Source organism: Manis pentadactyla, chromosome 5 (genome assembly GCF_030020395.1).
Source record: "Manis pentadactyla isolate mManPen7 chromosome 5, mManPen7.hap1, whole genome shotgun sequence".
NCBI classification, from domain to species: Eukaryota; Metazoa; Chordata; class Mammalia; order Pholidota; family Manidae; genus Manis; species Manis pentadactyla.
In genome coordinates this window covers 47,994,772-48,138,950 of record NC_080023.1, presented here as the reverse complement: position 1 = coordinate 48,138,950, position 144,179 = coordinate 47,994,772, and positions in this window count along the sequence as shown.

The following is a 144,179-nucleotide window of genomic DNA, read 5'->3' as shown; positions in this document are numbered from 1 at the left end:
CACTGAATTTTATCAGACATTTAGAGAAGACATAATTCCTGTTCTCCTCAAAGTTTTCCAAAAAAATAGAAGAGGAGGGAATGCTTCCAAACTCATTCTATGAAGACGGCATCAGTCTAATAATAAAACCAGGCAAAGACCCCACAAAAAAAGAAAATTACAGACAAATATCCCTGATGAACATAGATGCAAAAATACTCAACAAAATATCAGGAAACCCAATTCAAAAGTACATCAAGAGGATCATACACCATGATCAAGTGGGATTCATCTCAGGAATGCAAGGATGGTATAACATTCGAAAACCCACCAACATCATCCACCACATCAAAAAAAAAAAAAAAGGACAAAAACAACATGATTATCTCCACAGATGCTGAAAAAGCATTCGACAAAATTCAAAATCCATTCGTGATAAAAACTCTGAACAAAATGGGTATAGAGGGCAAATACCTCAACATAATAAAGGCCATATATGACAAACCCACAACCAACATCATACTTAACAGTGAGAAGCTGAAAGCTTTTCCTTTAAGATTGGGAACAAGACAGGGATGCCCACTCTCCCCACTTTTATTCAACATAATACTGGAGGTCCTAGCCATGGCAATCAGACAAAACAAAGAAATAAAAGGCATCCAGATTGATAAGGAAGAAGTTAAACTGTCACTATTTGCAGATGGGATGATATTGTATATAACAAACCCTAAAGAATCCACTCAAAAATTACTAGAACTAATATCTGAATTCAGCAAAGTTTCAGGAAACAAAATTAATACACAGAAATCAGTTGCTTTCCTATACACTAATGATTAACTAGCTGAAAGAGAAATCAAGAAAACAGTTCCATTCACAATTGCATGAAAAAGAATTAAATACCTAGGAATAAACCTAACCAAGGAAGTGAAAGACCTATACCCTGAAAACTCCAAGACACTCCTAAGAGAAATTAAAGAGGACACTAACAAATGGAAACTCATCCCATGCTCTTGCCTAGGAATAATTAATATTGTCAAAACGGCCATCCTCCCTAAAGCAATCTACAGATTCAATTCAATTCCCATGAAAATACTGACAGCATTCTTTAACTAACTGGAACAAATAGTTCTAAAATTCATATGGAACAACAGAAGACCCCGAACAGTCAAAGCAATCCTAAGAAGGAAGAATAAAGCACGGGGATATCGCTTCCCAACTTCAAGCTCTACTACAAAGCCAAGGTAATCAAGACAATTTGTTACTGGCACAGGAACAGACCCACAGACCAGTGAAACAGAATAGAGTTCAGATATTAACCCAAACATATATGGTCAATTAATATATGATAATGGAGCCATGGACAATGGGGAAATGACAGCCTCTTCAACAGATGGTGCTGGCAAAACTGGACAGCTACATGTAAGAGAATGAAACTGGATCATTGTCTAATCCCATACACAAAAGTAAATTTGAAATGGATCAAAGACCTGAATGTGAGTCATGAAACCATAAAACTCTTAAAGAAAAACATAGGCAAAAATCTCTAGGACATAAACATGAGCAACTGCTTCATGAACAAATCTCCCCAGGCAAGGGAAACAAAAGCAAAAATGAACAAGTGGAACTATATCAAACTAAAATGCTTCTCTACAGCAAAGGACATCCTCAGTAGAACAAAAAGGCATCCTACAGTATGGGAGAATATATTCATAAATGACATCCAATAAAGGGTTGACATCCAAAATATATAAAGAGCTCACGCACCTCAACAAACAAAAAGCAAATAATCCAATTTAAAAAATGGGCAAGGGAGCTGAACAGACACTTCTCCAAAGAAGAAATTCAGATGGCCAACAGGCACATAAAAATATGCTCTACATTGGTAATTATAAGAGAAATGAAAATTAAAACCACAATGAGATATCACCTCACACCATTTTGGATGGCCAACATCCAAATGACAAACAACAACAAATGTTGGCGAGAATGTGGAGAAAGGGTGGGAACATATCTCCCCAGGCAAGGGAAACAAAAGCAAAAATGAACAAGTGGGACTATATCAAACTAAAATGATATTCCCACCTACACTGCTGGTGGGAATGTGAACTAGTTCAACCATTGTGGAAAGAAAGCAGTATGGAGGTTTCTCAAAAAACTCAAAATACAAATACCATTTGACCCAGGATTTCCACTTCTAAGTATTTACCCTAAGAATGCAGGAGCCTAGTTTCAAAAAGACATATGCACCCCTATGTTAATCACTTCACTATTTACAATAGCCAAGAAATAGAAGCAACCTAAGTGTCCATCAGTAGATGAATGAATAAAGAAGATGTGGCACATATACACAATGGAATATTATTCACCCATAAGAAGAAAACAAATCCTACCATTTGCAACAACATGGATGGAGCTAGAGGGTACTATGCTCAATGAAATAAGCCAGGTGGAAAAAGACAAGTATCAAATGATTTCACTCATCTGTGGAGTATAAGAACAAATAAAAAACTGAAGGAACAAAACAGTAGCAGACTCACAGAACCCAAGAATTGACTAACAGTTACCAAAGGGAAAGGGACTGGGGCAGATGAGTGGGAAGGGAGGGACAAGGGGGGAAAAGGGGCATTACCATTAGCAGACATAATGTGTGTGTGGGAGCACGGGGAAGGCAGTACAACACAGAGAAGACAAGTAGTGATTCTATAGCATCTTACTACACTGATGGACAGTGACTGTAATGGGGTATGTGGTGGGGACTTGATAATGGGGGGTGTCTAGTAACCATAATGTTGCTCATGTAATTTTACATTAATGATACCAAAATTTTAAAAAAAAGAGAGAGAAAAGATACATGCACTCCTGTGTTTATTGCAGCATTGTTTACAATAGGCAATATACAGAAGCAAGCTAGATGTTCATCAATAGATAAATAGATAAAAAAGATGTGGTACATGTACAAAGGAATATTGCTTAGCTATAAAAAGATGTGAAATCTTGCCATTTGCAACAATGTGAATGGACCCAGAAGTCTAAGTGAAAGGAGTCAGGCTCAGAAAGACAAATACCATAGGATTTCACTAAGACATGGAATCTAAAAAACAAAACAAACGAAGAAATGAACAAAACAGAAATATAGTCTTAAACACAGAAAATAGACTGTTGTTTGCCATAGAGGAGGTGTGGGGAGATAGGTGAAGTATCTAAAATAAATGAATAAGCACACAAATAACAGATGTGGGAGTAATTGAGACAGCAAGAAAAACAAAATGTAAGAAAAGCAGTTCCTATTAAATCTTCTAAGATATAATATAGTAGCCCCTTTAGGCTGAAACAAAAGGACAGTAGATAGTATCTCAAATCCACTAGAGGAAATAAGGACACTGGTAAAGGTCGCTAAGTAAGTAAACATAAACAACAATATAATGAATTTTCTTGCTTGCAACTGCTTTTTCTCCTACTTATTTAAAAGACAAGTGCATAAAGCAGTAACCAGAAATATGTTTTTATGGAAATACAATGTATAAAGTTGCAATACACATTAACATAAAAGTACAAAAGAGAAAAGAGGGAAAGGGGATCTATACGTATAGGTTTCTGTATACTACTAAAATTTAGTTGCTTTTAATCTGAAGTAGATTGTAATAATTTAGGTAATATCTAAGAAGAAAGTACAAAATATACACTGAAAGAATGATTATAGTTTTAAATTGGCATGCTAGAGTATATCAATGTATTAAAAGGACAGCAACCAGAGAATAGCAAAGCAAACTCATTAGGCATATAAAATCGAATAATAAATTAGCATACATAAATTCTACCTTTGTCCTGTGCATGGATTAAACATTGCAACGAAAAGACAGACTGGCACGCAAACAGAATGCATACTCCTTTCAAGTGCACGTGGAACATTCACCAGGATAGCCATGTTCGGTCATAAAACAAATCTCAATAAATTTAAAAGGGTTTAAATCATACAAAATATGTTCTCTAACCACAATGGAGTGAAATTGGAAGGAAATTCCGAAAATTCAAAATAATACGCAGTTTTAGTAACACACTCCTTAACAGTCAATGGTCGAAGAATAAATCACAAGGAAGATTAGAAAATGTTATAGATCTATGAAAACAAAAACATACCAAAATGTATGGGATGTAGCTTTATTAGCATTATGAGAGAAAAATTAGTTATAAACATATATATTGACAAAAATGATTTCAAATTAATATCCTATCTTCCACATAAAGAAGCTAGAAAAATAAAAAGAGCAATTAAATCCAAGAAAGTAGGATGAATGAAATAATAAATATTGGAGCAGAAATGAGTGAATTAGAGAATAGAAATGTAAATCCATTCATAGCAACAATACCAAGGATGTCAGAAAAAAAAAAATCAAGAAATTGACAAAATTGACAAACCAAGCGAAAAAGTGAGACAACACAACTTCTTATACTCAGGAATGACATAAAGCATATTAAACAAATAAAATAAGAGTATTAGAGAATACTGTGAACAATTTTATGCTAACAAATTACCTAGATAAAATGGACAAATTCTTAAAAAAGATAGAAACTGCTGAAACTGACTCAAAAGAAATAGGAAATGTGAATAAACAGGAATTACAACATTGGATTTCCATATCAAAATAATTTCAACAAAGAAAATCTCATGACCAGATTGCTTCTCTAGTGAATTCTACCAAATATTCAAAAATAATTAATACTAATCCTTCACAAACTCTTTCAAAAACTAAAAGCTCATTCCATGATGCAAATATTACCTTGTTACTAAAAGCAGATAAAAACATTCCAAGAAAAGAAAACAACAGACCAATTATCTCTTACAAACACAAAAACCCTCCAAGTAGCAAACCAGATCCAGAAGCACATAAAAGGGATTTGAACATGAATTAGTGGCACTTATCCCGGAAATAGCAGCATGGTTCAGTGTACTATATATATTAATAAATGACAAAAGTCACATGATCATTTTAATTTGTAAAGAAAAAGCATTTGAGAAAATCCAGCATTCTTTGATGATTTATAAAAACATATACTTATCAAACTAGGTATAGAAGGGAACATCCTCAGCCTGATGGAGGTCAACTACACACAGAAAATAAAAAACACAATTAGCATCATACTAATGAAGACTGAAAGCTTTCCCTCCAAAATCAAGAACAAGTTGAAGATATCTGCTATCACTAATCATATTCAACATTGTTCTGAAGATTCTAGTCAGGGCAATCGCGAAAGTAAAGGGAAAAAAAGCATTCAGATTGGAAAGGAAGAAGTAATACTATTTTTTTTGCAGATTATGATACTGTATACTGAAATTACTAATAAATTCACACACAAACACGCAAATGTACATGTGCACATCCACACGTACAGACTGTTAGAGTTAGTGAAAGAGTTCTGCAAGGTTGAAGGTTACAAGATCAAAATATTACAGTTAATTGTATTTCTATACACATAATGAACAATCTGATGAAAATGAAATTAAGACAATTTATAATATCAAAAACAAATTACTTAGGAATAAATTTAACAAAACAAGATTTATATGCTGAAAACTACAAAAAGCATAAGCCAACCAAAATAGATAAATAATGACTTTGCCTTAAATGACACTATCAAGAAAGTGAAAAGACAATCCACCAAGGGAGAAAATTTGTGAATTATATATCTGATAAGAGCCTAGTATCCAGAACTTTAAAGAATTCTTATAACTCAACAATTAAAAGACAACCTAACTAAAAATACATAATGCATTTCTTCATTTCTCCTTGGAAGATATACAGATGATCAATGAGCAGATGAAAAGATGCTGAACATCACTACTCAATAGTGAAATTTAAGTCAAGACCATAAAGCTTATGCTCACTTTATGATCACTAGACTGGCTATAATTTTTTAAAAGGGCAATAACACATGATGTCTAGGATGTAAGGTGAACTGCACTCTCATACACGGCTTATTAAAATATAAAACGAAGCAGCCCTTGAAAACTCTCTGGCCTTTCCTCAAAAAATGTAGAGTTCATGTGATCCAACAATTCTGCTCTTAAGTATATCCAAGAGATTTAAAACATGGTCCATGAAAAAACTTCTGCCCAAATGTTCATAGCAGCATGATACATAACACCCAAAAGTGAAGATAACCCAAATGTCCATCAAATGATAATAGACAAATGAAATATGGTCTGTTCATACAGTGAGATAGTCATTATTCAGACATAAGAAGGAATTAAACACCAATACATGCTACAATAGATGAACTTTGAAAACACTCCTAGTTAAAGAAGATAGGCAAAAAAGGCCATATGCATGCATCATTCCTTAAAAACGTATAGATCTTTCACTGTGTGGGGGCCAAATCATGTTTTATATATGGACAGAAAGGGAATGATAGGCCCTGCTTAGGTTTTCCCTCAAATCCTCCAAAATATGTCTCCCCATTTAAATGGTCATACAGACAACTCTATAAGAGAGTTTTGCCATGCACTAACCCTAGTTAGATTTCTTATTCTTTGTATTAATAAGTGTTTATGTTGCAATTGCACCCTCTGTATAAAACGCACTGTGCTTTGCAGTACCTTCAAAGGAAAACAAAGGAATTTGGGGAAACCAGAGAAAAATATATATAATGATATGTATATGATATACACATATGATATATTATCTATATATGGATGTAACTATATATGAATAATGCATACTTAATGATGTTTAAGTAAAATGTGTCAAGTAACAATATTTTTAAAGGAATACTTATAAGGATAAGTTAGGAGTGGAGAGAAACTCTGTTAGATGAATATGCAGCAAGGTAGTGAGTATGGGAACAGAGGCGAACTTCAGTCAGGGGAGTAAGCAGAGAATATAGATGCAAAGGCAGGAAATACACATGACATGTTAGAAAAATGATGAGTCTGGATGAATCAAAGTTCTCACAAAATGCTCTAAAGAGAGAAAATTTTGGAAAGGTATATAGACCCTACTTGAAGAACTAAGAGAGTTTTAATTAATACAGAGGGTTAATACTACCCTTTATATACTTAGCAGTACTGTGATACATACATACATACATATATATATATAGTGTTTCTAAACTTAATATGTAAACTCAATAAGTGTTGACTACTTTCTTAATAATGTAACTTGAATATTCATAAATGTAACATTTAATACATATTTATGGTATAGTACATCCAATCGAATGTGTATGTTAAATACAAATAAAAAAGCATTCGAATTAATAGCTTTAACATGAGGAATTATATTTGGAAATCACTGCTATTCCCATGACTGATGATGAGTATTTCATAATGGTCTCTTTTAATCCTGAAGGCTTCTGTGGCTGTGTGACATGCCACACCTCAAACTTGTTTTCTACACCTGGACTATTACTACAGCTTTGTTCATACATTATTCTGTATAGGACATTAATTTTCCTTAATTAGTCATACAAACATGTATGATCATTGAGACCTTTTTCCAGTATTGGTTAGATGGTAATAATATAGATAATCCTATAAATGCTTAATTTTTTCTTCCAGTTTACTATGAAATTAAAACAGAATTTAAAAAATCAGAAATCTGACAGACTTCCAAAAATAAGACTGTGGACCTCAATTTGTAGACTAAGTAGCTTTATTTGTACATTATAGTTTTATTTATGCACTCTGAGATATATTTTGTTATTTGGACAAAAATTGCCAAGAGCATACTATAATATTTTCCTGACAGGAGAAGATTCTAATTCTTTCCTTATTTTTGGAAGTAAAATTGGAAGGCATTGAGAAATACTAATACTCTGAGTCTGAGGTATTATAAAATCTTAAAAAGGAGATGCCCTATGTACATAGGAAATGTAAGGCGCCAATTCTTGCAATAAAAAATATTTTTATTGTCCAGGCTTACTCTATTTCTGAAGCACATGTAAATATCTCCTTTTTAATCTAATGGGCAAGTGTTAGCCCAGCATAATTCCCTATGCTGTCCTCATAATGAACCCCAGATAATTATTTCCCTTATCTACCCATCCTATACCTGAATCTCCGCTTCCCTACAAACCTGAGATTTATATATGTAGGCTTATCAATTTTGTTTTTGCTTCCCAAAAGTTCCTTAAATAAAACATTACTGAACACTATGAAGAATTATGAAAAGGCGTAAGGCTAACAAAAAAAGGCAGTTACCATTCTAGAAACTACTGGATACCTTGATCACTTTAAAAAACTTGATATCCTGCTAGTGCTATGACATCAGTGGTAATGATAACTACTCGCCCTAATTTACTTGTATCATTAGTTTTATTCCTGGTGGTGAGACTTGGCACCACTTCCCGATCCTTCAACTTGCGGCCACACAGGCTCTCACCCTCAGCCCTACCTTGGTGAAGGCTGAGACAGGAGCCTGAGAAGATCTTTAGTATCAGCCAGTAAGAGACCATTCCTCTCAGGTGAGCTCATTTCTCAAAGAAATTCCACCCAATACCTGGGGCCACCTTCTAATTCTGTACTAGTCAACTCATTTCACAATACTGAACTATATTAAAACTCACTTAAAATGTAATTCTGTAATTTCAATAATTTCACTTTTAAATAAGAATATAAAAAAAGCACACCTAAGCCTTAATTTTTAAGTGATTACTTCCCTGTGATATCCATTTAATACAAATGACGAAAAGCAGTATTTTTTATATATTTTGCAAAGTCTCCTAAGTTATGGATAAATACATTTTAAATAATATCAATAATGAACATAGTTAACATTTAATAGGTTAAAAATTAGATATGACTGCATTTCCAACAGTCCCTTTGGTGAAAATGTGAGAGTATTTATAAGTCAACAGACTGAATACAATAAGCAGTATAATATTTCTATCCATATAATGCACATTCTCTACTGGGATTTTTAATTTTATTTTTCATGTGAACGGCATTAATAGGCGTTTTTAAAAATTTTTTACAACTACAATTGGTCCTTAAACTCTGGTCATCAAGGTGTCACCAATAGTCAAATTTGCATATAAATTCCTGTTCTCCATCACATACCATATGTATGAAAAAAGTAATTGTTTGCTATTCCAATTGGATAAAAAGCATTTCAGGTAGACTGGATTGTTATGTTGCTATCAAGATATAGAAGACAGCTTCAGGAGATGATCACCATAAAAGCATCTCTGGGAAGGATCTGGAGACGTGTTCTCGGGTGACTGTTCCTCAGAGCTGAGACACCACCAGCCATGGTAAGGCCCACACATTCCAGTAAATAGATTTTCTAAATTGACTGCTAACTGCATGCCTCTCCCATTAGCACAGCCACCTCCTTGTTGTTCATACCGATGTAATGATCAGTTCTGCAGCATTTACACCCTGGGCCTGGCTGGCTGGTTGCCTCTTACTCTGTGGCAAGATTATTGATTGCAGATGCTTATTAAGCAAGTATGAAGCATAAGCCACGAGAGCTGTTGATAATTCAAGAGGCAAAGCTACTAATTACATAGGGATCAGGAGAATTATTACATATGTGGCCTTGGTAAATATGATTGATTGCTATTGCAGTGCTGTGATGACTGCTTGAATTTAAATATATTATTATTGATTTTTTTGTTTTTATTGCATTTGAAATCGACATATTTTTAATGCAAATAGTCTATTCTGCCCAACTGCCAGATCCTGCTACTGTAACTTGATGATTAATGGACATGCACAGCAGTTAAGGTTTCTACTGCTCAGTCCAAGGCAAAGTCATTATCTTTTTCCTCCAAATGTACTTTCCTTTCATTGCTTTCTGAATGTAACACACATCGTGCGTCAGAAATTTGGGCCATTTACTTTTGATCTGTTGGCACTGTTATGCTGTTATATAGATGCCAGTAAAAATTAAATAACATTAAAATCTCTTCCAAATTGAACTCAGATACCATTAAGTCTTCCTGCCTTTTTCTTTTATAAATTAAATTTATCAAGCAGACAAAATTTTCAAAAGGCAAATATGACAAAAATCTCTAAGGAAAACTGGATAATGCCAAAAGTCTGAAATCTGAAATCAGTACAATGAACTTATGTAATAATTGGTTATTTTAAATAATTAATTTCATGATTCCTTAGGGCATTTCAATCTGAGAAGTTAGAGAAATGCCAATTTTCTAAAATACTGACTGATTAAAGATACCTAATGGGGGATGAAAAGTTTGTATTTTATTGTATATTCATACTTGCCACACTTTTAGTATATTTGAAATATGCAGTACAGAATGAATTCCTTTTCAAAAGGCTTGCTAGTTCTAAAAACAGAGATGAAAACACCCAACTGTGTCATGGAGCAGATGAATAAAGAGATCCCAGGAAATGTAAGAAACTTGGCCAAGGATATTCAACACGTCAAAGTTAAAACTGAAATTATAATTATTGCTACCATTCTTATGATGGTCAACATTTCTAAACTATATTCCATACACAAGTTTTATATCATTCTGCACTAAAATAACTTTACCAAGTTAAGTATTTTTATAATCTATTTATACCCAAAAAGGAACTAAGGCTAAATTAGTCTTTTTCTTGAGGATAAACTGATTATTCATAAAAGTCAGACCCAATACAATTAACATCTAACTATAAACATCTCACCTTTCACTTCATCACTGTTGTCCTATGACTCTAGTACTATGATTCTTCTTTTAAAAATGTGTGTTATTCATTCATTCATGGGATACTGAAGGATTACTGTATGATAACATTATTTAGGCTCTGGATAGAGTGGTGATGAATATAGGTAAGATCTCTTCTTCAATGTTTCTTACATTATGATCAAGGATACAGGCCAGAAACATATAATACACTAAATAGAGTGTAAAATAGTAATAGCACCATCAAATGTTAATAATGCAAAGAGATAAAGAATGGCAATGGCAATTTCATATAGAAAAGTGAGAGGAACCAAGATGGTAGGTGAGCCTAGAAAATCAGGAGCCCTGAATCCAGCGGATATTCAATTTGATATTTTATATCATATCTCACAGAAGATACAAATTAGACAGTTGGTTATATCTGTTTAGAGCTACACTGTCTAATATGGTCACCAATAGCCACATGTGGCTATTTAAGTTTAACTTCAATAAAATTAAAAATTCAGTTCCTCGTTTACAATACCTACATTTTAAGAGCTTTGTAGGCACGAGTAGCTGGCTACCATATTGGACAGAACAAATATAGAGTATGCCACCATCACAGAGAATTTCAACTGGACAGCACAGAGAAAAGGCTACATTTGGAAATGTTTTGGGAATCAAAAAAATGACTCAATATTTTCTTTTGCATGAGCAACTGTTTAAATAGTGATACTAATTTGTGAGATAAGTTAAAGAGATGAGTATATTGTGGATTGAAAGTTCTCTATCTAAGAAATATAAAATTGAATGAAGTATTAAAATATGTAAAATAAGATGAAATATAATGGAAAATAAAGGGAATTTTGTAATTAAGGATGTTAATATCAAATTTTAAATACTACTTACTCATTTTCAAGAAAAGAAATCCTAATACCCTGAAGTACAGATATATATTCTATGTATAATTTTTGAAAATCTATTGAATATTTTGAGAATTGTAAACTCCAATTCATATTGTTCTTTCCTATAGATTCATAGTAACTTGGTTACAAAAAAATTAACTATAGGATAATTGGATTAAAGATAGCAGCATGAGAGGTGAGACAGAGGCTTCATTCTAAAATCACATATAATACAAAAATACAATTAATACAACTAATTCTGAAAGAGCAACAGGAAAGAGGACTGTGCCAGACTTCATACACCTGGAGAAAAGAGCAGACCTCATGGAAGAGGGTAATGTACCAAAGCTGTGGCCCGGCAGGACTCAAGCTCCTCCCCCACAATGGAGGGTATTAAAAGCAGATTCAGTACAGTGGAGGAGATGATAAAGGAAATAGAAACTAGAGAAGAGGAATACAAAGAAGCTGAGTCACAGAGAGAAAAAAAGATCTCTAAGAATGAAAGAATGTTGAGAGAACTGTGCGACCAATCCAAACAGAACAATATTTGCATTATAGGGGTACCAGAAGAAGAAGAGAGAGAAAAAGGGATAGAAAATGTCTTTGAGGAGGTAATTGCTAAAAACTTCCCCAATCTGGGGAAGTAGACAGTCTCTCAGGCCATGGAGATGCACAGATCTCCCAACATAGGGACCCAAAAAAGACAACACCAACACATGTAGTATTTACAATGGCAAAGATCAGGGATAAGGACAGACTACTAAAAGCAGTCAGAGATAGAGATAAGATCACATACAAAGGAAAGTCCATCAGGCTATCATCAGACTTCTCAGCAGAAAACTTACAGGCCAGAAGGGAGTGGCATGAGGTACTTAATGCAATGAAGCAGAAGGGCCTGGAATCAAGATGACTTTATCTGGCAAGGTTATCATTTAAATTTGAAGGCGGGATTAAACAATTTCCAGATAAGCAAAGGCTGAGAGAATTTACCTCCCACAAACCATCTCTACACTGTATTTTGGAGAGACTGCTATAGATGGAAGTGTTCCTAAGGTTTAAATGTGTTGCCAGAGGTAATAAAACCACAGTAGAGAAAGTAGAACAGCTAATAACTAAGCAAATGCAAAATTAAATTAACTATCCCTAAAGTCAATCAAGGGATAGACAAACAGTACAGAATATGATATCTAATATATAAAGAATGGAGGAGGAAGAAAAAGGAGAAGAAAAAGAAAAGAACCTTTAGATTGTGTTTGTAATAGCATATTAAGTGAATTAAGTTAGACTCTTAAATAGTAAGGAAGTTAACCTTGAACTTTTGGTAACCACGAATCTAAAGTCTGCAATGGCAATAAGTACATACCTATCGATAATAACCCTAAATGTAAATGGACTGAATGCACCAATCAAAAGACATAGAAACACTGAATGGATAAAAAAACAAGACCCATCTATATGCTGCCTACAAGAGACTCACTTCAAACCCAAAGACATACACAGACTAAAAGTGAAGGGATGGAAAAACATATTTCATGCAAACACTAGGGAGAAAAAAGCAGGAGTGGCAGTACTTGTATCAGACAAAATAGACTTCAAAACAAAGAAAGTTACAAGAGACAAATAAGGACATTACATAATGATAAAAGGGTCAATACAACAAGAAGGTATAACCATTATAAAAATCTATGCACCCAACACAGGAGCACCTACATATGTGAAACAAATACTAACAGAATTAAAGGGGGAAATAGAATGCAATGCATTCATTTAAGGAGACTTCAACACTCCACTCACTCTGAAGGACAGATCAACCACACAGAAAATAAGTAAGGACACAGAGGCACTGAACAACACATTAGAATAGATGGACCTAACAGACATCTACAGAACTCCACACCCAAAAGCAGCAGAACACACATTCTTCTCAAGTGCACATGGAACATTTTCAAGAATAGATCATATACTTGACCACAAAAAGAGCCTTGGTAAATTCAAAAAGATTGAAATTGTACCAACCAGTTTCTCAGATCACAAAGGTATAAACCTAGAAATAAATTACACAAAGAAAATGAAAAATACCACAAACACATGGAGACTTGACAACATTCTGCTAAATAACCAATGGATCAAGGACCAAATAAAAACAGAGATCAAGCAATATATGGAGAAAAATGACAACAATAATTGAATCTCTCAAAATCTGTGGGACGCAGCAGAGGCTTTGCTAAGAGGAAAGTATATTGCAATACAGGCCTACCTCAGGAAAGAAGAACAATCCCATTTAAGCAGTCTAAACTCACAATTAACGAAACTAGAAAAAGAAGAACAAAAGGGGCCCAAAGTCAGTAGAAGGAGGGCCATAATAAAGATTAGAGTAGAAATAATTAAAATTGAGAAGAATAAAACAATAGAAACAATCAATGAAAACAAGAGCTAGTTCTTTGAGAAAATAAACAAAATAGATAAACCCTTAGCCAGACTTATGAAGACTGTTTTTTCTACTCACATAAACAAAATCAGAAATGAGAAAGGAAAAATCACTATGGACACCATAGAAATACAAAGAATTCTTAGAGAATATTGTGAAAAATTATATGCTAACAAACTGAATAACCGAGAAGAAATGGACTCCTTTCTAGAAAAATACTACCTTCCGAGGCTGGCCCAGAAAGAAACAGAAAATCTGAACAGACCAATTACCAGCAATGAAAATTGAACTGGTAATCAAAAACCTACATCAGAAAAACACTCCTGCACCAGATGGCTTCACAGCTGAATTTTATCAAACATTTAGTGAAGACCTAATACCCATCCTCCTTAAAGTTTTCTAAAGAGTAGAAGAAGAGGGAATACTTCTAAACTCATTCTACGAGGCCAGCACCACTCTAATACCAAAACCAGGCAAAGACATCACAAAAAAAGAAAATTACAGACCAATATCCCCGATGAACATAGATGTAAAATTACTCAACAAAATTTAGCAAATTAAATTAAAAAATACACCAAAAAGATCATCCATCATGATTAAGTAGGATTTATTCCAGTGATGCAAGGATGGTACAACATTTGAAAATCCATCAACATCATCCACCACATCAACAAAAACCACATGATCATCTCCATAGATGCTGAAAAAGCATTTGACAAAATTCAACCTCCATTCATGAAAAAAACTCTCAACAAAATGGGTATTGAGGGCAAGTACCTCAACATAATAAAGGCCATATATGACAAACCCACAGCCAACATTATACTTAACAGCAAGGAGCTGAAAGCTTTTCCTTTAAGATCAGGAACAAGACAAGGATGCCCACTCTCCCCAGTTCTATACAACATAGTAATGGAGGTCCTAGCCATGGCAATCAGACAACACAAATAAATAAAAGACATACAGATAGGCAAGGAAGAAGTTAAACTCTCCCTGTTTGCAGATGGCATGATATTGTATGTAAAAAACCCTAAACAATTGGCTCAAAAACTACTAGGTCTAATATCTGAATTCAGCAAAGTTGCAGGATACAAAATCAATACACAGAAATCTGTGGCATTCCTATACATTAACAAAGAACTAGCAGAGAGAGAAATCAGGAAAACAATTCCATTCACAGTTGCATCAAAAGGAATAAAATACCTAGGAATAAACGTAACCAAGAAGTGAAAGAACTGTACTCTGAAAACTACAAGACACTCATGAGAGAAATTAAAGAAGTTACCAATAAATGGAATCACATCCCATGCTCATGGATAGGAAGAATTAATATTGTCAAAATGGCCATCCTGCCTAAAACCATCTACAGATTCAATGCAATCCTATCAATATACCAACAGCAATTTTCAATGAGCTAGAGAAAATTGTTCTAAATGGAACCACAAAAGACCCCGAATAGCCAAAGAAATCCTGAGAAGGAAGAATAAAGCAGGGGGAATTATGCTCCCCAACTTCAAGCTCTGCTACAAAGCCACAGTAATAAGACAATTTGATACTGACACAAGAACAAACCCATAGACTAATGGAGCAGACTAGAGAGTCCTGATATAAACCCAACCATATATGGTCAATCAATATATGATAAAGTAGCCATGAACATACAATGGGGAAATGACAGCCTCTTCAATAGCTAGTGTTTGCAAAACAGGACAGCTACATGCAAGAGAGTGAAACTGGATTATTGTTTAACCCCATACACAAAAGTAAACTTGGAGTTGATCAAAGACCTGTAGGTAAGTCATGAAACCATTAACTCTTAGAATACAACATAGGCAGAACTGCTGAATATAAGCATGAACAACTTCTTCCTGAACAAATTTCCTTGAGTAAGGAAAATAAGAGCAAAAATAAACTTATGGGACTATATCAAACTAAAAAGTTTCCGTAAGGCAAAAGACACCATCAGCAGAACAAAAAGGCATCCTACAGTATGGGAGAATATATTTGTAAATGACATATCTGACAAGGGGTTAACATCCAAATATATAAAGAACTTACATGCCTCAACACCCAAAAAGCAAATAACCCAATTAACAAATGGGCAGAGGATATGAAGAGACAGTTCACCAAAGAAGAAATTCAGATGACCAACAGACACATGAAAAGATGCTCCACATCGCTTGTCATCAGAGAAATGCAAATTAAAACCACAATGAGATATCACCTCACACCAGTAAGGATGGTCAGCATTGGAAAGTCTAAGAACAACAAATGCTAGCAAGGCTACAGAGAAAGGGGGACCCTCCTACACTGCTGGTGGGAATGTAAGCTAGTTCAACCATTGTGAAAAGCAATATGGAGGTTCCTCAAAAATCTAAAAATAGAAGTACCATTTTACCCTGGAATCCCACCCCTTGGTGTTACCCAAAGAAGGCAACTTCTCAGATTGAAAAAGACATATGCACCCCTATGTTCATTACAGCACTTTTTACAATAGCCAAGATATGGAAGCAACCTAAGTGTCAATCAGGAGATGAATGGATAAAGAAGAGGTGGTACATGTACACAATGGAATACTATTCAGCCATAAGAAAGAAACAAATCCTACCATTTGCAACAACATGGATGGAGCTGGAGGACATTTTGCTAAGTGAAATAAGCTAGGCGGAGAAAGACACGTGCCAAATGATTTCCCTCATTTGTGGAGTAAAACAAAGCAGCAAAACTGAAGGAACAAAATAGCAGCCAACTCAGAGACTCCAAGAAGGAATTAGTTGTCACCAAAGGGGAGGGGTGTGGGAGGGTAGGTGGAGAGGGAGAGAGAAGGGGATTGAGGGGTATTATGTTTAGTACACATGGTGTGGGAGATCACAGGGAGAACAGTGTAGCACAGAGAAGGCAAATAGTGGATCAATGGCATCTTGCTGCACTGATGGACCGTGACTGCATTGGGGTATGGGTGGGAACTTGATAATATGGGTAAATGTAGTAACCACATTGTTTTTTCATGAGAAACCTTCATAAGAGTGTATATCAATAATACCTTAATTAAAAAAGAAACCCTTGGAGTAAACTGGGCACATATAGAAGGGATCTTTCTGTATTCTTTCTCACGACTGCATCCACCATAAAAAAAAAAAAAAAACTTAACTATAAGGACCTTCATTCCATTTCTAGTATACTGGTGGAATCACCCCTTCCAGTTTCACATACGGACAAGAACCAACATTTCTGCTGATAACTAAGATTAGAAAAGTTTAGTTCCATTTTCTAAATAACCCACGTAACTCCATTTAGGACACAATGGACTTCATAAGCAAAAGCCGTATGTGTCATATATGTAGATCCTTTCTTTGATCTTATGCATCTTTCAAGATTTATTTTCTTCTTCCATTCAAATCTTAAATGTCTACTGTTAGCAAATGCAAGATTGAGATTCCAAGACTTTAGTGTGCTTTACATATGCTTCTATACTTATTTTATCATGCATTATTAAAAATATAAAAAATAAATGAAAAGAATGCTGTACCCTATTCCAGCCATAAAAATAGTTTTAGATCTCTTCTCTTTCCAGTTCCTTATTTCTAATTTGGCTTACTTAACTTTCTTCAGAATAGTTCATCTACTGCTATTATTGTAATAGTGAAGATGTCTTAAAATAGGGATGGTTTGTTTTAAAGATGGTCCAAAAGTGAGAGCTTACTTATGCACGTATGTGTGTGTGTGAGTATAATCACGAAATCACTACAGACACTGCAAGCAGCCCATGGCAAGGAATCAAAGGTCGTCTGAAAAGACTACCAGTCAGAAAAGGGCTTGCCAGACTTACAGAGAACATGAAATAAGCATAAGCAAAATAGATTTATAATTAAAAATATTTGGTAAAATTATTTTAATATTCTTTTTCTAAGTGATTAAAGTGTTTTAATATTAGATTTTGCTTTCCCAGGAAAATACCCTTCATTCTTTGTAAATTTTGATATAATTTAATTCACTGTTGTGAATTATATAATAAGCTGTACAGCCTTTTCTTGCTAGATTGTCCAATAAGTACCAGTATACAGATGGATGAAAGGTATGAATAATTCCTCTATTATATATTCTTTGGGTTTATTAAATTGAAGGCAACTTGCACTCCAACAATGAATGCAGACATTTGTATTTAGGGAAATTCAGCAATGTTAATTATTAATGAATTTTGTAATTATTCTTCCTGAACATTAGAGAGAAAGGTAAGACATAACACAAAAAATTCCAACTTTAATTGTTCTGTTTTATTCATGAACAATTTCTATGACCAAAATAATTCAAGATGCTTTTCAAGGTCACCTGGTATAAACCATACTTTCTGTCTAAGTGGTAAAACAGTTATACATGTTGTTAAGACTTTGGTACCTTTGAAAGCAATGAGGTTACCAATGCATGCTTCACTTCACCTTTGGCTTAACATCTGAGAGAACACTAATATCCTTCCTTTGTGAGTTCTATGTATGTTGTAATATTTTTCCATTAAGCACAGAAGAATCCAGTCTTTCCTAAGTATTTTCAAGTCTGGTCATTTCAACTTTCCTATTATGAATACATCACCTTGATAACTAAAATTATATAGATCTTATGTGCCAGCAAAGAAGAAATGTAATTCTTTAGGATAACAGGAATAGAGGTTTCAATAAGATATCATATATGTAGAAGTGTGCCAAATACATATTTGGGCCAAATGCTAAGTGTTTGAGGGTTAAAGTCAATGATCTATCATTATCAGTATATCAACAGTATAGACTGAATTTTTGGAATACAAAAATAAATCTAAATTTAATTTGAGGTAATATTATAATTTTATACCTAAAGCTTAGCTAGATATATTTTTAATAATTTGAACTTGTTGAACAAGAGTTTTTCTGCAGAGGAATCTGCTAGATTCTTTCAGTGGTCTTTATACTGCACATTTGTGCTGTAAACATTTGTTTATGTTCATTTGCTGTTTTAAAAGAGTGAGGAATGGTCTGGTTCATTTTATCATATCAGAGATATTGCTGAAAGGATGCTGGTAAGAAGTCATTACATTTATCTTCTTCTCTAATAGCAGCTAAGATAAATACTATTTTCCAATTCCTGTCCTTGAAGATTGGGTGATGAGGATGATGATATCCAAGTTCAGTGAAGCACAAACTGAGGAATTATGCAAAGCTAAAGAACACAAATTTGACTATTTCTAAGACACACCATGATTTTTTGCCCTATCTCTTGCTTTTACATACACTCATTTCCTTAAATAATCACTTGAGGAAAAACATACTCTTAAACCATGGATCTAGGAGTGTGGCAATGGAGTAATACAGTTAATATCAGTAATGAAATAATCTCAAGTTTTATTTGTATCATTTTCCTGAAGGAGAATGAAAGGGGATTTTTAAAGAAAGTAAAAATTACTTTTACTTTCAAGGCTCAACACTTCAACTAGTTCTTCATCAGTTTCTGGCAAACAATTTGGGTTAATCTCAACATTTCTCTTCTTTAACCACTGAAAATGTTAGTCATTAACAATAATTTAGATAATTAGTTATTGGTAAAATCTGGCTCTAATTAGTACTGACCTCCTCACCTTATACTATAAAAACATTTATTATTCCAGCATCTTTTTCATTTTTATTAGTTGCTTCTCCATCATTTTTAAAATAAATTTTCAATGTACTTGGTAAGAAACTTCAAAATCAGTTGGAGAAAAATAACAAAGTAGCCCACTGTTTTTTGTATATAGTCAATAATTCTGTTATTTCACTTTTTCCTCTGATTCTATAATGAATATTCAATTGAAGTGTATCAGGGAGAAATACATCCTCATGGTTCTTTAACAAACTTTAACTACCATCCTGTTTGTTCCATTGCTATTGATACTTGCATAACCATTATATTCACTGATTTTTCCTTTCTCTAAATGGTTATTCAATCAGATTAACTATGATTTTATTTTGTTTAACAAGACATATTGGGGCAAGCAAATAAAATAAAAGCAATGATTTAATATGCTGTTGGACTTGAAATAGAATTCTGATGTCTTTCTAGGTATAGATGTCTGAGGATTAAAGCAAAAAGACATTTAATTATTTCAATAACCCTTTGGGACATAATAATAAGTAATTAAAGAAACTGTTCTAGCAATATGTTTTTTAAAAACGCTTTCCTAGAATCTATAACTTGGCCAAACAATGAAAATTCTTATTCAACTGCTGAACATGGTCAGCAGTGTCTAACAAATTATTTGCCAATTTTATGTGTACTTGAGAAGAATGTGTATCCTGTTGCTTTTGGATGTAGAGTTCTGTAGATGTCTATTAGGTCCATCTGTTCTAGTGTGTTGTTCAGTGCCTCTGTGTCCTTACTTATTTTCTGTTCAGTGGATCTGTCCTTAGGAGTTAGTGGTGTGTTGAAGTCTCCCAAAATGAATGCATTCCATTCTATTTCCTCCTTTAATTCTGTTAGTATTTGTTTCACATATGTTGGTGCTCCTGTATTGGGTGCATATATATTTATAATGGTTATATCCTCTTGTGGACTGAGCCCTTTATCATTATGTAATGTCCTTCTTTATCTTTTGTTACCTTCTTTATTTTGAAGTCTATTTTGTCTGATACTAGTATTGCAACACCTGCTTTTTTTCTCTCTGTTGTTTGCATGAAATATCTTTTTCCATCCCTTGACTTTAAGTCTGTGCATGTCTTTGGGTTTGAGGTGAGTCTCTTGTAAGCAGCATATGGATGGGTCTTGCATTTTTATCCATTCTATTACTCTGTGTCTTTTGATTGGTGCATTCAGTCCATTTACATTTAGGGTGATTATTGAAAGGTATGTTCTTATTGCCATTGCAGGCTTTAAGTTTGTGGTTACCAAAGGTTCAGGGTTAGCTTCTTTCCTATCTTACTGTCTATCTTAACTCACTTGTTGAGCTATTATAAACACAGTCTGATGATTCTTTATTTCTCTCTCTTCTTATTCCTCCTCCTCCCTTCTTTATATGTTGGGTGTTTTGTTCTGTGTTCTTTTTAGGAGTGCTCCCATCTAGAGCAGTCCCTGTAAGATGCCCTGTAGAAGTGGTTTGTGGTAGGCAAATTCCCTCAACTTTTGCTTTTCTGGGAATTGTTTAATCCCTCCTTCATATTTAAATGATAATCGTGCTGGATACAGTAGTCTTGGTTCGAGGCCCTTCTGTTTCATTGGATTAAGTATATCATGCCATTCTCTTCTGACCTGTAAGGTTTCTGTTGAGAAGCCTGATGATAGCCTGATGAGTTTTCCTTTGTAGGTAACCTTTTTTTTTCTCTCTGGCTGCCTTTAATACTTTGTCCTTGTCTTCGATCTTTGCCATTTTAATTATTAAGTGTCTTGGTGTTGCCCTCCTTGGATCCCTTGTCATGGGAGTTCTGTGTACCTCTGTGGTCTGAGAGGCCATGTCCTCCCCTAGTTTGGAGAAGTTTACAGCAATTATTTCTTCAAAGACACTTTCTATCCCTTTTCCTGTCTCTTGTCCTTCTGGTATCCATATGATGTGTACATTATTCCTTTTTGTTTGGTCACTCATTTCTCTTAGAATTTTTTCATGCCTGGAGATCCTTTTATCTCACTCTGCATCAGCTTCTCTGTGTTCCTGTTGTCTGTTTTCTAGTCCATTAATGGTCTCTTGCATCTTGTCCATTCTGTTTTGAATTCCTTCCAGAGATTGTTTTATTTCTGTATTCTCCTTCCTTAGTTCTTGCATATTTCTCTGCAAGTCCATCAGTATGGTTATGACTTTTGTTTTGAGTTCTTTTTCAGGAAGACTGGTTAAATCTATCTCCCCAGGTTCCTTCTCAGGGGAAGATGTAGAAGTTGTCAAAGCTGTCTGGGTTAGTCTTGTCTGGATCAAATTTTTTTGCCTTTTCATGTTGACAGGTGCTGTGGTATGCTATCCATACGTCTGTCAGCTGGGAGAGCCTAGACTTTTTCCAATTGCTCCTGGTCTTTCTTTACTGGGACAACTGTGACCCCTAGTGGCTTGTGTTGGGTAATTGCGTGTAGACTGGGTCTCTATATCTTGCTGGGCCGGTAATGGAGGAAGCTCCCTTGCTGTGGGCGTGCGCAGCCTCAGGCTGCTCCTCTGCTATGGCGGGGCCCGGAAGGGGTAATGGATGGGGGGCTTTTCGGCTGTTTACCTCTGTGAGGGGTCTCAGAGCTGTTGCCCAGGGGGTTAGTGTGCCCGGAGTTCCCTGGAATTTCAATTTGCTGGACTGTGACCCGGGATGCTTCTGTCCAGCTGTGGAGTCCCTGTCCCTTTAAGACTTTCAAAAAGCACTCGCTTTTCTTTGTCCCAGGGGCGCCGGATGCGGGACCTGCTCACAGGTCTTACTGTCCTGCTTCCCTAGTTTCCGGCACCCCATGCATGCACTGTGTGTCTGCTCTCTGGTGCAGATGGCTAGGGCTGGGTGTTCAGCAGTCCTGGGCTCCCTCTCCCTCCCCACTCCGACTCCTCTCCTCCCGCCAGGAGCTGGGGTGAGGGGCCTCGTGTCCCACTGGGCTGTGGCTTGTATCTTACCCCTTTCACCAGGCGCTGGGTTCTCGCGGGTGTGGATGTAGTCTGGCTGTTAACCTGTGTCTTCTGATCTCTCTTAGGGATAGTTGTATTTGTTGTATTTTCAAAAATATATATGTTTTTGGGAGGAGATTCCCACTGTCCTACTCAGGCTGCCTTCTTGGCTCTGCCCTCCTATTTGCCAATTTTAATTTAGTTTTTGAGCTTCCAAAATCTCAAAATCATAAAGAAATATCTTTTTAAACATTTTTAAAAGTTTTTTGTTAGTAGTGAGAATATAATGTGTTTTGGAAAACATTTTCTTTTAATGCATTTTTCTTTATACTGTTATTTTTTATATATGTGCAATTGATACAGATATGGGGGGGGTTTCAACTTATGAATATGTTGAAAGGCTAATATTCTTATAAGATATGAAGTTTCCAAACAGGACTTCTTGAAATATTTATAGCTAACAGGGAAATACATAATTTAAAGAATTGTTCAAGACTTATTTTGATATAAATGCTAATATCCCAAACAGTTATACAAAATTAGCATTATATTATATTGAAATCATTGTTATCTTGTGCCTGGTATTAACAGTTAAAAAGCAAAAGAGATTTGTGAATTCAAGGATAATTTTCTTATAGGTGGTTTATAATATGGTTTTAATAATAATTTTATCATTCTATTTTAAAAATAAATACCAAATTATTTTTAAAATACTTTACTGTCAAATATTTGATAGTTCTACTTAATAAATAAAATAATTTTCACAATTAACATTTATATCCAGTTACATACATATGTGTGTATTTAAACACATATACACAAACTGTTAAGAGGTTGAATATGTAAGGAACATAAAGGGATATTTTAAAATATAAGTTATATCTAGAATATGTTTTCAAATTAATATTAAGTTTACTATAATGCAAATAAAATATCTTCTTCATAGTACTGAGATTACACTGATTAACTAGGGTGTACCTTATGTGATCAATTTATAATTAACCATACACAATATTTACATAACAATGGAATTCACATTCTTCTCAAGTGCACAGGGAATATTTACCAGGACATATCATATATTAGGCTACAAAAGAAGTTATAATGAATTTATGATGGTTGCAATTATATCAAGCATCTTTTCTGACCACTATGGTAAAAAACAACTAGAAATCACTTACAAGAAGAAAACTGGAAAATTCACAATTATGTGGAGATTAAACAATATGTTATTGAACAACCAATGAGTCAAGAGAATGAAACACTCAAAAGAGAAATCAAAGAATACTTTAAGAGAAATGAAAAATGGAAATACAACATATCAAAATTTGTGGGATGCAGTGAAAGCAGATCTAAGACAGAAGTTCAAAGCAATAAATGCCTACTTCAAGAAACAAAAAAGTCTCAAACAACCTAACTGGATACCCAAAGGAAGTAGAAAAAGAACAAAGGAGAAAATTACTAGAAGTAGGGAATTAAAATGATTGGAGGAGAAATAAATGTAATATAATAAAGACTAATAAGAGTATTGAAAAGATCAATGAAAATAAGATCTAGTTTTTTCAAAAGACAAAATTGACAAGCCCTTAACCAGAATCACCAAGAATAAACAGAGTATTCAAATAAGTAAAATCTGAAATAAAAGAGGAGACATTACAATAGATACCACAGAAATACAAAGTATTTTGAGGGTAAACCATTATATGTCAATATCTGACAATCTAGCAGAAACTGATGAATTCCTAGAACCTACAATTTATAAACTGAATCATGAAGAAATAGAAAATCTGAACAGATTACTAATAAGGAGTATGAGTTAGTTATCAAAAACTTCACCACAAAATTCCAGGACCAGGCAGCTTCACTAGTAACCTCTACCTAACATTCAAAGAATAATTAACAATCCTCAAGCTCCAAAATATCCCTCTCAAATTCAAAAAAATGGAACAGGAGAGAACACTTCCAATCTCATTTTATAAGGCCTGCATTACCCTGATACCAAAAACAGTCAAGGATGACAAAAGAAAATAAAATTTCAGATCAGTCTCTCTGATGAACATGGATAGAAAAATCCTCAACAAAATATTAGCAAACTGTATTCAACAATACATTGAAAGGATCATACATTGTGATCAAGTACAATCTATCCCAGGGATGCAAGGATGGTTCAACAACCACAAATCTATCAACGTCATACACCACATTAACAAAATGAAGGATGAATATCATATCATCTCAACAGATGCAGAATAAACATTTGACAAAATTCAACATCCATTTAAGATAAAAACTCTTAATAAATGGGTATAGAGAGGAAATGTACTTCAACATAATAAAGGCCTCATATGACAATCCCATAGCTAACATCATACTCAATGATGAAAAGTTTAAAAAGCTCTCCCTCTAAGATCAGAAACAAAACAAAGTTACCAACTTTTTCCACTTTTATTCATTGCAATTCCTTGTCAGAGTAATTAGTCAATAAAAATAAATAAAAGGCATCCAAATTGGAAAAGAAGTAGTAAAACTCATTATTTGCAGATAAAATGGTATTACATATAGAAAACCCTAAAGAACTGCCAACAAACTTTTGAAAGTAAAAAGTAAACTCAGTAAAGTTGCAAGACATAAAATCAATACACAGAAATGTGTTTCTATATAATAATAATAATGAACAGAAGGTGAATTAAGAAAACAATTCCACTTACAATTACATCAGATAGAAATAGAATAAACAATTCTAAAATGTATATGGAACTACAACCACAAAAGATCCTGAATAGTCAAAGAATCATAAGAAAGAAAAGCAAAGGTGGAGGCATCATGCTACTGATTTCAAATTCTATTACAAAGCTGTCATATTCAAAACAGTATTGTATTGCATAAAAACTGGCACATAGCTCAATGCAATAGAATAGAGAGCTCAGAAATAATCCATGTATTCATGGTCAATTAACTTATGACAAAGGAGCCAAGAATATACAGTGTGGAAATGACAGTCTTTTCAATTAATGGTGTGGGGAAAACTTTACAATATAAGAAACTAGACCACAATCTTATATCATAAACAAAAATTAACTTAAAATGTATTAAAAACTTGAATATAAGACTTGAAAACATAAAACTTCTAGAAGAAAACATAGGCAATAAGCTCCTTGTTGCTGGTTTGGAGCTGATTTTTTGGATTTGACACCAAAAGCAAAAATAAAGAAGTAGAACTACATCACACTAAAAAGTTTCTGCACAGTAAATGAATCCATCAACAATATAAAATGGCCACCTACTGAATGGGAGAAGATATTTATAAAGTAATACCTGATAAGGGACTAATATCCAAAATATGTAGTGAACTCATACAACTCTGCAACAGAAAAAAACAAGCAATCTGATTTAAAAATGGGCAGAGAAACTGAATAGACATTTTTACAAAGAAGGTATATAGATGGCCAACAAGTACATGAAAAGGTGCTCCCCATCACTTATCCCATCAAGGAAATACAAATCAAAACCACAATGAGATAATATTTCACACTTAGAATGGCTCTTACCAAAAACGTAAAAAATAAGTGTTGGTGAGGATGTGGAGGAAAGGGAATCCTTGTTCATTGTTAGTGGGAGTATAAATTGTGGCAGCCACTATGCAAAAGAGAATGGGATCCTCAAAATATTCAAAATGTAACTACAATATGATCCCACAACTTCACTTTTGGGTATTTATCTGTAGAAAACTTCACCACCACTAACTTGAAAAGATTCATGCATCCTTATGTTCACTGCAGCATTATTTGCTATAGCCAAGAAACAAAAAAAGAAAATGTGGTATATGTGCATAGACACACATGCAATTGAATATTAATCAGACATAAAAGTGAAATCTTGCCATTTGCAACAACATGGATGAAACCTGAAGACATTATATAAGTGAAATAAATCAGAGAGAAACACATATATGATCTCAATTACATGTGAAATCTAAAAAAAAAAAAAGTACACAGCTTATAGATACAGAGAACACATTGGTGGTTGCCAGAAGTGGGGGTAGAGGGTACACAAAATGGGTAATTGAGTCAAAAGATGCAGACTTCCTGTTACAAAATAAATGTCATGGGGTGTAACGTATAGCATGGCAACTGGAGTTAATAATACTATATTGCATATTTTAAAGTTGCTAAGAGGGTAGATATTAAAAGTTCTCATCACAAGAAAATTAATTCTGTAACTATATGCTAATGGATGTTGACTTACTGTGGTGATCATTTCACAATATATACAAATACCAAACCATTATGTGGTACACCTGAAATGAATGTAATGTATGTCAGTTATACCTCAATTAAAAATAAAAAAAAGAGGACCTGGAAAAACTGAAAAGAAAAACTGATTTTAAATGAATAGGTATATAACATAAAAAATGAGCATTCTTTTTCATATAAAAACAAAAAATGTAAATGGATTCACTATCATGCTCATCTATCTCTAATATCTAATACCTGTACTACCTCTTCCAGGGAAACTGCTATTCATAAATTAGGACTTATAAGAGATTAGTGGACACAATATTGATTTTTGAGTTGAGGAGATAAGTGGAGCCTATAACAAGCAATTGTATGTTCACATATTCCTTTAGACTCACAGTGACTCACTATGTTTCAAAGGTATAGGGGTCTGATTTTTTAATTTACCTGTGAAATTTAAGATTGAAAATCTACTAAAACAATAGTAACAACTTAATGTACAACAAGGACATGGGTCAGCATATAAAATTGAATCCACTTGTTCTTACCATACCTCTGATAATTTTCAGTCCCCAAAAATGTAGATTTGGCCAGAGATGCTTTGATTCTCTCCCTCTTTATGTGTTGTGATGTCAAGTTCTCTCAAATTTAAAGAGAAATGTACTACTAGACCTAAAAATCTCCAGAAATTTATTATTTCAGTTGGAATTTATATTTCTGAAAGTTCTTGGTTAGTCTCTTCCCTACATTATTTATGAGAAGTCATTCCTCATCCTCTACTCTCAGGGGAAAATATATTTCATGAGCCCAAGCACTGTTTGCCTTTTGTCTCCATCTTTAGTCCTAATTCAACATCTGGCACATAAAACCAATACACTTCATTACAGCAATGGGTTCTTGCTCCTTCTTGGCCTAAATCTATTCACATACTTTTTTTTACTTATTACAAAAACTGATGACAACTGATTTCAACTTTGTCACCAGGAACAAAATATTTTCTAGATACTAAACTTCAGTCCTTTAGTAAGCTATCTGAAGTGTATATGATATACACTTTTAGGAAAATATAGATTAAAATGGCCTTTGTTTTTGATGTACCCTGGGCTTAAAAACAAAGTTTTGAAGTTCTGTCTTAGAAGAACAAGTCTCTCAATTCACTAAAAACCCTCTTTACAAAGGACTTAAACAATAAAATAAAACAATAAAAACCCCACTACAATCCCAACACACAATGGATCCAATCCCTTTACTCAAATTGACCTCAACATCCTACGTGGTTACTATTTCATAAACCACCCACTGATTCTTTCCACAAAGAGAATGAAACGACACCTCCATTTATACTTAAATATTTGGTACTTAAAAATCTATAACCAAGTAGGATGTTTCTACTTCCCTTTGTTTTCTTCTATTTCCTGTTGATGAGTGTCCCTGGTCAAACTTCAGGCCTACCTTAAAGACTCTTAGACTTTGACAGCCATAGTCCTACCATAAGATGATACATGTGTGACATACAACTAACATATACATAACAAGGATAGGGATGAGAAGTTTCCACTGAATCTTACAGCAACAGAATAGGAGGGTATTAGGCAAAACCAGGAGATACATAAACACTTAAGATAGAGATACAGTTCACAAAACTGATTCATTTTCCTTAAAGTGTAGCTTTTCCTCTACTATTACATGAAAGAATTGGCTTCACACCTTCTTCTTGATTTATGGCTCACCTCATTCCTGAGAGCAGCTTGTTTTTTCCCTTGGTTCACCTTTTTTGACCTTTGTGATTCCAATTCCTTCATGACCAATCTTTAGTTTGCCTTTCTTGGCCTCTCCCTCCATATGACTATTAATATTCATATTCGTAAGCATGCTTCTTTGATTCTTTGCTTGACAAAATAGATCATATGGCTCTTATGAATACTATTCCCAAATAGTGTCCGAAATACTTCCATATTCCAAGTATCAATTCATTTCTGTCAAAACCCTCCTGGTCAATGCTTTCTTCCTTTTGATAATGTCAGATTTTTGTTTTGTTTATACAAATTAAAAAATTACCAAAGAAAACCTACTTCATTTTTTAGCTGTTAAATATTTAATAATATATTAAATTTCCATATTTAATATAACATTTAATACAAAAGATTTATGCTTTTACATAAAAATTTACCTTCTCAATATGGCAGAATACCACTAAAATCACGTTTATTGTAATCAAGCAATTGTTGACAAAATGTCCAGACACAACCAGATAGTTCCTGAAATCTTCTAAGAGGACATGTTGAACTTCCATTTGAAAGTGATTCATGGGCATTAGTATTTAAAAGTTCAATATATGAACAATTTTAACCCCTTTATTTTGGCTAAAGAAATCACTTCAAAAATAATTAATGAAAAATAATTTAAAATGTTTTAATTTATATGCTTTTGAGAGCAAAGTATTGCATTTTCAGAAAGAGATTTCATATAATTTTAGGATATAATAATCTCAATGATCTAATTCAATTTTATTTTACTAATATTTACCATAATTGCTCAATATTTTAAAAAACACTTATCAGAATTTGGTTGCTAAAACTGTTAGTTTTTTTAATTTGTGGGAGTATTATTTTGTGACCATTTAAGGGATGGGCTTTAAGTTCTACATAATGTTATAATAATGCATTGTTTGGTATCCACTCTTATTTTTGTAAACATATATATACATTTCATTCAATTTAATTTATAGACTCTCTGGGATCTTTCCGAGTGCTAAATATACTAGTGGTTGCTGTTAAATAGCAAGAGATATGAATTGTCTGCTTTGCATCTTTAATTAAAATCTGAAAGTTAGGAGTTCAAGGTACTCCCAGATGACTTATAAATATGAACCTTTGTTTTGAAACCTTATGAAACACTGAATTGTGTATTATGTGTATATTTCATGCTCTCAAAATGCAAAAATGCTGGTGTTAACAGATGTTCCACTGACATAGCATCTGTGAGGGTTCAATTATAATTTAGCACATGAATATTTGTCAGATTCCAATGTTACTCTAGATTGTTTTAATTAAAAAGAGAATACACTTTTCCAGCTAAATATGTCAGGTTTAACTTTTATTCTTTTCTTAAATATTGCAGTTAGTAGAAAATAGTGAGTACCTTAAAGGAAACAAATCTTTTCTACAGATTGATGTTGTTACTGACATGGAGAAATACTTACAAATACAGGAAATTCATGACTTTATAGAACTACCTTGGCCTGCTGTCTGTCCAACAGAAAACAGGTAGCCCTATTTTACAAATACCCAAATGCAATTGCATAAATGAGTGGTGAAACTAAGTACATGGAAATACATGCCCAAATCTCCTTTAACAAGAGCAGTTTAGCTTTTTATCTAATAAAGACACAATTACAAAGGTATATTCAGCTGAAATGGATCTTTCTAGTTCTAGATTACTATGTTTCCAGCCTACCACAAATACTAAAACAACCAAGATATGTTCATATACCACATAGTATTCAGTTTTCATAAGGGAAATACCCATAACAGATAACATATCATCAAAAAGTTTTATTCCAGTTATTTCATGCTATTTCTATTTGATTGCTTTCCTATCATATTTAACTCATTATATCTAAATTCTATTTCATATCACATCCCCTCCATCCAAACATTTCACATTCTTCTATTTAATACATTGATATGTTTTAAGACTGAAGACATGAATCAAAAATCATTATTTGTATTCTTTTCTGGTTATCTCCTAAATAACCACTCTAAAGGAATGTTGTTTCATTTCTGGTGCCTTAAATTCATATTGAGATGATAAACATTGGTGATCAGGTGGTATTTCTTTTTTCCTAAAAAATTATGTGATAAAACCTTAAGACACTATTTCAATGAAGTGTCTGCTCAATACTTGACTGTTGAATAAATGAACAAACACTAGAATAAGAAAACATAACAAAACAGACTTGTCATTAGACCTCAGCATTACTGGAAATAAATCCTAAGACTTCTTAGCAATCACATTCAAAAGGAATAACAGTCCTGGATTAGGGACATTTAAAAATATTCTGAATTGTGTTATTCAAGTAGTATGATAAAAATGTTGGGTCACTATATAATTTAATTAGGCATTTATTCTATTTTTCTTGATTTTATTCCTTTGGGATAACTGAGAGCCACTACTTTATACTGAAAATTATTTTATAATTTTTTTCCTACATTCTTTATTTCAGTTATTTTTTTCAATCTATCTTGATGCCAGGTAAACATAAATTAAATCAAGCACAAGAAATTAATTCTACTTTAATTAATGATCAAATATAAACAAGGAACAATAAAGCCAGTTTTTATTAAGCAACTGAATTAAGTGTTGGGCAAGCTGATTTATTTATTCATTTGAATACTATAGTTGCTTGATATAAAATATAAATACTGCCAATGAACTTTCTATGATTTTATTCCTACTCAATGATTTAAAGTTTTATAAGTAGCACATATCTTTGATCATGTCATTTTAATGCTGAGACAAAATGGAAAATAGCTAAAACTCAGTAAGTTATGCATATTTTTATAAACATGAAACATATTCCTTATAACTCTATTCATTTCTAGATTTTATTATATAACTATGTTTTCTTCTCTTAGGTTACTTGCAGACATGTAGCCAGATGGTTTATTTGAAAAACAACCTCTAAACAGCTAATGTTTATGATGTAACTATCATAGTCCCAGTTTATATAAAGCTTTACTACTTTATCAATGAAGAGGTCATAGTTCAAATATTAAATAGGAATTTGCCTGTAAATTCTACAAACATAAATGAGACTATAATAGTAACTTCTTACAGTATATCTATCCAGAAGGCTTTTGTTTTTTATTTGATAATTTATAAACCAAAATGCTAGAGTGAAAATTACTGATTGGCAAAGAGATCCCAAATAAAAACAAGTCAAAGTAGAATGTTAGAAGTCAAGATATGTCCCATGCAACTCATTTATCAAGTTGACACACACCTATCAGTAATAATATGTTATTTTAAATCTATCCAGCCACTACATTAGTGTAATATGAAATGCAACTATCTGTCTTCATTCAAACTTAACAATTACTTTTGTTTGTTTTTACCTTCAGTTTGTGGGAATATGATTTTGATAGTAAAGCTTGAGGAAAGAACATTAAAGTTTAAAAGAAAAAAACCGGTATAGAATGAGACAGCCTTGGAAAAAAATTAACAAATGTTTTAAAACCTTGAAAACCCTTATGTATATATATATATATGAAAACAAAAATGGACTAAAATCCTAATTCACATTTATCTATACTAACATTTTAAATTAAAATGGAAAACATATGATTTAAAAATGTCATGTTGTTCCTATAAGTGTGATATCAAGACATAAAGCCTTGGCCTGCTCCATAAATGTGACCACCATAGTTTCTTGAGTACTGTGGGTACATTTATTCAAGTGATCTTATATTCATTATATGATTTTTGTCTTTTGCATATATTGGAAGTAGCACTTATATACCCACACCTACACACACCAGCAGGGACTTGCACATCAATTTATTTTAATCATTTGCTTTTAACGTTAGTATTTTAGGGACTTACAGAAATAAAATATCAAGGGTTTATTCAGTTAATAGTATCATTCTTGATATTTTGACTAATGAGAATCAATATAAACCCTAAGTATATATAATGCCCTCAAATGTAGGAGGACTTTCAGAAATTTTTCATGTCAAATGTTTAGCTGAATCAAAAATGTTTTAAGGTTGATAATTTATTTTTTTCTCCTAGAAATAAACTTCTTAGCATAGGTTTCAAAATTCCAGTACTTTAAAGTCTGTATAAGAAGTATTTGTCCCTGTTTCATTATTTAAGCACCTAAAACTTAATATTATGACTTGTTAATGTTTCACCTAATAATTAGCATATTATTAAGAGAAGGTTAAAAATCTACTAGGAAGTTTTTCATCTGTATTATTTGTCAGTGTATATGTGTACGTCCTTGTGTGTCTGATTTATCCAACTTATGTGGTTCTATAACACATAATATGATGCAATGTTTCAAAGTTTTTCTCATCAAATAGTTATTAAACTATTATTTGGGAAAATTGACTTTTGCTCCTTTTAAGCAAGATACAGACTTAAATTTGCCAGTTTGAGGCCTAATCAATACTGTGCTAACTGCTCCATTAATCCTCTCACTACTTTTCTCTCATCTTTCCAGAAAGCTGTTCACTGCCGTTACCTCACGGTAGATAATTGATTTTCTAAGGTAATAACTTTAGAAGCTTATCACTGATTTTTTTCTTTCTTTCAACTGCAGGACCAATCAAGTTGTGATGCATAGCACTCATTTCTTATTATCTAAAATGGATCATTCTGTAGTCTAACTTAATGAACAAAGAAACAAAAAAAGGAAAAAAACACTGAATTAAAATAGTGTCCTAAGGTGCTATTATATAATTTTTTAGAGGAAAAAGAAATGCCACCTGATCACCATCACAGTTTTCAAATAGGATTAACAAGATTTACAATATTTGGATTTATGAATTGAAACAATTTGTCAATTCCTGGACACAAACCATCTGCAGAAATTTAAATAATTTCCTCATGGGTTTAATAATACAGGACATGATAAAAATGCATTTGATACAAAAAATGTTCAAAATTGTACTTAGAGGGAAAATTTTTATAAGCTGAAGCTTGTAGATACTGACATGAAATGTCGGAATTTTAAAATTCTAGCCATTGTCTAAGAGAGTAACCTTTACCTTTAGATCTGACTTGAAATTCATATGTGCAAGATGACAGCTTATTTCTAATACTTTTCATATGCATAGGAAGGGCATACTATTGATTGGCTCATTTTACTTATGTCTAATTTCTAATGATGTACAAATTCTTTGAGATTTACCTGCTTGATTGCACTTACATATATTAATTTTTAAGCAAATGCCCCTCACATTATTCATTATTTAATTTTTAAAATGTCAATTCTGTACATTGGCAGGAGAATACAAATTATGTTTAAAAGAGTGTGAAAATCTGGATTCCATGCAAAACCTGCTCAAGTTTTATACTAATATTGCCCAGAGACTTGAAGGGTAAATCTGGGTTATGTAGAAGGGCATGAGGAATAAGGAAAAAAACAGGTCATAGCTGCATTATGGCCCCTGAACCATACTGTGTTAGGCTCTGTAAGGGACCCAGAGGCCTTCTTAGTAGCCAACTGGTTGTTGAACTGAAGAGGAAAAGGAAGCAAATGGGTGATGGTGTATTGGCAGGTCCTCATTCTGGGGAAAAAAGTCCCAAAATTTGTAGTGTTTGCTGGTTTCTGTGGGGTAAATCATCCTTCAATGACAATTTCAAGCTACCAATAGTTCAACAAATGGCTTGCAAATTCTTGAAAATTTAACAGATATTGTGATCCAGTTGAAGCCAGTTCCAACACACCACCAGACAGGAGATCACACATCAACATTCTTTAACATTCAAATACTAATTAAGTTTTACTTTATTTTAAACCATACTAGTTTATCATCTAATTCCCCATGGGCCTTTTGCGGTGTCTGTATGCACACGCACATATTCATACACTCGCACACCTCCACAACTTGCCTTAGTTGATTCTCTTCAGCTGCATTGCTAAACCAGTAAGATCTACAGTCTTCTGGAATATGCTTTTAGACTAAAGAAAGATCAAGCTATCAGCAAAGTAATAAAGGCATATTTCCCTGTTTGTCTTTCTTGCTTATATGTGCATATTAGGTGCTTAAAAATTGCACTGAAGTTTGTAATAATCCTTTTCATATAGATTAAATTACTAATGTAATAAACCATTACATATTTTAAAATATTTAGGATACTATGTTAATTTTATACTTGTTGTCAGCAATCACCAGTTAATGTGATAAGCAATTCAATCAATAACATAAACCCCTCTTGATAGATTTTAAAGATACATTTGTTATCCCTCAATTTCAATTCTAACATTTTATTTCATGGGAACAGGTAATTGTTCTATGGAGGACCCAGTTCTTAACCACCCTCATTAGTGCTCAAAATAAAGATTGCTAGGGAGAAAGCTTTGAAGTGATTCTTAATCATAGTTAGAAAGCCACAGGTGCAAGAAAATTCAATATACTTCCCAATACAAACATGGATGTTTCTGGCACCAAAAATAAAAAGAAAATCAGAAAAATAGCTGTCTAATCCAATGATGGGTTTTTAATAATGACAGAGCTCTTTCTGGTCTACACTACAATACTGTCACCTCTGCTACTCAACACTTGTGGGTACAGATGCATAAAGAAACTTTCCTTCCAACTTAAGTTATACTTTCAAGGAGAACTAACACAGTGATGTTAACAATTTAGAGTGTGTAGAAGCCAACAAAAAATGGGTCAAAATTTAACTTTTAACCTAGATTTGCATACATTTATATTTTACACATATATTATTGGAGTCAGTTAGCTCCTGAAAAGCTGAATAATAACAGTACTTAATCTACTCTAAACATTGAAATTGTGTAGACTTCTATTTTCTGATTTGAATTTGCTGATGAAATCAGCAAATCATTCTAAATTACTATAAAAGAACAATTTTATAGATTTTATAGTAAAAGGCTAGAATCTGAGTCGCTGAGGTTAGTCACACATGCCTATGTGACTGAGCCCCAATGAATGAACCTGGGCACTACAGCTTGGGTGAGCTCCCTGGTCAACAGTACTCTGTGTGTGTCATTGCACGCACTGCAGGAGAATTCAGCATGTCTGTGCAACAGCCTAGAAGCTGTGCCTGATTTCTCTTGGTTTCTTCCCACGTGCCATTTCCCTTTGCTGATTTTATTCTGTATTCTTTCACATAAACTGTAACCATGCATATTGAACTGTATTCTAGGATCTGTGAGTCCTAGTGATTCATCAAAGCTGAGGTGTTCTTAGGGATCTCAGCACACACTCTAATGAGAAAAGTAGGCAACATGCAAAATCAGATAGGTAATGTCAGCTTAGAGATGAAAACTACAATAAAGAACCAAAAAGAATGGCTAGAAGTTAAAAAACAAAGTAACAGAAATCAAGAATAAATTTGACAGGCTCATCAGTAGACCTGACACAAATGAGAAAAGTATCAGTGAACTAAGTAATGTCCAAATTTGAAACATAAAGAAAATTATAGAACAGTACATCCAAGAAATTTGGGACAGTATTGTAAGTTGTAAGATTTGCATAATCAGAATGCCAGAATAAGAGAGAAATATTTGAAGGAATAAATGAACAGAGTGCAATTTAGTTTTCAAAATTAGAATGACAGGAAATACAAGTTTCTTATAGTTTAGAAACAATGTAAAAAAAAGCAGTAAGAAAGCATCAATGGCTTTACTTCTAGAGCCATGGGAGGGCCATACAGATAACTAGGTATGGCTGCTCCATATGTATATTTAGCTATATGAAATTAACTTCAGTATATGCAGTGTTCTTTAAAAAATGAATATAGGTGTTTTCTCATATGTCCTCATACATATCCTCAATGCTAATTATCCTACAATTTTAAAAATTAGCTAATTGATTTCATATTTAAATTTGGATATTTCAAAACTATAAGACAAAAACAAAGACCAAGTTATCCAAAACCAGACACTGGTTTCTTGACTATATAATGTATAACCTATATATTTTTATATTTCAAGTGCTTGTGCAGAGTTCACAGAAGGATTTAGAAATTTAAATGTTTTAGGGAAGACAGTGAAATCTCTTTTTAAGTCAAAGAGTTCAAAGGAAATAAAAATGTTAGGTTTTAGGAGCATGTTTCCAGTTCATCTAATTTTCATGTCATCTATCTTATCCATAAATGTGCAGATAAATTTTAGGTGGAAATGTAATGCCATGTTGTGTCTGAATTATTTCATATGATGAGAATTTGGTGACAGCAAAAATTTGAAGCAGATTACCAACTTCTAAACAAAAATTCTCTTCTCAAATAATGTTTTGTGTATATTAGTTCAATAGAACTCAGAAGTCAAGAAGAGCAACATAACAATGGAGTTAGATAACCTTTCTATAGCATCAGTAGAGTAGTTTAGGTCCAAATGTCATCAATTTGTATGTCATTAACAGTAATATAATATAATGATTTTTATAGTTTGGTTTATATCACTTTGACTGATGGGATTTCTGGATCTGACTCTATAATACTAAACCATAATGAAATATATTTTAAGAATGAAATGTATAGCAGGGTGACTATAGTTAATTATACTGTATTGCATATTTGAAAATTGCTAAGAGAATAGATCTTAAAAGTTTTCCTCACAAGAAAAAAACTTATGTATGGTGATCGATGTTAACTAGACATTATGGTGAACATTATGTAGTATATGCAAAACTGTAGCATTATGTTGTACATCTGAAACTTATATGTTAATTAGGCCTTGATGAAAATTTTTTTGAAAGAATGAATATATTGGTAGAGTTTGAAAAAATAGTAGGCAGAAAAGATTGCTTGTCTGAGACAACTGAAAATAGTAGGTATTCATAAGAAAGAAGAGAAGGATGCATGGAGCAGAAAATAATTGGGTAAAGTGTTAATAAAGATTGTCTATGTAAACATGGAAAATAGGATGAAGATGCCTTTGTACTTCTTCAAAATACTATCAATACATGAATAAAACATGAAAAGTCTACAAAACTCTCTAAGTATTATATCTTAAACTATAGTGTGAAAATATTAACAAAGCAGGCTGAGAACAGTTTGGCTTTATCTATAGAGTTCAAAAGATAATTAAGATGTTTAGTAGATTAGGATCTTAATTCAGTGAATGTGGGTCTATGTGTGATATTTTACCTAGAGAGGATTCCTACCCTCACATATGTGTGTTTAAATATTTATTGGGTTTTTTAAAATAGCATATACACTTCTAAACCAAGATTAAATTCATATACAGTTTTTGTTTTGCTTTTTTACTTAATACTTTGATTTCATTAAAATGTTAAATCTTCACTTTTCAAAACTTCGTTATAGTCCATCATATAGATGTATACAAATATATTTAATGATTCCTTACTTTGAAGTATTTATTTCCCCAGATCTTTACTAATAACTGATCAACAAACATTGCATATACAGATAAAATATTATGTTCTTCCTTTTAGAAAAAACTCCTAGAAATGGCAATACTGGGTCATATGTACAACTACTATAAAGACCTACCACACTTAGTGAAACGTTGCTTTCTAAATGTACTGCTATTTATGAGATGGTACTTTGAAACCAACTTGATATGAGCTCCCAAAAAAATGCATAGTGCAATGTCTTCTAAAATAATAGATTCAGGAACTATATAAAGATAATGTTATGAGAGAAAGTCAGTAGTTCTTTTTAGTCCATCTCACACGTGCATAAGCATGGAAGAATCATAGAAAGAGCCTCCTATTTAGATAGCAAGAACAAGAGAACAATGTTTTCCATTTTATACAATTTTGAGGTCTTGAGCTTCTTTATAAAACTTTCCTTGACATTTGCACACATCATTACAAATATGCCATCATTTTATGGTTCCTTACAGTGATTATAGTATATGTGACCTCTCCCACCCCCATGTATTATTTTCAATTTCTCTGTGGTTTGTTGGTAAGTGCTGCTTTAATGTGAATTCTTTTCTGAATGATATAGGAGAATAATTTCACTTGTGGAAAGGAATTCAAAAGGAACCTACATTTTGGAAGCAGATTATCTGTGTACCACAATTATTATGGTAAACCTACAAATTCAAATTGTCCTTCATGTAAGTATTTGTATTATCCAGCCTTGAACAGAATTTACTAATTCAAAACTAATAAAAGCTTCTTGTATTTCATAAATATAAAAATGAACTTTACCAGACATATGCTTTGTTCAAGTTATGCTTTTTTATCAAGTGATGCAACATTTATTTGAAGGTATCCTTTCTTGGTAGGATAATTTCAACTGGATAGCCAAAAAAGAGATCACTGAATCCAAACACCTATACTCTTTGTCCTAATTTTATCATTCTTAAATATATTCTCTAATCTGTAGCCAGAGCAGTCTTTTAAAAAAAGATATTTGATTATATGATACTTCTGATCAGAATCTCTCTGTGGCTTTCCAAAGCAATTAGGCAAAGGATAAGGATGTAAACATGGTTTATAAGCCCTGGAAAATCAGGACTCTTGCTATTATCCAAGCTTCTTTTTACTTGTATTTTGTTTACTGCTTCCCCAAAAACCTACCCTACCACCATGACATATCACATATTACATGCTATTTTCCAACCAGATATAATTTTCCATTCTTGTGACATGCTGGTTTTCCAATTTTCTCAAGTTATTAGTTTGTAATACAGTTTTCTACAAGTTATTTAGGTCAGTAGTGTTCACCCCTTTATCTTCATTTGGCTAAATCCTACTCAACTTTTAGGATTTAGCTTAGATGTCAATCCTACTTGACATCTAATAGTTTGATCCTACATGTTAAGAATAAAATACTTTCCTATGAAAGCTTAACTCTGTCCAATCATAGTTTTGGTCACATTATATTGAAGTTGCACCTTACAATGTATAACCCCTTAGGCTATAAGGTATGTTGATGGCAGAGGCAGCATCTACAGCTATTAAAAAAACAAACTGGGGCAATTTACTCTAAGTAGACAAAACAGCTTGAGTCATCACAAAGAAAGTGGAAAAACTTAGCTTGTTTTGAGAAATAAAAAAGTGAGCAGTATTGCTAGAGCACATTGTAGGGATGATGTCCTACGTCCTAACACTGTATGGCATATATTAGCACTCTGCAAATATTTGTTTAATGAACAAATAAAATAATGACAGAGTGAATGGCTTGGGTTCTTTACTTTGGAAATGTATATGAGTAAATTGTTGAGACCGAAATATTTAAATTATGATATAAGAAAAAAATAGTCATTCTATATACAGCTGATATTAAGATGTACTGTGTAGAATCTAAATGATTTTATTTATTTATTTTTATTTCTTACAAGGGAAATGAAGAAAACCTTTAGTTTCTGCTAAGACAATTGATTTTATTCTTTTTGATTCTGATTTTGCCTTCCAAATCTTACTGCTTCTTTTGTATTTGCAACAACTTAATCTTGATATCTCTGTATATATACACATGGGTTTCTTGTGTCCAAGTACTACCAGATTGTGATGTGAGACAAAGATGGACATTAGGTTGGGCAGAAGCATCTCTCCCACATGTTCACTTACCACTCATCCCTACAATGTGCTCTAGCAATACTGCTTGCTTTTTTATTTCTCAAAACAAGCTAAGGTTTTCCACTTTCTTTGTGATGACCCATGCTGTTTTATTTACTTAGAATAAGTTGTCCCAGTTTTTTTTTAAAGTGTTGGCCACTTTTTATCCTTCACATTTCTTCTAAAATTGTATCTTTGAAGCCATTTTTGACCATCAAAACTAAAAATGTCCATCCCTACTGTCTATTTCATTATCCATACATTTTCTTCATAGCACTTACCTATAACTGCTAATTATTTTGCTTCCTTATATGTCTGTTTACTTTTAGTCTGTCTGTCCCTGAACTATGTAAGTTCTACAATGGGAGGATGCTTGTTTCTCTGTATCTCCTGGGACTAGAATAATGATGAATAAAATAATAATTTGGTAATAGAAGGACAGTTTAGACCCATAAACAATGTTCGTCTTCCCAGGAATTCTTGAATGAGTCTCTTCTGAACTAAGATTACTTATCCCCTCAATTTCATGGTTATAATGCAGATCAACAAACATACATTGGCCTCCAGAGCCACATGACTCCAAGGTCTTGACTTACTTATTCCAGTGACTCTGCTGCTCATGCATTTCCAAACATCATTTGTGCAGTCTTGCTTATTTAGTATCCTTCCTTCTTATATATCTTTGAACATCACAGGATCCCAAAGATACTCATACAACCAAAATTTCCAGGTTGCACTGTTATCTTTGTGGCCTCTTTCACTCAGTCTTTAAACTCATAGTATGTCAAAGGGCTCTTCTACTTCCACGAAATGATTTTGTACATTCTCCCTGAAAAACCAGCTGAGAAATAGATGTTGAAAATGAGAATTTCTACTGACCAACAAATTTTCCCTTAAGAAAACCCAAATTTGTAGAGAAATCTGTTTTGCTGGTGACAGGGCTAGCCTTTGAGTATTCCATTCATCTCTTCTATTTTTTTTATTAAGGTATCTATCCATCTCTTCTTTCACACAAAAAGCACTAGTGTGTTTTTCTTCCACAGTGACAAAATAGATGCTGCTGAAATCTATGGAAAATTCGGTCAGTAATTTTGAGTTCTTTTAGTCCCTTTAACTCCTCAGGCCAAAATGTGTGAATCATAGTTGATGAGAAATCTGACTTCTTTCCTCACTTTTGATACCATTATGTCTTCCTAGCTTTTTATCAAATCTATCATCTAATGAACTGTTCACTAAGTCCAAAGTTCTTTTGTTATTACTCATTGACTGAAAGAAAGTCTCTTAGTCAGGGTTTTCCAGAAAAACAGAGCCCATAAAATCTCTCTCTCCAGATAGATAGATAGTAGATGGATAAAATGATATCAGTGGATAAACTACACACACACACACACACACACACATATTCCACCTAATGCCATATTATATATGGAAAGACAGATTTATTATAAGAAACTGGCTCACATGATTACAGAATCTAAGAGGTTCCAATATCTGCAGGCAGCAAGCAGGAGACCCAGGAGAGCACGTGCTGTAGTTCTAGTTTGAGTCTCAAAGTCTGAGAAGAAGGAGGCTGATGGTTTAAGTTTCAGTCTGAGTCTGAGTCCAAAGGCAGAGGACCAAAGTCCCAGCTCAGACAGTCAGTGAGAGAGAGTACATTCCCCCTTCCTCCACCTTTTTACTCTATTTAGGTATTCAGGAGATTGGATGAGGCCCACCAGAAAAGAACAATCTGCTTTACTCAGTCTACTACTTCAAATGTTAATTTCATCTAGTAACAGCCTCACACACTAAGAGTAATGTTTAACCAAATATCTGGGTATGCTGTGGCCCAGTCAAGTTGACACTAAAATTAACCATCACAGAAAGGATTTGAAAAATGGGTTTGTACAGAGTGATCTTTGACATGTGATATGTCATAATCTATGTTAATAGACAGTTTAAGCGGACAAGCACCAGAGATGTGGCTCTCCAGAAAAGCCTATCTTGGTGCCAGCTAATTATTTGAATATATAAAGATATTGGGATTGGAATGGAAAAATATAGGAGAGAAATGATAAAGACTTTCAGAAAAGGATATTTTTCCAGTCAGCCATGGTCTTATTTCCCAGTGACCACAGAAAGGAAATTTTTTGCTTCCTGTCTGTGATTTGGCATGTTTTCTAGTTTTCCTGTTTAGACTCTAAAATCTTAATCGCAGTAAAGCATGCGTTGAGTTAAATGCTAAGTTGAAATTTCTGAAAACAGGCCAAAAATGAATGTATTTCCCTCATACAATCAATAACCTGAGTTAGTCACAAATTCAAACAGATTTTTTTTCTTCCTAAGGATTTGATTTTTTTTCCTTTCTCTCTACTAGCTGGATTAGAGTAGAAATAGTTTTTAAAAATTCCCATATTCAAAATAATTTTCTCTAGAGCCTAACACATATTTTCCTGAAATCTTACAGGACATATTCTTGTAAGACATCCAGGCCATATTTACAAGCAGAAGTTGACAGAGGATTTCATGGAAGATTTAAGCCAAACAATTCAGGCACATTATTGATTTTAACATAATGAATTATTTAGCAGATTGAAACATTATAAGTAAATGTTTAGGGAAACTTGAGATTAAAATATAAAATCTGGCTTGATATCCTACCTGTATCCTACTTATAGGTATCCTACTTATATTTTCTCTAGGTCAAAGATTTATAACATTTTTTCAACCATGGACCTTTGGCAGTGGCCAGGAATAACCTCTGGAGATCTCAGAATAATGTTTTTAAAATGTACAGAAAGCAACACAGAAGGACTATAAAGGAAACAGATATATTTAAGTACAGTTATCAAAATATGGGGAAAAATCAATGGTATTCCTTGTGGAGGCCATTGTAGGACACCATGGAGATCTCTTCACTCAGGAGAGAACCTGCGGCAAGGAGCACAGCTGGTTAGTCTCCAGGAGGCTTCAGGATCCACTGGGCTGTTCGCAGGCCTTGAGTTGAACACAACAGAGCTACAAATTCAGGACAATCCCACCCAGCACGGAAATCTTTCAACAATGATCCTTGCACTGTGGCTCCTCAGGGGTCTGGCTGAGACTTAGAGGTGCCCAGCAATCAGACTCTTCCTGCCATCCCTCCTTCCTTCCCTGTCTCCTTCTGCAGGTGTTGTATCAGCATCACCGTCAAACACTGCCTACTCTTGCTCCCTCTTCTGTCTACCCGTCTCAGGCATTTCTCGATTGTGCTTTTGTACTTTAAAGTCTCTTTTGATATCCACCTCCAAGGGAACCCAATCTGACACATCGATTAACTCATCATCAACTAATTAATAACTCATTATGCTATTAAGTCATTCAACAAAACAATATAGGAGAATATCAAATAACTACTAAAGTTTTTAAGTAATTATAAGCCTAAATTTATTTCAAAGTATCTCCAACAACTATAATATTCTCAGAAAGATACTTAAAAATCCTGTTGGCAAAATTCCAGATACTGCTATATTATATTCCATGTCTGTTGTATTATTGCACACATATATAATTGATGAAAATATTAAATTTTAGTACAAGGACAGTAAGAATATAGATGTATTATTCTCATCCTGAATATGATGAATATGAGAATATGAATATTCTCATCCTGAATATGCTGAACACTTTATAGGGCAGTTCAAGGTCTCTAGAAAAATACTCTACTAAGCAAGGGGTTTAGAATATTGGTAGGAAGTCATGGTAAGTTTTATGTCAAGTTTCTCTTGCCTAATTTGTTATACCACAACTATTGTCCACAGAAATGTTGTGAAAATCTTTGCATGACTTTCTCTATTCTTTATGTCAATTCCTTTTCTTTCTGATATTTTGGGTGTAAAATAGAAGGATATGCACCTCCAACCATCCATAACTTTTAGCATGAATATGATTGTTCTTGTTTTGGAATTTATAATTTTATTCAAAAAATAACTTAGAAGTTGTGTCTAAACATAGAATAAGTGACTAAATTGCCGTTTTTGTCGTTCTAATCTTTTATGTAAATTCAACCATTTTACTCTTCTAAAACATACATATATGCATATATGCAATTATAGGCCTTCATGTCACTTTTGAGGTAGGAACCTGAAGAGTAGATTATATTCAGTAGTTTTCCAGAGACTAATCACAACTATCATTTTTTTTTTCAAAACAGGATCAAGGGGGAGATTAAAAGCAGCTACAATTTGTTTTTCATAAAAGGATAAACAATTAAGATGTATGTTTCCTAATGTTTTCATATTTGATTACATACAACTTGAGCACTGAGATGTGACCTCAGCTGAACAAAACTGGGCATTCAAATGAGAAGTCAAGTTTACATTGCACAGAGCTCTTATTCCTCAATTCTGCGTCCTTTCTTCTATGAATTTAGCAGTTAGGGGTTCATTCTTATTATCCCTTCTCATTATTCACATTTAACACGTTGAATTAGAACCACAGCCATCCAAGTTAGTAGCATCTCTATTTTCTTTGAGGGTCATCATAACATCATCACCTCACAATTACATGACAATTTAAACTCAAATAAGCTTTACACTCCATTTAGCCTCTCACAAAATTGCACCATGTGTTCAGTCACCATTAGGAGTTGAAATTAGCATCTGAGCAGTCCTATCTGACCACAGAACCTTTTTTCTTTATGCATCTCTTTCCTATTGGGACATTATCATTGTCATTTTGAGCTTCAGTCCCTAGACTTGGTCCTAAATTTTTAGTCAAACTCTTTCTCCTAACTTCTTACTATTTCAGTCTCCATGATTTAATCATTTCCTTTCCAGAAACCTTGACTCTGTCACAGAGCTCATTAAACTCTTTGATGTTCCATCAGGCAGACCTGGATCAGTTCATATCCCTGGAAACACATGTGTTTCTGTGCAGATTGTCTAAAAATCATGTTACCTGATATTCACTAAGATTCCACTACCAGAGATATCTTGACTAATAAACTAAAACTGCTAAATGTCCTTAGCAAACAATGGGGACCCATAATACTTTTGAGCAGTATGAAACTGTGACAGAAAATTATCTTTGTCATATGTACATCAAAGTCCAAAACTGATAGGTATTACAGTATTCAAGGAAATCGATTTGGCATCTGCTGTAAAATTCCAAGAATCATTATCATTTCTATTATAGTTTAGGTATAGAAAGCAATATTTTTATGCTTTTTCTTAGGGAAGATATCATTAGCAGCCCTAGAAGTTCAAGATTCTGGTATGTTGAGGCCCTAAATCTTAGAGATTAAACATTCACTGAGTTATATTTTAGGTATAATAAATCTGTTGGGGAGAAGGCCAGAGAAGACTAAATATTCTATTCTATGCTTAACTGGAATAAAAGGAAGAAAAGTAGCAGAATACCAGCTAATACTCTAGTAAATGTACAGATGTTCTATTTTTCAATTCATCTCCACCCACAGCAGTAAACAGAAAAACCTGTTTGTAATCTTAAAGAAGAATGTTGAATAGTGTGAAACCAGAAGTCACCACTGACTACTGAGAAGTCCATTCCATATTAGATATTGAATCTTACACTATATCTTCATTAACACAACAATATAGATTTCATCCCAAAGAGGAGGAAGAAAAAAATGAAGCTTTGATGTCACAGACACTGAAAGAACTCTGTTAAAGAAAAGTGAACTTCCTAGAACCACAACCTGACACCAATTTTTGGTACCTCAGAAAAAAACATAGCTACAGATTTTAATATACAGACAGTCAAGTTGATATTTAAAGCCTGAACTTTGAGAAATTACCACACAAGATTTTCTGTAATTACCATAAAACTGGTTCACAAAATGGTCCTTCTAACTCAGGTGGACAAGGAATAGAGGGCAATGTGGTTCCCTTGCAAGAGTTAGCAAGTAATAGAGAAATAACATGTTAGAGATTCCAGTAGTTCCATTAGTAGAACTCTGGAGTCCATTTTAACTACTGAATCCTGAATGAATCAGTTTCCTGGTGAGAAATATTAGGATTCTATTACATACCAACCTACCTTTTCATTTTGACGTGCACCCAAAAACATTAGTGATTTTTTATGGCAAATAGTAATTCATATCATATAGAATATTAATTATATTTCACTAATACTTTTCATTAAAGCAGGGTTTATTCATTCTTTCTTTACCACAGTGTTTATATTCTTGATGATACTTCATTGCAGCTTACTTAAGGAAACCATACTTATGTGTATGTGTGTTTGTACTTCTACACTTCGAAAAAAATGCAAAACTTCCAGCATTATAATATTCATTGTCTAGTGCTATAAATAACTCCAACTTTTCCTTTGGCACACCATTTTTAAAATGCTTTTCCATATCCACTCTGAAGCCACTTTAACACATTGTGACAAGTGAAAAACAGAAAAATGCTAAACTTAACTAGAAGAAAATGCATGTATGAGATTTTATATACTAAATAATGTAGCAAATTTACCCATCAGCAAAATAAAAATTCCTCAAGTAGCCATCTTAATTTGGATAGGGTCATGATAATTACTTGGACATAAACTTCTTCAGTGGTTAAGAACAGAATAATTCTTTCCTGTAGAGTCTTTTGTGTCAGGGACACAGTTAACATCTACTCATTAAATGACTTTCTGTAATGGTGCCGTTAGAGATAGTCTGTATTTGACTGTAAATACTTATAATTTCATGCAGAGAAATTCATCAACAAAGAGCTGTTAGCAACTTTTGATAGTCTTGTTTCTAGCAATTAGAGGTAAAAATTTTCATTGCTTCTTAACATTTCTCTAAATTAGTGGTCAGAGAATCATCCTATTTTACTCACTAGGTAAATTACACCTACATAATAAATGCAGCTATTAATAAAAATCCCAGTAATCCAGAAAAAAGAAAAATCAAATTTATTGGTAATAATGAAAAAAAGGGGTTATGACTTAGGAGCTCAATCAAAATACATGTAATAAAATCTGAAAAGCTCTCCAAAATCCAGGGAAGTCTTCAACCTGGCCCAACAGAAAACAACTTTATCTCACAATTATAGTAGATTGGGAAGAAACTTTTAGGATTTAAGTGTTTTAATCATGGTATATTTTAGCTTTTCATTCTGTTTATGTCTTGGACTGCCAGAAAATTGTATCCATTGTGAAAATTGGGAGTCTCTCTATATTTAATCTGATCTATGTTTTCCAAGGTGGTTGAGGATATGATTACTTTGAGATTTTGCTTTCTTTTTCTGTGAATGAAGAGAATTAGACAAAACACCTTGAAAGAGAATTTTTTAATTGTTTTTTTGGGGGTGTGGGCAAAGCCTAAACACTATCCCAGGTGAAGAGAAACTGATTTAATTAATACAGGATGAAAGACAATCCTTAGGCTTATAATGCTTAGGCTTAAATAGAAGACTACAGTTCCAATAAATTCATTTCAAAGAAATAAAGATGAAAAATATGTGAGGATTTACATATGTATGTTTCCAAAGATCTTATTAGTGGATAAGGCTTATGAAGACCAAGACCCAGGACACTTCTCTCTCTGTATGGTTTTTGAAGGCCACACTGAGTCTTGCTTGGGGAATCCTTATGACATAGACATATTATCCCCATTAAAACTGTAAACTACAGTCATTCTTGATCCAAATATTGAAACTTTGTAATATTCCACCTAAATAATAAGAAAAGGATTCTGCCATGGCCAATGACAGAAATTAGAAAGACAATCACTGAAGGGGAAAGCAGAGAAGTGAGGGGTGTGTGTCTCAAGAAGCACTTGATCTCAATTAACCATTACATAAATTTAAGAGACATCCTTTAATCCTAAGATTATTTGAGATTAAAACTTTAATTAGTTTTTAGCCTTAATAAAGATGGTACTTAAACCTTTAATCCTAGGATCTCAAAGCCAATTAATAAATAAATCCTCAATTTTCCTATGAAGGAATATACACATATTTGCTTCCTGATTTACAGCTAGAATCACTATGGCACACATTCATTCTAAATCATTATGAAATATAAGGAATTCTGTCAACAGGACACATGGTCTTTCTTTCTCATGATAGTTGTACAGAAGTGCTTAAATTTATCTAGTTAAAATAGTATATCATTATTAAAAATTAAAAAAAACATGCCTAATTATTAGAGCTTTGATGGAAGATATGTGTAAACTTTCAGCTCTGAAAATTATATGATATGAGATCATTCAGGTATTCAACCTCCTAAAACTTCAGATCCTTTATATAAGAATAGAGATAGACCATAAGAGTTTCTCCTTCAGAGAACTGCTTTGAGTATTGAATAAGATAATGCATTTAAATGTTTAACAATAGTGTAAACATGTCAAAATTAATAGATCTATGCAGTAATGTTTGTGTATTTTATTGTGTATAGTTAGAACATATTAGACAGTCACTAAATATTAGGTCCTATAGTATTAGTAATATTAAAAGAGAGCTATAATAGTAGCAAATGAAAATAAAATTTTAAATGAGTGCTTATTTGAATATAGGCATTGATATATATTTTCTTCTATGTACATATATGTATATGTCTACATCTATACCCATGTTGATATGTCTATACATAGGTTGGTATAGATATAGAAATTGATATAAATATAGAAATATTATTAGGTTGTTGCAAATATAAAGAATCTTAAGTAAGTGAAACAATGATTCCTGGTTTGTAGAAAGTATCAAGCAACCTAAACACTGTTAGTGCTGCTGAACTGGGCGTCTGCATTGGACAAGGGAAGCGCCAGATAAAGCCAGGTCTACTAAAGCTAGGTGATGTTACAGGATCCCCACATGACAATGAGAACTCAAAGTTCATAGAACCACCCACAGGGCTATAAAAAAAAAAAACCACCCCAATGCTCCTAGGAGGACAACAAAAAGGTTGTCCTATCTAAAGCCTAGAACTGTATTAAGGCAAAGTCTCCTCAGAGTTTATAACCATAGCTTTTCACTGTCACATTTGCACTCTTAATGTTTCCGGTGTAATTATAAAATAAATCTAGGATAAGGAATGAATTAAAAATGATTTGAGTCATGGTCATCTTCAGGCTACTTCTCAAAGTTACATAAACTCCCTGGCAGAAATTTACTTCAAAAATGCTTCAAATTATTAACTCAGGTAAAATCCTAAAGAAAACAAGCTTAGAATAAATATCAGAAAGTAAACAGGCTTGGAAAAGATTCACTAATGGAATCATTTCACATAGAATAAAAGTACCTGAGTATAATACGTGTAAAGAACAAAATGTCCAAGATGAACAAGTGAAAATTAAATGTGAAAAGGAATCAAACATAACTTATGAATATGAAAATTATAATTGTAATAATTACAAATTCAAAGCATGGGTCAACCAGTTGATTACATATAGTTGAAAAGATGAGTGAATCACAGATGACTGTCACAAGTAGTTATCTGTGATTGTTTTAATGTTCTCCTACTACTAGGAAAAGACTACTTATAGTCATGATACCAGATAAATTCCAGAATTAATTAAACCTCTATAAATCAACATCAGTTATTTCAGTGATCATGCTTTAATAATTAGCCAATTAATGACAGCCACATACTTTAAAGGTCAGAAAATATACAAAGGACTCACTTGAGTGACCATGCCTCTAAGTGGATGGCAACTTACTAACTCACTTTTACAGATATGGTAAACTTCATTTTTGCTTGGTCTGGCTTTTTAAGTTTCAAATGAAGAACAAAAACAACATACGAGCACATTAAAGAGGCATGAAAGTAGGAAGTGAGAGACTTGGGAAAAAAATGGCAGTGTGAAAAGTGAGGCAGAAACCTCCTCCCAAAATCACATATAACATGAAAATATGGCAAAAACAACTAATCCTGAAAGTTGCTACCAAAAGACTGGTGAACAGACTGCCTACATTGGGGATAAAAGAAGACCTCACAGAAAAGGGTAAAGGATCAAAGCCACGTTCTGGTGAGATACAAAGCCCTCCCTCCACACCAACCCATATGCAGGAGGAACAGAAACAGTGCTGGGAGGGAGTAGAAGCCCAGGACTGTTAATCATCCAGCCCTTCAGATGTGCTTTGGGAGCACAAACCCTCATTACATGGTGCTCTGGAGATTAGTGGGGATGGAAAGAAAAGACTGGTGGAATACTCAGAGAGACTGAGATTATAGCCACTGGGAAGAACAGGTATACACAAACAGCTACTCCAGGACAAGAGAACAGTGGGTACTTTGAAAGGTTTCCCAGCAGTATGAGGGGCACTAAAGGGGCAAAGATAACACACAGCTCACTGCTCAGGAAAAAGGGCAGGTGGACAAAATCATCCCGACAACTCAGCCCAGCAGGTTGGAAACTTTCAGTTTCAGGTGCTCCATTTCCTTGCTCACAACACAGCCCCGAGGTCCCCCTCTGCCATACATAGCCTGCTGCTCCTTCCTCCTGGCAGGCAGGGTCTTGCACACCTGCTGCCCCTGCCATTGCACCAGGCCAGCCATAGGGTGGCCCTGCCTATGACAGTTACAGGGGCATAGCACAGAGGCTCCTGCCTGTGTGCTTGACCCACTGGACTTGGCAGTGGAGGCAGGCATTACAGCCAGGAAAGCAAAAAAGAGCTCTTTCCTCTAGGCAGTCACTGGTTCTGGTCTCCTCTTAAACCAACATTGCTCCAGATGCTCGGCAGCTCCAGAGAATAGAGTTTCTGGGCACTGGAGGGCACAGCCTACATAAAGTTATTATTCCATAGTAATCATTACAAATATGAAGCAGAAAAAGAACCTGGTTGTGGATAAAATGAGAGTTCCTGTGGCTAGGATTCTCACCTGGCCCTGGTTGACTAGCTCACTGCACACCTGTGGGCAATACATGGCTGTTGACTCTATAAAAAGAGCTCTGCCCAGTGCTCTGGCCACGACACGGTGGCAGGGCTGCAAGGCTGCAGGAGAGCATTGCAGGGGCTGGAGTGGTGGCAGCACCGAGGACAGAGGCCCAGAGGATGGCTGTGTGGGACAGCTATGCAAGTAGAGATGCCCAGAGGATGGCTGTGCAGACAGAGGGGCCCAGGGGCAGAGACTGGCTTGCTGCATACAGACTCGCTCTGAATAAATGGGATTCTAGTGACTGACCTGCCACCTGGAAATAAAGTTGGGTATAACCCTTTTACCCCAAGAACGTTTTGTTGTCATTTTCATTGGTCACACTGAATCCATAGCTAACTTGCCTGGGGCTGAAACCCATTGGCAAGACACTGGTATAAAGCCAAATCCTACAAACACCAGAAAGAGGGCTAAGTGAAACGGAAATCACCAATCTTCATGATAAAGATTTCAAAATAAAAATCATAAACATACTCATGAACTACAGAAAAATAGTCAAGATCTCAGGGAGGACTTCAAGAAAGAGACAGAAACTTTGAAAAATACAGTATCTGAAATGAAACATACAATGGAGGGATTTAAGAGCAGATCAGATGAGATAGAGGAGACAGTGAAGGAAATAGAAATTAGAGAACAGAAATACAAAGAAGCTGATGCACAGAGAGTAAAAGGATCTGTAGGAATGAAAGAATACTGAGAGAACTGTATGACCAATCTAAACAGAACAATATTCACATTCTAGGGCTACCAGAAGAAGAAGAGAGAGAAAAAGGGAATAGAAAATCTCTTTGAGGAAATAATTACTGAAAACATCCAAGTCTGGGGAAGTAAATAGTCTCTCAGGCCATGGATGTGCACCGATCTCCCAATACAAGGGACCCAAGGAAAACAACTCCAAGGCATATATGTTGGCAAAACTGGACAGCTACATGTAAGAGAATGAAACTGTATTATTGTCTGACTCCATACACAAAAGTAAACTCAAAATGGATCAAAGAACTGAACGTAAGTCATAAAACCATAAAACTCAAGGAAGAAAACATAGGCAAAAGTCTCTTGAATATAAACGTGAGCAAATTTTTCCTGAACACATCTCCTTGAGCAAAGGAAACAAAAGCAAAAATGAACAAATGGCTACATCAAACTAAAAACCTTCTGTAGAGCAAAGGACACCATCAGCAGAACAAAAAGGCATCGTACAATAGGGAAGAGTATATTCATAAATGACATATCCGATAAGGAATGTAACATCTAGACATGGTCATTTATATCAAGAAAAAAGACCTTACTCAGCTCTGATATGTCTGATAATATTCATTTGAACAAATTTTAAAATATGTACATAATTATTTGAGATACATTTACTATTAATAACGTGATTTCTTTTCTACTTTCCATTTTTGGCCATTGTGACAGTGTGTGTGAAAGCATGCTCATATGTTCATTAAAAAGAAAAGTTTTCTCATATTAAAATGATAGTAGTGAATATATTTTGGAATAGGTACCATGTATATGAAATGCCTAATCTGCTATGTAACTTAATTATTAATCATTAGGCAGGCATATTAGCATACAAAGATACAAGTTAGGAATTTTCTAAAAGAATTGCCTGATGGTGGGTTTGCCTGTTTTTTTGGTGATTATTTATAACAACACTGGGCAAGGGAACAGTTCCAGTTTGTAGTTTGGTTGGTATAGTTAAGCCAACTGAATTCTGAATTATGACATTCAAAGAATATTCATACATCTACATCAGCTTGGTTTAGTTTGGCTAATAACTGACATAGAATACACTCTGTTCTTTTTCTCTTGAATGAAGTAGTAGAAAGTATACTTTTTCAAATCTAATTATGACATAAACTGAAATAAGCAGCTGTGAAAAAAACCACAAAGTTCTTAACAAGATGGAATAAAAACTAAAATAAAATTAGGATACTTGTGGAATCCCACTTTTAGTTTGAAAACATTAATGCTTTGAAGAAGGGTGGGACAATGTTCCTTAACAGCTATTTATTTGTACACACATACACGTGCACACATGTCTACTTTAGCAGTTTATAATTTGAATATAAATTAACATATGTGGCAGCCAAAATTCTAATGTAATTTTATCCTAATCAACAGGAATAGATTTCTCACTATAGAGAATTACTCATCTTATACGATCTTATCCTAGTAGAAACATACCAATAATGAGGTATTCATCCTGCTGTATTTCATTATAAGGCAGTGGGGAGATTAGAATATTTCAGTGATTATACAAATATGCACTGAGCATCTAACAAATGACAGACAACAAGCTATGTAGTGGATGGCTCTCTCTCCTTTTCTCTTCTCCCTCCCCCTCTCCTCTTCTCTCCACACACACAATCATACACACTAAATGGATGAAACAAAACATAGTTTTTGTCTTTAAAGAGAGTACACCATACACCTGGACAGTGGGGAAAAAAACAGGCTAATGTGGGATCTTGACTCCATTAATTAATTCTATCACTCATTCATTGAATTAATATTATACCTGACTGCTTATTATGCATACTCTCTGTTGTGGAGAAGTTAAACCAGTTAGCTAATATGAAAAATGAGCCATAAGCACAAATGAATTATATCCACATTAAAAGTGATCAGAATTGATGAGGTATAGATGGAATTGATGAGAATGTTGAAGAGAGAAATAGGAAGGTTTATTAAAGAGCTCATATAGCAGACAGCATTTGGAAGTAGACCATGAAGAATGCATATGATTTGGCTGTGATGAAAGGCAGGGAAAGAAATTCTAGGAAAGGAAACAGAAAAAGCAAACAGGAATTTGGGGATGCTCTGTGCACATGCTGAATAGCACAATGAGAAATATTAGTCAAGTCAAATTGAATTTTGGCTGCAAGTACCATTTATACTTGTCTAATGAATCTGGGTGTTCTTTTCCTTTTTAAAACAGGATAATGGAAGTATCAGAATTTTCTTTAATAAAAATCAGTGTAGTTATGGATACCTCTCTAGATAGAGAGAAAATTGGACTGAGTGGAATTTGCCAGAAGATGAGTCTAGAGATCAGGTAGGTAGCCTATTGGGCAGAGGAAATAGGCAGGATGGAAAGGCAGACTTAAGGGTTGGCATGACAGAATTCAGAATTTACTTAGAAGTGAAACTATAATGAAAAATAAGTCAAAATAAGGTTTGGACATTTGTAATCAGGAAGATAGTGGTAAAAGGAACAACTTGTGGGAAATAATACAGGAAGAAAGTTGTGAGGAAAATAAACTACTTACAACTGGGTGTCTAGGACCATTATGTTAAAGTGAATCTGCTATGCAGTGACTTGGACATGTGGAATTACAGTCACAGAGGAATTAAAAACTAAGCTATTACATTTTAAGTCTTAACTTTTTCAAAAAGACATATAGGGGAAATAGATTTGTGATCATGTTCTTGGGACAAACTGATTTTTATTATAATTCAGAAAAAAAGTTTCATCAGAATTAGGGGCTGAACTTCAGGGAAATAAGATCCTTACAGAATCACTTCCTTTAAAGGAAGGGCATAGATTTAAAAGTTTCTGGAAATCTGATATAAAAGTATAGATTTCATTTTCTTTGGGCAAATTCCTAGAGTGGAGTCACTGGGTCATCTAGCATTTCTATTTTTAGTTTTATGAGGACCTCCCTACTGCTTTCCATAGTGGCTGCACTAATTTATATTCCTACCAACAGTGTAGGAGGACTTCCTTTTTTCTGCACATTCCCACCAATACTTGCTATTTCTTGTCTTTTAAATAGTGGTCATTCTAACTGGTGTGAGGAGATATCTCATTGTGGTTTTGATTTGCATTTCCCTGATGATTAGTGATATCAAGCATCTTTTCATAATTCAAAAAGATATATACATCTTTATGCTTATTGTCACATTATTTACAATATCCAAGATAAGGAAGCAACTAAAGTGTCCATCATTAGATGAATAGATAAAGATGATGTGGTACATACACACTGTAGAATATTATTCAGCCATAAAGAAAGAAAGAAATCCTGCCATTTGTGACAATATGGATAGACCTAGAGGGTTTTATGCTAAGTGAAATAAGTCAGGCAGCGAAAGATAAATGTTGTCATATGATTTCATTTATTTGTAGAATACAGAAGCAAAATTAAATGAACACAACAGCAGTAGACTCATAAACACTGAGAAGTGACTGGTGGTTACCATGGGGAAAGGGGTGGAATGGGTTGGTGGGGAGGGGTATAAAGAGGCACAAAAATTCTCAGTCATAATGCAAATTGGTCACAGGGATTGTAGTACAGCATGGAGAATATAGCCAATGATTCTGTAACATCTTTCCATGTTGATAGACAGTAACTGCACTAGTTGGGGTGAGGATTTAATAATGTGGGTAACTGTTGAACCACTGTATTGTGTACTTGAAATTAAAATAAGGTATCAACTATACCTTAATAAAAAAATGACTGTAGAGATAATCACTTGCAATAATATGTTTTTTCAAATCTGGCAGAACTATTTCTATTTAGAGATTATAACCATACCTGTACACACTTTTTTAAGTATTAAGGGGTCAAGAAAAAGACATGTCACATGCTCTTGTTCTACATACACACATAACTTCCATTAAGTTTTTTCATCTTTGATAAAATAAATGGGAGATACATGATTTGTGTGTGTTTTCCTGCCAACCCGTAAGTAACTTGAAATGCTGCATGGGAAATGTAAATGCATCAGTGGCAAAGAATTAAATATTTCTGTTATAAAAACTCTTGAATTAAATAGTAAAAGACTCATAAGAGGAGATAAAAAAGGCTGGTTGTGCTCTCAATAATGGCAGGTGGATCCTAAGTATTTACCTCCATGTTTGTTTTACCAGGAATAATAAACATGATAGAATTTTTCAAATGAAAAACAATAATTGCAGAATTAGTTAAAATTCTGAGACAATTGTGGAAATGGAAAGCAGTTTTCTCTACTAAGCAAAGAAATAAGTTAGTAACCATATTCATGTAGGTGAATTTATTGGAGGAAAACGTTTCTCATTTGTTGAAAATTCAGAGGAAAACTTTCCTATTGGTCACATCTGCTGTTGAGAATCACTTCTTTTGGCAAATAAGGAACTATTCATGGCTACTTGGTGGGTTTCAAAAGTAACCACGATAATTTTCAGCCTGCTTTCTATCAAGGGATGAAATTTATTTCCCAACCCCTTGATTCTGGGCTAGTCTTAGAAATTGATTTGTTTCATTGTACCAAGTATGAAGACCAGGCCTCAGCAGACCTCACAGCCTTCCATATTCCTTCTGTTGGAACTCTGACACCAGCATGGGGAAATGTCTGCTGGATGATGGGAGTCAAGTAACCAAGTCACCACTGTTACCCTGGCCAGCAGACTACAGACCACCAGATAATGGCTGAGGCTGCAATAATGATCTCAATGGACATCTACTGAGTCGCCTTAGATCAGGTGAGCTATGCTGTCAACCTGTGAACAATGAGTTTAATACAAGATTGTTTTAAGCCACTAAACTTTGGGGTGATTTGCTATGTAGGAAAACCTAACTAAAACATACTAATATAAATCTTTCCTACACTTAGAAAAGATTTATTTGTACCCAGCCTCTGTTCTCATTTCTGGAACTCTACAAGATAATTAATCCCTATTTCATATGATACTCGTTTCACGTGTTTGATGCTAGTGAGCATACACCTGAGTTTTTTCTTATTCGGACAGGGCATGGGTTTGATGAAAGGCATACCTCTAATTAAAATAGTCAAACAATGAAAGAAATGACATTATAATGAAATGGATTATTTCCACTGAAACTTTTCTTGGGTACTTTAGGAAAGAATCCTGAAACAGATAAGAAAATGAATTAACCTGGCTCTAAAATAGAAATATTTACAGATCAGGAAGGTAATAGAAATGAAGTACTTCATTAGAAAGTGACAGTGAACCAAATAGCAGACAACATTCAGCATAAGGAAACTACTGGCATGACAAAATGTGAGCCTAAAATGTCTAGATTTTCTAATGTTTTGAGACTTTATGTAAAAATTAGCTGCATTTTAAATGTTAGCAATTAATTCAATTCAAAATTGTATTGGGAGTTCTGATAATAGCATTTTGTACAATTAAACGAAATATTTCAAATTACATGTGTTTGTATTGAAACAATATAGTCTGCTTTGTGATTATACAATGCCTTGGCATCTATAAAACAATACAAAAAATGAATAGGGTTCTTCTGTTAGCATGTTCTAAAATGGAATGCATTAGGCATTATGAGTTTAGTAGATCAAGCATTTAACTACTTTTATTAGCAATGTTTCATCACCACTTTTCTTTAGGAAGGAGAAGAAAATTGGAGTAATAATAGAGGTATATAAGATAATGAAGCTTAGGGAAAAGGTTTCTTTTGTTTAAAATTTGCCAAGATGAGTAGAAGACCACTCAACAAATAATGCATGTTTAATGTGACTAACATAAAAATTTTTTAATATTAAATTATTTCCAAATTTTTAAGAATCTCTGTGATATTAAGTACTATCTATTTAAAATGTACATATAAACCATATCTGTACAGCTAAGGTAAACAATTAGAAGATTTAAGAAGTGGGAGAAGGAAGAAAAAGAACAGAAGAATTTTGTAATGAGGCTACTGGCTGTTGAACAGAAAGATAAGGAATGCACATTGTGGAGACACAGAGCAGTCACATACTTTGCGAGAACATGTTATCTAACTACAGATTCTATTTCTGGGTTTCCTTTTAGTTTTCACATGTGCAAATGGCAGAAATATTTACAATGGTACTTTTTGCTCATAACTGATCTCTTTGCAATTTGTGAAATAGCAGGAAACTTGTTTGTTAGTATCTTCCAGGGTTACTGATACTTGGACATTAATGAAAAATTGGGATCAAGTTATATACAATACTAAAAGGACTTTAGGGGGCATATCTTCAAGTTGGAAGAGACAGGCAGTCATGAGGTACATGAGTAGCTGTCATATTTATACCTGTATTTACCTATCACAAACAATTCCACATTAGCCAGTTGACTATTGAATTACCTAATAACACAGAATTTATACTCATCTCTTTCCATTATAAATGCCAAAATATCACCTCAGAAAACAACTAGAGAATTGAGCCCAGTAAGATAAATTTTGATAAAACTGATCTGGATTTTGGGAAAATGCTGACCAGGGAAATGTCCCTGAATATATCCAAATAAATTTTTTTTCTTAAAAATAACTTAATATTGATCAAAATCAAATGAAAAAGAAATAGATCTGGCCTAACTTTTCTGGGGTGAAATCTAACAACCGATTCTGTGATACATTTTAGATTTTCAAGGTGGGAATATTTTCAGCCAGCTGAAGTTGAGATTTCCCTGGATAGGAGGAAAGAATTTTGTCTATTTCAAAAAAAAATCAATAATTGGAGGTTCAATCTTCTTTAAGGGAATCTGAATTCGTTTTCTTTCTGTCCAAAGAAATAAACTTCCTGCAGCCTCCGTCATATGATTTACAGGTTGTTGGCCTGAATATTGGGGCAGCAAGTCAATAATCTCTTTTGAAAATCCTGCTGAGACTGGGGATCATCTAATACAAGGCATTCATTCAGAATCAATCCACTATTTAGGAGCAATGTCCCTTTCCCTTGCCAGAGCCACCACGTGGGATAATTTCCCTAGAGTGTCTGATAGTTTGTCCTCAGCACTAAATAGAGGATAAGGAATAAAAGACTCTAGGCCTGAGAGAAATGGCTGGTATGTGTTGTTTCAGCATAAGAAAAAGAGTAAAACAGATGTCTTTGCTGGTTGGAGGCTAAGAAGAAACAGAGTGAATCACAAATGAATATCAAATCATGCTCTGTAAGCATGCTCTCACCTTTACAATCGACTTCATTTTTAAGCTTGCTAAGGTTTTATTATTACTCTTACACTTACCCAATTTACTACCCCATCTACTAAATATAGACATGAATTGAGAAATAACAAAAAAGCAAACTAACATATCAAAGAAAAAAAATCAAAGGTCTATAAGCAATTGTATGTCCTGGATGAGCTAATGAGCATAATTTACAGAAGTCCTTACCCTTATCTGTTTTTACTCTTATTTTAGACATAGTTACATGAACAATGGTTTTCTGGTTACTCCATTTATAAGAGTATAAAAGGAACAAAATAGATGAGGCATTGTTCTTGCCCTAGTCACTGCAATAGCTCTAGGAAATTACAGTGTCACCCAGCTCAAAATAATTGCTGATACTTGTCAAAATGACCATGAGTCAGAAAGACGAAAACCTCCATTTTAAAATGTTTTTATCAGCATGGTTTGGAAAAGAGAAAATATTATGCTTAAATATATAAACACATGTTTTACAGAAATTCACAAACTGAGTTTTGTGGCAAAATTAAGTATAGCCATGTATAATTTCTATAGCCTAAAGTGAACCTATACAATCACAAAATGTTGGTTCAACATCAAAAGAATAAGCTTTAACTTTTTAAAAAATCTTGTGAACACACAAAATCCATCTATTATGGAAACAAAAGAGACACTTTTGAGCATACTATTGAAAGTGTACAATTTAAATGCTTCAATAAGAGGTAATTCCTATACATAAAATCAATATTATGCTCAACTTGTAACATTTTCAAATTATATTAATTAATGTTTGAGAAGGTTTGCCATTAAACATCTGAAGAATATATGTTGAATAAACCAGAGATCTAACAGTACTCTGAGGGAAAGTAAATGTTCAAAGTGTTACACGCATAATAATTACGTTTTTGATTAGTGCAATTATCTTTAACATATAAAAGACCAATAAATATCACAAAATACTGGAACTAAGTTTCTTGAGACACAGTCACCCAAACCCCTTGATGCTCACAATAAGAGATAATATTTTATATTATCTGTGGTAAAGGTAATAGTAGATTCCTTTATCTATCATTAGTGGTATAATGTGGTAAAGATGCTAGATTTCTTGCATACCTGGGTTAAATTCCTACTTCTTGCACTTATTACGCTTGCAGTTCTTAAACTTTAGGGTGCATTAGTGTCACCCAGAAAATGTCCTGAAAATCTGTATTCTTGAGTCTGTGAAAGAATTTCAATCTAAAATGGAACCAGAGGATATGAAATGTAGGTTCTTATGCATGCACCCTTAGAATGAAACTTAAGAATCAAGAAACTGATTTCCCATAAGAGCCTGATTTAGAGAGGATAGAGACTTATCTCCTAGCAAATGAACATCCTCCAAGAATCTGTCACCATCCTCAGCAAGTGACCTATTTGGACACTGGCTGAATTTTCCCCTCTTTGCACCCCTACCTACAAATATAGCCCATCCTAAACCCACAACAAACTTGTGCATAGCTTGTAACAGCATGCATTTCCCAAACTGAAATTCTTCTACTAGTCCTCAAATTGCTGGTAATTTGAGATTGCCTCAGTTTACCTCCTTTATTTAGGTTGGCATGTCCTACAACTCCATAGTCTTGGAAAACAGGACAAGGATGTGTTCTCATGTATCAATATTTTAAACTGTATTCACAGGATCAATAGTTTGCAAAAAGCTGTTTTAGGTGTGTCACTTTGATGAAGTTAAATAACCACACAGGGCTCACTTTTTGTCATTTATAAAATGCAAATAAAACAAGAGTTTATCTCAAGGATTGCTCTTAACATTAAATGAGATGATAAATGAAACTTAGAAGAGCACCTAGCAAGAATGCAGCATTCCATCAGAGCCACCTAGTCAGGACTGGTTGTGGTAACTTTAACTGATATGTGGTGGTAAATAGATGGCATCTCTCTTTTTAGAGAATGATCAACATCTGTGTGAAAAGGCTTTAGGGGACGTTGCAACCCAAGGGCAGAAGCAGGTTTTTGCTGGGGCAAAGTGATAGAGGAAACATTAAGTAACATGCATGAGGAAAAAGACAGCAAAGTTTGTTAATCCTGTTGTAGAAGTTCTGAATAGCCTAATGATTCTTTTGGAAATATGGGAGCAGTAGGTGTATAAGTTAGTTCAGAGGAATCAGTGATAAATGTGTGATCCCATAGAGCTTCTCATTCTTTTGCTAATACCTTTAACTTGATTTCATTATTTTCTTTCTCTCATCCCCATCTGCCAAAACTCCAATATGAACTTAATGCAAATGTTTGTCATTCAATGTCTACAGAAGCACTTCTGGAGAAAAGTCACCTCCTTGTATAATATTGACATGCTGTAAGAGCAACTGTAGATATATTAGTCATATTGATTGAACATAGTTATAGTCATTAGTCACATTGACCCTCCCAAAATGTAAATAAACTTGATGGTGAAGGATGATTATGTAAAGGTTTTAAATAAAAAAAAGTTAAAAGAATAAGAGGTGCTCTAGCAGGTTTGCTGACTTTTCTCTGAATAACTTTTAGGTTCATTCATTTGGGGTACCCTGTAAACTGTACCAGGCAAAGACTTGTTCACCATTAGTCCTCCCAAGCTTAGTACAGTGTCTAACAAACAGTACCCAATAAGCTATGTAGGGAATGAATAATTAAGAATTTCAAAACTTTCTGAAGTTCTGATTCTAATAAACTTCTTTTTCTGGTGATAAATTTCTACTACCTTCTTGAAAGCCTGTAATCTCAAAACTGACTAGTTATATTTTACTTCTTGTGTCTAGAGATTTTTTTTTAAGGCTAGAGAAGAGTAAGTTTAATGACTCAAAATTATTAAACAACTTTATCCCAAAATGCTTACTAATGCAATTTTTGTTTTGGAGGGTTTTTTTTTTTAATTTTTACTGAAGTATCATTGATATATAATCTTACACTGGTTTCAAATATACAAACACAGTGGTTCTGATAGGGAAAGATTTACAAGGACAGCAATCTAGCCCAGGTGGCTCCCCTATGCCTCCTCTGTCCTCAACACAAACAACAAAAAAAAACACTCCCTTGGTTTCCCGCTCTGCCGAGCACCGGTTCCCAAGGTTCACTCCCTAAACTCCCGCCCCCTTGCCTGCTCGCTTGCTGTGCATGAAGGAATGTTATAGATATGGAAGCAGAAAGATATTTATTGTTCCCTCTGCCTTTGTTCGGGGCTCAGACTTTTGGGAGATTACTCACCTCAGCCCGCCGATGTGAAATAAAGCCTTAACACTCCAAGACCTCCGAGTGTCGCTTGGTTCTTCCGTCAGTGATCCAGTCCAGGTTTTTTCAGCATTTTCTGTAACAGTTCAACAGTTACCCATACTGTTAATCCACACCCTCTCCAGTGCGGTTACTATCTGTCAACATAGGAAGATGTTACAGAATCACTGACAATATTCTCTATGCGATTTAACAATCTATTTAAATGCCTAGATTACAGTAGTCTTATATCTGTAACCTCATTAACTAGTTAAATTCTTCACAGAACTAAGCATATGTATTGTTACCACAAAGAGCAGCCTGTGGGTCTGATGGAACATTTGTTAAGTAAAAGGTTATATGCACATGGAATAAAATGACTCAAGCATAAAACTAAAGTGGGAGCAAAACATACTTTGACCTATGGTTTTTTAAGTTCTCCAAAGCCAGATGAGATCAAGATATACCATTTGACATTTCTTTTACATTTTCCACTAGGATTTCTTTACAAGAATATTAGTGAAAAGTAGCATATGGGAGAAAATACATGTAATAAAAATGTGTCCCTTGCCAGTTGAATTATGCAATATCTTTCTTATAGACTAAAAGTTGGTATCTGAGACAAAATTCTCTAAAAACTTTAGAAAAGAATAAACAGATTATAAAAAGAAAACAGTGTTAGTTTTTAAACTAAAATAATGAATTCTAAATTAAGGGAAAATTTAGAGTGATTTTTTTGTACTACAGGAAAATAAGATTATTTTTATTGAGTTTTTAACACTACCAATGACTATGTCATATTCATACATTCAAAACAAAAAAACATATCCACTGTATATATAAACACATGTATTTAGGAGAAAAGTATGTCTAAGTAATATGTGAAAATGCAAAGTAATTTTTATTAACATTATACATTATTATTAGTACATTTACAGAAATAAAAAGCATGTGCTCTTATAAAAGCACAAATACATACACATCTGAATAATATTGATGTTGCTCCTAGTCCTAAACTTAGCCATTAAATTTAATATTTTTATCAAAAAGTGAAATTAGAACATTAAATGTAATATGAGAGCCATTTTATTATTTTTTTACATCAAAGTATAAGTTGTAATTTCCCTATTACTATAATAGTATATGATACTAATCCATATTTATAGGCTTCACTCCACCATAATTGTTAGCACTGATTAAGAGGCTATTGAAATAACTGATCCATGCTAAGTCAGGATGGCCATGAGTCATCTGACTTAGACATTTAAAAACTAAAATATTTCATCTTTCACATACAGTAGTTGATTCTTTTTGAGACTTTAGTATAAAATGAATATACTTAACAGCATCCTACTTCTCCCTAAACTCATCAATTTAATTCATTGAAAGTCTATCCCTGATAGTCTGGAAACAAGTCATTGGTCTTCCGAGAATCTTTGAGGGTCTGTAGAGTTTGAATAATCTCTCCGCTTTGATATTCCAGAGTTAGACATGAGTTTGATTCCTCCTAATCAATGATCTATGGCAGCTACAAAGGTGAGTGATCGAACCTTCAATCAGGGAGCCAAAGGGAGTGTAACCTGTCATTCTTTCTCTGTCTAGCCAAAGGTACATTTTTTTCCTAAACCTAAAAGCCTTTATTTAAATATTTTACCAAATCAAAATACTGTTAGAAAAGAACCAATATTATATGTGATATGGTGTCTTGCCAATGGGTTTCAGCCCTGGGCAAGTTCACTATGGATTCAATGTGACCAAAGAAATTGACAGCAAAACGTTCTTGGGGTGAAAGAGTTATACCCAACTTTATTTCCAGGTGGCAGGTCAGTCACTAGAATCCCATTCACTCAGAGCAAATCTGCATGCAGCAAGCTGGTCTCTGCCTCTGGGCCCCTCTGTTTGCACAGCCGTCCTCTGGGCCCTTCTGTCTGCACAGCTGTCCCACACAACCATCCTGTGGGCCTCTCTGCACAGTCATCCCACACAGCAGTCCTCTGGGCCTCTGTCCTCAGTGCTGCCACCACTCCAGCCTCTGCTCTGCTCTCCTGCAGCCTTGCAGCCCTGCCGCCATATAGTGCCCAGAGCACTGGGCGGAGCTCTTTATATAGAGTCAACAGCCATGTATTGCCCACAGGTGTGCAGTGAGCTAGTCAGCCAGGACCAGGTGAGAATCCTGGCCACAGGAACTCTCATTTTATACATATATGGGCTATCACAAATTATTTTAGAAAGATTTGGCTAAGTGCTAATTAAGTGCTCTGCTGATCTCATGTATTTATACTGAGGGATGTTCTTGATCAAAATAACATCACCTGATGATCATAACACATTTGCTTAGTTTAGTACTTCTGTTCTTGCCAGTTCAGTAACATTCTTATCTAAGTTTGAAAAGAAATAGAGATCAAAAGCACATGCTATCAGAGAACACCAATCAAATCCTAAACTCATCCTTATACACTATTAGTAACTTTCTAAAAATACCCTGAATTGATTAAACTGAAAATAATTTAAGTGAAAATAGAGCTTTATAATTGTTTCCACTGAGTATGGGTTACATATGGAAAAAAAGTACAACAAATGCTATTTTTTTGACTTATTACATGTGAATATTATTTAAAGTAGTCCCTAAATTCATATATCTTTATATTTCATTTTAAAAACACACCCTCTTTGTTTTTCTTTTAGAATGGCACAGCAAAATATATTTAGTGTTACCGACCCATTAATCATCAGTTATTTACAAAGAACCAACTATGAGGTAGGCATTCTGTTAACCACTGAAATATGACATTAAGCAAGATCTATACTGTCTCTGTTTTCATATAACTTATTTTCTACAAAAGGACATAAGGACAATTGGAATAAAATAAATTTTTTAAAAGTTGATAAAATATGATTGAGGGAGTATAAAGCACTACAGAAGTTCACAATGAAAACCTTTGTAGTTTGAGGGACTCAGGGTGCCTGGGAATATTTATAACTTTCCAGTATTCTGGGAATAGTAATCCAGTTATGTGTCACTTATGGAAACTGTTTCCTTTAGTTTTGCTGCCATTGTTCCCCACTGTTCTATCTATTTTTACTGATTATTTAATTTTCATGAGTTGGTATCAGATATCACAAGTATCTTACTCATGTCCCCTCAGCTTTACCTTGTCAGTACATGCTGGGCAGACCTCCAATGGCCGGTACTATAGTAAGTACTTTGCCTGAAGAGTTTGGATTTTGGAGGCGTCCTTTCCACTGCTGCAGTAAGCTGCGAGCACCAGGAGCCAGCATCCCTGAGGAGCAGCTCTCAACCACAAACGAATGGGTGCATTTAAACAATCAGCTCCCAGCCCCAGGTGAGGTGACTCTGAGTCCAATTTTCTACATTGGATATCAGAGTTGAGTTCCCCATCAGAGTAAGCTTTTTTTTTTTTAAACAATGTAGTCACTTGCTTGATGATTAATACTTAATTATCTGCCTTCTCCCAATCTCATTTCCACATCCCCACATATGTATTTCCTGGGACCCTTCCAAATAAACTCTGCACTACAATACTTGTCTCAGAGCATGCTTCTAGGTAAATAAAAAATAAAATAGATTTTAAAACAGAGAGTGTAATATTTCACCAGTTTCACCATGTCCCATATGATCCTAGGTGTTGTAAACTGATTAATTTGTCTCACTTCTCATATATTATTTCTGTATTGTCAGTTTTGGTATTTAAATATTGCCCCTAGCCACTTTGTACATATTGAGTGTGTATATCATTTAGCAATGAAAAAGTGCTATGAATTTTCTAAGCAGGAGAACGTATAGACATGATGAATTTTTCTAAGTTCAAAAATAGTAAATAAATGTAAAAATATAGTAAAAATACGTATATAAATATGAGTTATTTATATCCTAGGGGAAATGAAGAACTGAAGTTATAGGTCACTGAAGGCAGGGTGATACTTATTTGCTCACTTCCAAATCCCTAGTACTTAACATGGGACTGGTAACTTGATAAAAATTAATAAGTATTTCATAAATGAATGTCTTAAGGTCAAAGATTAAATAGTCACTGAGATTATTTCAAAAGATAGGATAGCATTGCAGGATTTGTGACTATGCTACTAGTCCTTTTTGCTTCTTTAAGAAAACCTGTTGTTTATCAATGTTGTGAGTATATACAACTTTAGAAACATTAGATGTCTCAAACAAGTAAAGAACCTAGTTGAATACAGCACATGGGATCTCCTGTTAAATGATTACCAGATTAAAGGGGATTGTGATTTATATTACCTGTGAGACACCCTGAGCTGAAAGGAGAGATAAGCAGAGCACATGCTGTTTCCTGTGGAGCGGTAGTAGTTAGTGTAGTAGAAAGGTTACTGCCATTCATTTAAACAAAATGGGCATTTTATGTACCTTCACTGTCAGACAAGATGCAGTTGAGCAATGCTTTTGTTGAATATTATAAAGGGCATGAGTGATCGGGAAGGGGATGAGGCAAGGGGAGAGGAAAAGCTATTTCATCTATTGATAGCCAAGCCAAGAGAAAAATATTCCTTTTCTAACATAGTATCAAGTGACTTTTCAAATGACCCCTGCACTCTCTCCTCAAAGAAAATCTTCCTAGGTGGGCAATTCAAACGTTCATTATCATCTCAATGGGAAACTTTTTAAAAAAAGAACAATATTAGGGCTTCCTTGCAATATCCTGTTTGCTATCCTCAGAACAAAGGGAACTGGAATTCCTATATTTTCTAAGGTGCCCAGTTTGCAAAGTGTAGGTATCTCTAGTAATGTATGAACAACTATTACAGCTTTGCAACTAATTTCCTAGAGTGACCTAAAGATTTAGATGGATCTCAAGCTTTTTGTCTAGTTTTTACTTATAACTATAAAGGGATATATTCTTAGAAATAATGAATTGATTTGTTGATTTGAATAATAATGAAAATATTTAATAATTATCATGGTCTAGATTTTGAGTAATCACCTTATACTAGAATAAAAGATTCGTCAAATAGTTTGTATTCACCTAATTTTATCCTCACAACTGCCTCATAAAAACTACTTCCTCTATACCCATTTTAAGACCAGGAAAACTAAGCCTTAGATTGGTTAAGTAACTTTTCCAAAGCCAAACAACTAGAGAATATGAGTATTACCTCTTAAATTCTGACATGAATAAATAGAACACCTAAGTGACTTAACATTACCTGGGTTCATAAACATATTTTTTAAATAGACTTTTTTTTTGGTTCTTCTAAATGATGGAAGATACAAAGCAGTGTTTGTTTAAGGTTTAATCATACCACATACAATATCACTTATGTTCGTTCACTCTTGGGACAGATGAAATGTCAGAGACATAGTAGAGTGTGTGCATTACAGTCTGGAAAGGCATAAAGCCTTTATTTGTGAACTGCAGACAAAAACAGGTGAAATGTTAATTTCTGTACTGACATCTTTTTCAGAGACCGGTGGGCTCCAGTAGAAAAATCAATTGCATGTTTTTCTAAATTCTGGAAAGCCAACCAAAAGTGTACTTTATGGTATTAGATATAAACTTTCTTCACTGGGCTCATTTTAGGGACTAAAGTAACTTTAAAAACTATCACCATTTAGTTGTAAACAAACAGTAAAAGAGGACATATTTTTCTTATATTTGCTTCACTTTGTTTCAGGAATAAAAGATTATTTTAGAATATTTGGTAAAAGTTTGATGAAGGTATATGGAAAATGAATTCCAAAAATGAATCCTGTTTCTTAGGAATAAAAGGTGAGAAGGCCTGCTCTTCCCCTTTTTGGATCTGATTTTTAAAGACAAGAAGGTCTTGAATGGTAATGTCGCAGCCCTGATTACATAAATGTTTATTTTTTTAGTGAGACAGAATTGTATGGGCATTTTATTGGTGGAAGGTCCTCAGAACTTTAGGAACCATAACATGTATTCACCAATTCATATAATAATTGTGTCATAAAAAAAGAGTGATAATGTATGTGTATGTGAAACTTTTTTCATAATATCTGGCACATAATATAGCTTTTGTTATTATTATTATTATTATTACTAATTGAAATAAGACATATTCAGGAAAGCTGTATATAACTTAGGTATGGGCACCATGATAGAAGAAGGGTAATAGTAGGAAAATTGAGGCTGTGAAACCAGGGTACTCAAAAACCAAAAATAATAATTATGAAGTAAAGTAGGAATGGATTAAGGACCTTAAGAGTTAATTTGGCAGGCAGTACCCGTTAGGCAACTTCATGTCAGATACATCCTAGGGGCTGAAGCCAAACTCCTTAAATGTACTAAGCTGGACTGCACAGAAAAGGAGGAAATGACAGTATGACAGAAATCAAATAACCATTGTTTCTATATGTAATGCCAATGGGTTCCAGACCAGGGCAAGTTCGCTATGAATTCAATGTGACCAAAGAAATTCACAGCAAAACATTCTTTGGGGTGAAAGGGTTTATTACCTGGCTTGTTCTCCCAGCGGTAGGTCGAGCACTAGCGTCTCTACCTCCACCTAGAGCACTGGGCCGAGCTCTCTATATAGCACAATAATAGCTTATTGCCTAAAGGTGTGGAAGTGTAGCCTAACAACAGGCCAGATACATCATCAGTTGGTTTAAGTTCAGTGAGGATCCTGGCCATAGGATCCCAACTTCTCCACACTCAACCCACCCAGGACTCTCACCTTAAAATCTACACACTTTCAATCTTCTGCAATGGTCCTTGTGCGAGAAAGCACTGTAACCAGATTCCACAACAGCAAGAGGATAACAACAACTTAGAGATAATCACAAAAATTAAGATACAACAAGATTTTGATACAGGTAACAAAAATTATAACAATCCTCAAGCCAGAGGAGGTTCTTAATAACAAAAATTATAATAATCCTCAAGCCAGAGGAAGTTCCCAATCCACAAAGACCTTAGGGGTGATAAGACACATGTTTTAATGACACCAACATAGGCAAATCTTGTCCACCAGGTAGGATGCATGCAAGAGAGTGGTCCTGTGATAGGACTGTAGCAGGAAGGGGGTCCTTTCCAGGTCTCATATACCATACTTTTACTCCTTTCCCCGTGGGAGTTACTGAAGGGTCTATATATAGTACTACTGGAGGTACATGCACTGGCCATAATGATAAAACAAAACTCCCCAATAAGATGCTCCTACCTTCTGGCTGTTGAGGATATACTACTGTGACCTTCGGCAGCCACTCTGCTGTTATTCCAGGAATACACAGGAGGTCAGCTTCCAGGCCTTTTCCCCAAGGTGCCAGGAGAGCCAGCCATTGTTGGTCCATATGTCAAAAGGTTCAAGGCCATGTCTACTCAATGCAGTCTCTGGGGTTCAGTGTATTTGGTGCTGACAACAAGATATTATTCTAGTAATGTATGAACAACTATTACAGCTTTGCAACTAGTTTCCTAGAGTGACCTAAAGATTTAGATGGATCTCAAGCTTTTTGTCTAGTTTTTACTTATAACTATAAAGGGATATATTAGAAATAATGAATTGATTTGTTGATTTGAATAATAATGAAAATATTTATTTCATTGATTTATATCAGTTCCAGTGATTCTTCCTTGGTTTGTAGTTTCAGTTATATAGGGGAGGCAGCCATATGTGTTAACATGTCTACGGGGCTCAGAGCTCCCTTTTGGGGTCTCTTCTTCAAATGCCGTAGCAAGGTCCACAAGTGGACTGACCATCCCCACAGACTATTGATATCTAACTTTAGTCCAGATTTTAACAAGCCATTGTGCCTCTCTATCATGCCTGCTGTGATAAGATTGCATGGCACATGAAACTTCCATTTGATTCCCAGCTGTCATACCCATTCTTCCAGTGTATGTCCAGTAAAATGGGTGCCCTGATCACTCTCAATAACCTGGGGTCAGCCACAGGCAGCAAAGAGATACTCCAGGCCTCTTTTGGTCATCTGCTGGTCTGCACAATGAGTAGGAAAAGCAACCAGAAGTCCAATAGCTGTGTCCACACAAGTCAAGGCATACTGATATCCTTCTGACACAGGTAGAGGCTCAATATAGTCTATCTGCCACCTGATGGGGGATATAGGCCCCTTAGCTATTGTCCCATGTTGCTGTGGAACTCGGTGTAAGCCCCTTTTGGAGCACAGGACACACTCCTGCTGGGCTCTACTAACTTCTTTGAAGGTCAAAAGCAAGCCCCACAGACAGGCTACGGCCCACATTGTCTTTTACCCTTCATGCAACAAACGCTGATTTAGCCATTGGGCTACATCAGAGGCAGGCTTTCCTTCTAACCAACATATCTGGGCTAATTTATCTGCTTGATCATTTCCTGGGGATGCCACTGGCAAATGACCTGTCACATGTTATAGTGTAATTATTTTAGTCTGACCACAGGCCCATAAGTGTTGCCACAATTCTTGCCCACAAAGGGGTCAGTGACCAATCAGCTGGTTGGCATGGTACCAGGTTGGTAGCCACAGGCTCAAGCCCCTATAGACAGCCCAGCTGTCAGTGCAGACAACTATAGGAGAGGACTTCTGGCTGATCACAAGCCATACAGCCCACAACTCTGTCCAGTGGCTGCTCTTCCCCTCACCATCTTCCATCCATATTGTCTCAGTCTTAGGATGGAAAGCTATGGCCCTCCATTTTTGGGGCTGCCTACAGCTGGAGCCATCTGTGTACCATGCATCTTAGGGTATACGGACTCTTCCCTCCTGACAGGGACTCTCTGCTACTAATGGTTCAAAAGCAAGTTCTTCCTGCTTTTCACTAGTATATGTCACAGGCTCCAATAAGCATTAGAGTTCTTCAATCAATGGGCTACTAGAGAGGGCACTACACTGCTGTACTTAAGCACGCCACTTGGCCAGTGTGCACGTTTGTGCCACACCACTTCTTGGTTTTTGGGCCCAATCTCATACCCACCCCAATATGGGATAGATACTTATTACCTTTATCAGGGCCATACCAGTGATGGGTTCTGTAGGGATCCTCCTGCCCCAGCCTCCCGAGTAGCTGGGACTACAGGCACACGCTAACCGATCACTATGGTGTAAATGGGAATGAACAAAAAATACAGACAACAAAGACAGACAGACAATGGCTGCAGCAGCCCCGATGCGGTGCAGCTCCTTTATTTTTATACTGCTGGACCTCAGCCAAATGCTATACTTATCTTTCCCTACTCTAGGGGAACGGGCCAGAACTTTCTGTTGATTTCTTAGAATCTGCCCAGAAGCAGGGGTGGTGTTTGCACACGTTCCCAAGGCCTCCCTGTTTGCAGTGTAAGGCATCTTGGCTCGTTTGCAAGAATAAGATCTGCTTTTGTGGGCAGATAACTTCCAAGTACTGCACCAGTTGTTTCCAAGCTGGTGCTTCCCCATTCTGCATGCAGACATGGGGCAAGACAAAGGCCATCCCCTTCATCTTCTCCTTTCTTTAAATATTACACGGCTGAGATCGAACATGTCGAAAGACAGACATAACTTGAGCATTTATAGGTTTTAACAAACTACTTATTGAATTGCGTACACACATTAGCAGAACAGGAATACAGATACATAACAAAGGCAGATTTACAATTACCAGCCATATCCAATGAAAACAAGAAAATCAGTTAGATAACCCAGGCATTTGTGAAAACTTATTGACCATATGATGGATATCATCTAATTGATTTTGAATAGTTTGAGAAAAATCAGACAAATTGAAACAACACATTCCTGGAAACTGTTCACATCTTATATGTTCTTTTAACAGCAGATAGTCCACAGTAGCATGATTCTGAAGTACTGCAACTCGCACTTCTCCCAGTTCTTGGTTGAGTTCAGATAATATAGAAGCAGTCAGATTTGTTGTTTTACTATATGCACAGGCCAGCTTAGATATCTCTTTCTGCATTCCAGCGACAAGTCCAGGAACCTGCAGGAGGAACGCAGCTGCAACTGCAACAGCGGCAGGATCTGAAAGTTTCAAGTTGTCGTCACAATCAGATGGCAGAGCTCAGAGAAGTCTCTTGCGCTTATATCCAGGATGGTTTACTAGGGCAGGAAGAATGCGTCCCACACCACAAACACCTCGGTAGTGTGAAGAAAGGGCTTATATGTATTGTTATTACACAAAAATACTCAACCGTTGGGAAGTCTATACCCATTTTACATTGATTGCAGAATTACGATAAGAGGGTACATGAGTACAATTAATACACACACAGTCAGTAATTATAGCAGTACTAACAGGTAAATTTAACTGGGCATCAGGAGTAAGCATCTTAGGGGGAAGAGTGATATTTCTGTAACATAAAACATTCAGTAATAAAGTTTAGCATTATTCCTTTTGACAGTGCTTTCCAGGTAAATATATATCAGATAAATAAGCCAAATTAGTCAAATATTTTCCTTGATGAGGAGAAGAAATTCCTCTGACATGTTCCAGGGGCCCTCTGGAAAATATCAGAGTTAACTAGAGGTAAAAGTACTTTTTTAAATTAAGTTTTTAAGACACTTGCCTACATAGAATTATAGTTATCAAATAACATATTATTTAACCAGAATGATAATAAGATGGTTTAAAAGCAAATACAGAAGGTTATATAGTTGTTAACAACACTTAGCTTATAGTCTTTTTCATATTAAGATCTCATTTTCTTAAATACTCAGACAATTCATTGAGACATTAAGCATAAGAAACTGTTTTAATAAACAGTTAGAAAACTTTTTACAATCTTTCAACATTAAAGGGAGACTAATAAACTTTTGTTCTTTTAACAAACAAAAAATTCTAGTCTTGCTGTGTACTTGATATCAAGAGTTATTTGCTTTAATTTCACATAGCATGACTATATCAATTTTTTATAAACTTTTTACAACTTTCCTTTTACATTCAGTGTTTTCTTTCCTTAAATGAACAGATGTACTTTTGAATAGTTATCTTTTTACTTTCAATACAATGCATTTCTATTCCTTATACCTTCTCTTATTAAAACGTACATTCTTTAGCATACAGAAATGTTTTCCTTATTATATTAAGTAGTTTTAATTATAACTTAAAACTATTTGGTACCTTAACCTTCAGTGAACACTGAAAAATAGGCCATTGTAAACTGTTACACCAGCATTCTTCAAATTAATACATTTATGAACATATTTTATCATTTTTGAAAATGTGCCTTGCAGCACAATTTCTCATTAAGCACAAAATGTGTGTATATAACTTAGCACAACTTTAAGAATTTTTGTTACCACAAAATTCTCAGCCTGTTTGCAGATATACATACTGTTATACATTATCAATAGAGTATTATTATTAAGACGTTCATTTGCTACACTTGTTTACTTATTTTTAGCAACCATGATAGATTATGAATAAAACTTATCAAACATCAAAGTCAAGCTTTTCTTTAAGTATCTTCTTGAAATATTTAAAAGATAACATCAACTTAAATGACTTTAAGTTAACTTTGGCAGCTGATAACTAGAAGAACATGTCTGTTTCAGTTAAACTTAGTTTAGCATTAATGCTTAATATTTTTTATTAGATTTTCTGGAAGTTTTACAATGCCCAATTTTCACAAGTGCTTATTTTTAAATCAATTTTTATTAATACCATCCGGAGGTAGAAAATATTTTTCATTTACACATTTAGACACACAAGCATACAGATTGAGATGTAATGACTACAGTTGGCAACACTTTTTATAAAAGAACATATACACAGACAAACTGATATAAAGATTTGAGTTACTAATATTCAATTGCCTTCTTTCTTTTTAGTTTATTTGATTAAAAGTACTTCAGCTTTCAAGAATACACTCTAAGGGCAAGCAGTTTACATAACTGGGTTAAGGTTTAGACGGCCCCAGACTAAAAGGGTCCATGAAGGCTCTGAACTGATACGGACTGTGTGCATCCAGGGGGCTGGAAATGAAATGCAAGTACAGTTCTAGCATTAGTTATTTAAAACCAGTCTGTATTGTAAAAGACAAGTTTCTTCTATCTCAGGGAGTCTAGTTTAAAACTTTCAACAGCTTGTCTTTGGCATTTACACCAACAAAATGCAAATGTCCCTGTTTGGGCACCACTTGCCAGTCCCCTCCCTGCCTCTGACCCACAGATAAGGAAGGAGATGAGTCATCAAAGATCTGAAAGGGCCAGCCTGGGGACTCAAGGTGTAACAGCTCACGAGTCTTTGTAGAAGTTGCTGATATTTCTTTTCTAGGGATGGGGAATTCCCCATGATTGCCAGAAGTCAACTATCGTGGTGCCAGCTTACCCAAAGTTGTCCCCCTTCTGGTTCCCAAGTCACCTTTCGCGTCCTAGAGCATGAGACTCCAGTCTCTTCAGGGGCACGGGATCCTGCCCCATGTTGGGTGCCAGATGTGGCGATCCTCCGGCCCCAGCCTCCCGAGTAGCTGGGACTACAGGTGTGCATAACCAATCGCTATGGTGTAAATGGGAATGAACAAAAAATACAGACAACAAAGACAGACAGACAATGGCTGCAGCAGCCCCGATGGGGTGCAACTCCTTTATTTTTATACTGCTGGACCTCAGCCAAATGCTATACTTATCTTTCCCTACTCTAGGGGAACAGGCCAGAACTTTCTGTTGATTTCTTAGAATCTGCCCAGAAGCAGGGGCGGTGTTTGCACACATTCCCAAGGCCTCCCTGTTTGCACTATAAGGCATTTTGGCTCGTTTGCAAGAATGAGATCTGCTTTTGTGGGCAGATAACTTCCAAGTACTGCACCAGTTGTTTCCAAGCTGGTGCTTCCCCATTCTGCATGCAGACATGGGGCAAGACAAAGGCCACCCCTTTCAGGTTCTGTAGCCAGTAAGGCATGATACACGGCAGCCAGTTGTTTTTCTATCAAAGTGTATCATACCTCTGCTCCCTTCCAGACTTGTGACCAGAATCCAATGGGTTGGTGAATTTGTTCAAGCCGCTGCCAGAGACCCCAGCCATAACTGTCTTCAGTGACATGAACGTCCAGCTCACAGGGCCTTGATGAGTCTATCACACTCAAGGCCGGCACAGCTTTGACTGCCTGTTTTGCTGTAGTAAAGGCAGATGCACGTGTCTCATCCCAGTCCCACCAGATGCCCTTTCATACCAACGGGTATAAGCGCTTCAGAATTTGTGCCAAGTGCGGGATAAACACTCTCCAGTAGCCTAGAAGACCCAGGAATTCCTGTAGCACTGCTACAGTTGTAGGGGTAGAAAAGGCCTGGACTTTATCTATAACTGCTTCTGGTATAACTTTGGTCTTACGTGACAAGACAACCCCCAAGAATTTGACAGACAATCCAGATCCCTGAACCTTGGTACTGTTCACAGCCCATCCTTTCTCCTGTAGATGTTGCAGCAGTCTAGGTGCTGCACCTCCTAGATCTGAAAGAGAATCGGACATGAGCATGACATCTTCAATATAATGGTACAGCCACACCATTGGTGGTTTCTCCCATGTAGCCAAGTCCTGGGTTACAAGTCCATGACAGATGGTGGGGCTGTGGAGGTATCCCTGTGGGAGGACGGGGAAAGTCCATTGCCATCCTTCCCACGTGAAGGCAAACTGTTTCTGACTTTCCTGCTCAATGTCAATGGAAAAGAAGGCATTAGCAAGATCTACCACATAATGTTATGGTCCTAGTTCATGGCTGAGGGTATCCATCAGGCCTGCAATATAGGGGACAGCAGCTTGCATAGGGGGTATGACTTTATTCAGTTCTCTGTAATCCACAGTCATATGCCAGGAGCCATCTGGCTTTTTTACTGGCCACACCCGGGAATTGAAAGGATTGTGGGTGGGCTTTATAATACCTACCTTTTCCAGCTCCTGGAGAGTTTCTGCACTCTCTTTATGCCCTCCAGGCAGTTTGTATTGTTTGGTATTAGTCACCCACAAGGCACAGGCAAAGCTATGGGCGGGTGCCTAGCATGTCCCCTCAGAACTGCCTTGACTGCACATACTCTCAGTCTGATTCACCTGCAGTGGTCTGCAATCATAGACCCTGCAGGATATCAATCCCCCAAATATACTCAAGGCTAGGAGATATATACACAGAATACTCTTTTGGGGGTAGATGACCTATTCCCAAAGGGATTTGGGCTTGTTTCACTCTGATAGCCTTAACCCTGTATCCATCTATGATAGTGGGGGTCCCGGGGAACCGCTCAGGGTTACCATGAATCAGTGAACATTCAGCCCCTGTGTCCACCAGAGCCAGGACATGTTGTATGTTCACTGGAAACCAATGGATAGCTATTTTAACATGTGGCCCCCATCCCCCCCTGGTACCTCAGGGCAGATACCTCGACCTTCCCCTCAGTCAAACCATGTTCCCCAATCATCTTGCTGTGTGGGCTCAAGTGAGGTTGGCTCGTTCTCCCACAGGAAGTCTTGCAAACACACAGGCCAGACTTGTGGCTCTGTCTCTTACCTCTGCCTCTTTGGCCTAAAAGACTGGAACTGCTGCTCTGGTTTCAGCTGTTGCCATAGCTCCAGTAAGATCCTATTTGACGGAGCATCTAATTTCCTTCCATCTGCTCCTGCCCGTATTAAATCAACCCACATCTGGGTCCTTGTAACCTTCATGCGGCCCTTTAAATTTTTCTTGTGAATAGCGGATCTAATTTTTTTCTCGTTAGTCATTGCTTCAGCCTCTTTTAAGTCAGCTACTGTACATGTCACCTCACTTTTGGGATGCCCTAAGTGAGGGGAAAGAATGGCCACTAGAGACCCAAAGAGGGATGTGGGAGCTGTCTGAAGCACAATATTTCTCATCCCAGTAATGAAAATCTCTTCATCTGGGCCATAATTCTCTGGACTATAGATGGCATTTCTTATGCCTAGCTCTCGCAGCACCTGTTGGAGCTCAGCCTACATCTGCCATCTAACAGGAGAGGATGGCAGATCATGCATATTGTGCCACACAGCACAAAGTGCAGCCATAAACCAATCGAGGAGGGAGTGACTCCCTGGGGTCTGATGTGCATTTTGTAATTGCTGCCTCAAGGCAGGCTGCACTGTCAGGGAAGACAGCTTTCCCATCTCTAATCCCGACAGAACAATTCCATCCACCCCTAAGTCCCACAGACGCAGTAGCCAAGCTGATATTGACTCCAAGGGCTTCTGCCTAAACCAGGAGCCCAAATCCACCAGCTCAGCCTGAGTACAGGGACGGACCATAGAGTGCTCCACGACCTGGGGAGGGAGCTGCTCCTCTCCTTGGGAAACTTTCAGCTGCTGGGTCTTTATTTTCTTTATAACCACTGAGCATGCTTTCAATACAGGAGGGGTCAGTGCCTCTGGCATCACCCCTTCTTCCCTCCCCAGCTCCTCCATTTCTGGGGCTGATGGCACCTTTCTCTTCCCTCCCCCGAGTGCCTCCTCTGCTATAACCTTCAAGTTTTCTACTGTGCCTCACAGCAATGCCAGCTCAGTCTTCAGTAGGTCTCTTACCTTCAGCTCAATGCTTCGCAGCTGACGTTCTCGTGCCACCTCCACCTGTGCTTCCCTCAGGAGTTCATCCTTTTCCTTGATGGCCTTATCCTCCTTCAAAGCTCCTGGCAGCACTGCCGTCTTGCTGTAAGAAATCTTTTACCTCTCCAATGGCACCTTGTTGCCTGTGTTCTTGTGCTGCCTCCTCTCGCATCAACGCCATTTCCATCTTCAGGGAATCCACAGAAGTTTGCAGCTCACATTCTCATGCCACCATTTCTTGGGTCTTTTTCAGGAGCATGTCTTTCTCTTCTGTAGACTCTTAATACTGTGAGAAGCAGCCAACCACAGTCTCCACCTTGTCATGGGCACTCTGTCTCTCAAAAGACCTACTTACTATTTACCAAGGCCTATCCTTACTGCCTCAGGTGTCACCTCCACTTGCCACCAGTCCTGGGGTGGGGCCCAGTCCTCTAGGAGGCACCTCACACCACGTACCAATTGGCAGACAATCCACTGTCTCCCCATTCACAGGGGCAGCCCCCATAGGGGCAGCCTGTCTTTTTCCTTAGTCAACAATGAACCCTGCTGACTTCACCAATTATCTTGCCAGTGGGTTTCAGCCCCGGGCAAGTTCACTATGAATTCAATGTGACCAAAGAAATTGACAGCAAAACATTCTTTGGGGTGAAAGGGTTTATTACCTAGCTTGTTCTCTGTTCTTCCGGTGGTAGGTGAGCACTAACATCTCTGCTTCTGCCCAGAGCATTAGGCCCAGCTCTCTATGTAGCGCAATAACAGCTTATTGCCTAAAGGGGTGGAAGCAGTAGCCTAGCAACAGGCCAGTTACATCATCAGGTGGTTTGAGTTCAGAGAGGATCCTGGCCATAGGAACCCCAACTTCCCCACACTATATCTAACATTGGCCATGGAGGAGGAGGAGGAGGAGGAGGATCATCTTTTGGGTACCATAAATTCAACAGGGAAAATTTTTAAATACTTTGTAGGAATGATGTATAAACTCTCGGCTTAGAAGTATTAAGATAAATTATCAAATGATACTGTCAAAAATTATTTTCACTCACAGTGAAATGTATATGTCTACTAAAGAAAGCAGTGTGGCTATTAAGTTCTCTAGGAAGCTCTTATTCTAAAAGGACATTAATAATTTGCAGGATATTAAGTAATAATAAAAAGAGAAAAGCAAAACTTGAAAGTATGACATAAGCCTTTAAGAAAAGTGCCAAGTATATGAACTTCTCAAATGATATGCATTTAGGAAAATATTCAGGAAAATGAGAATTGAATAAAGTATATTAAAACAATGGTTTGAGAAAGTCTAAGTCAACAAAGAGGAGATGGTAATACAAATGTTATCTACTATAAGTTAAGAAGAGCCTCATATCCCAATGAATTATAATTTAGGTAGTCAGAAAACTTAAATAGGAGACCATAGAAGGGTAAATAATATTTCACTTTCATACACAATTTGGAAGCTAAATGGCCCAAATTGTAAATTGGAGATGGCTCACTAGAGCCAATAAACAAAACATTATAGGAATATAGGTTGATTATATTGAGCATCATTGTGGAATGTTGGTTGATTTGGTTTAGAAAGAGCCCCTGCTCCTAAAGTTCTTAAAACAGTTAATTGATAGATGGAACAAAATTAGAAGATGCTGGCAGCCATCTGGAGTAAATCTATCATGCTGAGCTTGGGGTGGGAAAGGTGTAAGAAGGAACTTGGTTGTGGTTTAAATGTCATAGACTCTTACTATTCTAACCAAGTTGTAGCAGATTTATTAATAAATGTTTCTTCTTACATTGTATGACCTTAGAAACATTTCCAGAGATTTTTTAGAGTTTTGTTTTTAATTTTTCCCATTTTGCTAGAGAACAGATCTATGTAGCTCTTCATGCTGACATATGGGGAGTAAATCAACTTAATTCAATCAAATCAATCAATTCAGTAATTGAATTGAGAGTTATTTCTTTAAAACAAAAATGTAATCTTCTTCAAAAAAGCACCTGATGCTTATAACTCTTAGCCAAGAATTAACTCACCCCAGCTCCTGTTGTCCTCCCCTAGACTTTCTGTATTTCTGAATTTGCCTATTCTAAATACATCATATAAGAAAAAGTGTACAATCTATGTCCATTTGTGTCTGGCTTATTTCACTTAACATATTTTCAAGTTTCATTCATGTTGTGACGTGTATCGGATTCATTCCTTTTTTTAGTCCTTAAGGCTAAATAATATTCCATTAACATTTGTGTAATTTGCAACAGTGCCTGCTGATTTTTCCATCTGTGTTTCTTGTTATTCAAAACAGAGACTAGTAAGCGAGTTGTCTGGATATCTCCCAGACAGGTTAGAAAAGACCTCATGATAGTTTGCAAAAAAGCTCTGCTCTACTGCCTTCAACTGTAATAGAGAAATGGAACCACACTTTAGAATAAGACTATCACTACACCAGTGAGGGGGCAAAGGTGAATAAAAACACCACAAATATCCTGCTATTTTGAAGACAGATTTCTCTTGATTGAGCCCTTGATTCATGGCCATAAAACTTTGTTTTTCAGAGCTCTTACAGTGTTAGTTCAGACAGCTTTTGGTTGCTATTCTGATGTTTCTGTGGGACAGTGAGGGCTTGGGGATTACTAGTCTGCCTTTTTGCTGATGTTGTGCCTCACATATTTCAACCTACTCACTGTATCACCAATATATTATATAAAAGGAAAGGAAACGTCTATGTATTAAGTGTATTTACAAAAAGAAGTAAAAATAAGAAATTTGCCAATCACTTCTTGCTGATTTTATGACTCCTGCCCTAGGATAGGCTGTCACGGGCTCCATCATTCCTTCCTTTCGAGTGTATTTGGCTGTTGGTTGGGCACCACATTAACGACTCTTCTCGGACAAAGGATCTCCTCTAAGAGTTCTTACCGGAGAAGGAACTGAAGGAATAGATTGGGGTATTAGGAGTTATAAAAAGTGAATAAAAGGCAACCACAGCAAGAAAATCCTGTAACAGAAACTCAGATCTTTTATGTCTCCACTTCTTCCCAATCATATACTACCTTTTATTGTTCCATTTCACTCTAGGACTAGGAAATAGAGCCAGGAAGGATGGATTGTTCAACTACTATTATCTCATTAGCTCCATTAGTTGTTTGTTTTCTTTGATAAATGTACTTAATACTAAACTTTCTCTTCTTCATCTGAGACTTTTTGACCACTACAGTTATCTTTTATTTATAATATATTTTTAAGTCAAAACATGTTAAGTTGCAAACCCTGATTGTTTATGAACAATAGGGAAGTTTTTTATGTTAATCTTAAACAAGAAAAAATAAAAGCATCTTTTGAGATAGCCCTATAATACAGGCAACTTCCCTCATTAATCCCAATATCAAGATTAAGTAATTACATAGCTGCACTGTATACATGTTACAAATTTAATGATATTTTAAAGGCAAAGTGCAGTTTAAACAAATCAAATACTAACATATTATGCCGGCAGGCTTTCTAGAACAAAAGAATACTATCATAACGAACACTGAAGTTAACCCTGACTTGATATTAAATCAATGGTGTATTTTCAAATAATGTCTTCTTATAACCAAGGTAAGGTAAAATGTACACTTAGTATGTCCTAAGACTATGCTATTATCTTAACCAATTGCTTATGAACATTATTTCCCTCAGTACTTTGTGACATTCTTTCTCTTAAGACTATTAATTTCCAGTCACAAAAATAAAGAGAAAATTTAGAAATTCTATTTTCATAAATTAACAATAAAGGCATATTTTTATACAGCACACATATGTCAGGAAGTGAGCTATATTTTCAGAAATATCTTAGCTTTTAATATTTTTAAAATGTCTATATTAAAGTATAATCAGACTTCTTGATGACTGATTGAGCTCATGTTATAACAAGCTTTATTGTATATGTTTTTATAAAGGTTATAATTTGGATGAAAATTCAATTCCTTGGTTCCCTGATTTGAATATAAGATAGAATATACATTGTCTAAAAAGTGTCAGCTTCAAAATAGACAGAAAATGTTTTCAAACTCTAATAATGACTGTGTAATAGTTATATGAATTTGATGGGCCTTATAAGGCATTTAATCTCTATGCTTGTACTTACATGATACAAACCATATGGTTGAAAAACCAAGGAATTAGTTGGTTAACTGGGGATTTCATTTAATTATTGGATATATCTGAAAGTAGGAAAAAGTTTCACTTTTATGTATAATTTGAAATGTCATAGGTTTGTATAAGGAATAGCTATTGTAAAAGATATTCAAGACTTTAGTGGATAATAAATCTCAAAACTTAACTCTTTCTGCATGTTATCATTTCTGACAGATCCTTACTTTTCTTGTGCTTTTTTCTCCAACAAATTCCCTTTGGTTATAGTTCTTTCATTTTTCTTAGTATTAGACAATGTTATACATACACAAATGAACAACCATTCGAAGCAGGCTCTAATGCTTAAAACAATACGTTTTTTTCTGTAATATGTTCTATTTTTTCCTGATATTTTTATATTTCTCTTGAGTTCCAAGGAGAAAAATGCTAGTACTAGCTTAAATAAACTTTGCCCAACAAGAAAAAAAGAGAGATAGATGCTAATTTGTGATGTGTGAATGCTAATAATTTGTATTTCATGGTATCAATTACATTGTAACTGTCTAAAATGTTCTTAAAATGCAGTTTAATATCCCTAAATTCTTAATGTTTTAAAATTGATTTTTTAACCTTTGAAATCATAAGAGTTAGTATCTCCTTGGTGATTAAATATGTATATAAAGTATAGCACTTCCTTTCAATCATACCAGTTTTCTTCTCCCATATTAAGTGACAAATTAAAGCACAATTTAGTTTAATGGTTGCATCATTTTTAAGGCAGCATGTATAATATTATCTAATTAATATCCTCTTATTTCTATAAATGAAAAATGTAGTGACAGTCATCAACTAAGGCATTCAATAGTATGTCTTTCTATATATATAGCACTCTTCCATGTATTGTAGAGGATATAAAATATAAGAAATATCTACTATTCTTATTTTATAATCTAATTTGAAAACATTAAATACCAATATGATGTGGTTTATACTAGATGTCAAATAACTTATAAAGTATTTTCAGTTCAGAAAAAGGATGTATATACTCCTTTGTCATTAAATTATGTAGCATGGATGCAGAACTGACTTTAAGAAAATGTAGGAAAAACCCAGAATATCCTAATTGTACTTTTATTTTGATTAGACAATGGAGACTTTATCAGTACTGCACTGATGGGTTCTAGGCAAGTGATTCTTGGCCTAAAACATTAAGAGATATTTTGGGCACTTATAATTGCAAATTCACTGGGAAGCACACAGAAACTCAGCAAAAAGAGAAGTTTAATCCCTTCTCTCTTCTATGTCTTACTCTGTATTTACTTCAACTTAAAGCTGATATTTCCTGAGAAATCAGAAGTATACCAGTTGCTACTGGATCTTGTGTTCCATTTTTTTATGTTAATCAGTAAGAGAAGACATTCTCCCATCTTAAAATATTAGGAAATATTTTCTGCCCTGAAATAATCATCAAAAACTCCTTGGGTCTCTTGCACTCAGAACTGATTTATTATTATGGACAAGGAGATGAGAAGTACAGATTCCCCTATGTCAATTTGTAATTTTTTCTGGGATTGAATTACAAGGATTCCTCAATAGATGAAAAGCCACTCATCAGTGCCAAATAGGGTTTCTCTTAGCAGTTAAAACAATAAAATGACACTAGACGAAAAAATAGCGGGGATTTTTGCCATTATATATGCCTTGCCTGATGCACTAAAGTCTTGGATAATTGTTTTCAATGGCATAGCCCACAAGTGTTTATATATATAGTCATGGTTAATAAGATCAGTAAGGCTACCCGGTAAGAACGCTTTCTGTTATGCTTAATGAAGCTATTGGCTGTGAGAGGAGAAAGTGGGTCAAGAAATGAGAGTGACTTAGATGTTCAAAATTTTTTTAAAGACCCATTGACTCACATGATTTTCTTAATTTTAATCTATTTTAAAAGTATCTTTATAACATATTGTGCTTGGAATCATAATATAGTTATATCTGTATGTATACTTTCATCTATTTTTCTATATATGTCTGAAATCCAAAGAGCCAACAGAGAAATAATTGTTGAATAAATATCAGTGTGCACTATTATGTTATAAAGTTTTATAGCATTTGAATGTCCTTGACTAAAGATCGACAACTTAATGAAACTATGCTAAAATACTGAATGGAATTTTTGGGCCATTCAGAATGAATACTGAGAAAGGTTTTATCTTATCATACTAAATCCAAACCAAAATAAATAATTTTAGGAAAGTGCTGATGTGACATTAAACATGACCTTTCAAGCAACTGATTGAAATGTGAGTTTAAAAAAAAGCAGTAAGCTAAATAATGTCACATCAAACAGTATATCAATTTATGTCAGTTTCATTAGAAATACAAAAATAATTTTTTTGGTTTAATGGATTATTAGTTTTGAATATATGTTTATATGGTCCTACACGTTTGAATTGTAAAATTTCTTACTTTGCTACTTCTTTAAGCCTATATGATTTTGACAATAAGTAGTCAACATATAACTATATGTGTTGCCTCAGGTCCCAAGCTTAATATCTAAGTAAGGCTAGAATTAAGTTTCAAAATCAAGCTAGAATTAAGCTTCAAAAATCATTGAAATGAATATATATGAAGCACAAGTTACATTTATAGGACTAACTTAAAGGAGATGAAAGAACCTATATCATGATTATTTTAAGGAAATGGCCAATTACCAAATACCCTCAGAAATACAGCAGAATGTGGCTAAACAATCAGGAAACACCTGTTTACTAAGAGGGAAAGCAAAATAGAAAGAAAGAAAATATTACTATAAACTTTAGAGGAGAATTTACTAAAGAAGTTTATTATTGACCAAGGGAAGGTCCAATGATGCTTCTAGGGAAGTGGAATTAGCCCCTGGATATACAGTGGACCCCAAGTCAGAAGTGTTCCATTCTATTCTATTCCATTAGACTAACAGCTTATGTAATCCTGATTGAGTTATTATGGATGAATGAAATGTAAAATATTTAAAAAATCTTATTGCTTGATTCATGCATTATTTCTTACACATTGCTCCTTCATGTAATCCTTGGTTAATTGCAATTTTGTCTCTCAGCTTAATGGTGTAATAATGGGGAAGAACACACCAAAACCACATGTAAGATTTAGTGCATATATGAAATGAGAAAAAACATTTTCATATATAATTTAAAGTGACATACCACTATTTTCTTTAGATTGTACCAATGGACCTACTTGTTATTATTTCTTCATCCCTAGTGTTTTTTTTCTGACTAAGGATCTCTTCTGAAATCAGTGGTAAATATGGAAGTAATTTGCAGGCATCAGTGAGAAATGAGAATTTAAAATTCTTTTGGAGTTTCATATTCCTAAGGTATATTTCTTTTCTTTTTAAATTTGGCATTTCAATCAATCACAGAAATATATTAACACTGTCTTTTTAAATTTCGAGGACAGATTCTTCAAGCATTGGACTCAATTTACAGTTTGAAGGTTACTGACTATGCAGTAGATTGGATGTTGTAAAGATGCCTACAATTCTATCTAGTATTGGAGAAATATCTCAAAAGTGTATATATTTTTCTCCTTTAAATAATGTCCAAATTTGTCTTTGAATATTCTTTCTATTAAGAGGGTCATGGCCAAGACCTTTAAATTCAAAAACATTTTATTTCAAAAGATATTGCTAAACTGCCATTCTTAAGAAACTCCATTTCTAATGCTACAGAGATTCTCAGTAATTGGTTTCAGTATAGTCATGTCACACACTTTCTTCTAACCTAAGTCCACTTTACTTTTAAAACTATCCAATTTTTATTTCTTCTGTTCTTAGCATACATGAGGACCATCCGTAAAAAGAACCTTCCTTGAATAACTTCATGTACTCAAGAGAAGCACACTAATATGCAATTCAACTTTCTTTTCACCAATGGAACACTTTCCTATCTTTTAGATACTTTCTTCATTAAAGGGTTTTTTTATTTTCCTGCTGAGGTGTGCTTCTTTCTCACTGGTCTTTCAAGCACCTTAATAGCATATGAAGTCAGGCCAGGTACCAGAAGTTTATCACAACTAAATGAAGTTGTAACTCATAACTGAGTATACGTCAAAGGGGAATGGTAGGTTTATGGAATTCTTAGGACATAATTTGCCCTTAATCATTTCAAATTCAGGACTTTTTGTTTGTAGTATTTGATTTTTACTTTATAGCATTCATATGACAAGATAATGTATATTTTCTGGTCAAATATTGCTAATATGGTGACACTGTCCTCTTTTAAAGTGTTTCTTATACAGATGCAATTTAGAGAAAAGTAAATGGTGATTCACATGACAAAAATGAGTGAGTATTTAAGTATCCTTAATTCATTTATAAATGAAAAAAATATAGTACCACTAAAATATCTTTAAAAATCAAAATAATTAAACTAAATGAAAATACATATACATAATAATTAATAAACCATGATTTAAAATATAAACAAGAAGTGATATTATCAAAATGACAGAATAGGAGTTTTCCACCATCTTTCCCCCAACAAACTGATTTTGACAATCACCCATGGATGAGAATCCCTTTGTGGAAGCCCAGGAGTCCAGTGGAGAAGTTGCAGCACAACCTTGGAGCAAAGAAAAACCCAAAATGGACAAGCAATGGTTTCACTTTGCTTGTATCACCCCTTCCCCAAGGCACCACAACTCAGTGCCAAGAGAGACATTCTCAGCTGATAATTTCTCCCATGGTACATAGCGAGAGCCTGTGATTGAGCCCTGGGTTTCCCCAGATATGAATGGAGAATGCTGCCAAGTAGGCCCAATTCCTTTTTATCCCATGCAGAACACTAAGGCCTGAAGTCTTAACTGATGCTGGTGAGCAGCTGGGAGGATAGCAGCTATGGCTTCCTGAAGGCATTGAAAGGACTCAGATCCTACCAGCTGCTTGATGGATTCTATCAGTAAGCCAACCTCTGATATTCTGGATGCCTTTTCTATTGATCCCCCCAACTTCAATGTGGATACCTCAGTGATCTATGTATCTCACAAATACAACTCCCCAGCACAGCTGTCCCCCTGTGCATGCTCCTAAAGGCAGTGAGTGTGAGCCTTTGCAGGTGGTTAGGGAGCATGCATGGAAAGCCTGCTGACTATGGGATTTGGAGAAAGCAGACAAGCTTGACATTCAGCAGTGCCCTAGGGAAAGCAAACAGGAAGCTGTCAGTAACCATCCTGGCTTTGTAGGATTAAAAGAATCCCCCCAAACATGAATACTTACCTGGCACACTGTCATTCAGAAATGAAGAAGAAAGAATAGTTAATACCAATCCTTCTCAAACTTTTCCAAAAAACAAAAGAGGAGGGAACATTTCCAAACTTATTTTACAAAGCCAAAATTACCCTGATACCATAACCAGATAAGAACACTACAAGAAAAGAAAATTACATGCTAATATCCTTGATTAACAATGATGCAAAAATCCTCAACAAAATAATAGCAAACCAAATTAAACAATACATTAAAAGGATCATATACCATGATCAAGTAGGATTTATTCCAGTGATGCAAGGATCATTCAACATCGACAAATCAATATTATACATCACATTAACAAAATGAAAGATAAAAATCTTATAATCATCTCAATAGATGCATAAAAAGTATTTGACAAAATCCATTTATGACAACAACTCTCAACAAAGTAGACATAGAGGGAACACACCTCAACATAATAAAGGCCATATGTGACAAGCCCACAAGCCGAGCTGACATTATACTCAATGGTGAAAAGTTGAGAGCTCTCCCTCTAAAATCAGGAATAAAACAAGACTACCCACTCTCACCATTTCTATTTCATTTAATACTGAAAAAAAAATGTATCCAAATCAGAAAGGAAGAAGTAAAATTCTCTGTTTGTTATGACATGATCTTATACATAGATTACCTTAGAGATTCCATCAAAAAATCTGTTAGACTAATAGACAAATTCAGTAAAGTCAGAGGATTCCAAGTCACTACATAAAAATCAATTGCATTCTTATACACAAATAACCAGAGAGAGAAATAAAGAACACAATTTATAATAACATCAAAAACAATAATGTAGTTAATAAATTTAACCAAGGAAGTGAGTGACCTGTACATGGAAAACTGTGACATTTATGGAAAAAATGGAGGAAAACACAAATAAATGGAAAAAGAGAGGCAATATTCATGGATTGGAAAATGTGCATAGTATCTAAAGTGACTCAATGCAATCCCTATCAAAATTCCATAGGTATTTTTCACAGAAATATACAATACAATCCTAAAATTCATGTGGCACCACAAAGGCCTTGATAGGCAAAGCAATCTTGAGAGAGAAGAACAAAGCTGGAGGCATTACACTTCCTGGTTTCAAACTATATTATAGAGTAAACAAAACAGTATGGTACTGGTATAAAAACATAGACCAGTGGAACAGATATAGCCCAATGGAACAGAATAGAGAACCCAGACAAAAACTCATGTGCATATTGTCAACTAATATTTGACAAGAGAGCAAAGAACACACAATGGGGAAAGAATAGTTCCATTAATAAACGGAGTTGGGAAAATTGGATATTCACAGACAAAAGAACAGAAGTGGATCTATCCTCTCTTATATCATTCACAAAATTTAATTCAAAATGGTCTAAAGCCTGAAGTGTTAAGTCCTGAAGCCATAAAACTTTTACAAGAAATCACAGAGATAAAGCTTTTCTACATTGATCTTGGAAATGATTTTTTTTTTGATATGACACCCAAAGCATAGGAAAAAGCAAAAATGGACAAATGGGACTACATAAAACTAAAAAGCTTCTGAACAGCAAAGAACAGTCAATAAAATGAAAAGGCAACATATAGAATAGGAGAAAACCTTTGTAAATAATGTATCAGATAAGGTATTAATATCAAAAAGACATAAATTATACAGCTCAATAGCAAAAAACTAAATAGCCCAATTAGGGAGAGCACCTGAATAGATACTTTTCCAAAGAAGGCATTCAAATGGTCGACAAGTACATGAAAATGTGCTCGACATCACAAACCATTAGGGTAATGCAAATCAAAACCACAATGAGATGTCACCCCACACCTGTTGGATTAGTTTTACCGTAAATATAACTAATGAGTAGTGCTGACAATGTGGAAAAGAGAACCCTTGTTCAAGGTTTATGGGAATGTAAATTCGTATAGCCATTATGAAAACGGCATGAAGATTCCTCAAGAAATTAAAAATAAAGCTACTATATAACCCAGCAATCCCTCTTCTGGCTATATATCTGAAGGAAGTGAAATCAGTATCTCTACTCTAGAGATATCTGAATTTTTATGTTCTTTTCTGCATTATTCACAATAGCCAAGATATGGCAACATCCTTAGTTCTCATCAGTGGATGAATGGATAAAGATAACTGTGTATATATTAAATGCAATATTATTCAACCAGGAGAAAGAAGGAAATCCAGCCACTTGTAACACCATAGATGAATCTAAAGGGTATTGTGCTAAATTAAATCAGCCAAAGAGAGAGAAAGACAGATACTGTATGATCTCACTAATACGTGGACTCTTAAAAAACTGAACTGATATATAGAGAATAGTGGTAATCTGAGGTTGGGACTGAAGAAGATTGGGAGATGCTAGTCAAATGGTATGAGCCTTCAATTATGAAATAAATCTTTTCTAGAGATCTAATGTTCAACATAGTGATTACACTTAATAATACTTTGTTTTGTACTTAAAATTTTATGAGTAAACCTCGAACACTTCTAACACACACACAATTTTGTTAATTTTACCTCAATAAAACTGAAAAATAAGAAAAACAATGTAAGCATATCAAAATATGCATGTCTAATAAGCATGAAGAGATGGAGAAACACTTATATTTGTGTTATTTTTTCTCTTTGTTCTACTGTTTTTAATTCTCAAACTTTAGAGAAGTATAAAGAGCCTATAGCAGGTCCATATAAATTAACTGCAGCACAGGCCCATAGGATTTGGAGCAAAGCACTTTCATCCCCTGGATGATTACTCTGCTTTGGAGAAACAGCTCTTGGCCAGCTGCTGGGCTCTAACAGAGACTGAATACAAAACCATGGAACACCAAGTTATCATGTGTGTCAATCATGAACTGGGTGTTACCTGACTCATCAACCCATAAGGTTGGGCATGCATAACAGCGCTCGTCATTAAAAAGAGTAAATACATGACTGGGCTTGAGCAGGCCCTGACAACACAAGTCACATGAGGAAGTGGCCCAAATGTCCAAGGTCCCCACTCCTGGTACATAACGTTCTCTCTCCAAACCTGTATCTGTGGTCTCACGGGGAGTTTTCCTTCTAATTTTCTGACACAGTGTAAGTCCGGGGAAAGGAAATCCCAGGGCAAAATACCTCTAAAAACCAAAATCAGTCAAAGGGAGAAATAAAGTTTAAAACCCGTTTATTGCTCACAAACTGCAGTCCCAAACCGTCTCTCTTCTCCTGCTCAAGCAGCAGCAACACCTACCTACCCCCTCATCTCTCAGGTACTGTAAGCCCTCTGTTGCCCAGGTAATCACCCATTGATATGGAGATAAACTTCTCCACCCCTGAGGAAAGATGCAAATGCAGTAAAGTCATACTTCTTTCCACCTCTGAACGTCTATTGATAGGCGGATATACTAAAGCCAGGCGAGATATTCTGAAAATACTACAATTTTACCCACACAGAGGAAGATAAGACTTGGGCCTGGTTTTTAGATGGTTCTACACAATATGCAGGTACCACCCAAAAGTGGTCAGATACAGCACTACAGTCCCTGTTTTTGTATGTCCTTGAAGGACAGTGGTGAAGGGAAATAGTCTCAGTGGCAGAACTTTAAGCAGTTGTCCTAGTCATGCACTTTCCTTAAAGAAGAAATGGCCAGATGTACAATTATATACCAATTGAAGGGCTGTGGCCAATGCTTTGGAAGGATAGTCAAATATATGGATGGAGCATGATCAGAAATTTGATGACAAGGAAATTTGAGGAAGAAGTATGTGGCTAGACCTCTCTCAATGGGCAGAAAATGTGAAGATACTGGTGTCCCATGTGAGTACTCACCAAAGGGTGACCTCACCAGAGAGGATTGTAATAATAAGATGGATAGGATGACCTGTTCTGTAGACACCAGTCAGCTTCTTTCCACAGCCTCCTCTGTCATTGCCCAGTGAGCTCATTAACTAAGCAGCCATGTTGCTCAGAATGGAGGTTATGCTTGGATTCAGCAATATGGACTTGCACTCCCCAAGGCTGATCTGACTATGGCCTCTGACAAGTCCCCATTTTGCCAGCAGCAGAGACCAACCCTGAACTTTCAATATGGCCCTATTTCCTGGCGTGATCAGCCAGCAACCTCATGGTTGATTAAACTGGATTGATTAAAAGGGTCAGTCCTTTGTTCTTCCTGGAATACCCACTTAACTGTAGATAGGATTTGCTTCCCCTGTGTGCAACGCTTCTGCCAAAACTACCTTCTGTGGACCTTCAGAATGCTTTATCCACTGTTACGGTATTACATACAGCTCTGTGTGGAATCAAGTAACCCTTCCTTCACAGCAAATGAATTTTTCAAATCTGCTGCCCATTTCTTATTGGGTTTCTTTGTTTTCTTATTATTGAGTTATTTTTATGGTTATTTATATGTTCTGAACATAAGTCCTTAATCATATATTTAATTTGCAAATATTTCCTCCCAGTCTGTGACTTATATTTTCATAAGAGTCTTTGGAATAGCATAATTTTGTATTTTGGTGAAATTCCATTTATCAGTTTGTTCTTCTATGTGTTGTACTTCTAGTACTATCACTAAGAAATAACTGCCTACACAAAGGTAACATTTTTTTTCCCCAGGATTTTCTTCTAGAAATTTTATACTATGCTCTTAACATTTAGGTCACAACCCATTTTTTAGTTAATTTCTATAATAGCATGTGCTATGGTTTGGAGTTCATTGGTTTTTTTTTTCGTACATAGATATCCAATTGTTTCAGCACCATTTATTGAAGTTGCCTTTGTTCTTTAGTAAAAAAAAATCAGTAATTCATATTTCTGTGGGTGTATTTGGCTTGTTATTTCTGTTCCTTTGATCTATTTGCCTATTTTTTTACCACTACCACATTTTGTTAATTCGAATAGGTTTATAATAAGTCTGGAAGTCAGGAAGTATAAATCTTCTAAATTTACTCTTATTTTTCAAAGTTGATTTTGGGTATTCTAAGCTCCTTTAAATAGCCATATAAATTTTAGCATCAGTTTGCACTTTTAAAAAAATAATTTAATAATAATTTGTCAGTGTAAATATCCTTCATATATTTTACCAAATTTATTCCTAAATGCTCTATATTTCTTGATGATATTGCAAAGGGTATTTTTTTTAATTTCAGTTTCCAATTGTTCATAGCTAGTATATAGAAATGCAATTTGAAAAATATAGGTATTACATCTTGGAAGCTTACTAAATTCACTCATTAAAATTTATTAATTCTAATAGCCTTTCATAGACCTCACTAGATTTTCTATATAGTCAACCATGTGCTCTGCAAATGATGATAGTTTTGCTTCTTCCTTTCTAATCTGGATGAATTTTATTTCTTTTTTCTTATTTCCCTGAATAGAACTTTCAGTACAATGACACACAGAAGTGGTTAAGTACTGGCATTCTGTGTAATTCTGATGTTAGGGAGGATATTTCAGAATTTTGGCATTAAGTATAATGTGAGCTGTAGATTTTTCCTAGATGCACTTGCCAGACTGAGGAATTTGCTCTTTATTCCTAATTGGTCGAAAGTTTTCACAGGGAATGATGTTGAAACACCATTTGTGAAACAATGATTTTACATCCACTGAGATGTGCACATGGGTTTTCCTTTTTCTGTCCTTTTCAAGTCCACCTGGTTCACCTGGGTTTTTCCTTCCTATACTGCAGCCCTGAAACTGTCTCAAGAAAGCAAGTTTGAGCAAGAAAGTAAGGCTACCTCTGTTGTTTCCCATCTCTCAGGAATCACTGTCCTTTAATGCCTGATGCCCAGGGTTTTGAAAACCCCTGATTCCTAATTTTATCTGCTTTCTGCTTTCTTTTGTTTTGTGGTTGTTTTAGGTAGGAAGTTAAGTCCAGGTCTTGTTACTCTATTTTTGGTTTGTGTACAAAAGCCCCTCAGTTCCTTCGTATGTTGTGTTTACACTATGATGCACTTTAGGTGTTACCTAAAGTTACACCAAATCTGGCATTGAAAGCCTGATTCAGTAATAAGAGTTCCACATTTTGAAAAGACAAAATGTTGCCACATATGAAGTAGTTTATGATTTAGGGTTTAAGACAACTTTAAAATAGAAATAAAAGCCTGGAATAACCTTTTTGTGAGTATGGACACTCAAGTTATTTCAGGTTTTTAAAAATATGTCTCATTGGGTTATCCAAGAAGCAGACTCTGGAATAAGTTCAACATATAAGATGCCTCTTAGGAGTGCCCTTGGAATCAATATCTGCATGTTGGGGCACAGGTTTGAGCAGAGGAGACATTGAACTGCAAAAGAAACCACATTAAATTGTTGGCTAGCCTTTCTGAGCTCAAGAACTAAAGCTGTCCATCACAGTTGTCCTGCTTTTTGGGAGAATGGCAGCTGAGACAATTGCTGCATGGGAAACCACAGTGATATAAACAATAGGGAAATAAATGAATGTGTGTAGCAGGTATAAATTCTATAGTGTCTTAGATAATACTAATTTAGATATAGATACTATAGTATATTTGTTAAGTAGGAGAACATCAATTAATTCCAACATACTTATTTTTATTAGACTGCATAAAAAGCTACAGAACACAAAAGATGATAATAATAAACTCTTCAACAGAAAAATTATGTTAACTTGTCATTATTGGTACTCTTTAAAATAAAAATAATTCATAGTTCTTTGTAGTCTTTCAGAAAGTAGACCTTGACATACTTAAAAAAAATTTGGTTCTCTGTATTCTTTCAGAAAGCAGACCTTGGCATACTTTAAAAAAAAAAACTATTCTGTAGTTAAGGTAGTATGTTTCTGACTCACACGACCAAAGAGTATTTCCAAGGACCTTTAGAATAACATTCTGAAATGCACTTGGCTATTGATTGACTAATCAAGACCCATATTGAAAACAAGTCAAATTTTGATCTATAAACTCACTAGTGACCTTCACGAATGAAAAACAAATTGTTACAGAAATTCTAAAGCATACCCATGGTTTCACACACACACACACACACACACACACACACACATCTCTTATAACTGCCTTCTATTACCATGTCAGTGCACCTGCAGTCACATATTGAAATAATATTCAGCAAATTCCTTGAATGTGAAAAACTGACACAGTCAAGTGATATAACAACAGTCCTCTAACTGTTCAGTAGATGAGCAGCCTAGTGTCCTGTAGAGGAGACAACAGCTATAAACATCCAGGGAGAGAAGAATTCTGAATTATCTATCCAGGGCTTCTCTGGAGCCACTTATTTTTCTGTTTTGGGAAATGAACCTTATTTTGTAATTTTCTGGTTCTTAATTTTTAGTATCTAACAATAATACAGATGAATAAATCTGATATAGGATTGGCAAAACCAAAAGGAAGTAAACATTTACTGACGAATTCAATATCTTGTGCATGATTGTCTGAATGTAAGCCTTAATATTCTTTCAAATTCTATTGTTTTGCTTAACTATGTAAATCTCCACATATTCTCCAGTCAGCATAAAAATATTATTTGCTTAATAAGGGAATATATACTTTACATAATTTTTAATAACACCTAGTTTAGAGGGTAAAGTGTTGACTTTTGCAGGTAGACTAATCCTTAAGATCATCCACTACATAAATTTTAGTAGTCAAGGAAGAAATATTTAACTTTTAAACCTTGAATTGCAGTTCTCTTCCCTAAGATATAAATATACAGAAAATCACAAATGTGTTATTTTTTTAACGATTCCTTAAAAAATAATTTCAACCTAGAAAAAAAATTGAAAGATGAATACAAAGCAAATCAGACTATTCTTTAATTAACTTTACCAAACTGTTAACATTTTACTACATTCTGTCATTGTTCTCTTTCTCATTACTTTTACCTGTTTTACACACATGCACACATACACATGCCCTTACAATATTTTTTGCTATTTCAAAGTAAGTTGCAGAGATTGGATTTAAGATGGCGGAGTGAGAGGAGAGACAGAGGCTTCCTGCTAAAACCATATACAATTAGAAAATACAGGTCGTACAACTAATAGTGAAAGAGCAACAGGAAAGAGGATGGTGCCAGACTGCATACACCTGGAGAAAAGAGCAGACCTTACAGAAGGGTAATGTACCAAAGCTGTGGTCTGGTGGGACCCAAGCCCTTCCTCCACCCCAGCTCACCAAGTGGGAGGAAGAGAAACAAAACAGAGAGGGAGTGAAAGGCCTGGGACTGCTGAATACCTAGCTCCAGAGATCGGCTCTGGGAGCACAAACCTACATTTTATGGTGTTTTCATGATACTTGTGTGATTATGGGGTTGGAAAGCTAATACAGGCAGAATTCCTGGAGAGACTGAGATTCCAGCCGCTTGTGGAAAGCAGGGATCCATATCCAGCTGCTCTGGGACAAAAACTTATACCTGTGTGCTCCGCCCACTGGTTCAGGCAGTGGAGACAGGCATAGCAGCCTGGAAGCAGGAAACAACTCTTAACTCCTCCCAGGTACCAATACCGCTCCCCTGTGACTCCTGACATTGCTTCAAGGAATGAGCAGCTCCAGAGAGTAGAGCTTCTGGACACTAGAAGGTGCCATATACAAATAAAAAACGCCAAAGGAACCTGGTCCAGCATAAAATTAATATAACTCCAGAGAAAGATTTGAATGACATGGACCTTACGACTCTTTCTGAAATGGAGTTCAAAATAAAAATCATCAACATGTTAATGGAGGTATGGAAAGATATTCAAGAACTCAGGAAGAATTCAGGTTGGAGATCCAATCACTGAAGAGCACGATGGAGGGTATTAAAAGCAGACTGGATACAGTGGAGGAGACGATAAATGAAATAGAAACTAGAGAAGATGAATACAAAGAAGCTGAGGCACAGAGAGAAAAAAGGATCTCTAAGAATGAAAGAATATTGAGAGAACTGTGTGACCAATCCAAATGGAACAATATTCGCATTATAGGGATACCAGAAGAAGAAGAAGAGAGAGAAAAGGATAGAACGTGTCTTTGAAGAGGTAGTTGCTGAAAACGTCCCCAATTTGGGGAAGGAGATAGTCTCTCGGTCCATGGAGATCCACAGATCTCCCAACACAAGGGACCCAAGAAAGACAACACCAAGACATATAGTAATAAAATTGGCTAAAATCAAGGATAAGGACAGATTATTAAAAGCAGTCAGAGAAAAAAATAAGATCACATACAAAGGAAAGCCCATCAGACTAACATCAGACTTCTCAGCAGAAACTTTACAGGCTAGAAGGGAGTGGAATGATGTATTTAATGAAATGAAGTAGAAGGGCCTGGAATCAAGATTACTTTATCCATCAAGATTATCATTTAAATTTGAAGGAGGGATTAAGCAATTTCCAGATAAGCAAGAGCTGAGAGAATTTAGCTCCCACAAACCATATCTACAGTCTACTTTGGAGGGACTGCTATAGATGGAAGTGTTCCTAAGGTTTAAGAGCTGTCACCAGAGGATATAAAACCAAAGTAAAGAAAGTAGAACAGCTAATTACTAAGCAAATGCAAAATTAAATTAACTATCCCCAAAGTCAATCAAGGGATAGACAAAGAATACAGAATATGATACTTAATATATAAAGAATGGAGGAGGAAGAAAAAGGAGGAGAAAAAGAAAAGAACCTTTAGATTGTGTTTGTAATAGCATATTAAGTGAGTTAAGTTGGACTCTTAGATAGTAAGAAAATTAACCTTGAACCATTGGTAACCATGAATCTAAAGCCTGCAATGGCAATAAGTACATACCTATCGATAATAACCCTAAATGTAAATGGACTGAATGCACCAATCAAAAGACATAGAAACACTGAATGGATAAAAAAACAAGACCTATCTATATGCTGCCTACAGGAGACTCATTTTAAACCCAAAGACATACACAGACTAAAAGTGAAGGGATGGAAAAAGATAATTTATGCAACTAAGAGAGAGAAAACAGCAGGAGTTGTAGTACTTCTATCAGACAAAATAGACTTCAAAACACAGAAAGTAACAAGAGACAAAGAAGGACATTACATAATGATAAAGGGGTCAATCCAACAAGAAGATATAACCATTATAAATATCTATGTTCCCAACACAGGAGCACCAACATATTTGAAACAAATACTAACAGAATTAAAAGGGGAAATAGAATGCAATGCTTTCATTCTAGGAGACTTCAACACTCCACTCACTCTGAAGGACAGATCAACCAGACAGAAGATAAATGTGGAGATAGAGTCACTGAACAACACAATAGAACAGATGGACCTAACAGACATCTACAGAACACTACACCCAAAAGCAACAGAACACACATTCTTCTCAAGTGCACATGGAACATTCTCCAGAATAGATCATATACTAGGCCACAAAAAGAGCCTCAATAAATTCAAAAAGATTGAAATTTTACCAACCAGTTTATTAGATCACAAAGGTATGAAACTAGAAATAAATTATGCAAAGAAAATAAAAAATCCCACACACACATTGAGGCTTCACAACATGCTCCTAAATAACCAATGGATCAATGACCAAATAAAAACAGAGATCAAGCAATATATGGAGACAAATGACAACAATAATTCAACACCACAAAAATCTGTGGCACGTTGCCAAGGCTGTGCTAAGAGGAAAGTATATTGCAATACAGGCCTACCTCAAGAAAGAAGAACAATCCCATATAAGCAGTCTAAACTCATAATTAATGAAACTAGAAAAAGAATAACAAATGAGACCCAAAGTCAGTAGAAGTAGGGACATAATAAAGATTAGAGCAAATATAAATAAAATTGAGAAGAATAAAACAATAGAAAGAATCAATGAAAGCAAGAGCTGGTTCTTTGAGAAAATAAACAAAATAGATAAACCCTTAGCCAGACTTATCAAGAAAAAAAAAAGAGAGTCTACACACATAAACAGAATCAGCAATCAGAAAGGAAAAATCACTATGGACACCACAGAAATACAAAGAATTATTAGAGAATACTATGAAAAATTAGATGCTAAAAAACTGGATAACCTAGAAGAAATGGACAACTTTCTAGGAAAATACATCCTTCCAAGGCTGACCAAGGAAGAAACAGAAAATCTGAACAGACCAATTACCAGCAATGAAATTGAACTGGTAATCAAAAACCTACTTATGAACAAAATCCCTGAACCAGATGGCTTCACCGCTGAATTTTATCAAACATTTAGTGAAGACCTAATACCCATTCTCCTTAAAGTTTTCCAAAAAATAGAAGAGGAGAGAATACTTCCAAACATTCTCTGAGGCTAGCATCACTCTGATACCAAAACCAGGCAAAGACACCAAAAAGAAAGAAAATTACAGACCAATATCCCTAATGAACATAGATGCGAAAAGACTCAACAAAAATATTAGCTAACCGAATTAAAAAATACATCAAAAATATAATACATCATGATCAAGTAGGATTTATTCCAGGGATGCAAGGATGGTACAACATTCGAAAATCCATCAACATCATCCACCACATCAACAAAAAGAAGGACAAAAACCACATGATCATCTCCATAGATGCTGAAAAAGCATTTGACAAAATTCAACATCCATTCATGATAAAACTCTCAATAAAATGGGTATAGAAGGCAAGTACCTCAATATAATAAAGGCCATGTATGATAAACCCACAGCCAACATTATACTTAACAGTGAGAAGCTTAAAGGTATCCCTTTAAGATCGGGAGCAACACAAGAATGCCCGCTCTCTCCACTTTTATTCAATTTTAGCCACGGCAATCAGACAACACGAAGGAATAAAAGGCATCCAGATTGGCAAGGAAGAAGTTAAATTGTCCCTGTTTGTAGATGACATGATATTGTACATAAAAAACCCTAAAGAATATCCACTCCAAAACTACTAGATCTAATATCTGAATTCAGCAAAGTTGCAGGATACAAAACTAATACACAGAAATCTGTGGCATTGCTATACACTAACAATGAACTAGCAGAGAGAGAAATCAGGAAAACAATTACATTCACAGTTGCATCAAAAAGAATAAAATACCTAGGAATAAATCTAACCAAGGAAGTGAAAGACCTATACTCTGAAAACTACAAGATACTCACGAGAGAAATTAAAGAAGATACCAATAAATGGAAACACATCCTGTGCTCATGGATAGGAAGAATTAATATTGTCAAAATGGCCATCCTGCCTGAAGCAATCTATAGATTCAATGAAATTCCTATCAAAATATCAAGAGCATTCTTCAACCAACTAGAGAAAATTGTCCTAAAATCCATATGGAATAACAAAAGACCTCGAATAGCCAAAGCAATCCTGAGAAGAAAGAATAAAGCAGGGGGAATTATGCTCCCCAACTTCAAGCTCTACTACAAAGCCACAGTAATCAAGACAATTTGGTACTTGCACAAGAACAGACCCATACACCAACGGAACAGACAAGAGAGCCTGATATAAACCCAACCATATATGGTCAATTAATATATGATAAAGGAGCCATGGACATACAATAGGGAAATGACAGCCTTTTCAACAGCTGGTGTTGGCAATACTGGACAGCTACATGCAAGAAAATGAAACTGGATTATTGTTTAACCCCATACACAAAAGTAAACTTGAAATGGATTAAAGACTTGAACGTAAGTCATGAAACCATAAAACTCTTAGAAGACAACATAGGCAAACATCTCCTGAATATAAGCATGAGCAACTTCTTCCTGAACACATCTCCTCGAGAAAGGGATACAAAAGCAAAAATGAACTCATGGGACTACATCAAGCTAAAAATTTTTTGTACAGCAAAGGACATCATCAACAAAACAAAAAGGCATCCTACAATATGGGAGAATATATTTATATATGACATATCCAACAAGGGGTTAACATCCTAAATATATAAAGAACTTACACACCTCAACACCCAAAAAGCAAATAACCCAATTAACAAATGGACAGAGGATATGAAGAGACAGTTCTTCAAAGAAGAAATTCAGATGGCAAACAGACACATGAGAAGATGCTCCACATCACTAATCATCAGGAAAATGCAAATTAAAACCACAATGAGATATCACCTCACACCAGTAAGGATGGCCAGCATCAAAAAGTCTAAGAACAGCAAATGATGGTGAGGATGCAGAGAAAGGGGAACCCTTCTACACTGCTGGTGGTAATGTAATCTAGTTCAACCATTTTGGAAAACAATATGGAGGTTCCTCAAAAAAACTAAAAATAGATGTACCATTTGACCCGGGAATCCCACCCCTTGGTGTTACCCAAAGAAGGCAACTTCTCAGATTCAAAAAGACATATGTACCCCTATGTTCATCATAGCACTTTTTACAATAGCCAAGATATGGAAGCAACCTAAGTGTCCATCAGTAGATGAATGGATAAAGAAGAGGTGGTACATATACACAATGGAATACTATTCAGCCATAAGAAAGAAAGAAATCTTACCATTTGCAACAACATGGATGGAGCTGGAGGACATTATGCTCAGTGAAATAGGCCAGGCGGAGAAAGACAAATGCCAAATGATTTCCCTCATTTGTGGAGTATAACAATGAAGCAAATCTGAAGGAACAAAATGGCAGCAGACTCACAGACTCCAGAATGAACTAGTGGTTACCAAAGGAGGGGGTTGTGGGAGGGCAGGTGGGGAGGGAGGGAGAAGGGGACTGAGGAGTATTATGTTTTGTAACTTTTGGTGTGGGGGGTCACAGGGAGAACAGTGTATCACAGATAAGGGACATAGTGGATCTCTGGCAACTTGCTGCACTGATGGACAGTGACTGCATTGGGGTATGGGTGGGGACTTAATAATATGGGTAAATGTAGTAACCACATTATTTTTTTGTGTGAAACCTTCATAAGAGTGTATATCAATGATACCTTAAAAAAAAAAAGTATGTTGCAAACACCACATCAAATTCAAATATATCTTCATGTAACCAGTAAGAACCAATATGCATTCACCCATACAATGAAAGAATTATTGTATTTAGTAGATATAATGCTGACATAATAAATAATAGCTAATAGATAGTCCATATAAAAATTTCCCAAGAGCCTCATGAATGTCTCCTTAGATTTTTTCAACCATAAACCAACCAAGCATCATGCATTGCATGTGATTTTCATGTCTCCTAAATATCTAGTGTCCTTAATTACTCCCATAGTGGAATGAATGGTGGCTCCAGAAAGATATGTTCATGTCACAGAACCTTGAATGTGACCTCACTGGAAAAAAGGGTATTTTCAGGCATAATTAAATTAAGTCTTTATAGAAGAGATTATGTTGAATTATCCAGGTGGGTCCTTACTTGCATGACAAGTGTCCCATAAGAGAGAACACAGAAGACGAAGGAAAGGGAAAGGCCATGTGAAGACAGAGGCAATGACTGGAGTGATGCAGCACCAGCAAAGGAATAGCTGGAACGACCAGATGCTGTGGGAGGCAAGGAAGGATTCTCCTCTAGAGCCTGTAAGGGGAGCATGGCTCTGGTGTAACCTTGCTTTTTGACTTCTGGCCTACAGAACTGTGAGAATAAATTATGTTGCTTTAAACCTCTGAATTTAAGTTAACTGGTTAGGGCAGCCCTAAGAAACTAATGCACACCCAACCTTTTTAAGTTTCAATGCTATATTTCATGATGCTGACTTTTTTTTTCAAACCCATCACTGTTGTCTAGTATAATGTGTCAAGTCTATATTTACTTCATTATTTTCTCATGATTAGAGGTGATTATTCTTTTACGTTTGAGGTAAGACTTTTTGGGGAAGAGTATTGTATAGGTTGTGCTGTGCATTATTGTATCACAACAAGAGGCATATAATGTAAGCTTATTGTATTGTTTGTGTGTCAAATGTTTTTTAATACATTTTTATTTTGGAATAATTTAGATTTAAAGAAAAGTTGCAAAACACAGGATAGAGAGTTATTACCTAACCTTCAACTTGGTTGCACTAATAATTTCTTGTAAATCATGGTATACTTATCAAAAGTATATATTACTATTAGCATAATAATTTTAACTAACATATACATTTATTCCTATTTTACCAGCTTTTCTACTAAGGTCATTTTTTTTTCTGTTCAAAGATACAACCTAAGACACAACATTGCATTTAGTCATTATCTTTCCTTAGTCTACTCCTGTCTGTGACAGTTTTTTAGTCTTTTCTTGTTTTTCATGTCTTGACAGTTTTAAAGAGATTTGGTCAGATTTTTTCTTTAGAAAGTCATTCAATTCAGATTTGTCTGATGTTTCCTCACGATTATATTATGGTGTGGATTTTCGGGAAGATTATCACAGAGATAAAGGATATATAATGTCAGCATTACTTATCACTGGTGATATTAATGTTGTTTGGTTAAGGTGGTGTCTGACAATTCTCTCCACTTTAAAGTTACTATTTTCCCATCCCATACTGTGATCTTTGGAAAGAGAATTACTAAGTCCAGTCCACACTCAAGGGAAAGAGAATTAAGCTCTATCTCCTATAAGAGGGGCTATCTAACTATGTATCTATTGTCTATCTTTTATTTGAAATTCTTGAGTAGGAATGACCTATCCCTTTTTCCACTCTTTCAATTTTTTTTCAATCATTTCTGTGTGTCAGTATGAACACATGGATAGTTATTTTAATACTTGAGTTATAACCCATTATAATTATCATGATCATTTCCTCAGAATATCCCAGATTTGACTATTAGGAGTTCTTTCATGTTGGCTTCTCTATCCCTCCGGACATGTCCCTGGTGCTTTATTTTGGGGGATCTTCTTAATTGTTGGCACTAAGATCTTCCAGAATCATTTTGGATTTTCTCTGCTGGAGTTCTACAATCAGCCATTTCTCTAAAGAACCTTGGTTCCCTTTATTAAAGAATGGCACATAGAAACCAGAATATAGACATTGGATGTCCTTGTTGTTATATATGTATCTATATATATTTCAGCATCTATCTGAAAAACAGTATACATATACATACACATCAAAATGAGTTTATACTAATATCTGTAATTCTAATTGCACCAAAGAGTTCTTTATACTTTCCCACCTGCTTATTTGCAAAATCTTTCCTACTTATTTGCAAACTAGTACTCAAACTAGAAAGAGAAACTTGACTTTGATATAGTTAATTGATTCAATCCTATTATACATGTAAAGTGGTTTTAGAATTTCTAATGTGTTTCCCTGTGGGTTGGGGGAGCAATGCACTTTATATTACAATGTTTATATACATTTTATTTTGTCAGTACCTTTATAGAATCCAGTACAAATAAAATCTATATTTATATAAATCAGTGATACTGAGTCACCCTTGGGTGGCAGACAGAGACTCCACCTCAGCCTCAAATGGCTCCAGTGTTAACACTGATAAAACCACACACGTACCAAGTGGATATGAAGAGATTTATTGCTCACATAATGAAGTTTTCTGGGGAGAACAGGGCTGACATCCCAGCAAGTCCAAAAATTTGCTTGAGAGGAAAGGAAGGACAACTATTCTTTTTTTTTTTGTGTGTGTGTGTGTGTGTGTGTGCATGTGCATGTGCACTTAGGGTATGGGGTTTTGCTGAGGGTCCTCATATGGTTATAGGCTGGGGTTTACAAGGTTTCCACTTTCCATTAGTGTCAAGGGACAGAAAATGTGGGCTTTCTTATCAGCTTGTGTGGATGTGGGACAAGAGAGGAAGACAGAATGGTGGGGCTTGAAAGTGGACAGCAGTCTAACATTAAAAATGGATTCAGACTTCATTATAATCAACATTTTCCCCATCCCCATATTGAGATTGTATCATACATTTGTAGTAGAGTTGGATTCTATCCCAGGATCTCCCAATATCTTGGTTGATTTTCCACTTTGTTTACATATATTACAGTTCATAATTCATTGATTTCTCCATCATTTTTCTTTCAATTTAAATATATCATTATATATAAAGTGGATTTCATGTAGAAAGCATACAGTTTGGGCTTGCTTTTTATCCAATTTGAAACTTCTGTCTTCTACTTTTAGATCAGATTTTGGTCATAAAATATTTGTAAAATACAACTTTTTAATCATTTTACATGTATAATTTAGTTGCACTAATTAGTGATTTTGTGACTTATAATAAGAAAGCTATGTTTAAGCTTTGTCTCCCTTCCTGGCACAGAGATCCTAAAACCTCTGTGTTCTTAAGTCATGAGAGCCATCAGGCTGTCTTATTTAGTTAATGAGGTGACCTTTTAGAAAGCCTCCAGGTGACTGAAGTCTAGAGGCTGGTTGCAGGGGAACCAAGTGTGTGGTCAGAGGGTAGAATTTCCAGTCCTTGCACACCCCTGCCCCACCTTCAGGGAGAGAAGTGGGACCGGAGATGGAGTTCAGTCACCAATGGCCAATGATTTTATTAACCATACCTATCTAATGAAGCCTCCAAAAGAAAGGAGTTCAGAGAGTTTCTGAGTTAGTGAATGCATGGAGATTCAGGGAAAGTGGTAATGGAGATGTTCTAATAGGCAGATAGCCGAACACGAGCAGGGAAGGTGGACGGGGACTTTGGCCAGTGTTTACATCCAGCTAGATGCTTGCGTATATTCTGCGAATTCCTTGTAAGCTGTTTTCATGGGATGTAGAGTGAGAATATATATATAGGTAACAGACTGGCCAAAACTGGTTAGTTTCAACATGGAGGAGAAATTACCCCAAACTGCACCCCAAAATCCACTGCCATAGTAAAAATCATACCCTTTCATTCATTAGCATAGTCAAATCACACCTCCCCAGGCCATGACAATTCCAGCGGGAACCAAATCGAGTCAAAAATCTCTCTGTCCCAGTAAAGGTAGAGCAAGCCAGAAATCCAGGAAGACTCCACCTGTTCCCTTTGAACTCTAACCTTACTTAGTGAATATTCAACTCCCTTCAAATAAAAAAAGCTCTCTATTGTTCTCTGGGCAACACCCTCTGAGTCTGCTTGAGCCCCAACTCCCTGGGTGCATACTCGCTCCTTCCTCTTAACTCTAAATCTCCACACACACAACAAAAACTTTTAATGCTCAAAAGCTTTTCTAGGTCCATTCTTGAGTTATTTCTTGCAAGGAGACCAAGGACCCCTCTCAAGTACCAGGTAGGATGTGAAAGCTTCTCACACTTTCTCCATACCTTGTCCATGCTATACTTCTCTTCCACCCAGCTGTTCCTGAGTTACATACTTTTATAATAAAAGTAATCTATTAAGTAAAATATTTCTCAGTTCTGTGAGCCGCTCTAGAAAAATCAATGAGACCCAAGGAGACGGTCACTGGAACCTCTAATCTATAACTGTTGGTTAGAAGCACAGGCTACCATCTGAACCTATAATTGATATCTGAAGTTGGGGAGTGGGTGGGCAGCCTTGTAGTACTGAGCTCTTACTATACCCAGGTAGAGTGTCAGAATTGAGTTGAATCAAAAAACACCAATCTAGCACCAGACAATTGTTTGGTATGGGGGAAAAACTCCACACATTGTCATTGGTTGTCAGAATCAATGGCCTTCACAGTGTTATGCAATCATCACAACTATCTCCAAAACTTTTTCATCTTCCAAACAGAAGCTCTACCCATTTATTAAGCAGTAACTTCCCATCCCCTGCCTTCCCAGTCCCTGTAACTGCTAATTTATCTGTCTTTATAAATTCTAGATATTTCATCTAAACAGAATCATATACTATGTATATTCTTGTGTGTGGCCTATTTCACTTACATTAATGTTTTCAAGGCTTAAGCATATTGTAGCATCTATCAGAACTTCATTCTTTTTATAGATGAATGATATTCCTTTGTGTATTGTAGGGGCCAAGGGCAGGTCACCCCAAGGTGTGCCACAATGCATATTGATTACTTTGAATTACAACAACTGGAGAAACAGCAGAAGCAGAAGGGGTTCTCTGACCTCCCATCCCCATTTCTCTGGCCTCAGGGAATTCAAGGCCAAAGTAGCCTATATAAACAAACCACACTACTTTCTACTAATTTACCAGCCCAGCCCAAATGCTGTTTAGAATTCCTTGCTAGCTGAAGCTCCCAAACTGAAGTTCTCTTAGTTGTGTCAACTCCTCACAGATTTATGTTTGTCTAAAATGTATAAAAGCTGCATGCCTTCATCATTTCTTTGGGTCTCAGTTGTATTATTGGGCCTCCATATGTGCATAATTAAACTTTGGTTTGTTTTTTTTCCTGTTGATCTGTCTCATGTCAATTGGATTCCTAGAACTGCTAGAAGAGCGTTGAAGGACAGAGGAATATCCTTCCTCCCTGGAAAAATAGACCACATTTCATTTATCCTTTAATCTGTTGATGGACACTGGGCTGTTTCATAGGACACTGTCCTATGAATAATGCTGTTATGAATGTTAGCAGACAAGTGTCTGTTTCCGTCCCTGCTCTTAAAAATTAGGAGTATATACCCTGGAATGGGATTGATGAGTCATTGGTGATTCCAAGCTTAACTTTCTGAAGAACTACTTAACTTATTTCCATAGTGGCTGCTTTACTTTTTTTATTTTTTTATTTTGGTATCATTAATCTACAATTACATGAAGGAGATTATGTTTACTAGGCTCCCCCTTCACCAAGTCCCCCCCACATAGCCCTGCACAGTCACTGTCCATCAGCATAGTAAAATGCTGTAAAATCACTACTTGTCTTCTCTGTGTTGCATTGTTAATACAACTAGATCCGTATTGCCAATTTGTTTTTTTAAAAAACATTTTTCTGCCTTCTTTGGTTTAATTGAGCTATTTATGATTCCATTTTATGTCTACATAAAGAGGGACTATGTACTTACAAATTCATGCTATACCGCAAATGTTGCTCCCTTCTGTTAACCTGTATTAATAAAATATGATTTTTATATACAGTAGTGGTAGTCACTTCATGATGCTTATCAGGTAATAAAATATGTTTTGCAGTTCTCCACTTTCATCTAATGGATGCAAACAAATGACACAAACTATTTTGAGACTTTCCACCCACCATTCTTGTCCTATATAATAGCTTATTATTGATGAACGTGGTTACTCCAGAGCATCTTAGGTCAGGAAATGAAGATCAATTGCATGCATATTTGACATTGCAAAATGGATTTAGATTAATATAGTATGCTACATTAGAATTTAGCTAACTCTGGTAGAAATAGGTTTAAAAACATTTTTTTGACCAAGATGTCATGTGCCTCTTAGGGAATACTTAGAAGGATATTTATATATGATGATGATGATGATAATGACACTCCCAATTATTGATCATTTTTAATTGATTAAATGTGCTTAATATATTATAGTTCTTAACTCATTTAATCTTGAAAAATTTAACAGCAAAATTGGGACTCAAATATTTTAAGTTATTTGGATAAGAAGGTTAAATAACTTGCCTTTAGTGTCCAGTAAGTAAGACAGAGAAGATAGGAACGTACACTATGTGACTTCAGATATGCTATTTTAAGCATCTCCAGTGGTATGAACAAAACCAACTTAGTGCCTTTCAGAATTTGGAGATGAATGAATTACAGGAATACTAATACATCACAGGCATAATCACTGTATAACAAATCTTAATTACTTTTGAAAATATTAATTTATTGGTATTAACATCCAAATTGTTCTTAAATATTGCTTTAACTTGGGTAATTTTAAAGAAGTCCTTGAACAACTAGGTAAAGGTGAAGAGGGGAACTTTTATTATGTAGGTATATGCTCATATCAGAGAATTTCTTATTCTTTATTTTTATGTGACTTATCTCCTCAATAAACAAAGAACAATTTCTTAACTCCTTTCTAACCTATAACTTAAGTCTGAATTCTATAGTAATTATATATGATTAATTAATATGAAATGGAATTTTTTATATTATTAGTTAACCACTTTAAGTCTGTTTTATCCCCCATCCTATGTTGGTAATAGGTCAAGCTTTCAAACCATACAAAAGCAAAAATTCTGTTTTTCTCAGGGAAAGCAATAAGAATTGACAGTGACACAAATGAAGAAAATCATTACAGAATGGAACGAAGAAATCAGGTTCAGAACAGTTTGTATCTGCCCAGTACATACTGCACAAAGTCAATTTGACTGCAATAACCCACCTCCATTCTATGCTGATGGTGCCTATGTGATTAAAGGAAATTTTTGGCATACTACACCAACTTTATCAGCAGCATTTTTATAGTACTGCAGAATCTAGAGATGGACCTGACTCCCCAAATTATCCCATTGATTTCTTAACTAATTCTCTAGTTTCCATTCAGAAGACTTACCTTGTATTCTAGAAAAAGAACTTATTTCATAATTTCCCTGAGAACATTCCCTATATTTCATGCCATTCTCACATATTCTATTTCATGTTCTCCAGTATTTGACCATATAAAAATTAACATACAACCAAAAGAGACAGGGAGGGATTAAAGCTAATTCTTATTTTGTATACAATGATCCTCAATATTTTCCAAGAGAATTTTCTTCATTTACCAAGCTTGAATTCATTCTCTATGCTAAAATTACAACAGTTATTGATGTTTAACATTTATTTTTTGGTTCTTCTTTTGCTCCAATAAATCAACCAGGGGTTGCTTCCTATGAGGACTGAGTCCCTCTATTTGATCAAAAACCACAAATATGGGGGAAAAAACATGGATACTAGAAGGACTTAATCAGATTTGTATAAAGTAATGAAGTAATGAAACATTTCCTCAAGTAAATCATTTGAAAAATGACAAGTTCTTTAAGTATATATGAGAAAAATAAATAAAAATACATAGGAGACAATGGCAAAGCAGGTTAAGTTGAAAAAAAAAAAAGTAGGTGAGGAAGAAATGAGCCATATGGCCAAAATATTTAGTGAAAAAGAGTTAAGAGAAAATGATGACCAGCAGGGTTAGGGGAGAGTTTTGAACTAAGCTACTTGAAATCGAGATTCGCAGAGCTGATGCCATCTAAACTGGAAAATGCTTAGGTTAAAATAAACACCAGCAATTACAGCCTTCTGGCTCTGTGATCTTCAAGGTTAAATGTGATTTTTTAGTATTTTCCAGGATTAATACCTAAAATTAAAATATACTTATACCCTCATTTTAATTTTTATTTAAATGACAGCTCACAAAAAATTTTAAAAACTTAAAGTTTTTATTTAATTATATAAAATCTGCCTTTTTTTTTTTTTTTTTTGCATTTTGCATAAAGCCTATTTGAGCTTTACCCTTGACAAAAATGCCAGAATCTTGGTTTCTAATAATGGCTTTGGTTGATTAAAGAAAGTTCTTTGTTGTTCAACTGTTAAATAACTGCCTAACCCAGATCTAGTATGTAATAGAGAAAATGAACATCCACCTCATGAAATCATAATAGCTAACATTTTTGAGCACTTAATACTTATCAGTGTCATTTTACTAGAAATTATTATATGTTCCTAAATATTTGTTGGTTCAGATTCATTCTCTACATATGATTTAGAACTTCACTCCAGCTGTATTCACTATCTACGCTCATTCCAAAAGCTTCCCTTAGAGCTACAATTCCAATAATTTATGAACTTCTTCAGATTTTGTCTGTGTTTAAATTATACTTTGACATATTTTTTTCAAGATACAGTGTTTACATGTCTAGATTCCTTGAAAGATTATTTGAATTACAAAGCATTTACTAGTGCTCTTTTAACAGTTTTAAATACTAGTTTTCTATGAATACTTTCTTTTTTTAAGGCTTCAATTCATGTTGAATTAGATATGATAAAAGATTCACATTCATTTCAGAAGTGATGCAGTCCTCCCTTTGAGTGTAAATATCTTTAGAAAATCATATTGGAATCCTAAAGAGATAGCAAGCAAGATACTTCCAACATTTCCTTTTTTATAGCATCTAGAGTTTTATCTGCAACTCTTGGGATCCAATTGTCCCAGTTCTGCTGAAGGTGTATGATGGCCTATCATGGATCAAAGACACTATTTCTGATAAGTCACTAGATTTTGCTTTTTTTCAGAAACTCCATACCATGGGGACTATACTGAACAGCATTTCATTGATTTAGTAGAATGTCATCTCTAACGTAACAAAACTGGAAGACTAGAATAGCTGAGCATCAGCCACAGTTCAAAAAAATGATGTCTTAATACTAAAATCTGCATATAATCATTAGGACAATTCTAGTCAAGGTTGGGCGGTATGACGTTGCTCCCAAATTTTTTCGATGTAGACTATTTTGCAAATGCCACTTGTCTAACCACAAAAATTTAATCTGGTCAAATGTAAAAAATAAAGATTATTCTAAAAATAACAACTACAAGTAATTTCCTCTTTTTCTCCCACTTCTCTTCCCTTGAAGAGGCCAAGTAGACAGTGTGGGGTAGGAGTCTGCAATACAGCCAAGGACATGGTGAGGCTGACAAAGTGGAGTGCCAAGGAGTTGGTGCTGGGCTGGGGCTGAGCAGGCAGTGGTTTGGCCAGCACTTGAGGAAATGAGTGAGGTCAGGAGACTGGGAGTATCTAGAGTGTTGAGCTACTAAGTTAATATGCCAAGATACTAGGAGACAGGATTCTCACTACCACAGAAGGGATTTACAAATATTAAAAGGGAGAAGGTGTTAAATGGACTTGGTGGTATTGCTGTGAATAAAGCACCACAGATTTATATGTAGAAATAAATACATGTATTTATGTATGTATGTGTAATTATATATATATGTATCTTTGTCATCTGAAGGGCCTTGGTTCTATGACACATCTGTAGCAATGAAGACACTAAATGCATAGATCTTGGTCTCTAAATACCATCCTCAACTAAAAGAAATCAACTCTCCTTCAAGAAATGGCTGAAGGGCTGATTTCAAGCAGGGAAAGTACAATGAAACTGGAACACATTTTTATGACAGAAATTAAGGTTCTCAAAAAAGTATGGAGACATGGGCAAATGAGACAAAAGTAAGTTTGAAGGGGCTCCTAGTTAGTAAATCTAGGGAAATTTCTGTAATGAAAACTATCAGTAATAATGGCTTATATCACATTGCATAAAATCATAACTCATGACTCCAACTATAAATAAATCACTGAATAATTGTATGCAGCTAAAGGAAATCTCATCTTATGTTAGAATCACAATACATATAGAGAGAATGAGACGAATATAAAATAAACTATTATAATGGATGTTGATTCAGGCAGGGAGCATAAATATTTGTAAAACTAGAGGGTGGAAGTTGGATGATAGAATATTAAGGTGAATTTATAGTAATTTCCACTCAAACATTTAAAGGTTACACAAGGAACATCCATGACAATTTGGTAGAGAAAATTTGCAGACATGAACAACTTAGCCAGTTGATTAGAGTCATGACGACAGTTGGGGGTGGGAGAAGTCCTGTTCCTAAGATGTGATGAGCTGAAAGCCACAGCATCGCCCTGTGGTATTCTTCTCAAAGTCATGAACTAATTATTCTGTAAATGTGGAAATATCCAACAGAATAAGACTGAAGGAAATCCTACAGATGGAAGGCCATACATTTCTTAAAAGTCTAGGTCATAAAAGACAGTACAAGACTGGGGAAATGCTCCAGTCTTGAAATTAAAGGCTTGAAATTTGAATCCAGAAATCAAAGAAGAATGAACAGACATGAAAACACAATGCATGATCCTAGATTAGATTTTGGGTAAGAAAGGAGAAAGAGACATTGTTGGACTGTGAGCAAAATTTGAATGGAATCTATGGATTGCATGATACTATGGCATTAATGTTGATTTCCAAATTTGCATGATTGCATTAATGGTTATGCTATCATTACGTAAGAGAATGTCTTGTTTTTGTAGAATATGCACCATAACAATAAAGACTGATGGAGCATCATGTCTGGAACTATTTTCAATGGTTCAAAAAGGGAAGAATGATAATAGGTGTTGGGAAATAATTGTCCATGGTCTTTCTTTGAATTTCTATGTATCTTGAGAAAGATTTTATCCCCATACTATCTTTGCAAGGATGTTTGTATAACAAATAACTGTGGAAGACAGAGATAATGTCTTCTTTCCCTGGGCAGAGGGAAGGTTTGTTTTATGACCAGGATAAATTTAATGTATCCCTCTCAGATAAAGGATGGATAAGTGTAGCCCCCCTATGAGATGGAGGCTTTTCTAGATTTGAGATTACTCCATTGTAATAAAGACCCACTATGTGTGCATTATCTATCTGGGCCTGCCTTCTCATAATCACCATCCTCATCCCTGTTGTATTGAGCAACAGAAACCCATGGGAACATGAAGCTAATACTTTCTGTTGTGTTTTGATTAATAAAGTCTTAATGAACAATAATTAAGTCTCTGACCCAAAAGTGTCTTGACTTCTGCAGCATGTATGAGACTGTGACAAGGTGACTTGTTAACTTGCAAGCAGGATAAAATCTCAGGCCCTTCATAATTCTTGGCATTTATATGCTGTGAGTGAAAAAATGTGGTAAAATATCCTCACCTGGGGAATCTGGGTGCAAACTATACAAAATTTCCATTGCAACATTTTTTTTTAAGTATAACTGTTTTGCAATCTTTATGCCATTTTTAAATTATTTCAAATACAATTATATAAAAAACAAATTTATTTTAAGATAAATTAAAATTTCTGTATTTTTAACTACAGAAAAGTCCCTGAAAATTCATTTAAACCTTAAGGTATTCTTTATTCTGCATATATGCAGGCTTTATCTATCCACCAAAACAGAGCCAGATCAGTCGGGAAGCTGTTGGGCAGTTCTTCTACCCTGGCCTGTAATATATATGTTACACTACTTTTCAGCCTGCCCATTTCTATTTTCAAAACTAAGTATCTTACTACCATTTAAAGTATAATGAACATCTAGAGACTTGTGAATATCAATGACCATCTGGGAATCTATTGGCATTTCAATTTCTTCATAAACATGCAATATCATTTAAAAAAAACACAAGCAAAACACATATGCAGGTAGAGAATGAGCTGACGTCTATAATGCTAATGTTTTTATTTTTCTTCCCTTTGTAACCACTAGAAAGTATACAGACATATCTTAAGATATTTTCATAATGTCATAATTGTTTTTAGTCAAGAAAAATATTGTTCTCAGAAAATATATCCTAAATATTAAACATGAAATATTAATATTTTAATTTAGCACTTATTAGGAGTGAAATATCCAAGGTGACAGTAAAGTAATTAAAATTTGGGATCTGAAAGCATTTTTTTGGAATTTGATCTTATGTATGTTACTTAACTTCTTTCATCCTCATTTTTCTCACTGTAAAATGAGGATAATATTAAGGTCATGGAAAGGAGAATATGAAAATATCTGGTACACAGTAATCACTTAGTATGTCACCTTTTGTCCACCTGCCTACATTTCCCTTTTTTTTACATATCCAAAAATCTAGAAATTTAAGGAAAATATATATTCTAATATATATTCATATATATTCTAATATATATTCATATATATATACACGCAGACACATATATAAATCTAATTTCCATAGAGGGTAATTCTAACTTGGCACAGGAAGAAATCTCTTTCTTTTCCTAGGTCTCTTGTCCAGAATTTTCCATTTGAGTGAATTCTGACCTGGATGACTGAGGCTGTCCAAAAGCAGCCACCACGTTGAAGAGAAGAATAAGCTTGGGAGAGTAGTAGGCCATTGTAAGAATTCAAATCTGTCTTTTTATTGTTAACAAAAATGTCAAGCAATTTCTTTTGTTGACTTTTAAGACTGATAGATGGTTTGTGATAGAATCCGGACCTGAGTACCACCATTTGAATAAGCCCACCCACCATCTCAGAGAGACCTGGTGTCATCTTACCTAAGCTATAAGCATTTTCCAGAGGACATGTCAGCAAGCCACAAGCCCATCTTTTCCCTGACCCCTTCCCTCACAGAAAGCCCACCAAAAACCCTGGCCATAAAAAGCCCCTTAACCTGTTAGAGACTCTCTTTCCTTTGTTCTGCTGGCCAGGACAGAGGGGTCCCTCTCAGGTTCAGCAATAAGCCTGCTTGGACTGTTGAGTTTGCATCCCCTTTTTCTCTCATCTGTCCCCTCCTTTCTTTCATCTATTCCCTCTATACCTTTCAGTTTGTGTCCAGAGTATGGCTTTTCTCTTTTTTTTCTTATTCTCTTTTTTCCTTATTAAGAACTCGTGGTATTCTTATTTTTAAAAATCATTTTCATTTTTCATTACTCCAATATGAATTGTCTTTTATTCCCAAAGTATTGACATTCCCCAAATTAACATTTCCTCAGAGCCAGAGCAAAAAAGGGTGCCTGCTTCATTCCTTCAACTCCTGCCTTTGTGAATTTTGATTTTGTGCCTCTAGGGAGGCACGAGGGAGAGGGGGTAAATAAGGTTATCCATTCCAAATAAAATCACCACACATTTGTTAACTATAGCCCTTAGGAAAAAAAATTCACATTAAATTTTCAATGTGTTAAAAGCAACTGCACGTGAATATACTTATGTTTATTGGGTTCCCTGTCCCTTTGAGTGGCAGCCAGAGTAAACAGAAAAGAACTTCAGAGTTTATTGTAGAGGTAAAAAGCACAAAAGTTAAACATGTTTTAAAAATCCAAACGAAGCTTAATTGATCGGTGGCCATTAATGGCCTTAATTAACATATGCTCCTTTCATTATATCAAAGAGTAAGCTTTCAGAATGAGGGGAATAAATAGAACTTTTATTCATTAAATAGTTCACTAACTTTCTTGCTTCAAACATTATCCAATATTCAGTCATTAGCTGTGAAATACCTATGACAAAATTCAACTGCTCAGTATTACAAGATGTTTTTGTTTTAAATCAAGCCTTGCTGAATCTTAAGTAAAAAAAAAAAGTCTTTTAAGTAGATTTTTCTTTCAACATACAAATAAAATAATTGGACACAAGAAAAAATAAATACCTCTTAAACAGCTCAAATTTACTTCTGACTCTGTAAATCCAGTCCCAATTCCTGAAAATACAGATAAATGCAAATATTTTCAAAGCCTTAAATGATACTTTGTGCAACAAAACAGTTGAAGTTGCTGTGTGAATTTCAAATATACTCTATTTTTGATACACTATAAATGAGACCATTTGGGCTAATTAAATAAGTCAGCAATCTCTCAGTCTGATTTTAAAAGCATTATTCTCAGTGTAAAAATATTTTTCCATGCACTTTTCTCCTGGTGGCTTCTACTAAAATTCCTCTCTTTTGCAAGACTCGTCTTTAAATTAAATGCTATTCACTTACATCATTTTTAACTTTCCAAATGAGATTTTTTTAAAGAATAATTTTAAACAGGAAAGAAGGGCAGAAAAAATACAGGATGAGGCAGGAAATGAGAAAGTGAAGAAGGATAAAGGACAGGGAAGGAAAAGAGGAAGGAGGGAAGGAAAAGAGGAAGGAGGGAAGGAAGGAAGGATGGAAGGAAAGAAGGAAGGAAGGAAGGAAGGAAGGAAGGAAGGAAGGAAGGAAGGAAGGAAGGAAGGAAGGAAGGAAGGAAGGAAGGAAGGAGGGAAGGAGGGAAGGAGGGAAGGAGGGAAGGAGGGAAGGAGGGAAGGAGGGAAGGAGGGAAGGAGGGAAGGAGAGAAAGATTGCAGGGAACACGTATGGATCAGAATCACGAGGAAAGGGCTTCCCAGATTCATTGTGGTAAATCTTTCCAAAAATATTAACTCAATTCCCAAGAAAACTACAGCATTAGAATTCTAAATAAATCTATATTTCAAAGCTAAAACTTCAAATTTGAAAAGTAACAGGAAATTGTGCTCATAACTCAGAAACACTGCCATCTGCTGACCAAATCAATTGATAATGACTTTTACTATTTGTTTAAACTAAGTACAACCAACAACGTTAATTCTGTAAAGCATACTGTGAAACTTGGAACAAGTCACTGATATAAAGATATTTATTTACAAATACAACCAAATTGGAGAAATATGAAGTATGATAAAGTACAAAAGGAAACATTTTGGTTTAGAGGAAAAATGAAATTATCATTTTAATTAGTAACCCAAACAACAGCATTTTTCTAAGTTGAAGCACTAATGTAAGAGATTTTTTTCCAGAAGTTCATTATTTGCCAGAAGTCAGTTTCAACATTCAAGAAAACATATCTAGTTGATGAGAGCACAAGGGAAATTGTCAATATCCTAATGTATGGTTCCATTTCTTTCCTATGCCATCCTTCTTCTCACATTAATCAGGGGACATAAGTAAGAAACTGCAGATTTTAAAATATACTTGTGAGGTAAAAGCACTGTTTTCTGGTAGATCATGTTGGGTAAACATATAGGTTATTTCCATAGCTTGTAAGAGTGATCACAATATTTATTTACCAGCAATGCTTCTTCTTTTGAGTGTTAGTAATTTGGGGGGTTCCTGCTTGACCTGCCCTTAAGGCAAGATCTGCCTTGACAGATGTGAGACTAATATATTTATTCTGTGCAGAATTTTGTCCCATTCTACATTTCCAGCTTTATCTCTTGTCTTGCCCTTTATACTCCAGTTACGGGAATTTGCTTGCAGCTCGAAAGAAACATCATGATATTTCACCTCTGTGCCTTTGTGCAAACTGCTGTCTGTGTGTATGATGCAGTTATCATCCTGAGAATGTTCTGTCTGGCCTACTAACACTGAAAAGGCCAAATTTCTTGACTTATTTCTCTCCAGATTATGCATGCCTGGCATGGCACCTTATGAAGATAATTTTTAAAAATCTCCCCAAATTTTTGGAATCATATAACATTTTCCTGTTCCTCGTTATTTTTGTAATTACAGAGAATTTTCTATAGAAATTACTGACAGTATGTTGCGTTGGTAACTTGGACTAGTCTGTTGTAAACAGTTTAGAATATTATTTCATGTTTACATTTTGCCCCCCTCCCAACTAAACTGTAAGTACCTTTGGGATTTGGTCTATTTCAGACTTGTATGTTGCCCACCAAACTGAACATTGTGTGGGGTGCCCAGTAAATTCCTATTAAATATTATATTGCCGTATAATCTCAGCTACATTATTAAAAAACAAAATCCCAGTTTGATATAGCAAGTATTACAATCCAGGGATTTAAAAAAATGTGAGTGGTACAAAGAAGAGGATGAAATAAATCTTTTGGGGGAACTTCTTTCTTGAAAATGAGACTCAAAGTGTAACTCAGAATATACTGGATTTACACAGGGATCCTCTGTAGATTAAAAAGATAGTAACAGCACTAGTGGGGATGAGAATTTAATAATATGGGTAACTGATGAACCACTGTGTTGTATACTTGAAACCAATATAAGATTATATATCAATGATACTTCAATTAAAAAAAAAAGAAACAGGAAAATGTATAATTGGTCTGATAACTAGCAAGTAGTAACATACTTTTTTATTTTTCATTTTTGATGCTCCATATGGGACAGGTATTGTTTGATGCATATTGATGATCCTGAATTATAAAACTTAAGAACATGAAGGTGGCCCTTTATAAGGAGAATATAAGATAGTAATTGTTTCCTGCATGTTTGGTCTTCAGGTTTATAAATTTAGCCAAGTCTCTCAAAGTTCTTTGAGAAAGGAATATCAGAGATTGACCAATTTATTGTCTTAATATTCATTTTCAAAGTATTGATGGAGGTCAGTACTGGGCACTTAATAAGCAAGACAAGAGGCAATTCTTGCACTCTTCAGTGAGAAGCGTAATTAGTTTTACCTGGTTGAATCTCTCCTGTTTGCCAGGTCAGAAACTTTTAGCATAATGGGACCAGGTATCAGAGGCACTGTCATTATACACTAATAAAATTCATAATAATCTAGGAAGTCTTATAATCCTTCACCTTTCTCACTTTAAGCAAATTTTTAATGTTTAGATTAATCTGAGAAATTTGTGAATGAAAGAAAGCAGACTGATCCTTACCGAGTAGACATATAGTAGCAAGTTTCTTTCATTTTCTTTTATTGTGAAAATATTTACAAAATTTTTTAAGTACACAATAAAGTATTGTCAACTTTATTTGTTTATGGTGTAAGGTAAGTGTCCAATTTAATATTTTTGCATGTGGATATGAAGTTTCCCAGCACCATTCATTGAAGAGACTGTCCTTTCCTTATTGTGTATTCTTGATGCCCTTGTCAAAGATCAGTGGACTATATATACATGGATTTATTTCTGGGCTCTCTATTCTGTTCTATGTGCCTATTTTTATGCTAGCATTATACCATTTAAATTTCTCTAGTTTTGTAATATATTTTGAATCAGGAAGTGTGATGCCTCTAGCTCTGTTCTTATTCACAGCAGATTTCTAGAATTTATAGAATTTATAAATGAACATTTATATCCTTTGAATAACAACTCCTCACTTTCTCCTCCCCCCAGTCTTTGGAAACCAAGGACTGTTTCTATGAGTTTGACTATTTTAGATGCTTCATCTAAAAGGAATCATGCAGTATTTGTTCTTATGTGACTAGCCTATTTCACTTAGCATAATGCCGTAAAATTCACCCATGTTACCCCATATGACAAGATTTCCTTTTTTAAAACTGCATAATATTCCTTCATATGTATATACCACATTTTCTTTATTCATTCATCCATTGATAGACATTTATATTGTTTCCATATCTTGGCTATTATGAATAATCCTGCCATGAACGTGGGAGCACAGGTATCTCTTTGAGATCCTGATTTCAATTCTTTTGGATATGTACCCAGAAAGTGGGATTTCAGATAGTGTGAAATTTTTGTTTTTAATTTTTTGAGGAGGAAAATAATTTATCAAAACTTAACACCTTTCATGATTGGAAAACTCTCAACAAACTAGTACAGAAAGTATTTACCTCAACATAATAAAGGCAAAATATTACAAGTCCATAGCTAATACCATACTCAACAATAAGCTTTTCCTCTAAGATCAAGACAAGGGTGCCACTCTCAACACTTCTGTGCAACATAGTACTGGAGGTCCCAGCCAGATCAGTCAGGCAGGTGAAAGAAATAAAAAGCATATGCATTAGAAAGGAAGACATAAAATGATCTCTCTTTGCATATGATGTGAACTTCTACAGAAAACTCTAAAATCTACACACACAGACACACTCAAACCTGTTATAACAAATGAGTTTATTAAAGTTGCAGGATACAAAACCAACATACAAAAATCAGATGAGTTTCCACACATTAACAATGAACTATCTGAGAAGAAAAGTAATAAAACAATCCCATCTATAAAAACATCAAAAAGTAAAATACAAACGAACTTAGTCAAGGAGGTAAAAGGCTTATGAAGTGAAAACTATAAAATATTGATGAAAGAGATTAAGGAAGATACAAAAAAATACAAAGATATATAAATGGATTGGAAGAATTTATATCGTTAAAATTGCATAGAAACAAAGCACACTGCAGATTTAATAAAATCTCTGTTAAAATCCCAGTGGCATTTTTTAATAGGAAAAAAAAGAAATTCTAAAATTCATACAGAACCACAAAGGACTTCAAATAGCCAAATCAATATGGAGGAATAAGAACAGAGCTGGAGGCATCACACTTCCTGATTCAAAATATATTACAAAACTAGAGAAATTAAAATGGTATAATGCTAGCATAAAAACAGGCACATAGAACAGAGTAGAGAGCACAGAAATAAATCCATGTATATATAGTCCACTGATCTTTGACAAGGGCATCAAGAATACACAATAAGGAAAGGACAGTCTCTTCAATAAATGGTGCTGGGAAAACTTCATATCCACATGCAAAAATATTAAATTGGACACTTACCTTACACCATAAACAAAAATAACTCAAAATAGATTAAAGACTTAAGTGTGAAACCTGAAACTAACTAACTCTTAGAAGAAAATAGAAGGGAAAACTGTATGACATTGGTCTTGGTATTCATTTATTGAATATGATGCTAAAAGCATAAGCAACAAGAGCAAAAAGAAACATTGGACTACATCAAACTACAGAGCTTCTGCACAGAAAAGGAAATAATCAACAGAGTGAAAAGGCAACCTACAGAATGAGAGAAAATTTGCAAACCATATTTCTGATAAGGGGTTAATATCCAAAATATTTAAGGAACTCCTGAAACTCAATAACAAAAAATAAATAAATAATTTGACTTAAAAATAGGTTAAAGGCTTGATATACATTTCTCCAAAGAAGATACACAATTGGCCAAGAGGCACATGAAAAGATACTCAACATCACCAATCATCCAATCATCAGGGAAATTCAAATCAAAACCACAATGACATATCACTTTATACTAGGATGGCTATTATCAGAAACAAAACAAAACAAAACAAAACTGCAGATAACAAGTGTTTGTGAGGATGTAGAGAAATCCTTGTACATAACTGGGACATTTTGTACACTACAGGTGCAAATGCAAAATGGTGCAGCCATTATGGAACACAGTAGCAAGTTTCAATACTACTGGCAATGAGACTACTCAAATCAATGTATGCAGCAGAGTGACACGGAGTGTAGGGACAAGGCATGGGGTGGATGGCTAGAGAAAATAATTTCATTGGCTAAGGATATGGAAGATACAGACATAGGAAAAATATTTTTCATGCATTGGCCTCACTCTTTCCAAGCTCTATAGCCATGCAGGACATTTAATCTCTATGTATACTGTTAATCTTATCACAAAATTAGGAGTAGTATCTGTATTTTTTTATATTTAACCTTTAACAAATAATAATTAGAATACGCCTTTAAGTTTCATTTTACCAGTAGGGAAGCTGAGGCTCAGGAAGCAATTTACTGTGCCCAGTGTCATAAATTCTAATCAGATCAAACTGACCATACAGGGATGCTCTTTCTTTTCCTTCTAAGTTCAAACAAACCTGTTGCACTATGCATGAGGTAGTACTTGGGAACACGATCTGTAGAGCTGGATAGTCTTGGTGCCGTAGCTCTGGGTGGAAGGAGGCCTCCACTCCTGGGACAAGTTCCCTATGAATCCAGTGAAACAGAAATAAGACAAGCAGAAGGACAGGTTGGGTTTAGGGGGTTACTCTCATAGCTTGCTCAGATCCGCTGGCCAGGCTCCTCACCAGATTTGCTGATCACGGTACCCTCTGGCCCAGGTGAGAGCTCTGCTCCTCCTTTCTGCCCCCTTCCGGGAGGAACTCCATGGGCGGGCCCCTGGTGACTGGCAAACACCAGACCAATTAGGTACCAGGAACTGAGGGGAGGAGAGAATGGCCATTTTCTCTCCACCCTTGCCCCGGATATGCTGGAGGCTCTACTGTGGTAATCATCCATCAGTATGTAAATGGACTAAGGCCAGGCAGGAAATTCTGGAATTTCTGGGTGAAAACTTCCATTTATCTATCCCACAATGCATAGCCTAGTCTGCCACTTGCTAGCTGTGCAACCTTGCGTAAATTACTTGATGGGTGAAAAGAGTTGAACCACTTTGAAGCAAATTATTTGATTGTGCTCTTTTGTAAAAGGAGGGTAATAATACTCTCTCCCTCACAGGAGTTAATATATGTAAAAGCAGTGCCTGGCACATAGGAAGCACTATATATATATATATACCCTTTTAACTATCACAGTGGCATTACTATAAATATTCTAAGAAAATCATACAGAAAAGGAAAAGGCATACAAAAAGGGTAGGTACTAACTCATGGCTGATCCTGATTCAGGCAGCTTGAAGAACATCAGAGGTAAGTATTTTTTTAATACTTTGTGGTTTGATTTCCCTCCAGGTTTGCTTATTTAGTCTCATTCCCTAATGCTTGTATGACTTCAGAATGTAGGCATAGGAAAGGAAATAAGAATGGGTGTGAGCAAAAGAAATCCTCAAAACAGGTTACAAGGGACATATTAGTGTAGAAAACAGTCAAGTGGATTTTTTTGCCCTTAGATAGTCCCTGACAACTAGAAAAATATATATGGTTTTCTTAGTCTATTATGAGACTAATGTCCTCAGAATGGCTTGTAAGGGAGACACAATGCAGGAAGTAAGCGGGAGCAGACAGCAAAAGCTTCCCCTGAGATGCAGAGAGGGAGGGAGATAGTGAGAGAAGAGAAGGAAGAGGGCCTGGGGAGGACACAGCAGTGGTATTAAGGCAGGGCTGTGACATTTTAAAAATTCTCTTTATATCCTTCACAAGATGCTTCTCTGTGTATTAAAAAATTAAAATTTCCAAAAAAGTCTCCAAAAACAAAAGTGTCACCTCTAATTTGAAACATCTTAAGAAGCAGCAGAAAAGCTTTAAGCTCAGCTTGAAGTCTTGGGGAGTAAGAAAACCTTTCAGTAGCAGAAACAAAACTTCGCAGAGGAAAGCAGATTAGTGTGACTTCAGAAATGAGTTCCACGACTACTGAAGCACAGTGTATTAGCTTTATGACGAGACCCATTAGCTCTCCATGGACATGCGGTATTTCAAAAGAGCTACATACACTGTGCAGAGAAGAAAATGCGAGGATCTAGGAACAAAGCTTTCTCACAAGTTATTAACCTCATTTATACCACTGAGTCCCCATTATTATGCTCATTGCCCTGACATGGTTCAGCACGTTGATATTTCATTCAGCAGGGTGCAAATTGTGACGACAGATAAAGGGAACCCCAGAGGCTTGACTGCAATTGCCTTTGTTATGATCAGCTGCCCCTCAGATGAAAGTAAAAGTCTAAGTAACTATTCCGGGGAAGAATTCCCTAAAAACATTTCAGAGTCATTTATCCTGGGGCCAATTCACCAACTTTCTGTTTATAAACCTCTGCAGGTTTCAAGTTCGTTTTTTAAAAGCAGTCATACACACAAGGAAACAGAAGTTGTATGCTTGTGAAGTCAATGTGGATCTTTTCCGTTAGCCTCTTTAATGGAAAATAGCTTTTCATGAATCTGAAGAAATCATCCATTGGAATGATAAATAGATTTGAAGGGATAGAGGAGGTAGCATTTAGCTACTTGAAAACAAACAACAAAGAAAAGCAGCCTTTAGGATAAATACCATTTGCTCAGATTTGATTATCATTGGGTTAATCCTAAAACCCTGTGCTTCTCACATCATAGGTATAACATGATGGAGGCTGTACAAACATAAGAAAGCTGTATTTAATGAAGTAAAAGTAATCATAATAATTCACTGAGTATCCATAAGGATCTGATGAAATATTACATCTCTTATTGAGTAAAATTTAAGATCTTCTTTAAGTATAAACACAGAAGCAGCTATTTCCTGTGAAATTTAACTTAATGGAAAGTGAGGATTTTTCATTCATTGAAAATTCCTGACCAATTATATATAATACAATTTGTCAGATGTCACTTGTGTAGACAATTAGCCTTAACCTTGGCAAATAACCTTATTTAAAATTCAAGTATTCCTACAGAGGCAAACTTTTATACTTCACTATGAAGTAATCTAAATATCTGCATTCATAAAAGCTATCCCAAACCAGACGATAAACATTACATCTATACACGACATAACAATTTGAAAACTAGTAAGACAAATTTACATATGCTGATCAAAAGACTATAATATGTGATCAAAGGAAAATGAAGATGTTTTGGTATTACCTGCAATACTGAAACATTGTTATAAATGCCAGTATTTCATTTTAAAAGAGTCCACAATAAGAAAAACAATGAAATTAATGTTGAATGTATTTTTAATAAAAATATAAACTCATTACTCATATTATGTAGAATTTGAAATTGATTTGTGACACATATTTAATATATCTTTAGAAATTTTAATATGAATTACTAACCACTAATAACTGCTATTTCTTTGGGCTTCAAGGTACTTCGCCCTTTGGTACTCAGAACAATGGGACACATTTGGCTTAAATGCTTATTCTGCCAAATTATAGCTCTTCTGTGTGGAGATTTCAGGACAGTCTTTTAAGGGTGTTTCTTTGTTCTGTTGAGACCTTCTCAAAGACCCCTTTCCAATGTAACAACAGTAATAACAAAAACCCTTTTCAGTGAAGGAGGGGCTAAAATGGGGAAGAAAAATTGGTAAAACTCAGGGTAATGTATAAATGAGAGGTCTGTGAGCACACTCAGAGATGGGCAGGGGAAGGGCAGAAAAAATGGGAGGAGGGAAATCCTGGCAAAAGAGCAAAGGGAACTGAAGAAATGGCTGCAGTGGCTGAAATGATATCACAACAAGAACAAATAGTGATATTTCAGCCCTTTAAAATAGCACAGGGTAATGAAATTCTGGAATACTAAAAAGTTTTTTCCTTAACATGATCAATAATTTTAACTTAAAATTAGCTCTATGAGTTGGGAAAAAGTATAGTATAAATAAGAAAATGGAACTTGGAGAAATTGAAACTTAAATTTCCTTAGCTAGTAAAGGTCAAGCACTCAGACTTCTTATTCCTAATAGGGTTGAGAAGAATTTGATGTAAGTCTATCTAGTTACAGATGCAAAGATGGCACCTTGATTTATGTGTTTTCTTTGATATGTAATTCCTCAATTTCTTAACTCACCTCTATCTCCTTTGAAAGTTATTAATCTTCCATTCACATTTCTGCAATTCTGTTTGTGTGTGTGTGTGTTGACAGCAAAACTCTTCTACCAGTGGGAGAGATAGGAATTTTTCCCTGCAAAGAGGTTATATTTAACCAGGATAGCCTCTATAAAACCAGTTTATCAATGAAAAGGGTGCTTTTAGACTAAAGAGATTTCTGAGATTTCCTAAACAATCAAGGATCAAGACTGCCCATTTTTGTGTAAAGGGTAAGTGAATTCAGCCAATAGTCAAAGAAGATCCCAATTAAAATCACAATTGCTAATTAAGACAGATGCAACATACCAAGTTTTTAAATTTCCCCATTTGAACTGTGGTTACAATATTGTCATGTGGCTCACATGACAGTAATTATATAGTTATGTGAAGTGAAAGATAACTAAATGACAGGAATGAATTTAACAACAGGATATAAATGATCTATGATGTAATTCCTACAATAATTTGGGTTATGTTATTTTATTGACAAAAGACCCCTGTGGAGTAAAAAGGAAAATAAATCAAATACTAACAAATAAATATATGTTTAAATATTAAATTTCCCTGTAATTCTTCAGCTGAATGAATAATATCAAAGTGCTTTTACACATTATATTTGATTTTTTTCTTAATTTTGCAGAGTCATAATCCCTGGATTTTAAGGCCATTCCTAAATACTTCCAATGGATTCTGCATAATTTATACAACACTCTATATAAATAATGAGCTTAAGATTTTGATGAAATTTCTAAAGTATTTTTTAATTGAAGAAATGAATTTGATGAATAATGTTTAGGAAATCATTTGGAAAGAGATACGTTTTCATGTGGATCTTCAGACATTCATATTACAAAAATAATAAGAATGCTACTATTAATAATAATAATAATACATTCCATTTATTGGATATTTTCTTGGTGTTAGCAATTTTGCACATATTTTCCTGTTATTTCACCACAAAAAATTATCTGAAAAGATAATTTCCCCTTTTGTGGTCTAAGGTTAAAAAATATTAAGCAAATTGCCCAAAGTTACATGATTAATTTGGAATTCAAACCATGTTTATCTACCCTAAAATTTAATTTCTTCTACCAAAGAGCAATATGCTGTCTTAAAGAAAAAATTTTTTAAACTGAACAGAATGGTCAAAACAAACATCAGCAACTGGATAGTTGTCAGAATGCATTAGACAAAATACAGATTAAGGAAGACAATGCTAATTCAAAAGAATATTAATGGGTTTGGATAAAAGTTCCTGTAAAAAAACAAAATTTCAAATTAATTTATTTATTCTGCAAATGTCTTTATGTATTACTTTGGCAATTGGAATATACAAGTGAACAAAACACATAAAGTCTCCGCAACTAGAAAAACTGAACTGCAATTTACTGAAATGAGAAGACAGCTTCACATTGTACGTGGAATGAAAGCTGCATTTTCACGATAGCCTCGAAAACCCCAAGGATATGGCCCTGTCTGCCCATCTCTGCAGCCTCAAGTTCTGACACTACCCTCTTGTTCCCTCAGTTTCAGCTACAATGACCTTTTCTTGTAAACTCACAAACACAATGCTCTTGTCTATCTATGGGCCATCCCAATTTCTATGCCCTCTACCTGGAATGTCACTTCATTATTTCTTAACATGTTTAAGGACAGAGTGTAGATATTTCTTAAGCAGTGAGAATTTCCCTAAACCTAAATACAAAGTGTTCTCTATATCTTGTTTTCCTCTTATTTTTAATCATTTTTATCACTTTAATGTTTTTCTCTATATTACCTAACACATTTTGATTTTGTTTTTGTTTAATTTTATTTAAAATCATGAATATAAAAATGTGCATTTTATTCTCCACTTTGAATCTACCATATTCCTTAGTGCTTGATACCTGTCAGACAATTAGCAAATATTTTTTGGATATTTGGATTAGCAAATATTTTTTGGTTATTTGGATTAACAAATTTATCAAAAATCTGAGATCCCAAGGCAATCAAAAGCCTGAAATCCAAAAGCATACAAGCCCCACTAGAAGAAATTCAGACATTAGCATTGGCTTACCTGAGGCAGAGCACAAAAGAAGACAAGGGCACCATAAAAACTAACCTTTTTAAAACAAATGTATAAAAGTGGAGTGAGGGCTGGCATGAGAATACAGAACTACTAGGAGTTTCAGAAGCAAGTAGAGTGTGTACTAATCGAAGTCTTTTCTGTATGGACCTTACTGCATGTTCACAAGAAAGATTTATGGTAGAATAGGAAACCAGTTAAAGCTATCCTCAATGCTGCAGACCTGAGGAAGGGCAGGCAGTTACTGCAGTGAGAAATACATGCAACTTGGATCCATTACTCTAACTTCTCTGTGGAACAGAATCCCTAAGCCACTGGAAGTAAGGTAGAAAATGCTGTCACCTCCTGGGTGCAGTGAAGACCCATAGGAGCTAGAAGAAGAATGTAGAAAATAAAAGATCTGCTTAAAATAATGTAACGAATCAAGCATCAGTCAAGTATAAGGGTAGAAAGAAGACATTTTGTTTTCTGTCTTTATTTTTATTTATTTATTTACTTGTTTTTTGCTATATGATATTATATTGGTTTCAAGTATACAATCGAGTAATGCAAGCACTCCCATATATACTTACTTTCCATATGCCATACTTCCACAGAGCTACTACAAAATGTGAAGTCCAAGAAACAAGAATGTCAGAGAGAGACAAAGGATGGTCTACAATTAGGTAAGAAAAATATTAGAATAATAGAACAGTAGGACTTATAGTAGTAGGAAGGGAGTTTCCAAGGATGCGGTTGTGGGGGATGGGAACAAAAACAAAAAACTTTCAATTAATTCTCTATATGCTCAGTCATATTTGAAATGACATTGGTAGGTGTCTATAATATCTGATGGAGCATGTGGAATCAATAATAAGACCAAAAGAAAACCGAACAAGGTGATTACTAATACCAGAAAAAGCAGTAAGTTTTACATTGAAGAAGCCTCAATATGCTTTAATACAGTACAGAAATAAAGAATTTATACAGTCAATATAATAAAAACATAGCTGTTGATTTAAATGAAAATCTAATATAATTATACATGGTAATATGCAGGGAGTTAAAGGTGACAGAGTGGTATTATAATAAAAATTCATCTTCCTTAACAGGAGGTTGATATCTAATGTAAAATATTGTTACATCAGATTACTAACATAGCATACTTTTGATAATTATGAAAGTAAATACCAGAAATAACAGTTAGTATTTGAAAGTGGTTATCCTGTGGTGTGGGAATAGGGGTGAGGGGAGGGTGAAGCAAAGTGTTGCAATTTCTATTATAGACTTTGTAGTACCTTATATATTTTTAATTTAATGTTTTTTACCAAAGGCTTGCATTTCTTTAACACAATATAATTTAAAATGCTATGTATAATAAACGTATCAACTGCCTTATTCTGAAAGCAATTCATTGCAATAAAATGAATATTTTCAATGAAAACTTTAAAATTGGAAGTCAAAACTTGTGATTGTCAGAAGACAGAAGAGAGGAAAGTGGGTAAGGACAAGCATAATGTTTTTGATTATAAAAATGATTATATATGAATGAAGTGGAGTATTATCTTTATGCCTGCTACACATATTTCAACATCTATTTTGTAAGTGTCCATTCATATTCACATTTTTTCATAAAAATATTTCAAATAAGGAAATAGAAATTTCTTCCTCCCAAGCTTCTTTGCAATTGTTTCATACTAGTGTCAAAATGTTATGCTAAATTATTCAGCATTATTACCCTAAAACAATTTAAAAATTTTCATCAAACTACAGTTGACTAGTTTATTTTAAAAATGAATTTATGAACCTTGAGAAATCCTAGTATCTTAGGACAAACTGTCTATTTCCTCTGTGTGGTTAGAGTCTTGTCTGGTAAGCAAACTACAATCAATGAGAAAAGCACAAAATGGATAATCACTGCTTGTTTGCTAAGTGAACAAATGAATGAATTTTTCATAGCAAATTAAGTAAAACTCAAAGTGTGGATTACTTTACATTCTAATATTCATTTCCAGCACCTTCCTTTGGAAGCCTGGATACCAGCTCAGCAAGTTATTTTATTCATGGGGGTGTTAGTGGGTGGAAAATATAACTGCCAAGCCTAGTGCAGAGCACACACAAGGGAGCTATCCAATTTTCACTGCTGAATAAAGAATTTATGGCAACGAAGAAGCTTTTGTCAACTTTTCAGAAAGGCAAGTTGCTTTGAAAGAAAGAGCATAAAGTTAAATCAGATCTACTACTATTTTATACTGAATTATCTATAATGTAATCATTTTTCATCATAATACCTTATTTATTCCAAAAACATTACCTTACCTTCCTATTACTCTACAAAGATTATTAATAAATAGAAATTCTCCCATGGATCTGGTCTAGTCCCTCTTCTCATCTCTCTCTATAAATTTAATCTGAACCATCTCACCAGATCTGAATTTAATTTTCACCTCAGTGTGCATGCCTGCCAAATCTGTCTTTTCAGCCTTGACTTAGCGGTTTTCCAGTACTGAATGGTCAGGTGCTGCTTCAAGATAGCTCCAGATACCCTATCACCACTACAAAATATGACATATCTTTTATCTCAATCTCCCTTAGTTTCATAATTTCCTTATTTTTGCTCATGATACCTGCATCTGCCAAGTCGCTTAAACTCCAATTCTCTGTTTCTCCTTTGCTTGACACTGCAATGTGTTGACAATTATGTTTTATTTTCCCTGAACAATGTTTGCACACATTCCCTCATATTTTTTCCCATTCCCTCTTTCCTAGTTCACACTTTGATTACCTTCCATCTTGATCCTAACAATTGCCTTCTAGCAAGTCTCCATTGACTACATTATCATCCAATCAAAAATTACCAAATGCTTCTTCAGTATTTTGAGAAAATTACAGTATCTTTGATTATAGCTCAAAATTATCCAAGGCCTTGCCTCAAATTATTTCCAATCTCATTCGCCAGTGCTCACCTGCTGGCATTTTATTTCCCTGTCAAATCCTGTAAATTCTTGTGCCTACCTGCCTTACTTCAACCACATATTTTTGTTGATGTTTCTGTTTGGTATTCTCTTTCACCCTTAGTTCCACCTAGACAAATTCAATTCATCTCCCCAGACTTTTTCAAATGTTTTCCAGGTTACATTAGCAAGAAATAATTTTATGCATGTTTCAGTTCTCATGGTAAATTTGTGTGAGTAATTGCTAGTGTTTTTACCCAGTATCGAACAATCGTCTCTGAAGGCCAGGATTTATACTGGGTTGCCCGTGTGTTATTCATTTATATAGAAAATACCTGTTACATATCTGATACTGTTCTAGGTATTAAGAACATAGAAATAAATAAGACAAGATCTCTGATATCATAAAGCTTTCATTCCTTTAATGGGAAAAACAGATATTAAATCAAAAAATGAATAAAGGTAAGATAATAGGAAAGTAGTGTTCTGAACAAAAGAATGCCGATTAATATAGCAGAGAGTATGTGTAGGCATATCTTAAGGAAAAAGTTGGTTTAAAGCACTTGATATGATAACATGACAGAAGGAAAGGAGGAAAAAAAGAAAGGAAGAATGCATGTATTTTGCTTGTATCTAACAATATGTAGGTAAGTTCATTTATTTATTTGAAAATGTGTAGTGAGCTCCTAAAATGTGCCTTAACTACTATGAACGTTAGATGAATAAAACAATACAAATTCAGATAACTCACATTGTAAGGAGAAAGTGATGTAAGATCATATAATGCTACATGACAATTTCTATAATAGGATAAAACGAGTTTGAATGAAGTTCTAGGGACACGAAGCAAGTGGTAATTAGTACCATTTTGAAAAGTTTGATGAACAAAGTACTTTCTGTGCTAGACCATAAGAATTTAATTCAGCCCTCCGGCCTCCTCACTGGCTAGTGGGTGTGCCCTCACTCTAACAACTTACTGATCAGGGCAGCTTCAGGGCTTTTTGCTTCTATTTTTTCTTTTCACCATGCTTTCCTGGCCACATTAGTATCAACAGATAGACTTGTGACTCACACTCTTAGGTCGCAATTGATTAGATTCAGAACAGACACCTAACTAAATATGAACCTCTTTCATAAGAATCTTAAATTTTGGATTAAAAATTAATAGCACTGAATTCCTTTCTATGACAAGGCTTACAGTTATTCATCAGAAAGCTTCTGAAAGCTTTATTTACAAATGCAGAGGAGAACGTCAGGGGACATGAACAGGGGAACAGGTAATTCAATGGCCAGAGAGAAAATCAGGTTTTTGCAAGACTCTATTCATCCTTAAAATCTAGTTTAGTTCCTAAACTTCCATTGATTTAATTTTTTTAATTTACATTTTTCTTCCCTTGTTCTAACTAGGATTGTGTTACTTTAAATCAAAACACTTCCAGATTAATGAAAAGATGAAAGATCATTCCCAGTAGTGCAAGTAAGATAAGCAAAGACAAAGAGTAATACTCTTGTCTGAGTTTTATTTATTCAGGGAGCATAATACCACTAGACTAGAGATTCTATGATTAGGACAGGACAAGGAAGGTAGCAAGAGATTAAAAAGAAAGAGATATCATGTGTCTAAGTTGTGGTGATCATGGTAGAAAAGCATAAATCATGAGCACTAAATTATAGTTATTATCTAGCTTTGAGCTTATGGTTTGCCTCAGCATTCCTTCAAAGTTTTGCTTCATCAAAACTCTCCTGATTTTCTTTTTATTCACCTCAGACATATTTTCCCCAAATTAACAGTGCCAAACAACTCAACATTAAATTGATTCCTGGAAAAAGGAAAGAAAAACTACTGAAACCCAACAAGAAAAGCAAAATTGTACTCTACCAAACAACTTTAAGAAATCCATTGGAAAGAAAAGGAAAATAAAATATTGGTAAGAAAATAACCAGTTATATGGAACTTAGCCATGTAGGAAGGTGGTGGTGATGGACTGGAATGAGGAAATGTGTTTTATTTACATTATAGTGAACATAAAGTGTTAGTATTAATTTTTTAACTGATTATAACTTGGAGAACTTGAAAAATTAGGATCAGTTGCATGTGCAATGAGAGGAAAAGACAACACACTATTTTGTTTTTTTAAATCTTACAGGTACACAAGGAGAGTCATTAGTCATCCAGGATGAGTATAGAAAGATTTTGAATTGAATTCAAATTCAAATTGACCACAATACCAACATGCCAGTATTCCCTCTGGTTTATTCCATTGGTTTCTGGATGATGGAAAACTGCTATTTCTCTATTTTGTTTTGAACAATGGACGTAAACACAAAAATTATTAAAGAAAAAGAATATTGAAACTCCTGGAACGTACCTCAAAGGCACATGCTTTCATTCATTACAAAGAAAGAATATGGATTTTAAAGAAAAACAACTGAATATAACATCCAGTGTTTAGAGCTGCATGACATTCCATTCATACTAGAGTACAAATATTCACTATGGGGAAAGCTTTTTTGGATAGAAATTTGCAAATTAATCCATCACTGGGAGAATAGACAGTTAAAAGAGAATACATTAGGAGACATTTACAGGATGTATAATTGGTTTGAACATTAAAAATTTGTATTTATGTTACATATGTAATTTGCAGTGGCACATATATATTATTTTTGTATTTTTGCACTAAGATTTTCAAAGAGGAATCTAATATAAAAATATTACCTTCTAAAAATCTAATAAACTAAAACTGTAATGACTTAATATTGCCATCTTTAGATAATGTAATTATTCAATGACACATTAAGATAATTAAAAAATAATTGTTTCTAGAACATGAATTGTTCCAAGTCTTTAATTGCCACTAGGAAAGACATATGTCTTCATAGTTTTCAACAACTAATATAAAAAAATTAAATAATTCTGAAAATCTCAAACATGAAGAAATATGACTAGACTTTACAGTCAGTAATTACAAATTAAGGAGAAAAAAGAAATACTTATTGAAATAATGGAATTTAGACACAGAAGGGAGCTGTTTCTAGAATGAACAGTTGAGACAAAAATGTGTTTGAAATTTAATGTAAGTACCCTTCATCTTAGCAATGCCAAAAAAACATCAGGACACAGTGCTGCCAAGCATATCTCACAACTTAAAAGCTAGATATGTTTTCAGATGTACATATTATCAGAATGGTATCTAAGTCGCTTACTGTTCAATCACTTATATTGATTCCACAGCATCCGTATGCTATACTGCAGGGTTGTAAGTTTTGTGGGAAAATCTTTTCCCCACCAATGCTTGAAATTTTTTAAAAATGAAGCCAAGACAAACCTTTAATAAATAATCAGTGTAAATAATTATGAGATAAAGATAACATGTAGACTCAAATTTACAGAATTTCAGAATTTAGACCTTTTCCTTCAACAAAGAAGTAGGGAAAGATTTGATTTTACCTACATCAAAATTATTTCCTGAGTCAATCCTAGACTACTTTATGAGTACAGTTTTAAATACACCTCAAAATACTAAAATTGCTTTAAATATTAAATCTCAGATAATCTAGTATATTTTCTAAAAAGGACATAAAATGAAAAATACCAAGTTTCTATGGAACTGATCATCTTTCAGGTGGTCCCAGTGACAATGCCATGCCCAAAATACATTCATGCATGCATTAATTTTTCCATTCAACAAATAATCATTCTAAAACAAAATTGGGACACAGGAAAAACAGTAACTTAAAATACAATATCTTATTTAAAGAACAAAAAAGGAATAAATGAAGTTCTGGGAGTTATCTAACATTAAAAAAAATTTAAGAGAGTAATTAAGTAAAACATTCTTTTCGACATCTTTTATCAACTTTGTTGGCCCATCTGCAAATTGGTATCTATATACATATATATTTTTTTTCCAAAGCATCATTTAGAAAGTCCCGTGTATGATGGACAGTGACTGCATTGGGGTATGGGTGGGGACTTGATAATATGGGTAAATGTAGTAACCACATTGTTTTTTCATGTGAAACCTTCGTAAGAGTGTATATCAATCATACCTTAATAAAAATTTTTTTTAAAAAAGCTAGGTATAAACCCTTTTACCCCCTAGAAAAAGGAAATCAAATGTACAGAAGTTGTCAACAGGTTGGTTGTACTATGAGTCTGAGGAGCAGTTACAGTGGAAGAAATGAAGGAGATGGCTGTAAAGAGCTTAAGTTGAAGTTAGTGCAGTGGCTCAATTTGCTATTATGAAAAAACAGTGAAATTTTGAGTGTTGGCAATGTTTAAGGTAGTGTTATGGTGATGGGTGGTAGATGTGCATTAGTGGTAAAGGTCACTTTATACTTAAAAAAATGGGATGCTAAGGGAAAAACTGACCATACAGAAATATGATAAATAAATTTTTTTTCCATTTTGAACTTCTAGCTTATATTTCAGTATTGCTTAAAATTTTATCTTAGACCCTTCAAATAATGAACTTCTACTGTATGCAAGGCATTGAGTTGAGTGCTTTACATATATCACTTCATTTAATCTTCATAATTAGCACATGAAAATTCATACCACTATTACTCTTAGTTATAGATGAGAAAATTGTGGATCTGAAAACACTGAAAAAATTCTTAAAGTTGCACAAGCTTGTGATGAATATGTTTCAAAGCTAGACTATCAGACTCCAGAGACTATATTCTTAAGCACAATTGCACTATACTATTATCTAAAAATAAAACCAGGAAGAAGAAATCTTATTGGATATGAACAGCTAACAAGAGTATTTTAGTATACAAGGAATATTTTCTTGCAGTGTTTATTAACTTCTGACTGTTGCAGATCCATTAGCAAATCTAATTAGATCTAGGAACATTGTCTAAAGAAAATGTACATACATATATACTTTAAAAATGATTTTGTAGAGTCTCTAAAAGACTAAAAACCAAATATGGAGCATTTATTAAAATAACAGGCATATAGAAAAACTATACAATTTGAAACATTTGGGTAAAATACTTAATACTTCTATAACATGGGAAATTTGTCTATGAGACTAATTACAATTTTGTAGTAACTTTGGGCTTTAAGGATTTTAAAATAAAATTGTGATCAGAATTAATGATCCCAGTTGACAGAGCCATTCATAGCATTATGATATCCTTTCATATGAGACATGAAAATTCTAAACATTCTTTACTGTACTAAGGTTCTGTCTGGCAAAGGATTACCATGAGACACCTTTACGAGCTGTTTGAAAATTTCTTTGCAAAGGTCAATTCCCCACAGGATTGATACTGGTAATTGGTTCAAAAGCAAACTACCTCTCCAAAACATGCCTCTTTTCTGTCTGATCAGAATTTAGAGGCCAAAACAAAAGAGGGTTTTAAATGATCTTTGCTTCTAAATCAGACTTATTCAGAGTCAGTTTCAAGGGCATATGAATCCATACTCTTCAGCATATTGTTTTGAAAATTCTGCGGTGAGGCAGGGCTCCTAGCTTGTGAGAATTATAGATTTCTTTTTAAGTTAAAATTGGCATTTTTAGAGCTTATTATTTGCTTCCCTCTGGCAGCTGCCATATTGCTCTGAACATTACGGTGTCTGCCATCATTTGTGACATACTCCGTAGGAGGCCGTCAGGAAATTTTGGTCTCCGACTCTACCCTAATGCAGATTTAACAATCAGAAGAATCCTGGCCTTTAATAAAACATCAAAAACGTCTTTGGTGGCATGAGGACTGAAAGCAAGACAGTGGTGAGCTCTGAGCCTCCGGTGGCATTCTAGAAGATCCAATTGACAGCACTCCACTGATTTGTAGCTCCAGACATGGTCACATCATTATGTAACTGATTTGTGAAAGTACATATATAGAAGTGACCAAAATGATAATGCATTTAAGATAAGTCATAGATGAAAAGTTTAAGAAACAGTTCAATTCTGTCATTCTTTCCTGAAGAATCACCAAAAAGGAACAGAATGACAAAACACTTGTTTTCCCTTGCTCTTTTGTATCCTACAAATTACATGACTTTTCCTGCCAATTAGTACACTCCTATCTTCAAAAAGTTTCTGGGGAAACTAGAAGAGAAATGGGTAAAGAAGACATAAAAATGAGAATAAAGAAACTGAGCCCCACCGAAGGACTTAATCAGAAGAGAAATTGCTCATCTATAGTATATGCCCTATAAAACATATTGTTATTAGCCGTGAAGAACAGTGTGGAGCCCCCTGAAAATGTGAAAACTATGGGAACTAAAGTAGTTTATAAGACATAAATTGGTCAAATTTATTTATTCATTCAATTTTAACCAAATGGTGGGAATAAAACAACATAGTCAAAATGTCCCCCTGAGACATTTATAAATAAATGCCTATCATACTAATCAGGCTATATGGAACTACTTTTGAGATTATAATTTGAAGTAATTCTTGTACTTTAGAGTGATTGGAATTATCAAAAATCAAATCATTGATATTGATCCTGTTTAGGGAAATAATATGCCACGAGTTGGTTAGGTGGTCTTCTAGAAAAGGATAAGCCAATCACCCAGAGATTTCCTTGTGCTTATTCATGTATTTTCAGAAGACAAGAGATCTGGACTGAAAATATGAATGCTTTGGTCCCTATATGGGTTATGGTATGACTATTGACTGTTTTAGTTTAGCTCACTAACTTCTGTTGCTCTATATCCATTTTCAACTTCTGATTATAAAAAATATGTTTGACCATGAAATTTTACTCTGTAGAGGATATACTGATCTCAGTTTTCAAAAATTTTAGTCTCTTCAACAATTAATTTTCTCATTGCAAATTACTAGATTATCATTCTGTCTGTACTGTAATATGATTCTATGTGAAACTGGGTTGTATGATTTCTCCCCATGCAAATCATTACAATTTCAATTTTTAGAAAAACAAGGAAAAAAATAATGTTTCTGTGCTTACAAGTTTCAAGTCAAATTCCTGAAATATGGTTAATGTGCTAATGTATTCTCTATGTTGGGAGGTACTTTGTTAAACAATCAATTAAGTCAGTCAACCAATCATCTTTCTCCATGACACTGAGCTTTTGTGAACTAAACTAAGTCATTTTGGACATTTACAATATTAGGCGATTTGGGTAGTTCCATAGGCTTCAGAAATTTGAGACATGGGCTCTAATTCACCTCTCCCACAGTCTTTTTGCTAGGTGGGGCTACCAGATGAGAGCAAGTGTCTGAATGAATTCTGTACCAGCAAGCAAGCAAAAATTGTCACATGAGTTATTCTTGTGAGTTCAGCAAAGTTGCAGACACTCCTAAGCGCATGATTCAAGGCATACGCAATGGTATTTTAGCATCAGGAGCCAGCTAACCTGTAGTTGGAACCTCATTACAGAATTCTCCATTATGTGGCAAAAAAACAGAATCAGATGGCTGTCCTATGTATATATGTAAAGAGTATATAGATTGTTATATTTTTATTCACACAGGACAAATGTTCTTGAACAGTATTTAGAGTCAGCTCACATTGTGAGAAGCAAAAAGGCAACATATTTCTAACACTTCTTATGCTGATACTATTAGTTTCTTCTCATCATCCCAGCAACCATGACCATGTTATTGACAATTATTGTGCTTGAGAAAAGATGAAATCGCATAGGTTTGGCCTACATCTCCAGCTCTGCAGCCTTTGTGTAAGCAATATCCACTCAGAGGTTGAAATCCAATAAAATTATGGGTAGGATCCAGTGTGGTAGGGGGAAAGTTTGAAAAGACCACTCTGCACATTAGCACTCTCTCTAAATTCACATGTCCTCTGAGGACGTGAGAGGGAAGTGGCTATAATGTTGCTAGCTGGTGCCTGTTGCAACTGTGCTTATTTCACATCAGTGGACTGGCAAAGTGGGAAAGGCATATTTCAACCAGGCAGTTACTTTTACCAATCTCAAGGAGGTGGCAGATCACTGATGCACAAGCCAAAACTGATTCCCATGAAAACAGCTTAGGACATAGGGCACTCTTAGGATCAGTTGAGTCTATGAGTCTAGCTGGACAGGAATACAATGAGATCCACAGTGAACACCGAGTTGTTGATACTATTGTTAATTCCATAGGCTAGCTTCATGAGTGCCAGTCCCTAGGCAGAAAACTGAACTGATAAGAATCTTCACTGTCCTTGTTTAGCATGTCAGAGAAGAACACGGTGAATCATTTCATAACCAGGTGCCACCCTCTAGCATAGGTAGCTGTTTTGATGCAGTGAAGTTTATTCCTGCTTTAAGGGATGAACTCTGTGTTAGTGCTCCTGCAGCCAACCCCACGAGTAAATGGACTCCTTGAGAAGCGTTCCCCTTCTGCTCTTGCCCAACCTGGTGAAGAATGGTCTAGTGGAGGGTCCATGCCGTCGGCCTCTTCAGTTTCACTGCCAGGTACTGTGGCGACAACTTTACGGCTTTTCATTCTTTGTGTTTTGCTTTTTACTTCACTGGGAGAAAACCAGTAGTTTATAAAAGTAAGGATTGGTGGGAAAGAGGACAAATTTTCTTCCTCCACCGAGTACTCTCCCCAGTTTATGGGAAGTGCTTCAGCCGTGATTGATAAACTAGGATCTTTAATCTTGGGCACTTGGACCTTGGATGGAGCTTAGCAGGAACTTCAGCTTCCCTCACTTAAGGTGTTTCTGGCTGCAGTTGGTGCTTCTCCTGTAACTTTACTCCCCAACCACTTTGTTTATTCTACCCCTTTGTTCTGGGATGTGGCTACCGCCCCAGTTCCTAGCATTTTTGAGTGTTCACACAAAACAAAAGAGAAAAAGTACAAGGGGTCCTCCCCACTGCCCATACCTCCCGTCCTCTCCTCTCCCTTACTCTCACCAACATGCCAGCAATGGGTAAAGCAGATGAAGTAAGAGCAAGGACCCTGAACCAGAATTGCTAACAAGAAACCAGTTTTGAGTGTGCATTTCTGTGTCTATTAAGTAACCTGAGCATTGTAGATTAAAGCCAGAATACCACGTTTATGTTGAACTCTGTATACTGAAGCATTTCAAAGTGAATTAAGGCAATATAACACTGTCATTACATATGTCATTTTCAATGTTAAATACATAATATTATATACTAGTATTATACAGTTATTTCTTGAAAACATCTCAAATGGCCTCATGAGTGGGTTCAGATTTCTTAGAATGGGGATTTATAACTGAAAAATAATGCAACTTGCTCTTTTAGTTTTAAGACTGCTCAAATATACAAGACAGCATGCAAATATGAGAATCACCAAAATAATTATGGGTCATCATTTACCTTTATTTGGTTATTTATGTAGTTCTATTAAGTTTTAATCCATAAAGAAAAATTGACCAACTTTTACTGTGCAGTTACTATATAATCTAAAATATTCTCCACCTTTCCCATACTTTTGATATTGTCATTTAACATTATCATTTAAGACATAGTAAGTCTTACAGGTCTGTAATAAGCACTTCAAATAACAGCAAACTGATAATTATTAGACATACTTTTTACTGACATTGCGCTATTTTAACAAGATGAAAACTAATGCAAAAATGAGACTAAGAAGCTAGCAAAATTGCTAGCAGTTGTAACTAAATCAAATTCTTTTCTTGGAAAATTATTCCAGGGCCTACACATAATATCCTTATTCTGTCATGCATCCTCTATTTTGAAAAATAAAGTAGAAGGATTAGAAAACTCATAAGCCTAAAACCAATCACTTTTTTAGTGCTAGAAACAGTTTGCAAATACTTATTGTCTGGCTCCATTTTTAGTGGTTTTCCACCTCTGTTTTAAATACTTTCCAGAAGACTCTAAGTCAAACTAGTAAAAATATTTGTGCTTTTGTTTATAAAACTGAAAATATATTCAGTATTTTTGCTGTGATAGCACAGCTCTTTTGTCAGAGTACTCTTTGTCACACTGTAAGAATACTTTGTTAATTCTTCATATGATGTTAGAGGGCATTTGGTAAATAAAATGACCCCATAAAACTCAGTAAAAAAGAATGGACACATTCTTCTATAAGCTCCTATAAACTATTTGGAGTTATAACTGCATAAAGATTGTTATTAATCAAAAGTGTCAATAATTACAGAACAGAGAGAAAAGGCAAGTAATTAATTTTCTGTCTGTTGGTATGGATCTCTTTCATTTTGGTGTATCTTGAGAGCAGAGGCACTGATGGCCTGTATTTGGGCTTTTCCAGCAAGGTTGTTTGTATAGTCCCAAAGCAGAGCACACGACAAGTTTGTTGGTTTTTCAGTATACTAACGAGGATGTCTGCCCTGGAGCAAAGGCTGGGCAGTTTTTTCAAGTATATTATAAAAGATCTGGATTTCCTAAGGTCAGGGTTCCTCAGCTGTGGTGCAAACCTACTGTATGCATAGCATCCACCTGGGCCTGTTCACATCACCCCCAGGGGTTTGGAGGTCGAGAGGAACCAATGCAAACATAAAACTCAGGATGCTCAGTGTGCCATTAATAATAAATTCTTTGTGTCTCTGACCCAGGAGTCTTGACCTCTGCCAGCGTCCATGAAACTGTAAAAGGCTAATTTGTATGCTTGCAAGTAGAGTATAATTAAAATTACCTTCACAGTTATTAACATTGTCATGACTAAATCTCTATTCTTTCCTTTGAAATAAAGCAGAGATATGTGTACCAAAAAAAAAGCATTAATCTCCCAAAGAACAGAATGTAAAATGAAAGAAGCATTTGATGTATTCTTTCTAAAAACCATTTTTACATTTTTTAAATTAAGATGGTCTTAAGTCTATAGCTCACAAGCTGAAAATTAAATTTTGGCTTGTTTTTGAATGTTTAAAATTATGAAGGTGAAAATCATCATCCGATTTTTGTTGGGCATATCTAGGAGTGGAATCCTGGGTCGTAGGACATGTACATGATTAGCTACGGTAGATACTGTCAACCACTTATCCTGGGTGGTTTTATAAAATTACCCTTTTAACAATGCTGAGAGTTTATCTATTATACCTTAAAATTGGAAACAATCCATGTTGCTTTTGAATTAGAGGAAAGCAGAGGGAAGCTGTACTTCTATTATAAATAAATCAACATCCCCCATAGTGCAAGAAACAGTACAGATCTTACAATAGGAACCAAATCCTCATATCTAACTACAAACATTTACATTATCATGGAATAGGCATAAATGCAAAGAATGCAAAAGAATATTATATGACTTTTGAGAAAATATGCATTTATTGAAAAAATAAATGTTATTATTGAGCTTAATTTTTTATTCATACAACCGCCCTTCAACTCTTGTGCTATTAAATATGTGGTTCACAGTCTCCAAAGATGGTCTCAGAAATACATCCTGTTTTAGAATTTGTTGATGGATTTGATTAATAGAACGTAGAGAAAGAGATGCTCTGGAACTCTCAAGCCCAGGCCTTAAAACAGCTTGCAGCTTTTACTTCCTGTCTTCTCAAATCCAGCCTCTGTGCTCTGAGAAACCCAAGCCAAATGATGAGGCCACATGGAGCATAACCAAAGCACTGTGTTCCCGAGCTCTAGGGGAGCTGCCAGACACTAGGCCTATGAACCATATGAGTAAGCCACATTGGACAGCCTCGTCCATCTGAACGCCCAGATGAGGACAGCTTAGCTGACGTCACTTACAACACATGGACCACTGGGCCAAATCCATTCATCCTACAAAATAATGAGGGATAAGTAAGTGGTTCCTTTTTAAGTTATTATGTGTTGAGGTGGTTTGTTATTCAGTAATGGATATCCAACATAATATATGCATATGTTTTCCTCATAATAGAGAAATAAAGGAATTAATACCATTAGATGTATGTGCACACACATACTAATTGTGGAATAACATTTTGTTTTTAATGTTCATTTTGGATCTCTTGCTGGCAACATAATTAAGGAACACTGACAAGTGTCCATGGGAAGTCAGTATGATTACTCCCAGCACAGTAAGAAGTGATTTTCAGGCCAGTAACTCCCTTTTCAATTGCCATGTAATGCTGAAACTGATCTCTGTATAATCAGATGTTTTTTAGCTTTTAAATAAAATCAGAACTGGAAAGATATGTCAGACCTGCTGTGATTAAGCTGCACAAAGCAGTACTGGTATCATGTTTTAGACATTAATGGGTACTTCCTTCACTGGTACTCTGTATTTCTTTAATTCTTTCCATCATTGGGTAATTTGAGCCACAATATTAATTTCCCCTGGGGAAATATAAGAGTAAAATTCCTGGCCTTGATATTCAAACCCCCAGGTATACACATAAGGTGAAACACTGGGAATAGTACTTGCTCTATGAGAAGGGAAGAGAGGGAAAGAAAGGGGAGGAAACAGGGAGCCGAACTGAAAAGTTAGATGCTGGGATGTGTATTGGGCATGAGGGTGTGCTTACTGTGAACCTCAGGCACTACCAAGCCAAATATAGTGTGGGGTAAAGGACGATTTGAGGGTCAAGGATGAAAGAAGATTTGTACTTCCAATTCCCAAAGAAGAATCCAGGTTGTTTGTTGACAGTGTTCTGGAGATTTCTGTTTCTGAACTTATGGGGAGTATTGGAGAAGAAATAGAGGCAGGTGAGTCAAATGGTTCTTAACATGGTGACTGCTGACACCTGGAAACCTTCTGATGGTGCAGACCTGTGTGGTGGTGACAGGGGTGGCAAGGTCTAGCGGGCACAGGCCAGGGCTTCTGCTAATCTTCCTAGAGTGCACAAGACCACAAAGAATGAGCTAGCTCAAAATGCCAGGGGTGTGAGGCTTGAGAAATTTTGTCATAGGGAAATCTTGTCATCGCCCAGTGTGAGGCAAATAGCAGTGAACTGTCTAACACTGCCAGCAAGAAGAACTCGAAGGTCATGAGCAGCTTTACACAACTTCCCTCTTCAGCTGAATAGTTTTCCTTCTTTGGAAGTTTTCCTTCTCTATACAACATATAAGCCTTGTGTTCTTTTTCTCTTATACTACTATAGTAAAAAAAAAAGTGCTAGAAAGTAAATAAGCAAGAACAAGAGAGAGGAAGAGAGATTAGAAATAGCAGTACCCCTTCTCTGGAGCTCATAGCAGGTTAGATAATGGGTCATGATAATCCTTCCTGCTGAGCCTGAGCACAGCTGTGAACCAATTCTTCTCAAACTGGTACTCCAGAAAATCGTTACTGATTTATTGAAAGAAGCAAGTGAGATAAAATGTATTTGGTATTCTTATTATACATAGATCAATTTTCTTTCATCCTGAGAATTGATCAAACAAAAACAGATACATAACTGCAATTATTAGCACATCAGTTCATATTTTCTTCCTTATAGGTTATCAACATATATTAATTATTTCATATGTTCAAGATACATATGTTAAGATGCATTGTGCTATATGCTTGAGAGACAAAGAGTAACATGACTGTTCTGGTCATGAGGAACTTAAAAACTAGTATAAAGAAGAGGTGGTGAAAAAGAGGGAAAGAGAAAGAGGAAATAGGAACAAGTGGAATTGTTACAGAAGGGGAATGAGTAAGAAAAGAGAAGGTTATGCCTGAGCTGAAGTAGATTTTTCCAAGTTGGACATGTAGCAGTGACAGAAGATGTGGCATGTGCAGAAGCAGGGAGACAGGGGAGAGAAGGGAACGGCCGAGGAACAGCAAATGGAAAATATTGCAATGTCAACAAGATTCAGGAGTTTTCTTCCTGCTGTCTCCAGTTCCTAGAATATGCCTGGCACATAACAGATGTTCAATAGTGTTTCCTGATTGAATTGATATCTTCTCATGTTCTTCTCTTTTGAAGTATTTCCAAAGTTAAAGGGAGATTGGGATATAAAAGATGGCTTTTCTTTTTTCATACAGTTTGCACAATGAATCTCACTCTTTCTTACATTGGGAAATACTTCTATAGGTATGAATTTTAATTTGTTAGTTATGCATAACTTTCATTATCATTTCATAACATTGTCATGCGGTTGGACAAGGAATTTACTTTGCTTGGAGACTGGCTTAGTTCAGTTTGTGTATTTTGCTACTGGGTAGTGAAGCATACTTTTTAAGCTATTTTATAGTGTTCTTCAGAATTGAGCAATACCCTAGGGAGCTGTCAAAGCATTGCCTGAGGTGATTTCATATGTTTGCGCTTATAATTGTGAAAATGTAACCGCAGTTGCACAGCATGTATTCGTACTGGGACAGGCCTGCGTAGTTTTACATCTGCTCCAACAGTACTCTGCCATCCAGGAGCAAGAGAAGAGGGGCTGCTTATGTTAAATCACTGCAGCTGGGTGATAGTTGCTGTGGGCAAAATGCAAAGTCACTTGGGAGAAAGAGTAGTATTAAGGACAGCACAGAAGTAGCAAACTAGTCAAATGTCAAGGAGAATGAAGATGAAAATAAAAAGGAGTTTAATGGACTGGGCAGTGCCTCCCCCACTTGCCCCATGTTTAGTGGTTGACTGCCCTTGGCTGAATGCCTCTAGAGGCATAACTCTCAGGCAAGGACAACCCAGTCATCAAATCACCCACCCTCCTCCAGGGAGCCCACATCCAAAGACTGGTGCTAGGAAACTATGATAGTTCTTGGAAGTGAAGATGGAGGTGTAAAGACAATGACAATATTACTTCAAGGTAGGTCAATCTAAAGGGTTATCTCAGCTCCCCAAGGAACTGGGTAAGGCCTTTGTGACTATATCATAGCTCCACTTCTCCCTCTGCCCAATCCTACATTCATACTCATCCACTATGTGTTGAGGCTAAGGATAATACCCAGTGCTCCTTCCTATAACTGTTCTGCATATATATCTCCATCTGAAAGTCTGTTAGCCAAGGAACATGAACTAGTATATATGGTGCCAAGAATTATCGGATGAATCTGTTTCTAAGAATATTTTAGAGACTGGTTGGCAGTAAGGGCTGG